General features: G+C 43.6%; 5 protein-coding genes across 14 annotated transcripts; 2 read left to right on the forward strand and 3 right to left on the reverse strand.

The window, feature by feature from the left end:
* Positions 1-743: 743 nt before the first annotated feature.
* On the forward strand, positions 744-29,776 carry FHL1 (four and a half LIM domains 1). Of its 2 annotated transcripts, none has more exons than XM_054289637.1 (6): positions 744-805; positions 25,353-25,534; positions 26,489-26,666; positions 27,173-27,342; positions 27,854-28,040; positions 28,804-29,776. In XM_054289637.1, exons 2-6 carry the CDS (start codon positions 25,379-25,381, stop codon positions 28,959-28,961), a joined length of 849 nt encoding a protein of 282 aa, XP_054145612.1. In that variant the 5' UTR covers positions 744-805; positions 25,353-25,378; the 3' UTR covers positions 28,962-29,776. The 2 variants fall into 2 exon arrangements, with proteins under 2 accessions (XP_054145612.1, XP_054145613.1); XM_054289638.1 differs by having other exon boundaries at positions 28,807-29,776.
* A 1,714-nt stretch (positions 29,777-31,490) lies between these two features.
* On the reverse strand, positions 31,491-73,091 carry MAP7D3 (MAP7 domain containing 3). Of its 9 annotated transcripts, XM_054289430.1 has the most exons (21): positions 72,990-73,091; positions 60,158-60,253; positions 59,282-59,362; positions 57,699-57,862; positions 55,608-55,722; positions 54,626-54,658; positions 50,178-50,282; positions 48,364-48,462; positions 47,891-47,992; positions 46,695-46,817; positions 44,687-44,832; positions 44,163-44,293; positions 43,289-43,533; positions 38,875-39,010; positions 37,597-37,777; positions 36,385-36,489; positions 36,098-36,151; positions 35,237-35,330; positions 34,637-34,835; positions 33,242-33,537; positions 31,491-31,917 (listed from the first exon to the last, which is right to left on the reverse strand). In XM_054289430.1, the coding sequence occupies exons 1-21, from the start codon at positions 73,066-73,068 to the stop codon at positions 31,910-31,912; spliced, it is 2,592 nt and encodes an 863-aa protein (XP_054145405.1). In that variant the 5' UTR covers positions 73,069-73,091; the 3' UTR covers positions 31,491-31,909. The 9 variants fall into 9 exon arrangements, with proteins under 9 accessions (XP_054145405.1, XP_054145404.1, XP_054145406.1 ...); XM_054289429.1 differs by having other exon boundaries at positions 31,491-33,537; positions 47,894-47,992; XM_054289431.1 differs by having other exon boundaries at positions 31,491-33,537; positions 44,687-44,808.
* Positions 73,092-91,321: 18,230 nt separating this feature from the next.
* On the reverse strand, positions 91,322-101,243 carry ZC4H2 (zinc finger C4H2-type containing). The gene is made up of 5 exons (XM_054289810.1): positions 101,055-101,243; positions 98,573-98,744; positions 97,147-97,319; positions 95,739-95,901; positions 91,322-93,973 (listed from the first exon to the last, which is right to left on the reverse strand). Exons 1-5 carry the CDS (start codon positions 101,198-101,200, stop codon positions 93,860-93,862), a joined length of 768 nt encoding a protein of 255 aa, XP_054145785.1. The 5' UTR covers positions 101,201-101,243; the 3' UTR covers positions 91,322-93,859.
* Positions 101,244-104,690: 3,447 nt separating this feature from the next.
* Positions 104,691-121,724, forward strand: ZC3H12B (zinc finger CCCH-type containing 12B). Its single transcript, XM_054289413.1, has 6 exons — positions 104,691-104,949; positions 116,363-117,128; positions 118,401-118,540; positions 119,256-119,490; positions 119,578-119,684; positions 120,237-121,724. Exons 2-6 carry the CDS (start codon positions 116,527-116,529, stop codon positions 121,655-121,657), a joined length of 2,505 nt encoding a protein of 834 aa, XP_054145388.1. The 5' UTR covers positions 104,691-104,949; positions 116,363-116,526; the 3' UTR covers positions 121,658-121,724.
* Positions 121,725-127,608: 5,884 nt separating this feature from the next.
* LAS1L (LAS1 like ribosome biogenesis factor) lies at positions 127,609-139,061 on the reverse strand. Its single transcript, XM_054289414.1, has 13 exons — positions 138,865-139,061; positions 138,137-138,262; positions 137,882-137,951; positions 136,655-136,736; positions 135,414-135,605; positions 134,780-134,826; positions 134,297-134,406; positions 133,894-133,979; positions 132,800-133,015; positions 131,456-131,591; positions 130,512-130,891; positions 129,444-129,585; positions 127,609-127,992 (listed from the first exon to the last, which is right to left on the reverse strand). The coding sequence occupies exons 1-13, from the start codon at positions 139,059-139,061 to the stop codon at positions 127,902-127,904; spliced, it is 1,875 nt and encodes a 624-aa protein (XP_054145389.1). The 3' UTR covers positions 127,609-127,901.
* Positions 139,062-142,616: the final 3,555 nt, after the last annotated feature.

Consider the following 142,616-nt stretch of genomic DNA (forward strand, 5'->3'; position numbering starts at 1 on the left):
TTTCTTGCTGGGCTGTGTGTCCAATAGGAGAAGAATGGAAGTAAGTGGGAGAAACTCAGAAGACTATGAAAAGAATATGGGATGGAAAAGGGGAGAAAAAAAAACAAACGTGAATGCTGTGAGGTTTTTCTAGTGTGGTGCAGCAGCACAGGCAGGTGGATTTATTTAAATTAGGAATTAATTGCTACCTGACAGTACCTTTTTTTGTATCTACTTTGAAGAAAATGTTCCTCTTTTGGCATTTTTTCTGTGCTCTCTTCAGCTGGGTCCCTTCCCTCCCTTCAGACTTCTCACTTGAAATACATCCCTGCTGTTCATCTTGTGCCCTGCAAACTCAGTCTGTGAACCCGAAGGCGCTGTGTAACTGAGCTTCCAGGAAAGCCTTTAGCACTGGGAGAGGGTTGTTTGGACAGGACAGGCTCAGCATCCTCCTGCAGAGGTTTTGTCCCTCATTTCCCTGTCGGGGAGTGCAGCTGCTGGCAGTTTTTGGGGCAGCGGGTCTGTCCCAGCCTGCAGCATCCCGCGGTTCCCATGGCAGCGCTGCCGCGGGGGGATCGGGGCCGCTCTGCGGGCAAAGCGCCGGCGCTGCTCGGGCTTTTCCCCCCGGGGATGGAGCGGTGACCCTGGGAGGAGCTCCCCGGGGCAGGATCAGTGAGTGCTCTGGGTTGGACTAACTTTTTTTTTTTTTTTTTCCGTGTTATAAACTGGGAGCCGCGTCTCTCCCGCTGGCCAGCCCAGCGCAGCCCGGACCCTGCGCTCTGCCCGTCCGTGCGCTCCCCGCAGCAGCCCCGGCTCCCGGCAGCCTGTAAGCACATCCATCCATCCCTCCTTCCCTCCCTCCCTCTCTCCGTGCCGCTCAGCATCGAGCAGGGCAGCGGCGCTCCGGCATCCCACGCCTCGCAGATCTCTGGATTTCAGGGCTGGGTTGGTCTTTTCTCTGCCTTGCGATTGCTCTGCCGGAGAAGGGTTTGTGGGGAGTGGGAAGCCTGTGGGTGTGCACTGCACTTCTAAAACACTTCAGCAGGCGATTCCTCCGTATTTCGCTGAGTTAACCTCAGAAACTGCTTGTTTTATGGGTTGTTTCGGAAATTGGATTTATCCACATACTTGCTTCTGATTTCCCTTTCTCTGATATGCATATTGCCTCCTGGAAGGTGGTTGCTTTGAACACTGGGGTATAAATACAACTCTTCTCTTTGCTTTCAAGTTGAACTGGTGCTTAGAGAGCATTTGCAGTGGTGCTGATTTGTGTAAAGCTGTCAGCTCTGTGCTTTCCTGGGCTGGTGGCAGATGTGCCTCTTTGAGGATTTTAAAGAGCTGGGGAGGGAATAACTGAAGCAGAGACTGTTTTGTGGGCTCTCAGGTGATGTGAGGAACAACCCTGGGAGCAGGCTGGCCGTAACAGAATTGGGGAATGTGGGAATGCAAGCTTTCACCTAATAATTATCACACTTTCCTGTATTATGGAGTATCAGGCGTTGCAGGGTTCCTGCAGCTGCACCCATGTGAGTGCAAACACCTTTAGCTTTGTACAAATGCTGCACCCCTGTGTTGAGATAGATTTGGGAAGTCACTTGCATGAGTGAAGTATTTGCCCATGTGTTTGCAAGGTGGGTGTTTCTGTCATTAATCTTTTCTTTAGTAATTGGTCAAAAGATAAGTTAATATGTGGGACTTTGGTCCAGTTTGTGTTGTGTAAGCAGGAGCTGTCTGTGGTTGAGAATGGGATGTGACTATTTTTTAAACCACTCAAATCTACCATGTGGGATGGGGAAAACTGTAAAAACAATCCACCTACCAAACAGCCTTTTACCCTGTTTTGAGAGGAAGAGTGTTTTTTAAAAACAACAACAAAAAAACTTCCGAAAGGAAACTGATTAAATTCTTAAGCCATGATGTACAAAGCAAATAGCTGATCAAGCAACCAAATATGGCTTTGGAACTTCAACTTTCTTTTTTAATGATGAAAGCACCCACATACTTCAGTGACAAAACCCTTTTTTCTTTTTGCCAAACACAGCATTCTTGAATACAAACCAGTTCCTAATTTTTCCTTAAGGAGCTCAGTATATAAAAATTCTTTCTTGACTAATACCTAAAAGAAAAATGTGGGTAGGTGTTTCAGAGCTGGCGCCACAAGTGCAAAAACCCCCCAAACCCTCCAGATCTCAATGCAGCACAAAGGCAGTTGCTGAGATTTTGGACTGTGGCTCTGAGGAAGGAAAGGAGTTCAGGGCTGGGATTTTACAGCTGCTTTCTGACATGCACTGAGGAATTTTGGCTGTGGAAGGTTTTGAGGATTGGGCCCTTGAACTGATTCTAGCAGAAGTTATTCCCTGCTGTGAGAGATGGCTTGTCTCCCTGTGCACTGGTACAACTCTCTGCTTGGATGTAAACAATGGCAGCTGTTCAAAAGCAGGCAATGTTTAGGGTACTCAAACAGTTGAAAATAAACACTCTCCTGCCTGTCTTGGCTGTCCTTTACTTTGGAAGCAGCCTTTCCATCGAGCTGCACTGTGAATGGAAAATCCAGATATGTGGTAGGAAGCAGCTGGGAGCCCAGTCAGGTTCATGTGTGTGGATAGGGGAGTGATGCTGTACGATGCCCTTCATCTGTAATCTGAATCCTTATCACATGAATGTGGCTTGCAGTCCACACCCACTGCACTAGGATGCAACAAAAGCTTTAAGGAACTGACCTCCTTGCCCCCAAGAAGGAATTTACTTCCTTTTGTATCACAGAATAGTTTGGTTGGAAGGGACCTTTAAAGGCCACTTAGTCCACAGGGACATCTTCAACTAGGCCAGGTTGCTCAGAGCCCTGTCCAGCCTGGCCTTGAACACTTCCAGGGATGGGGCATCTACCACCTCTCCGGGCAACCTGTGCCAGTGCTTTGCTGGTTTTTCCAGTGTAAAAATCTCCTTCCTTGTATCTAGTCTAAATCTAACCTGTTTCAATGTAAACCTTTGTCCATGTCCTGTTGCAGCAGGCCCTGATTAAAAGTGTGTTCTCATTTTCCTTGTGAGCCCCCTTGAAGAATTGAAATACAATATGGCAATAAAGCCTTCCCAGAGCCTTCCCCTCTCCAGGCTGAGCCATCCCAGCTCTCTCAGCCTGTCTCAAAGGAGAGGTGCTCCATCCCTCAGAGCACATCATCCTTGTCCCCTCTGGCCTTGCTCCATGTCCTTCCTGTGCTGGCCCCCAGGGCTGCACACAGCTCTGCAGGTGAGCTCTCACAAAATGCAGCAGAGAGGCAGAGGTGAGCCAGGATAACACTGTCCCCTCAGCAGCAGCCTGGGTGAATTATGTTCTTTTACATTTATTCACCAGCCAGTGGAAGCATTGGGGGGGTTTAGGTAGAAAATTCCTCTGATCTGTGCTGATGGGACAAGGATAACACAAGTTTGTGTTTAGCATTTCCCTTTTTGTGGTGCTGCTTACCCTGATGTCCCAGGGGCAATAAATGAAGCAATAAAAGTCTCACCACCAGCAACGTGCAAAGTTTGCTCAGGCTTCTGATTGGTTTTGGTTTGATTGCTCCTAAATCAGAGCAGCTCCCTGGAGAGCCATGGGCAGGCTCTGGTGCCAGCTCTCAGGGGTCACAGGGAGATGCAGATGTGTGGGGAGCTGAGCCAAGCACTCCATGCCTGCCTGTCACCCTCGTGGTCCCCAGGCACTGTCACCTTGTGCCCTGCTGGTGGAAGAGCAAAGGTAGAAAAGCTGAGATTTCAAATTCAATTCTTTACCTTGAGCAGGGTGGACTCACTTTTGCTTGAAAAGATAATTGAAATAATGTCTATGCAGTAAACCTTCCCAGAAATGACCTGTGATTTCATAAAAAAAATACATTGTAAGTCAAAATACTACAGCTTGATTCATTTGGATTGCTTTTTATTTCATTTCTGTGTTATAGAAATGCAGACAGGGAAAGCAACAAAGCAGAAATGTCTGAGATCAGTCATTTCATGTCTGATTTTGGCAGAGGGAGAGTGGGAGGAAGAAAGAGACCTCATATTTCACTTAGATACTCTGTTTGGAGAGGAGTTTTAAGCAGATGGCTCTTGAGACTCTGTGACTCTGTGACTCTAAAGAATTAAATGCTATTTAGATAAATGCATGCTTCCAGTTCTGCAGTGTGGTTTTGGAAGGACTGTGTCATGGATTCTGTCTCCAGTCCTTTTGTCCTTGGGTCCACTAAAACCCTGTTTGCAGCCACTAGGATGGGTGTAGGACCAAAGGACTGGAGCTTCCTTGGGGTTCAGAGACAGGACAGAGCCCAGTTTTTTCCTCTCCCCAGAGTGCTTTAACTGAGCAGCCCAGAGAATACCTGGGAATAGCACCCCAGCTGGCTTCTGTAGGAATGAATGGGAACCAAGAGGCTGAGGCTGGTTGTGTGATGAGCATTTCTTTCTGTGAAACCTCCCCAGACCCGTGGGCAAAACTCCCCTACCAGAAATTTTTCATTTGTCTGCTCTGGGTACTTCCTGCAAAGGCTTTGCTCTGCTCTGAGCTGCTGCTGAAAAGCCACAGAGAAGCCTTTGAAGGGGCAGTGCTTGCCCTCCCTGCAGCTCTCACTGAGGCAGGAGCTGGCCCTGGGTGCTTCCAGGGTGGTTCAGGCATGGGTGGTGACAAGGATGCTGCCACAGCAAATTCCTCCTCTCGGGGACAAAGGGATGGATGGATGGATGGATGCTCCCTCTTCTGCTTCTCCAGCTCTTTCATATCCACCAGAATAGATGGGAAATAGGGTCTGTGTCCTGTGGCAAGACAGGGCTAAAATTACTTGTAAGGCTTTGCAGAATAACAAAGTAGGGCAAGGATTGCATTATAGTCATGCTGGAACGGTACAGACATGGCTGGAAGCACTCTTTCAAAAAAAGGTTGAACTAGAGTTCCCTGGAAGAAGTTGGAGAGCCAGGGCAGGGTTCCTGGCAGCTCTGGAGCTGCAATCCAGGGTGGAAGGGCAGCTATTTTGCTGCGTGCCTGGCTGGAAACTTTCAGGCAGAGTTACAATTTTGGTTTGGATGCTGTTGCAGAGTTGCATTATTTTAGTAAATAAGAAATTCAAACCCTCTTGACTTTGGACTGATGTTTTCAGAAGACTCACTCTACATTCCATGGATGTGCCTCATCTGTGTCCCTTGAGGTGACCCCAGTGGTTGGGGTTGTTTGGGATGCATCCCTCCTGCAGGGCTGGCTGTGCTGTGAGCTGCCAGCCAAGGGTCAGAGCTGTGAGGGGTTGAAGATGGTGGGACATGGCTGCATTGGTGACCTGTTGGGGTCAGGTACAGAATGCCACTTGTCACCCAGACATGTACTGGAGATCGGGGAAAACTGTTCCTGCTGGGAATAATCACTGCAGGGCAGAATTTTGGCTTTCTTGTCTCTAATCCCTTTCCACCCATGGAAAGGGGACGTGAGCAGAGTGGAAAAGAGGAGACTAATATCTGCCTCACAGATTTATGATGCTTTATGATGCTTTGACATATGAGGGAGCTTCAAATCAAATACTGGCTGGCTCCAGTGGTGTCTGCCTGCTGAAGTGATGGGTTTAAAAGACTCCTGTTCACAAGGAATTGTGTGTGCTCCATGTGCCACGGGACTCCTGCAGGGAGGCACGGTTGGTACAGGGATCTATAATTCACTTATTTTGCTTCAAGGTCCCTTTAGCACTGCAGCAGCTGTCCCAGAGTGTGAGGGCTCTTGTGCCACACCAGCTCTCAGCTGCAGAGGAGCTCAGAGCTTCTGGCAGAGCAAGAATTGCTCTTGCTGTTTTGCTTGGACAGAGCAAAAAATCCACTCAGTCCTCCAAGACTCTTTCATATGAACCAGAGCACTGGACATGCCTTTCTTCTTGTGCTAAGGAAAATAGAAATGGTTCATCACACTAAAGCCACAACTGATCCAGCCCACAGTGGTTGCAGCTGACTTTCCTGCAGGGAGTTGGCTCCCAGCTCTTCCTCAGAGCCTTCCTATGGGAATACTCAGTTTTCATGTGCTTCCAGTGGTCTGTGACCAAAGATTCCCTTGACTATGGCACTACCCTAAATACAGCCCCCCACTGCTGGAGGATGCTGGGGTGGCAGAAAATTATGTCCTTTCTTCTAAAGAAATGCCCCAAGATGTGGGAACCATCTGGACTTGGCAGGCTGCTCCCAAGGCATTTGCTGCTTGTTTACCTTGGGACTGGCTGCCCCTGGCAGTTGTTACCATCAGCCTTTCTTATCTGTTCTTTTCTATAATAAACACTGGAGCAAAGGTTTGGAATTAGTCACTTCTGAGGCACTGCCTGCCTCCCTTTCCAGCTCCTGTCTTATCCTCTCGTTTTTGGACTTCTGAGCCTTTTGCACTTCATTCTGTGCCTCTTGGTTTTCCCCTCATCTCATTGCACTTAGATAGCAGAGAGCTCTTTAAAATTCCTGGGAGGTGTGTCATCCCCAGGGCTGCAGCATCCCAGGAAGCTGCTGCCTGGGGACAGCTGTGTGCACTCACAATGCTCTTGCTGTGCTCTCCAGAGATTTTTCTAGCTTGATTTACCTCATCCAGTGGGTGAATTTGAGTTTCTGACTGATGCCTGCTCAGTTCAAGAGCCCACAGAGGCAGTGTCAGGATCCCCAGAGCATTCCAGGGGCCTGGCACTGTGTGCTGCTCTTTGGTGCAGCATTAACCACAGGGCAGCCTGTGGTTCCAGGGAATGCAAACACAGAAAAAGCACCTCCAGAGCACAGGTGTGTGGTCCTCATCTGGATTGAGTAATTTGAGATTGTAATCAGGAGACTGAGTGGCTTTGCTTCCACTTACAAATTCCTTGGTGATGTCTAAGCATTGTCCTGGTGTGCTCTTGCTTCTGACAGCACTGTGGAGAGGCACTGATGGACAGCCCAGGGTGCAAGGATTTCCCTCCCTCTCTCTCTGGTCTCATCTCACATTAAAAATGCACAGAGCTGTGTATTTCACTCAACAGAAGCAAATACAGTTCCTGTCTGCCTTGCTCTGCCCATTGAAAGGTAGCCATGCTCCCCAGGGCACAGCCTGCCAGGTGAATGCTCTTGATGTGTAATTTATTTCAGTGCTGCCTCTGGAAAGGGCCAGGATGGGATCAGGATGGGAGAGCAGCCCACGTTCACCTCACAGCAGCACAAGGGCACCCACTGGGGATGCAAATCTGTTAAATTCTGTCTGGATTTGCTTTGGTGGATGCCAGAACATGTCATCCACCCCTTGCCATAATTCCCTTCTCTCTTATGCCACTATCACCTTAATGATTTACAACCAAAGGTGGAAACTTCCGCTCTGGATCTGTCCCTGTGGTAGGATGGGTTTCTTGCATGGGTGGGGGACTCACCATTCCTGTTTGGGGAAGGATTTGCTGATTTTTGGCTGGAGAGGTTTGCAAACAGCATCCCTGTGGTGACGCTGATGTGCAGGAGAGGCTGTAACCCTTGTCTGGGCTGGCAGGGGGCTGCCCTAAGGGCTCACCTGTGGGGTGTGTGGGTGAAAGCCGTGCTCCACAGCTCCTTTCCTCAGTCCATGTCTCAGGGGTGAGCTGAATGCAGCTTTCCCTGCCCTGCAGGGTCCCAGTGCTCATCTCAGGAGCACTGCTGGGAGCATCCCCTGCCCTCCCCCAGCCCCTGCTCCAGTGCGGGGAAACCTCCGTGAGCTCCACTAGACACCAACCAAACAACCAATAAATCTCCTATAAACCGGGAGTGAGTTGTTTTGGTTACCAGGGAGATTGCAAAGTGCAAATTCAACCTGAAATAGCGATGAGCTCATCCCTGGAGCAGCCGGGGAAGGGAAGGGAAGGGGGGGCAGCGCCAGGAATGCCGGCGGCTCCAGGGACATTTGGATGCTCTGGGAGCCGCTCTGCCAAACAGCTTTGCCTTGTCAATGAGATCGTGCAGGGGATGCTGCGTGGAGCTGCCTGCTGAGACAGGGCTTTTACAATTCCTGGAAGCGTGGCAGTGACATTCCTCATGGGACTGGGGGCTGGAGAGCCTTGGGGTGGGCTCGGGTGCTGCAAAGGTGCCTCCTCTGCCATCTCCCCTGTCCTGGAAACTTCTCCTTGGGAAAGGATTGTGGGCAAACTGAGGTGCTTGAGCTGCAGGTGAGGGCTGGTTCTCAGCAGCTGTTTAGGCAGGAGCACTGACAGACCAAGCCTCTCCTGCTGCTGCTCCAGGGGCTGCAGCAAGGGCTTGGAAAAGCCTCACCTTCTTCTGCAATACACCTGGGGCAGGAGATGGAACATTTGGGCTCTGGCATTACTTTGCCCTGAAATGTCCCCAGTTTAAGCAGGTCAGGAGTGGAGTTTTGGAGTCAGCTGCTGCCAGGGCACTGTGGGAGCAGAGATGGCATTTCTGGGATGATGGGATATCATTTCTGGGATGATGGAGAGGGCTCTGGTGGAGTGCCAGCTGTGCCTGAGAGAGGCAGGATAAGGAGGCTGCTCTCAGTCCCTTGGCAGCCCAGAAAGGGCTCCTGTGTCACCCTGCACCTTTCTCTGCTAGGACAGAGATGTTTCCAGATGCACTCCATTCAATGGACTCACATTTTCTGTAGAAGTACAACTTTTAACTGGAAAACTCTGTCTGTAGGAGGAAGCACTGCCTGTCCCTCTGCACATGGTGCTGCAGGGGGACGCTGACAAAGCTGTGGCATTTGTCTCTGCTTGGGTTTTGCTCTCCATTGCTGAATTATCAAATACATGAAGTTGTGTAGAAATACCTGAGAATATCACCTATCTTGGTGAAGCAATGCATGAGCCCCTTACCAGAGGCCCACTGATGGATTTCAGCAAATCTTTTAGGACATAATTATCAGGGAGTGAAAACAGGAAACACTTATCAACAGCACAAATGCAAACAAAAGCTGAGCCCCTGAAAAGTGATCTGTGAACCTACTCATATGATGAAAAAACATGATCCTTTTCTTGGATTAACTTCATAGCTTTCTGAAACAAGGGATGGAGGCTGCATCTATAAAAAGAGATTGGTTTCAGCAGGGGTATTTTGTGTTTTGGAAGTATTTTATTATAATTTTACAGTCATGAGAGATCTGTAAATTATGTGTTCTTGCAAGTCCCTTCCAGGGTGGATTTTTTCCAGCTCCTTTCTGGAGCCATGTGGGAAATGCTTTGGTGACATGACCAAGCCCCTCAGCATGACCAGTGCATTCAGCCATCAGCTCCAGGGAGAGGCTTCAGGAGAGCCTGGTGCTTGGAGCAGTCTGGCTTTTGAAAGAAGGGGATTTTCATGTGGACACTTACAGCTGAGTGAGATCTGGGTGAGACAGACATGAATTCACCCTTTACAGCTGCAGGGTGGGGAGTGCCCTGGTGTGTCTGGGCTGTCCCAGGGGCTGGCCCTGAGTCCATGTCACCCTGATGCATGGCACACCCTGTGCCCCAGCCACCAGCACACCAAACTGCCCAGAGCTGAGCTGGGCAGGATGCTGAAACACTTTAAAACCTACAGATGCCACGTGGAGCATTTAATCTTCTGTTTTCAGCATCTCTGGAGATTGCTTGTCTGATGTTCCTTTGTGTCACCTCTTTTTTGTGGGATGCAGCACTGGATGTTAACATTTGGGAGCAGGACAGGCATCCCTGCAGGTCTTCCCTGTGTCCTCCCCCAGTGTTTCACCTTCTTGGTACCAAGGTGTGTTTGCTTTTTGGCTGTCCATGGGTGACTAAACCCACTGCTGTTCTTTGCAGATCCAGGACCAAGCCTAACCTTGCTCAGCCCCAGCACAAAGCAGGCAAGGCTCCTACCAGGCTTCCTTCTGAGAGTTTGTCTCAAGGGGTGAAACTGTACCAAAGGGACAGCAGAGTCCTTGCTGTTGCAGGAAAACCCTCCACAATTTGGAAACCTCACCCTTTCCCCATTGTCCTGCAGCATTCCCAGAGGGATGTGGTGCTTGTGGGCTCTCATGAAATGCAGTTGCACAAGCTGGTTTTCAAAGAAAGCAAACCACTGTTTCACATCTGGTTTAGTTTTTTGACAGTTTTCTCTGGCATTTGTGTGCAATTTTCTCTGCTTTTCTCACATGGAGCCCATCTCTAATGGCTGGATGTGGGCAGTGGTTGCAGAGCTTGCAGTGATTGTGTTAAAAGGGCTGTTTCTCTTTGCAGACTGTGTTGCTCGTTGTCCCTGAATTTATTGTCTCTCTGCTACTTGAGAAAGAAAACAAAATAATTTTTGGGCCTGAATCCAGCCCCAGAGCAGGGCATGGCTTAATCGTACACACAAGCACTTTTACCAGCTCCAGTTGGTTTATTTCTGTGTTTAAAATCAAGCACTCTTTTAAGTATCTCACTTCTCTTTTTCTGAAGTTTGTGTTTAGTGAATGTGCCCACTCACAGGCTTTGCCCATTGCTCCAAGAGGCAGCATTGGTAGAAATGTAGTAGCATGAGAGCTGCTGTGAGACACTTGGCAGAGGAGAGGAGCCCTTCCCTTGGCTTGGTGGAGGGGGGAAATGAAGGAATTAAATTTGGCAGTTTCTGTAACCTCACCCCCCACCCTCCTTTGGCCCAAGCTGTCTCCTACCGAATACTGATCTTAATGTTTCCAAGACACAAAAGGAACTCAAATTTTGCTAGGTTACCAATAAACTGGAGTGGGAGTATGTTGGGGAGGAGAATTCCCCTGCTTCCCTCTCCAAAACAGCAGATCCCTTTCTATCCTGCAGATAATGACACTCAGCTGGGATACCACAAACCAGGGCAGGGCTTTGAAAACCATTCTGGGCTGGGACTCTGGCTTTGGCTGAAATTGAAACCTAACCCTGATGAAAGATTTAAAGCTATTTGTTCCTTTTTTTTTTTTTAACCTTTGAGACTGTGTTTTCTAACCAGCCCCACAGGTAAAGCTTTCCTGTGTAGTCCTTGCCCAGCTCTGATCTGATATATTCCCAGAGAGACTCAGGATCCTTATCACTTTATGAAAAATGAGATTTACATTCCTGTATCACACAGGCACTTTGAAAATATTATCCCTGACTCCAGATAAATGGCTCATACATTTTAATGCCGTTATTAGAAATTGAATTGACAACACTTATCCTCAGTGGAAATTGCTCTGCAGCTCAGGGGAAAATGTACAGAGAGCACTGGTGGAGACTTCAGAGAGCTCTTGTCATCTTGAGATGTGTGTGCTGCTGGTGCAGTGTGTCTGCTGAATGAGCAGAGCAAGGTTTGATATTTACCAGAGCAAGGGGAAAGCACAAGTCCAGGGGCTGAGACAGCAGTGGGGCTTCAAATATCCTAAAGATCTTCTGGGCTGAAAGGGAGAGCAAAGAGCTGGGGAAACAGGGGCTGCTCTGGCCTGTGTGTCCCAGGGTGTTGTGGAGATGTTGCACACAGGTGCTTTATTTGCTGTCTTAGTAAGTGTGAGAGCATGAACTGCTGGGTGATGCCTGAAACTGGCACTGGGTGAAGTCTGTTGGGGTGCTCAGGGTGGTAACAGAAGCAGCAAGGAACTGCAACAAGGAAACCCACTCAAAACAGGCTGCTTTTAGAACAAAGTCTTTAATGGTGAATAAACTTGCAAGAGCTGGCTGATGTCTGCTCTCTTAGGGGACGTGGCCTTTGACATCAAATCTCTGCAGCCTCTGAACTGGGAGCTCCTGAAAGTGGAGGGAGGAAGGGGGACACAACTGGCAAAACGCTCAATGTGGTGCCAAAGCAGCACTTGTGAATCTGAAGCCACTCCAAGGTGAAGAGTTTCCACTTCTCCTGCCCTTTTGTGCAATGTGGCCCAGCCTGGCCTTTGTGGTGGGTGTTGGGGTGCCAGGAAGTTGACTACTTCTTCCATTTTAAACTGCACTTATCTGAGGCTGGAAGTTAAATCAAACCTTCCTAAAGTAGAGGTTTATGAAAATAACTCTTGTGACTAATAATCCAACCCCTTAGGCCTTGCTGGAGGAGACTTTGCAGCTTTGTTTTTCCTTGTAAAGAATGCTCAGCATATGTCCTGACAATTAGTCAGAGTGCCCAAAAATACCCATCAGCCCTGCAAGCTGATCCCTTCAGCTCCTGGAGCTGAGACAGACACAGGGTTATGCACTGGGGGGCTTTGGGAAAGGTTATTTTTAAAATGGCCACATAACAAGGGTGATCTGGTCCTTCCAGCCACCAGCTCTGGCTAACAACTGAGGGTGCAGACAGCCAAGTGTTGATCTTGCTCGAGGGGACTGTCCTGCCCAGAGTGTTGGGCTGCTTCTCCTGCTAAAGCATGTGCCAGTGCTGGCTCTGCCAGCTCTAAATCAGTGCTGAGGGCATGGCCCTGTGGCCTGTGCCAAGTTTGGGCAGTGCTTTGATGGTGAGCTGGATGCCAGAGAGTCTTCCCAACTGGCATGCCAATGCTTGGAAGGGCACGTCCTCATCAAAGAGGTGGCCTGTCTTCACCCTTGGCCAGGCAGCCCTTTCCTGAGGACTTTTGTTTTCCCTTCTCTGACCACCTGAGCTGAAGTTTTCTATCCTCAGTGTCTCTCACATGCTGAACTTCTGGAGAATGTTTTGCCAGAATCACAGTCCATCCATAAACAGCCCTTTCTTCTCTTCCCCTGAAAATCAAGGTCTGTAAGGGGAAACACCAAGGCTCCTTGGTGCCACAGAGCACTGCTGGTGTGGGGGTTTGGCTTGGTCCCTGTCCTGTGTGGGCAGAGGTTGGAGGTCTGCAGAACCATCTGCCCAGCATCTTCCTGGGGATGTGGTATTTTGCTAGAAAGCATTTCCAGGCTTTGGAGGAAGAGCTTGGGCAGAGCCTGCAGCACCCACCTTGTGAGTCTTCCTTGCTGCCAGGTCCTGTTGGATGAGCACAGGAGGGTGTCAGGGGATGCTGGAGACTGTGTGTGTTGTGGCTGATGTCTGGGTAGCTGCTAATCTCTGACTCTAGTGGGTATATTTCCAAAGAATGACCCAGCTTTCAAACAGTGAAGCAAACCAGTAGCTGAACTTCCTTCCATGAGCTCCACAGTGAGCTGTTTACCCTGAGCACTGCACAGCCAGCTGCTGTGCCCATGAGAAGCAACTGGGAGCTACTGGAAGTGCAGAGAGCCTGCTGGACACTGTGAAATATTATTTCAGTGATGGCTTACTCACTGCTTGGTGAAGCCCTGACATGAGCATTTATTGTGTGGGTATGGCAAGATTATATTGCTGTGCCTGTTCCTCACACCTCATCTGTCCTGGGAAAGACTGCTGTGCTGCCTGGCTGGGTCACTGTGGTATTTATTTGACAGGGACTTGAGTTATTTTTCTCAGCTCTGAAGCCAGGGCTAAGCCACAGGGGGAAAGCTGTGACTGGCAAATATCTGCCTCATGTTTGGCTCCACTGGTCATTCCCCCTGCCCATAAGTGCAACTGAACTTGAACACAGAAAGACCTAAAGGTGGCCAAGATGGCCCTAAGGGGCTCCACTGCCCCTGGTGTGAAGCTTTGGGGTAATAGGCTGGGGAATAACTGAGTTCTGGTGCAGCTGGTTGGCCCCATGGCTCCTCCCAGGACACATCACCTGGCAGAAGGGACTGAGAACCATCACAGCACTGCTGGCTGGGGCTGTGTGTGACACAGTTGTAGGGCTGCTGGGGAGGAAGAGGGAAATGCAGTATTTGAAGAATTTTAGCCCAATTATGAGCCTGATGCTCTTATGAGGCTTCTGAATCAGACCAGTCTTGGCAGTACATGTGGCCCTGTCTCCCAAGAGGAGTAGAGGAAGTCTTTGTCTCCCCTCAGGGTTGTGTGACCTCCATGGACATGTTCACACCTGTGGTCTTCACCTTGCAGTCTATGAAGGGGCTGTGGGCAGCCTGCTGAGCCTCCAGCCCACTGCCTGCACACTCACAGCACAGGGACTTGGCAGACAGAGCTGGGAAGAGAATCATGGCTCACGTTTAAGCAAGTGCATTTAAAGACTACGACATCTGTCTTTCTAAGAGGTTTTTAAAAAGTCTTCAGCCTTTTGAGGCTGTTCCTTTTTGAGTTTGCTCTGAAGGTCTAAATCTAACTGTTGGGACTACAGCAGGCACTCAACATCCTTGGTGCTGGGAGATGCAGCCTTGGCATCTTATCTGTAATGCAAGAAAAAGGAGCAGGGATTGGAGGAAATTGACTTTATTTTGAAGCTGATTCAAAACCAGCTCTGCTCAGCACCTGCTGCAGCCTCTCCTCTCCCCAGTCTTCTCTAGAGCCTGGGGGTGCCAGGGGCTGTTTGATGCCTGCACCCCACCCCACTGGCACAGCCAGCATGGGGAGCAGGAGCTGAACAAAGCCTTGGGGCTACAAAGCAGCTCCTGATTTATGCACAGACACTCCCCCAGGCCCCAGTGTCACTTGGCTCCCAGCAGCAGTGAGAGCTCTGCCATGTCAGCAACAGGTGAAGGGAAGAAGTGCCAGTCAGGAGCGTGTGTGGAGGGGAGCCACAGAGCAGATGGCAGCAGGGAAATAAATTTGGAGCTGCCACAGGAATAGTCCTGGAAACAGTCCAGCCTGTGGATGGAGGCAGATGGGGAAGGACTTGGTTTATATCTCTTCCTGGTTTTGCTTTTTCTCAGATGGGCTTATTTCCAGCTCTGTTATCTCTGACCATTCCTTCCTATTACTACGCCCTTATCTCTTTTTTCCCCTCTTCTTAGCCTGTCTTCTTTTCCGCCTTTTGTTTCTACTCACACTCTATCTGAGCTCCTGGATGTTGCCCACCCTGCATCTGCTTCCTTATAAACCTATTCCAGATTCCTCTACCCCTGCCTTCAGAGCTGACCCTAAAAACTTCCCTTGGCACTGAAAGGCTCAGCTTGCAGCTGTGACCCAGCTGTGAGCTGGAGCTCAGTCTGGAAGAATCGTGCCTTTGGCACATCTTGCCACTTTCCTTCTCTACTGTCCCTGTGAGCTGTTCCCTGGAACACCAGGGGCTCACCTTGTGCCTGGGGTGCTCATTCTCCTGTCCCTGCAGTGATGTCCTTGCTGGTTTTGCTCTGGATGTGGGAACATCCCAGCTGTCTCTGCCTTGTGTTCCTGTGAGTGCCTGTGGGATGCTTCAGGGGTGCCAAGGCACATCCTTGTACACCGATTTGAGACTTTTGGGGCATTTTTGGGATACTTCACACAGAAACTGTTCAGATTTGAAAGTACAAGGTGGAAAATTCCCATTGTGGTTCATGTGTGAGTGTGTCAGACAGGGTCTCTGGCTGGGGGGACAGGGACCAGCATCCCCTGGCAGTGCTCTGTGGCTGATGTGCAAACACTGCCCTGCAGTGCCTGCTGCTAGTGTTGGATACTGAGTGCTTGGAGAGCTGGATCAGCCCCCAGTGCCAGTCCTGGTGCCAAACTTGTCCAGCATTTCTGTGCCACTGGGGACTGCTGCCTCTTATGTGTCTCTGATGGATCAGCTACAGCTGTGAAGATCTTTTCCTTGGAGAGAGCTGTATCTATGTTCTCTCTCCTTGCAAGCCCAACTCTCTTACTGGTAGTCTTCCTGCAAACTTTGTCTTTATACTAAAACAAAGAACTGTTTTTAAAAAACTGTTTTATTTCTCCCTCAGAAGAGCCAAGGAAGTTTATAGCTGACATCTATTGGGCAGGAGTGCTTTGCTGTGGGAAGACACACACATGCAACCTGAGACATATAAAATAAAATTAAAAAAAAAATTGATCTGCCCTCAAGACAGGGAGGGTAGGGAGCAATGTGGGACTCTGATTTCCTGGGGAGCCTGGTGAATGGCAGTGTGCTCCTCTGTGCAGGTGCACTGTGCACTGCCAGCAGCATGTATGGAAGCAGGAAGGACAGCATTACTTTAGGAGGCGCACAGGTGCTCTGCTGCTGGTATTTACTGCTGCTTTCTTTGATCATGGTGACTAATAGTTCATCAATGCCTGACTTAGAACAGCTCTCTTTAGGAGTTTCTGCCTGTTGAATGACAGCAGGATGTGTGAGCGAGCTGAGAGACCCAGACCTTTTCTGGCAGGATTCTTAGGGCAAGAAAATACTCTGGAAATCACAACATGAATCATTTGTTTATCCCAGTGGATGACACTATGGCCCAGCCATGCTGCTCTGCAGTCAGACCCCCTGGGTGGGATCAGTGTGTCCAGGGCAGCTCCCTGGAAAACCTACAGGACAGGTTTAATGTTAAAAACATGACATCCCAAGCCTGCTGTGCCCTGCTGTGCACTCACTGGTGTATTTGTGGCACTCTTCCCTCTGGGTCCTGTGGGTGCCTGGTGCACAGACAGGGCTGGCACAGCTCCATTCTGGGGCACCCTCTTTCTCCTGGAGGTGTCTGCTCCTTGACACGTTTCATGGGGCACTGATATCTCTCCTTGGCACTTGTGCTACACCTCTGTGTTTAATCATCTGGACTTGTGTGGATGAGGAGAGTCTTGGGAAGGAAAGGGGAATTGTCCAAAGTTATCTGGCTAAAACCAGGCAAGAAACCAAGAGCAGCGGTAAGGTTGTTCCATTCCTGCTGCTGGGCCAGGAGGCCAGAGATTCAAACAAAATGACCTTTAATTAAAATCTTCTCTGGGGCTTTGCAGACTAAGCTGTGCCAGGGAGCTCCACAGGCAACCACAGGTCTGGGTCTTGCTCCTGTTTCTTGGCCAAACTTTCTCCCTCTCTTCTCTCCTCCAATGCAAGCATGTCGTGGTGCTGTGGACACACGTGTGTTTGTGCACATGAGATGACACCCAAGTGTCCATCCCTGCTCTCCACAGCCCTCTGCAGTTCCAAACTGCTGCTGGCTGCAGCCACCTCCGCTCGGGGCGTGGCAGGGCTGGCACCACAGAGACTCTGCTCCATCAGCCAGGATGGGAGCCAAGGCTTCTGCTGGGAATACCTGGGCATTCTGGGGAAAGCAGGAAATGACAGCTGGCTGAGAGGGTGCCAGGGCTTTGTGTAGGGAGCTGAAAAGGAATGAGAATGGTTAATGGTGCAAACTCTACGTGCATTGCCAAAAATGAACTCATGTCTGTAAATATTACACTGTGCACAGCAAGGTTAGAACAGGAAAATACCAGTTGTTAGAGTTCCTGTTGCCATCTGAATTATGCAAACAATTTGCTGCAGTTTATAGATGAGCTAGGGCAGAATAACATTGGGTTTTTCCTCGCCAAAGTGTTTCAGTGCATCAGTATTTTACCAGGTTTCCCAGCCTCAGTCTGCTGCCCCAGTGGATCCATGCTGAGCTCTTTGGAATGGCTGTCAAGAGTGGCCTTTTCCAGGCCATGTTGGAAACTTGGAGATATCAGGATGCTGGTGAGATGCTGAGCTTGTGGTTGTGCTGCCTGGGGGGCTGAGATGGGTGTGAAGGCTCAGGGGCTCACCAAGGCCAGTGCTGAGGCTGGAGACTGTGCATGTGTGGGTGAGGAGCTCCTGGGAAGCAGAGATGTTCCTGGCTGGAGCAGGGCTGCTCTTTGGAGGCCAGACACCACTACCATGGGCTCCCTGGAAGGAATGATAAACATTGGCTCTTCCCAGTGGCTGTCAGGGAGGTTCAGTGACTTTCCCACGGCCGTGCAGTGCGTCAGTGGGAGGCAGGATTAGCAGCTGGGCCTCCCTGGCCCCCGGCCCTGAGCGTCCCCAGCAGTTGCATAACCCAGGGTGAGTGTGGGGCTGTGGAGCTGCTGCAGCCCGGGGGTCCCCGCAGGAGGGACCCCGAGCCACAGCTCCCTCTCCTCCTGCTGTGACTTGGGTGGAAACAGCTCGGTGGGAGCCATGGAGCTGGGATTTTCCTGAGAGCTTTGGGGGACACCTGAGTCCAGAGGACAGAGGCATGAGCCAGTGCCTCCAAAGCCATGCTAGATGCTCAGAAGCCCCATATCATCACACCCATATTTCTAAGTGCTGCTCTTCAGGGATTTGCTCCCTTTGAGCAGTTAATGCTGTGAGCTTCCTCAAGGAAAAAGCTGGGGAAGGACCAGGAATGGCAGTTTTACTGGCAGTGAAACTTCAGCGTGACCTCCATGTTGAGAGCAAATCCAACCCACCCATGAATGAATGTGCTATATTCCTGTGGGCTGTCAGCTGAGTCCTCTGGGGTACAGCACATCCTTTCTGGGCCAGAAGGCAGCCCTTGCTAACTCCTGGGGCTGCAGCCCCCCTGGTCCCCACAGGGCTGTGATCACCTCTTCCCTTCAGCCATGGCAAAGCAGCGTTCGTGCTGGGTCTGTAATTCAGCTCAGGACTGCTACGAGACACAATCTCACTCTAAAGCCAAGGCCAAATAGTACCAGCATGGGGTCAAGTTCATGAGTTCATTCTGCCTTTGGGACTAATTTGGGTGCTGAGTAGCTGGGCAGGTATTTGACTGTTGCCTGCAGAGACCTAGAGGTCTCAGGATCCTATTCTTCTCCCTCAGATCACCTAAAATGGTAAGAATTTCTAAGGGGGATTAAGGTTGAGATCTCTGGGGAGGGGAGTGGACATCTGGTAGGAGTCCTGTCCATATTAATAGCCTCCATTTAAATATATGTTATCAAATGGGGCAGCTCCTTATCAGCCTGTGAACTCCATTACCTGAGGGGCTGCTGGTGACTTTGGGCTGCTGACCATGGCTTTCCACAGGCACACAGGTAAAGTGGCTGTGCTGCCAGGGGTTGGGGGAGTACACCTGGTGAATGGGGAGGAAGGTTTTGCTAAAAGGCTTCTGTGCAGAGAAATAACTTTGAATGCAGACTGAAACCTCAGCAATCTGCAGCTGTAACTCCTGATGGCAAATGGGCTGATAACAGTGGGAAGCTGGTGCTGGAGCACAGTGCTGGTGGTGGCCTCGTTTGTTTTGTAAAATGCACTGGATTTTAAATGTTTTTGTATCTGCTGCTGTGGGAAGGCTGGGGCTCAGCTGATATTTGAGCAAGACGTGGTGAAAATGGGGGACAATTCTCCTTGCAGCAAACTTATTGCAGTGGCAGAGGGGAGACCAGAGTGTAAACCCAGATGGTTTGCTCTGCTCTCGTTGGAAGTTTGTGGTTAGTCCCTCTTCTCTGTTTATCTTTTAGTTCAGATGGGCTGACCCTTACCAGTGATAGGGAAATGTTAATTTTTCCATTAACACTGACAGGAATCTTGAGATCATATTTTACATGTCAGGATGGGTGTCTTCCCATCCTGACTCATTCCTCTAGCCCTGCAGCTGAAGACAATCAGAAGCTCTTTGGGAATTTCAAAAGCCTATCTCCCTCTTAGCAGCTGTTTTTGTGCATATCCAGGGTGCATTCACAGCCCTACAGCACAGAGGCAGTGCCATTGTGTCTCTTGGTGAGACACAGCCCGGAGGGTGGATGTGCTGGGGACAGGGTGGGCACAGCTCCTGTGGCACCAAACTCAGCTGCTGCACACCAGGAGCCAGGGGTGCTCCTGAGACTTGGGAGCAGAGAGACTCCTCAAAGCTGGGCAGAACAGGCACACTTTGCTGCTCAGCTCCCTGCTCACCTTCCCACACACCTGAGGCTGCTTGCACAGCACGTAACTGCTCGGGATTTGCTGGTGGGATGCACATACATGTTATACAGGGCACCACTGTGAGTAAAATCTGACTTCTGTGGCATCATTTGATGTGAGAAGATGTTTAACTTCAGCCCACAAGACTGACCAATGCTGTAGCATCCTTCCATTACACTCCCAGCTATGTTATTTTTTCTTTCTCATCTTCCTCAGGGGATGTCCCCTGGAGCAAGAACTCACAGACCTGATGCTGTGCTGTGATGTAAAATGCTGCAGGGTGTTCTGAGCAGACGATGAGGTTGGACTGCTGCTGCCAAACAGTCACAGCACAGTGTCTGATCCTGCAGACCACTGGGAACCCCAGGGCAGCCGTGGGGTGCTCAGGGTGAGGCTGGACCCTCCAGAGCAGGAGGAACTCTCATTTTGGCCCCTGGGAGCACCTGGGTGTGAGAAGGGCATCCAGCTGCTGAGGTGGGGCAGAGCAGTGCTTAGCTGGGAACACAACAGAGGAGTCTCAAAGGACAAAACTTAATGCAGCCACACAGCTAGCTACTGACCAGGATTTGTTTAGTTTTGAAAGGTTTGGGCTTTGTTGCTTAAACTCTGCCTGAAATGCTCAGCCTTACTTAGGCAGTGGTGCCTTGTTAGCCCTCACTGAACTCTGCACTGAGTGCCAAGGCAATCCCTGGGGAAAGTGTTTGCAGGGCTGGGCCAGTGATTTTTAATAAATGGCATGTTCCTGCTTCCCCGGGGAACTGTGAGGATTTAGTAATGACTGGGATGTGCTCACACATGGTGGCAATAGGACCGTAGGGAATGTTTTTGGCAAGCGCCTGAGGAACTTGGAGCTGTTCTTGCTCTAAATAAAGAAGCTTTCCTTTTATCAACAGATTAATTTTTGAATTATAGAGTATGAGACTTGCACGTGCCCCAGCCTGGCACTGAGAGAGCACAGCTCTGGTATTTTCAGCCCTCCCAGCAAAAAGGACCTACAAGAGATTTCTTCTCTTTCTTTTCTTGGGCTTTGCAAATGTTTGTTGCCCAGGGCATCGTGCCAGTGCAGTCCTGAGTGTCACTTTGCATTTGGGATTAACAGGACCCTTCTTTTAAGGGTTTCCCAGGTATTTATAGCAAACCATGAGACCTTGCATAGAGGAATGCTGAGAATAGTAACTCAGGTGACAGAGCGGGGCTGCCAGCACTGATCTGAAACAGGCAGGTGTAGCCAGTGCCTGGCAGAGTGGGGCTGTGTGCTCAGTCTGCTGAGAAAAAATAAAACTAATGTAGAATCAAAAAGCTCTTTTTCTTCCATATGCAACTGTGTGTAGGGCAGAGGGTTAACAACTCCAACCTCATCTTCTTTCTTAAGTGGCAGAATAATCTGTGAAGCGTCAGTACAGTCTCTCTGGTTGTGTTTAGAGACTACACTTCAAGTTCTTCCTTGGTGGTTTATCACATTTAAACATATTCCCCAGAGACATTAACACATAGCCTGTGCTAAGTGCTTTGCTTATCAGCCGTGCTTCAGCTTCCTTCCCTGAGTGCTTTGGTTCCATTTATTGTGCAAACCGCTGTGATGCCGTGATGCCGCTTTGGGTTTTTAGCTGAACTGGGATGAACCAGCCCAGGGTGATGCAGGAGCCCAGCAGGAGGCAGGGGTTGTGTGGGTGCAGCAGTTTTTGTGGGGTGGCACTGCTTAGGTCTGTATCCTTTCCATCCCAGAGCTGGCCATGCTGCAGCGTGCAGAGGTGGCCCTGACCCTCAGTCAGCCCTGTGGCTGCTTGGTGTTGGTGGCCCTTGGAAGCCCCTGGGGCCCAAGTGTTGGAGGTCTCTGAGGGATGGAAGGTGTGGCTGTCCCAGGGCTGTTTTTGTGGAGTAGAAGATGCTTTCAGGGGACAAGTGGCAAACTGGCACCTCTGTGGTCAGGTAAATGTTAGGGTTGTATTCCAGTGGGTCTTTGTGCCAAATACCATGATATCTGAGAAGGCCACTGGCCTGGCCTTCTGCCCTCCAGCTGTAGCCAAATCCATCAGGGAGCTACATTTAGAGAGCCCCCTGCCAGGGCTGGTGGGACAGGGATCCCTTGCTTAGAGTGAGATTCATTTCTGGAAGTGTGGCTGCATTTTCTCCATCTTATTGAGGGTCCTCTAGGCTATTTAAGGATGGGCACATTCTGCATTTTCCCCTCTCCCCAGCTGCCTGTGCTTGCTGTTTTCACCTGCTTCTCTCCAGCAGAACAATCCTCTGCACATGCCTGGGAGGGGGAATAGTTCCAGCCTGTCCATGCTCTTCCTCTGCTTCCTAAATCCCATTCTATGGCCTCAGTGTCAGGCTGGCATGGGTTTTGGATCAGTGCATGTCCTCAGGCTACAAAATTCTCCTGGGGCTGAAAAAGAGACCAGGCTGTCACCTCAGAGATGCCTGTGTCGTGTAAAGGTACAGCCACAGAAACTCATGCTCAAGTGACTTCCCAGCTAAAACAGCTGCATGTACTGCCCTCATTTTCAGCACAGCAGTGTGAAAAGAAGCACAGAGGTTCAGTGCTCTGGGTTTTAGTGGCGGTTTGGTGAGTGCTCTCTCTGGTTTTGGGTTGCTGTAGCACTGTTGTACCCCTGGTGTGGATCCCAACCCTGTGCTCAGCATCTGCTGCGTGGGAAGGGATGATGAGGGCACTGAATAAAGACCCAGGGAAGTGATGATTTTTCCATGTGCCCAGTGTACCCCCAGTTTCATAACTTGCCTACTTTTCAGACAGCAAAGACAGGCTAGGGTTAATATACCTGGAAGCTCTGGAAAGTTGTGCTGTGGGGACCTGGTGCAGCTGGAGGGTGAACAGGTTATTTAGGAGATCAACAACTCCAAACCCACGACCTGCTGCCAAGCAGGCTTTAGAAATACATTTATTTTTATACAGAGCATGAGAAATATCTGCTCTGTTTACCTTCCATGAGAGGGGACAGGGCTGCTGAGGGGACCAGCTGTAGGACACCAAATGAAGCTGAGCTCTGAAGTGTCCACAGATGTTTGCTCCATTTGGGGAAAATAATCTGGTGGTCCCAGCACAGCTGCTGCTGGCCTGGAGCTCCACTTTGCCACACACTGGTGGCTTCCAGGGCTCTGTGCACCCTACCCTGGGTGGGCTGGTCCTGCTCCTGTGGCTGCTGTGGGCTCTGGACATGGCACAGGTGAGCAGAGCCCACCAGCACCCAGCACATTTGCAAGGGCAATGGGACCCTGCATCTTCACTGCAGGCAAGGGGACAGAGGTGCCTCTCCTGGCTCCAGATCAGGAGTTCAGGGATGATAGTGCTGAGGGAAGGAAGCCTCTGGAAAAGCTGGAAGCAAATTCATGCCCCTGCCTGTGTACCAGAGGGGCTTTCTGCTGTGTGAGATGGCACAAGGCTGAAGCAGAAGCTGCTGGCACAGCCCAGTCTGGGGGCTCCAGCCTGGTGTTAATTTGCCTGTGGAGCTGCAGAACTGCTGTGATAAATGTGTCTCACATTAGCAGGTGATGTGTTACATGGGAACACAGGGCTGTGCTGCTCCCTGAGCCATGCTTTCAAGATTATGTGTTCAGGCTGAAAGCAACCCTAAACCTGAGATCAGGGACATTTCAATACCATTTGCTCTGGGCTCTGCAATTCCATTTCTTCCAAATAAAAAGAGCTCTCTTCCAAAGAGCTCTGCAGAGCTGGTGGTGGCTCACATAGTTTCCATGTTTCTCAGCTGTTTATCTGTTTCATTTGCTTGAACAGGTACCTCAAAGGCCCTTGGTGTAGTTGTCAGCAGGACATGACATCCCCTGGCCTTGCCAAGGGATTATTTCCAGACCTTGGCCCCTCCACAAAGTACAATTCCTACCAGCTTGGTCTCCAGCCTGCCTCTGTCAGTTTTAGGGGCAGGAATAGGGTGTGAACAGAGCCTCCACCTCTGCTGCAGCCTCCCTATGTAAAACTTTTCTTTAGGGCTCTCTGTCCTGCTCTCTGAAATATAAATCCTTCAGTTTGTTCAGGCTCTATGTTATTGAGAAGGTGACAAAGAGGAGATAGTGTGAAGACACTGGATTTTAAAGCCTGCAAGGTAACAGTGTGAGTCCCACTCTTCCTGGGCCCAGATGAGGCAGACGCTGTGCTGTGATGGCAAAGTGTTCATGTACAGCTCCTCTGGCTCTGTACCCAGCAGGGTTGGGCTGCTCCTGGTGTGCTGCAGGGCTCTGGTGAGGCTGGGCCCTGTAGCTGATGGTACATCTGGAATTACTGGGGCGGGCAAGTGTCCATGAAAATCCTGTGAGCCTTAGGACTTAACAGGGCAGACCAAGAGCATCCTGCAGCCAAGGGCGAGACCAACAGGGTCCCAGTGACCCTGCCTGGTTGTGAGTGGTGACACACCCTCTCTGCACCCCAGAACCCCTGCAGCTTTGGTGTATAAAGGCACATTGTGCTGGGCTGGGAGCAGCACAGCTGGAATAGCACTGTGGCACCCCTGGGCTCTGTGAGGAACAGGCTCCAGGGTAGCCCCAAGGCTGGGTGGGTGGTCCAAGGTGAGGCCACGTGATGGAGGCAGCAGCAATTTGTGTGGCCTGACTCTGTCCTTTCCCTCCCTTTCTCTGTCAGGAAGAGACAACATTTCCTCTTGGCAGTCCCTGCTGCCAGACCACAGCCACATTTCCCATCGGGTTGGTGATGATGTAGAAAATTCAAGGCTGTGTTCCTGTGTGTTGGCTGTGCAGGGAAATGGGCTCTGCAGTGCTGGGGCTCTGGGGGCACCAGTGGCAGGGGTAGGGATGGAGCTGCCTCTATGGGACTCCATGGGCTTCTGTAACTCTTTTATTCTCTCCCTGGAAGTGCTCTAGGCCAGGCTGGATCGGGCTTTAAGCAACCTGATGTAGTGGCTGGCACCCCTGTCCTTAGCAAGGGGCTTGGAACAAGATGATCCTTAAGGTTCCTTCAAACCCAAACCAGTCCAGGATTCTCTGAATCCTGACAGAGCCCTTCTAGCCCCTTGCAAGTGTTGGTGGCTTCTGCTGAGGAAGGGTGCATGGAATGGAGGGAGCCATTAGCAGGAGACTGGGAGTGCAGGAAGGGATGGGTGTCTGGGGAGAAAGTGTGAGCCAAAGTGGAAAATCCGCCAGTCATGATTCCCCACACCCGCTGACAGCTCCCTGGCCATGGTGGAACATCAGACCTTGGCAGAACCTTGATGGTATGAACTGAAAAATATCTCTCCATGGAGGCAGATTTTTTTCTTGATTTTTTTTTTCCCTTATGATTTTATATGTGAAAGCCTGGTGAAAAGAGGCAGCTGGAAGCTGCACAACTATCCAGCACAAAAGGCCTTGGAGGGCTGCAGCTGGCTGTGGGATCAGGCTGAAAACATGGAAACAATTCCACTGTGCTCATGTTTGTTGGTGATTTCTGCGCAGTGGTGATGAGGTGCCTCAGCCAGGCCCTCACTGAGGCCTGCAGTAATGAACTAAGGGACTCCCAGGGAGTGATCAGGTGTCATTACCCTTGCTTGATGTGCAGCATGTAAATAAACCAGCCTAGCATCCTTCCACTTACCAAAGAGATGGGGAAAAGTCTGGTTTGGGATTCTGCTCTCCTCAATTGGAGCTCCTTTACCTATCAAGAACCCACCACATGCTCATTCCTGAGCCACGTTCCTCCGACTGATCTGCACAGCCCCAGGAGGCTGGAGCAGCTGCCAGGGCCTCAGTGCTGTCCCCTCATGGCTGTGCTCTTGTAGGGCCTGGCACTTACACTGTGGGCACCATGTCTGAGTGTTTCAGTCAGGGCCCCAGTGCTGTCCCCTCATGGCTGTGCTCTTGCAGGGCCTGGCACCTACACCATGGGCACCATGTCTGAGCTCTTCAGTCAGGGCCCCAGTGCTGTCCCCTCATGGCTGTGCTCTTGCAGGGCCTGGCAGCTACACCGTTGGCACCATGTCGGAGCGCTTTGACTGCCACTACTGCCGGGATCCCCTGCAGGGCAAGAAGTACGTGCAGAAGGAGGGGCGGCACTGCTGCGTCAAGTGCTTCGACAAGTTCTGCGCCAACACCTGCATCGAGTGCAAGAAACCCATTGGGGCCGACTCCAAGGTCAGTGCTGAGCTCCTCGGTGGGTGAGGAGGAGAGGCAGAGGCTGGTCACCCTCCTGTTTGCTCTGGTCAGGCTCTGAGCACATCTTTGGGAGTCCTCTGGCTGCCAGCAGTGTGCTCATCGAGCAAAGAGCAGTGCTGGGGTGCACTCATGGTGGGCTGCTTGGGCACAGGATCTTATTCCAGGGTCTAGATCCAGCCACATGACCTGCTGCAAATGCTGAATTGCCCTGCAGAGAGAGCTGCAGGGAGCTGGCCTGCAAAACTCATCTTCTGGGCAAAGCACTGAGGTCTGATTTTTGTCAGTTTGTCAGATGCTTTTTGCTTCATGATGGAAATCAAGAGTTCTTTCTGTATATATATTTTGAGAGCAGTTGGATGGCAAGATGGTTCTGCTGGGTTTTTTTCCTTATGTTAATTTATAGTATGTTAATAATAGTATCTCTGATGTTCAGACACACTAACACCAGGCAGGACATGAAGAAATACAAACTGCAGGACCTGCAAATATCTGCAAGCCTGGTGGTTGCAACTGTTTTGATCTCCATGAAAACTGGAAATTGGTTTGTTGCTTATCTAGAGAAATATATTACTGAAGTCATTAGCATGTATCTTCAGGGCCAGACAAATGTTTATGGCAATAATAATGTGCACCTGAACTAGAGGGAATGTAAGAACCCGAGAACTTGCAGAACCTCAAATCTCCAAGCTGTTGGTTTGAAGCATCTTCTGCCCCCCTGGAAGCCCAAAATGAAGGTGATTCTGTCAGTGAGTTTGGTTAAATGTCCTTCCCTTAAGTGCTTGAAGAGGAACTGTAGCCCTACCCACTGAATCAGACAAACTTAGGAACAACAAATCTGTCCAGGCTGGTGAGACAGGAGCTTGGCTTTAGGGCTGCTCATGGGGAGAGAAAAGCTTCTCACTCCATCCCTCCCTCCCTTTCTGTTTATTGCAGGAGCTGCATTTCAAGAACCGCTACTGGCATGACAGCTGCTTCCGCTGCTTCAAGTGCTACACGTCCCTGGTCAATGAACCCTTCATGCTGAGGGAGAACAACAAGGTCTGGTGCAGCAACTGCACTGCTGCTGAGGATGCACCCAGGTGTAAGGGCTGCTTCAAGCCCATTATTGCAGGTACTGTGCCAGCGATGGGTCTGAGGGCCATGTTCTGCTCCAGGGCATAACCAGGGGGGTTTATCAAGGGGGTTTATCATATTTATACGTGGAGGCTGCAGTTAGAGGTTTGGGCAACACAGTGGAAGGCTGGAGCACCTCAGAATAGTAAATTTTGATTGTTGCTCTCACCTGTCCATTTTATTCAAGTGTTGAAAGGCTGCTTTGCCATTAACCCTCATGTGGATAATTAACCCTCATGTCAGTCTTAAACTATTTCTACCAAAAGCTTTGCTTGGTAAATCAAGGTTCTAAAAGGCTCAGGCAGCTGGTAACTATTTTAAGAAAATCCAGCAAGCCCTGGCTAGAATCAGATACAGAAATTACCAGCTCATCCCTAGTCTGCATTCCTGGAATCCTGGCCATAGCTATGGACAGGTCTTGCCCTCAGATGTTACACTGCACAGGGGGAAGGGTTTGCCACAGACCTGAAATCTCACAGGACAAGTTATTTTTATCTGTTGTAGGCGACCAAAACGTTGAGTACAAGAAGATGGTCTGGCACAAGGATTGCTTCACCTGCAGCCAGTGCAAGCAAGTGATTGGATCTGGGAGCTTCTTCCCTAAGGGTGATGACTTCTACTGTGTCTCCTGCCATGAGCACAAGTTTGCCAAGACCTGTGCTAAGTGCAAGAATGTAAGTCCTTCCCCTCTGCAGAGGTAGCTACCAGAACCAGCCCTTGTGTGCCTTTTGGGAGCTGGGAGGGTGAACCAGCAGGCAGATCATGCTGAAGCTGTACCAATGCTGATAGTTCCTGTTCAGTACAGGATCTGGGCAGGGGTGGTTGGGTTAGCTGATGGCAACACTGCAGAAAACAAGTGAAACCAGTCTTGCACTTGCCTTGGGGTAGTTTAAGGTCTGTAGTGGTACTGCATATTCAAGAAGTGAAACAGTAGCTGTTTTACAACTTCTGCAAATGATTAGTGTGGAATTTCAGTTACTGCAGATAAAAGAAAGCATTACAACAGTGCCAGGTATGTGAGATTTCAGGTTAGAGGGACTCACGCGCACTGTTCAATTAAATTTTCGTGCAAACTTTGCAAAGATCCTCTCCATGACAAAGCTTTCCTACCCTACACCCCTGGCCTGTGTCACCTCTCTTGTCCCCTGCTGATTCTAAACCACCCCTCTGCTCCTCCTTTCCCAGCCCATCACTTCTGGAGGCCTCACTTACCAGGAGCAGCCTTGGCATTCCGAGTGTTTCATTTGCTCCAACTGCAAGAAGCAACTGGGAGGGAAGCGCTTCACAGCTGTGGAGGATCAGTTTTACTGCGTTGAGTGCTACAAGGAGTGTGTTGCCAAGAAGTGTGCTGGATGCAAGAATCCTATTACAGGTATGTTGGCTTAAATGCAGCTCCAGGGCAGTGGGTGCTGAAGGTCAGGACAGTGATCCCCCAAAGACAGGGAGCCCAGGGAGGGGTAACATCAGAAGCAGGTCTGGTAACCCAAGCCCAATCCCAGCATTTTACATGTGATCTGACTTTGAGCCATGTGCTTGTGCTGGATGGAGGCTGAGCTGGTAACTGAGCTCTTCAGCCTCTGCATGTCTCAAATTTACCTCCTTAAAAACTCCCCCAACCAGAACTATTCCCACCCATATCTTAGACTGGGACCCTTAAGCCTAAAACAAGTGCTGTTTTATTGTCCCAAAGGGACATTTGTAGCCCTTCTGATGTATTTTACACTTAAAACTCCCTAGATGACAGAACTCAGCTCTGAAATGTGAGCACTGTCCTGCCAGTCCCACGAGGCTCACATTCCATCCTGCATTTTAGAACACAGATCTGAGCCCACAAGTGTTTATCCCAACCTGTCCTTGCTCCACATTTCTCCTTGACTGCTGGAGAAAGGAGCCAAGGGGAAAAGCTTATTGCAGAAACAAGCCATGCAAGCCTTATGCTTGTGTTTCTTCTTCAAGAAACATCACAAGATGCAACAAAACCGTGGCTTAGTTGCCACATGGCTGTTTCAGGCAGCCCCTGTGGCCTGCAAGCCCAGGGCAGCTCTGGGGGGGCAGCACCAGGCAGGGCTGGTTGTGGGGACAGCCCGGCCAAGGCCGCGCTACTATCGCCGTCCTATAATTGTGTTCTCTCCTAGCAGGATTTGGAAGAGGAACCAGTGTGGTTAACTATGAAGATGAGTCCTGGCACGATTACTGTTTCAAATGCACAAAGTGTGCCCGTGGGCTGGCCAACAAGCGCTTTGTTTGCCATAATGGAAAAATTTATTGTGCTGAGTGCCCCAAACGACTGTAAATGAGCAGATGTAAGATGGATTTTAAAGCCCTGCTTTCCCAAACAGCCCTGGTAAAAGAGCAGGTTTTTGCATGTTGAGAGTTTTAACTTTTTCCATTTTAGTGTAAGAACTAAATTAGGCTCAATATACTGGGTTTGACTTTTGAAGCTCTTGCAGTACAAAAGCATGTAGCCTTGCAAAAATCTAACCTTGTTTCCAAGTAACTCCTAGTATAAAGGCTTGAAATGCTTTTAGATTTAGAGATCCACGCACTGCATCATCTGTGTGTGGCTTAAACTAAAACAAATCTAGTTTTAAACTTATCTGGTATATGATTAAGCTTGGCACATAACTGAAGTGAGTTTGACAAGGCATGCACCTCCAACAAAGAGATGCAAAGATTGCATGTGGGATCAGAGGGATCCATTATTATGCTTCTACAAGTACAAATACACAACAAACACTGCACCATTAATAAGTAATAAATACCTTAGCTTACTCTACAACACCACATTGCAGCACATGTAAGGAATGGCTTCATCTTACAGATAACAATGTTTTGGCAGTGACATTTAGCTTAGTTAAGTTTCCATAAACTTGTTTTAGTCTTGATTTCCGTGTGGTTTGCCTGCAAGTTTTCCTCATCAGCTTTTTTTATATCATTGTTTAAACAAGGCTGTCTATGTACAATTATTAATCCATTAACAAGTAGTAAATCTTTCACCTACAACATGCACATGCACTTACAAGTGCCTTAAAAATAGCTCATATAAGGCTAGCTCTCCTATCATGTCAGTGTATGTTTAGTGACTGAATAAAAGTGAGACTAGTGCCTGCTTGGAATCCATAGTCTGGAAATTATTTTTTTTCATTTTGACATCTTATATGATTGACATGTCTTAGGGCTGAGCTACTGAAACCAAGTCTACTATATTGATACTGGCTAAGTAAGAGTCAGCTGTGCTGTCATTGCACCCTTAAGTATCTGAGGACTAAAGCAACAATTTCCATAAACTAATTAATTTTTTTAATATATAACTGACACTGGACCATCTGCCAGAAACAGCCTGTGTGAAAAAGCCCTTTGGAGAGCATATGTACAGCCACTGTTCATGCACAGATCCACCACGCTTCAGCAACCTGAATGCTGGTTTAAGGAAGTTTTTTTCCACAGTAGTGAAATACTTTATCAACTGGATCTGCTCCAGCCATTCCCTTTCAACAACTGATAAAGAATCCTTGCAAGAAAATGAAAAGGCAGCGCTGCTCCACTGCTGGACTCACCCTCACAACACAGAGATGCTGCTGCTGCAGGGGAAAGGCAAAGGCTGGCAGGGAAAAGCAGGTTAAAGAATCCCTCAGTTCGGAACACACCATGAGCACAGACAAACACAGCAAGAGCTGAGGGTTTGTTAGTGCAAATCCCCTCCCAACCACACAGGCTGCTAGTGTGGCAATCTGGAGTAGTTAGAGCAGCACCAGAGTGCATCCCAAGGCAGGTCAGCATGGCAAGGGGTGGAGAGGCCTAGTAAGGTCACATTTAACATTACAGAAATAAAGCATTGTTCAACTGCAAAGTTTATTTAACTGTGCACACGTATTTACACAGGGCTGGATCAGGCCAGCCAACAAATCTCAGCACAGAAAAAATATCGGCATCTTTGTTAGAATGATTGTCTCTGCCAGAACAAACAGCTATCATACAAAAATACAGTTCTCCTTTCACCTAAGGCACTGCTCTAAAGTCTAAAACAGTTCTACAGGATCTCTGAACAGCAAGAGGGAGAAGGCTGAGGGCTCCTGTTGCAGCTGAGGAGTCGAGGGAAGCACAGCTGTGGTTCCAGCACCCCTGCTGCACACACAGCTGCTGCTGGGCTGCACCACTGCCACTGAGGGAGCAGCCAGTGGCTTGGAGCAGGTTTTGAGACAGCTACTTTTAAAGTAATGACCTATCCAGTCTATCTGTTACAGGAGGCAACAAGGCTGCATTATTACTTTTAGTAGCAATTTTCAGAAGATGCTTCGTTAAACTCTTCATGCTGAAAAAAGCAGGCAAATTCAGGTTAAACAGATTATTTAATGCAGGCTTTAGGGGAAGGGAAATATATATGCAGTTTGCAGCCACTGTTATAGAGCTGGAACTGGAACACTTGGAATAACATGAACAAAACATGACTTCAATGGTCTAATACTGTTATGTACACAATAAAATAATACTTCCATAAGTGTAGATAAATAAGTAATTCAAAAGGAAAACATCTTTTAAAAGCCTAACACCTTAAACTGCACCAACAGACAAATCTAGGGACTCAACATTTTTGTAATGTATTAGAGCACATGCTGAAAAATGTTTTGATGTTTGCCAATAGATTAAAACATATTAGTGATGGTACAACACTTGCATTTTGAAACTGCCAATATTTTCACATTAGATAATAAGGGATTTTTCTTCTCCATTCAAAATTGAAGATACTCAATTTTGCATTTTTAAATAGCACATGAACCAACAAGCAACAACATATTTCTAGACATTAAAAAGGGAGTTCAGCTTTAACATACACTGAGTGAGTCTTTTATTTCATCAAGATCATTTTAGAAATATGCAAAGTCTGCAGCTAAGTGAGGAGCCTCCAGTGGCATGTTCTACATGATACTGATATGAAAATAATAATAAAAAAAAGACTCAATCAGGTTACTGTAAAGTCTGCAAAGGGGAAACAAGGAATACTTGAACTTGGAAACTTTATCTAACAATTAGCTAAACAAACAAAAAAAGAACATTAGCACAACAGTTTCCCTGAAATGTTTCAAGGTGCAAATTAGAAGTTTGTCATCCCTCCCCTGTTGTTTTTTGCAAACTTGAAGATGGATAAAGGTAAACAAGCAGCTTTTCAAAACAAGGCCTTCGGTACTTGAGAAAACACTGGATTACTGAAGTGCAATCAGATTATTTCCAGGTCTCTAGTGTTCACAGTTCTGTCCAAAGAGCAAAGAAAAGAAAACATTTAACCATCATAACTGTGTGTATGCCACATGCATCCATCATCACTGTCAGTCTACATCCAGGAGTGAGCACAGAACCACGTGGTCACTTACAGTCTAAAACCAGCACAGTAGCTTTTCTTTCTTTTTACAGGAACATTAGTTCTCAAAGTTATGTACAGAATTCTTAAACTGTATTACATTTAAAAATTTTCAAGTTCAAAATTAAAAGGCCACACTTCCTTCACTAAAAAGTTAATGAGTCTGCTCACAAGACAAAGTGAACAGCAGAACCACAATAATTTTTTCTATTCCCATGGCCCTGTCTGGTGTGGCCTCAAGGGAAGCCCCATCAGGGGGTGCCCATGGAACTCAAATTCACAAGATGCAGAGTGACAGAGGAGACTCAGGAAACAGCTCAGTCTAGGAAAGTGCTACACTTTAATCAGAGAAAGTGCTACACATCACTGGAAGGAAATGTGGATAGCAAGGCTTGTTTTTCCACTAGCATTCACTTCAACTGATCGCACAGTCATTTATCCCATGGAAAGAGATCTCCTGTGAAAACAGCTCTTTGGGGTTTGGCTCCAACACCAGAGAAGTCCAGTCTTACATAAACTGGCTTCCTGAAGCTTCTCTGACACACTATGCACTGTGCTGCATCAGGGCTTGGCTTCTCAAGTACATGAGGCTTGAGATGCAGCCCTGCTTCTTTCAGAAAATTCAGAATATTTTGTGTACAGCTTTACTACTCCTCCCAAAACGTAACACAACCATCTGTAGAACTTCAGGTTTGTGTTACTTGCCTCAGTGAAGTGAAAGACTGTTCTACAGTAAGTAGAGAGGACAGCTAATACACTACTAAGAGACTGAAGAGACCTTGTAAGATCACACAGGTCAGCATCAAAAACAGAACATGCCTAGGAGTGAAGAGATCTGGTGTGCAGAGTTACATCAGACACCTTTTAAACTATTTTGTATCTTCAAAAGTAACATGTGCCATTTAACATGTCTTAGAAAAACCTTAATTACAACATATGAGCTTCAATGCAGTTTGGAACTTCACAAGGGCTCAGCTGTGTCTTTGGAAGAGCCTTAATGTTGGGCCTTATCAAGTCCTTAAAAAGGCATCAGTTGGTGACTCCTTTTGATAGAATTCAAGTTAAAAGCACTAATGAAAGAGCCTTCCCTCCAGTCTACACACTGGAAAAAGTGCCTTGAAAATAAGAAGCTGTAGTTAAGGCAAGGAGAGCAGAACGCAAGGAGGTGAATTGCCTAGCCAGGGGAAGAGACAGACAGGGAAGTCAGCTTGGATTACCTGATGAAGCATCTATAGGTTTGGTCAATGAATTCACTGCACCATCTTCCTCAAAAGCCAATTTGGGACTAGAAGGTAGTGTAGCAGCATCATTCAAGTTTTGATTACAGTTACCAGCAGAGATGCTGTCCGAGCTCAGTTTGGTTGACTTGGAATGTACTCCAACATCAATGAACTCCTCAAAAGTCCAGGAACCAGATTTCCCATTAAGATTCTGAAGAAGTCCAATTGAATGATCAGCTTCATGAACACCCAACTTCCCCGAGTCATCAATAACCACTTCTTTTGCAGGATGACTACAAAAAACAGAGAATGGAAAAATAAAAAGCTTGTACTATAGTTTCCACATGTTTAACCTTTACATTGATTCCAGGACAGATAATTAACAGTCTGCATACTCTGAAAGCACTGAATATCCCACAGGGTTCCCTGACAAACTTCAGCTGCCACACAGGATCTCCCCTCCAAGAGCCAATGGGAAAGAACAACTCTGCAATATACACTCAGTTTTTACTATACTATCAGCCCTCAGGTAAGGTTTCTGTCTTTAGAAATTTGATATAAGAAAGCAACAAGTTTAAAGCTTTGATTATTAAGTCTTGATTTTTGTAGGGTGCATTTTTCCTTTTTTTTCTCCAGCTAAGACTTTTTGAACCCAAAACTAAGTCTCAGAAGACCAGCAATATTTAAAACAGATTCAAAAGCTAAACCCAAATTATGGATCAATTTTCACTCATTTTTAGGACAATCATGGAAATGTTTTTATATTCCATCACTGGAGGAATGACATTAATTTATCATCACTTTTAAAAAGTGTTCACAATGTCATTTCTAAATCATTAGCATTTAGATGAGCAAATGGAACAAGCATCAGAGGGCAAATTTTCCAGTAGTAGATGAAAAAGCTTTATGTTAAAAAAAAATTAAACAGTAAAAACCCCAAATTCCTCACTAAGGGAGGCTTCTGTATTGTATCAGGTGTTTCAGCATAACTAAAAGTGTTCTAGAGCTTTCTGTAGGTTATTCTTCCTTTTCAGTGTTATCCTCCTCCCTCTTTTTTAATGTTTTGTTAATGAGAAGAACTGCAAGGCATTTAAATGGAAAAGGATTCAAGGCAGTATCAGTTTTTATAATCAACACTGCCATGCTGCTGGCTGTGTGTCTCACTTCTCAGCAAAGGCAGCACTGTTAACGTGGTGCCATCTAAACAAACAATGATGCTGAGCTACCTGTTCTGTGTGAGGCTGTGAGCTGGGAGCACACACCACAGGGCTGGAGAAAGGCTCACAGACACCACAGAGCCAGCGAGGTGCTGCAGACAGCTCTGCATTCATTTAAACACAGACAAGAGCTCTCGTGTGAGAGACAAGAGCTCCCACAGTACAGCAGACTCACCTGGAATCCTTTAGCTCACAAACAGACAGAGACCCCTTGGGACTTTTCAAGTCACTTCCATTCATGAACACTTCACTGGCCTTCAGCTCTGACTCATCTTGTGCCTCACATTCTGCAGAGATCATGCTTTGTGCAGTCTCTAAACAATTCTCTGTCTTCCCCTTGATGTCCTGGAGCAAGTCAACACCATTTAGCTTTTCTGAATGTGTGAGGAGGGGGGGAGGAGAGAAAACAAGGGAAAAAAGAATGTGTTTAGCAGAATTGCTATTCTAAATGAATAAAATACAAGTGCCAAAATAACCCTTCCTAGCCAAACCCCGAGGCACTTGGCTTCAATAGATTCATTTGTCTATAGACAAGCTGCCTATATCAACATGAAATTTGTTTTTCATCTTCAAAAATCCACTTATAAAATGAAAGCATGCTGCCTGAATTTCACTCTCAAATAATTTTGAGCAATTCTCTGCTCAAGAAGGGAGTTCCCCTGGCACCTCTGGGACTGGTGTCTCAGGCCATCCCAGTGCTGTTTCGGACTGCAACAGAGCATAAAGATCACTGAAATTCACTGCCTCCCAGGCCTGACTCCCTCAGCTTCCTTACCTGGCTGATCAGTCTTCTCAAGACCCAACTCCTCCTCCTCTTCAATATCCTCTCCCTCCATCACCTCCGAGACAGACTTCCCTTCATTCTGCAACTGAATTGCCACAGCGTTACTTGGAACAACTCCCTGTCCTCCAGAGTTTCACAAATTCAGTCACAGCTCCCACACAAGACCATTCTGTGCCCAGAAGTGAAGCCACATGAATTCAAAGGCTCACAGACAATCAGGTCACCCAGCAACACGAGCTCTGCAGAGCCAGAGCCTGTGGGACCCACTTCCATCTCCCACCTATTATTCCTGAGATCCTTTTCCCCTCATTTCTCCAAGCTGTGTGCTAAATCTTTATTGGTTTTCAGCTATTGGAAGACATTTGAATGTTCAAAGAGGAACAACTATTCCTCAATATGTACAATTTCCCACAAATCTTCGGTCACTGCATTAACAGAAATAATACATCCAGTTTTCTGTAGCAATAGCAATCCAAAGAGAATTGCTCTAAACAATTTTAAGCAAACAGATGATGGCAGAATTCTATGTTTTCTGGCAGAATGCACATAGTTAAAAAAAAATCCATTACTAACCAGTGTTGGGTTAAAACAGTGTTTAAAAACCAGTCTGGAAGTGATAACATCAGATAACATCCTGTCTTATAGGCCTGGAACAAAAATGTAACAAAGACTCTTCATAACAGCCAGCAAAGCAGAAGATGTGTGCAGTGGCAAGGTACTGGAAATTATTCTGGTGCATCAGAACTCTGCACTTCCTGTGGAAGCCATTTTGTGTAAGGATAACAGAGGAAGACACATGACACAAGGCAAAAAGCCCCTTTCTGTCATTATAGAGATCAAACAGAAAAATACCTTGGACTCGTTTTGATCTGATTTCCGTGTTCTTTTCATTATTTCTTCAATTCTCTGTTAAAACATGGAGAACATTTACAATGACATACAGAACTTTATAGTTCAGCATTCTGGTTAAAATTCATCAACCATAATATATTTTCATATTTCATGAGTGTACTATTTTCAACACTGTTTTTAAATTTCACAAACCAGAGCTGGCAGCATTTAAAAAAACACACTTCTATTTAATTGCATCTGAGACCATTTGCCTGTTCATTTTAGGCTGAGAATTCAAAACAGGCTACCTTTTTCCTTTCAAGCCTTTCCTGCATATTTTGCTGCATAATCCTCTCCCTTTCCAGTCTCTGTCTCTCAGCCTCTTCTTGAGCTTTTGCTTCAGCTTCTTCTCTCTGAAAATAAAACAAAAAGAAGAGAGCACCCTGTGCATAACTTATTCCAACAGTAAAAAGCAAAGGAGTTACAGAATCTGGTTCAACACAGACAGGAACATCAGGCAATCACTATTCAATATGACCACACATTACAACTAAATGTCAATTACCTAGTTACTGACATGAAATATACATTACTATGAGATTAAAAAACTGAAACCAACTATATTGAGGTAATGCAAATGTTCTGAATGTTGCTGAGATACTGAATGTTGTTGTTCAGACTATGCTTTGGGATGAACATTTGGCTAACGAGGACAACCTATAAAGTAACAAGACAGCAATTAAATTCTAAATGTGTCAAAGTTAACTTAAAAATCTTGGCAGTCAGGTATTGCTACCAAGACACATGCTGCTGAACATCTTCTACTCCTTCTACACTGGAAAATCTTTTCCAGTATAACTGGAAAGAAGGTAGAAACATAGTTAACACTCTGAGTAATTGTTGTTAACAAACATTTAGAGAAATATCCAGACACATGGCAAAGCCATTCACAGCTCTCTGAACACAAATAATTTCAATGTAAAACTGCTTTAGTTTTCAGAATTAATCTAACTTAAGGAAAGCCTGTTTTCTGCAGAACTGCCCCCTTCAGTTCAAAGGGTGCCTTTGTAAAGGTACTTGCTGTGGAAGACTATTCAGCTACAGGAAAGGCAGATTTGAAAACACTACCAGTCTTTCTTTGAGAGGAATCAGAATAAACAAGATTACATTCCAGACAGACCATCTCCTTGTAACAGTCTGCTGGTTAAGTGGGCTCAGTACAAATATTTTACATATGCAAAACAGCATCCCCGATGACTAAAAAAAAATATTCCAAAATAGCTACTTCTGCCCACACTTGAATTTATTAAATGCTAGGGGAGAAAAAATAAAAATCACAGAGACCAGGGCAATGAAAAGACCTACAGACAGTCCCAAATCCATCTCAGACAGGATGAACTCAGCCTCACATCATGCCTGACAGAGATCTGTCAAAACCATTCTGGGAAAGAAAAATCAAAGACAAGCCTCTTGAAACCACAGCAGCAGCTTCTTCCAGGAGCCCAGCTGGAGGCACAGACCTGCTGCTGAAGCTCTGCAAGTTTTTCCTGCTCCTCCTGCTCCCGGCGGAGCCTCTCCTCCTCAGCCTGTCTCTGCTGCTCCTCCTGGGTCTGTCTCCTTTCCTCCTCCTGCTTCCGCCGCTCCTCCTCCCGCCGCGCCTTCTCCTCAGCCGCTCTCCTGGCCACTTCTTCTTCTCTGAGTCTACAATTTCCAAGGTACAGATTATTGGGTGCTTATTTCTTTAAAAGTGTGCATGCACAAGAGACAGAGTGGGAAAGCAAGAAAGTTCTAGGCAGTCCAGTCAGAAATAACTGCATAAAGACACTTTCTGGTGTGCATTTACAAATGTCACCATCCAGACTTGTCAAAGTGAAAATTGGAGAACTTGGAAGAAATTATCTGTGAATAAATGCTCTTTGCTGATTAAGCCAAGGCAGGTTGTTCCAATAATGGAATGTTTGATTGAGAACTGGATTAAGCAATGACCATTTAATAAAAACCATCTGCAACCATGACATGAATGAAGCTTATAATCACTGTCAAACATAAATGTAGTGGGATTTCCCAGAAGACTCATTCTTCTATAGCCTGAATTCAGAGATACTCTGGAAGGTGTACACTGCCAGCTCTTGCAGACAAACAGAGCAGATCTGATGACATATTTCTAGAGCAGATTATATGCAAGTTTCTCACAGCTTCATATCCACAATTAGGAAACCAACAAAATCTGACATTCCAACCTGTTTATAGAAGCAGACAGGTGACCTCTGATCTGGAATAAAGTTAGTCAGCACTAACTTAGCCATTTATTTCAACAACTTCTATGCAGTGAACCAAATGCACACTCATTTAACACTTTGAATTACTTGCCGGCAACATTTCTGATTCATATTTCATATCACTAAAGTGAGATTTAACATACCATCAAACCACTGCCTAAGCTGATCAAAGGAAAGTTTAATACAGAGAGTTTGACTCCTTCAAACCAAATACAAACAAGCCAAATACAAGTGGTGCAAAAAGCACATTCTGTTTGTGAAACAAAAGCCCCACTGGTGTTTGGAAAGAAAAAGAAGCAGTGATTTCACAGGGACTGTGCATTACATGTGTACTGAGATATAAACTGATGTTACACACAGTAACCTGTCCCAGGTTGGTGCCAGTGCCTCTCAGCTTCAGAAACTGTATTAACATATGAAGGAACTTAAATTAAAACTTAGAAAACATATACAGCTGGAGTGTCCTTTCCAACCACACCCCACCACTGAAAGCATCCCTTTCTTCCCCTCATTTGTTACCTTTCCTCTTCTTGTCTCTGAATTCTTTCTTGGTCTTCACGCTCTCTTTGCTCCCGTGCCAGACGTCGCTTCTCTGTCAGGATTTTAGCAGCTTCTTCAGCTGTGGTGGTCCCTGCTACTGTTTTGCTACCTGATTCTGCAAAGGTTAAAAGAATCTGCTGTTAGAAAGTTCCAGGAACTTAAAATGATGAAAGATGTTATCTCTGTTAGATGAGATCCTATGGCCAACTGATTCAGTATCTTTTCCATCAGTGCTCATCACAGTGATTGCATCCTTATCTGTAACAGGCCTGCAAGAGCCAAAGGGGAGCCCTGGAGATGCAGAGCCACAATATCTGACACTGAAATAGTAACAGCTCATTTCAACACTGACCCAGCCATATTCCAGATCATACACCTAAAGATACTCTCCAATTAGCACAGCATTTAAAAACATGTCTCTGACAAGACACCCTCATTTCTGCAATGCTTGAACACTGATAAGAAAACTGGAAAAAATCTGCTTAAGGAAATACCTTTCACTTCCTACTAATAAAACTGGACACACAGGACCCTAAAGAAGAAATTATCATTCTTTTATTTTTCCTTTTTCATAACATTAACATTCATGCTTTTATATTTACTGAGTATCTTAGAGTGCAAATGATCATCATTTTATCTGGCCCTGAAGGCACATGCTAATGACTTCAGTAATATCACATTTCTATACATCAGCAACAAATCAATTTCCAATTTACATGGAGATCAAAACAGCTTCAACCACCAGGTGAGCAGATCTTTGCAGGTCCTGCTATCTATGCTTCCTCATGACCTGCCTGGTGTTCAGGTGTCTGAACATCAGAGGCACTATTACTAATTAACATCAGGAAAAAAGTCAAAACAGAACCATCTTGCCATCCAGCTGCTCTCAATATGTATACTGAAAGAACTCTTGATTTCTATCAGGTACTCCCTAGAAATATTTCAGTTTGAATGTGATTTAAGAGCTCATCATCTGAATATTCAGAGAATCAGCTCTTGATGTCAGTAGAGCAGCAGCATCATAATGTTGGTGAGGACCTGCCTTTCTCCTGAACATTTCACAAATCAGCACTTGTATGTTTGCTTAACATTTATAAAGCCTTGAAGTCAAGGTAATTTTAATGAACTATGACATCAGAGTTTGACCACTTGTTTTACTTCTGACCTGAAGACAAATCCTTCAAAACACAATGTCATTATTAGGAACTTTAATACCTGAAAAGCTGCTTAGGCCCCATGGACACATAATCACAACCTGCAGCTGCAGGGTATAATTACACACAGCAAACTCTCAGCAGCTGAATCATGGCTGTCTTTTCTGCATAAAAATTGTTCTTGCAGTCCTAAGAAAAGCATTTCAGCACTGATGCAGTGCAGGCATAGACAGTGTTCTAAGTGTTCTAACATTTAGATTTACCCAAAGCTGAGAAAACACCACCTCCCCAGACAACACATTGCTTCTCATGTGGGAAAAAGTTGCAGTCTTGTTGGTACTAACAAAAATCAGCCATGAGTGTTCCAAATTTGAACTTGATCAAAAGGGGTCCTCCTCCTCCTGAGCAAGAAAGACCATTTTGCATTTACAAAACCATTAGCATATCTGCCTATTCAAGACAGGCAGATGCTTTTCTTCCAATATTCTGTAACTTACTAGGTTTCATTTACTGTTGCCAGTGTACAGCCATGAAGAAGTCAAAATGTCTCTCTTCCTCTGCCATATGAGTGTACTTTCTGTTCAGACTACTCACTTTTCACAGCAGAAGCCATTTTTTGTTGCACATTTGCCATCTCTCCCAGTTATATCAAATCTGGTTGACACAATGTCAGGTTTAACCTATTTCCCCTCCTCAAAACTGAACAACCTAATGCTCAGCAAGAAGACTAAAGGTTTTAGACTTAAGTTCTAGGGTTACAGCATGATGACAGCTTAATTATGATATCTGGATTTGACAGAAGAAAATTACTCACAACAGAACACTGCAGATATGGAAAGAACAGGGGGAAAAAAAAAGAAGAAAGGATTGGGGACCTTCCCATTGCATTCTCACTTCTGCAGTTTTATTGATGATTTCCATATGGGTACTTCAATAGTGTTTTCATCTCCATGTACCCCTGTACAGGCTCTTTCCATAGGGCAGGACATGAGATTGCCCAACATGATTGCTAACATGCCATAAGCAAATTCTGACAGTCTTTTACACTCAGCTTCCTTTTCCTTGTACTCCTAGTCATTCTTTTTATCAAAGGATTTCCCTCTTTGTAAGGGAAGGGGAAAGAGAGAAAGAGGCAAGAGAAACAATCTCTGAACACTTGCAAAATGTAGTACTAGCTGGATGGAGGGAAGATTCCAACAGATTTCAAGGTAAGTAATTAATTCACAATTAATCTAGGAATCATATTTCAAAGCCTTCAATACCCAGATACAAAATGTGAGGCTCCATGATAGTTTATTACCTATCATCATGCATAAGGTGAGAGCTCATGAAGGAGCACTTCTTATGCTTTAAGTTGAACAAGCCTTTTAATTCTCAGAGAAGCTGCGAGAGGCTGCTGCCAGAAATGACAACTGCTCCAGTCACTGCAAAATAAAAAGTGTTTTACTGTGGAACAGTATACTGCAGGAGGAAGACACAAAAAACAAGACAAAAACTTGATTGCTGTTGACAACAGGCAAACAAGTTCAGTTTGAAGAGATGGGATGAAGATACAATTGCACAAAGCTGAAAGTAGGCTAAACCTACAAGACCTAGAGACTGATTTGCCACATGCCATTCACTGGTGTGCTCTGACTTCAGAAGCTGTCTGGGACAGGGAATTGCACCAACCCATGGGTGAACTGTTGACACAGACCTGTAAAATGAAAATTGCCTTGAAAACTGAAAGTAACTTCTTAAGAAAAAATATTTTTGCCTCACATAGCAATATTGCAGTGTACCAAAATGATCCAAGAGAGAAATGAAATAATCTCTTATTTTGAAGAACACGCCCACTATTTCCTTTTGTTCTATGTGTCAAACAAAGAAGAAGAGCTTTGCCCAGCCCCAGTAGGAATCACTACAAAGATTACTATTTTGAGATTAGAAATAAACTAAAAGGAAAACAGATAAACTAGGTTAATACAGTTTCAGAAGTCAGTGTAGAGAGGAGACAGATCAGGCATCCAAGGAACAAGGACAGAGCTTCTTGTTCCAGAACAACTGGAAGATACAGGACTAGGACACATTGTGATGGAGGCTTCAACCAACTGATGACATTGATCAGAAGTGATGATACTCTGGGGCACACAAGACATTTATCCACAGTATGGCAGCACACTGAGGGATGGATGTTCTCACTGCAAAGACAAAGGACGTGACAGCAAAGACAGATGTGGAACTTTGTACAAACATCCACCTCTGACAGCCAGGCTTCCTTCCACAGGAACACATGCCCAGAGAGCTCTACCATGAGTTCTTCAGGTGAATGACACTTCTTCACATCCAGCAGAAGCCATATCAGAAGGAGCCTCAGAAGTGGCAGAGAGTAGGAGCAGCCCAGGGAAGCACACAGGAACATGCAGTAACGTGCAGCAAGCACATGTTCCCACTTACCTGCTGTGTGAGGGACTCACCCCCAGCACTGCACACTGGCTGTAACTTACACTCTAGAGATCCCTCCTTTTCCTGTCAAGGCTCCCCTAAGTCCTTCTGCACAGTGAACTGCCTGCCAGAACTCATCAGAAGGCTCTCCTGGATTCTGCTGGAAGTGGCAGCTCCCATTTTCCCCAGGGACAGAGGACAAGCTCACAGGGCACAATGGAGAGCACTAGAACACTAATTACTTATCTGGTATATGGCTCTCCTTAATCTATGAGGATAACTTCTCATTGTGACTTGTGAACTGATCACCCTTCCCAAGGCAGCAATGATTGCACACTCACTGTGTGCAATCTTAGGCCAAGGCAGCCTTCAAGCACTGTGAAAACTCTCTCTCATCCTGTGGTGAACAGGAGCTGATTTTGTCCTCCAAGAAGGTCTCTACAGGAGCACTTTAAGAACCACCAACTGAACTGAAAGACCTTTGTGTAGTTTAACTACTGACTTTATAAACCTAAGCTAGTAGATCCCTCAGCTAGAGCAGCTGAAGCCCAAAAGGCAAAGAGGATTTCCATTTTTCTTAAAATTACAGTACAAGTAGTAATATTAACAGCTCCTGACTTAAATCCCTGACTTAAATTAAAATTCACATCCCAAAGTCATATCATGAAAAACTTATATAATGAGCAAAGAACAGCTTCTGCCTTAAAGCCTCCTACCCTCCAGGGCTCTGCCTCACCAGCCAGTTGTTTCCCCACTCCTAGCACACACTGGAGAGGCCTGGAGCAGGAGTGAGTCAGACACTGAGGAACACCCACCTTCTTTGGTCTTTGTGCTGGCTGCTCCTGCATCCCTCTCCAAGGCTGGGGAAGCACCTTGCTCTTGTCCTATTCCTTCTGTGCTCTTATCCTTTGGTTTGCTCTCTGCTTCAGTTTTCTTTTTGGTAATGTTTATAACAGTTGGTGTGAGAGATGGACGCTGGATGGGTGCTGGTTTAGAGACTGGAGTAGGAGATGGTGGCCTTTGTTTAGACACACCAGGTGAAGGTGGGCGAGTCTTCTGCCTGTTGAAATAAAGAATATTTTTCAGAGCTGCCTGCTGAAATAAAGAGTATTTTTCAGAGCTAACAATGAAAATCTCAACCACACACATCAGGAGAGCAGTCTCCTTTGTTTAGTTTATATTACATACATCAAATGTAAAAATAAATCCACCCACAAATTACTGGTGCCTTCCCTATAAAACACAAACCAGGATTCCAAGACACCTTGGGCACCCAGCCTTGCTACCTTGGGCTAACATCAGAACAGGATTGCTGGCCCAGATCTCCATTTACTCCACATGTAGGATGAACCTCATGATTCCAATCCAAGAAACTTCCTATGCTAATACAGGTAGAACACTTAATTCAAAAGCTTGCAGACTTTTGTTGGTTTCAGTGCACAGACTGCACAGAAGATTTGGGTGTGTTCTGTCTACACAACAAAGGTTGAAGTAAAAGCTGCATCCCTACTTTGGGAAAGGAAAATTAGACCCCAAAATAAGACTTTTCAATACAAACAAGGCACAGCATAGGTCATCCAAACTCTAACAGCTCAGCTGTCTTGAGACAGGAATAAGCCTTCATTTTGTGCTGAATACAAGGTGTTTACACACACCTGACTGAAGGAAGGGTTTAACCTGGGCACATACCTGACTGCAGAAGGGGACGGAGGGCGCTTCACCAAATTAGCAGGAGAGGGGGATCTTCTACGGGCAGACACGGATGGAGAGGGAGGGCGCCTCAAGCCAGAGCCTGGGGATGGGTTTTCTGTCTCTGATTTCTAGAAGATAGACAAACCCAAAATACTGCTGACTCTAGAATACATTGCAGACAGAGGAGCTGCTATTTCAACAAACAAGCAAGTGGTCAACAAGACACACTTTGAATTTCCTTTATGTTCCAAAACACAGACCTGGTCTGTGTTTAAGTTTTACATAAACTAAACTCTGGGAACCATAAGCAGCAAACAATATGCATTCAAGATACAAGAGAGATCAAGTACCATAAAATTCCAATTTGATTTTAATCCTCTGTATTTTTTAGGCAAAGGCTATTGCACATTTCATTAATGCTTACTGAAAGCAGCAGCAAAGAGGGAAACAGGATCCCATCCTGAGCTGTTCCAACCCCCCCAGATTAACAGAAACTTAATTCCTGTGGGTTTTCAACAAACCTGGGTTGAATCAGGTGAACTTGCATCAGATGAAGACACAGAGGACTTCAACCTGTCGATGCTGCGGCTGCGCACCGGCACTTTGGGAGCTGGGACTGGGGAACTGATGGAACTGGCTGAAGCTGAACGAGGACAGAGGTGAGATTCTATAAAAGTTAGGAATTTGACAAGACAAAACAAGAACCAAGTGCACAGCATAAGAACAGGAGGGAAGGAAGAGGGAGAAAAAGAGAAAGAGAGATTGTGTGTGTTAGAAACCATACAGGGAAACACCGCAGGCAGCGCACAGTGCAACGGGGCACAGACAGACACCACCACACAATTAGTACTTGGGAAGCAACAGCACCAAGAATAAACACTCTGAAAGCAGCAGTCTGGAGTAGATAAAAATAAAATGCTTTTCCAAAAATGGACCAAATTTGCAGTACACCAGCATTACTTTCATTTTAATCAAGTTGCATTTGATCACAAATGCTTCAGTTTTAATGGCTTAGCATCTTTCCTGACAATTTTTTCATGAGAGGTTCAGACTTTAAGCATGTTTCCTCTACACTCCAGGAGGAAATCTCCCTTTTTTTCAAAGGTGGTGTAAAAGAAATCTATCAAGAGAAAAAGGTCAACTATTTAACTATGATACCTTTCCTACGTGAAGTGTCAATCTTCTCACATATAAGATATTGGAAGAAATTTGACCTTATTATTTTTTTACTAACATGATCACAGACAGATAAGCAAATATAGATGCAAAAATATTCTAAAGCTAGATATCGGATTCTTCTACAATTCAAGTAAATTGTGACAAATGCAGCACTTACTTTTGTAACTTTATGGAAAATACATTTTATTTTTGTATTTACAGCATTTGTAAATGGAGACCTGCATTCTGTGCACAGGTTGTGTTAAAGCACAGGTACTTTTCTACTGAAATGAAAAAAGTACCTCTAAATAAACTTATAAAAATGTATTTTAATTCAGCAATAGGGAGTGTCATGTGCTAACAGCAACAGAAAAAAAGATGGCATTTCCCCACATGACATGAACTGAAGTATTCATGGAAAAATAAAAGCAGCACATACAACAGGTGTGTAAAAATATGACTACAAACCAAAAAATAAATACTGATTATTAGACAAGGGGAACCGTGTGGAAATGTCACCATTACTGATAAGGATCAAGTGAAATGGTGTAAGATAAAAAATTAAGATGTGATTTCATACTAAAGAAGAAACAAGCAAAACTGGGAACACAAGTTGGAAGGTAAAAGAAGAGAAAGGACTCCACATTGGTTCCAGAGAAGCATTTACTGAGGCATTATTAATTAACCAGTAACAATTCCAGGACATGTGGGATGCAGCTAGGGGGGCTAATTCCTGCAAATTCCTGCTCTAGTAAACTGAGCCCTGCTGTGGACATATCAGGTCAGGCTGGACCAACACAAAACTGCTTGAGTTAGGCAGCGTTTCTCTCTTCTATTTTACCTTGACTTCTCCTATCAGCTGAACAAAACCAGCTCAGGGTACCCTGGACTTATCTCCAGGTACTCCTACTGCCATGTTCCTGCAAGTGTTTCTTCCTCTAAACAAATTTAAGTTTTGCACTTTGAATTTACAGGTTTGCTTGTTTTGATTCTTTTTCCCTTTCGTAACCTAGTACTGCTCTAACCAAAATGTCTCAGACTGAGTTGAGGTACAAATGCAGATCTCTGTCAGTTAAAAAAACCACACACAAAATCCCCAGAATCAACACCAGCATCTGGTTCTCTGCAGAGCAAGTAAACCAGCACTGGAGTTTAAAAGCCAATATTATTATATGGTTTTGTAAAGTAAACATGCAACATAGCATATGAATTGGGTATTAATGACCACAGAAAACAGTGGGTAAGTAAAATTACACACAACCACGTTCAACTGTCTGATTCAGAAGTGTAGCACAGTTAGCAGCTACCATCTAAGTTCTTGCTTGAAGAGCAACTGTGTAGGACTGTGAGGCTTTGGTGCCCTGCTGTTACCTGAGGGGTCCTGTCCATCAGCCAAGGTAGCAGCACTTTTACTCCTAGCTAGGGAGGCCTGTGTGGGGGCCAGGAGGCGGCTGATTATGCCACTGTCCAGGGGACTGAGCTGGGAGCGGCGAGCTGGATGACAGGAACAAACCAAAAAGGATCCAACATGAAATCATATAATGGAAAACACCTTAAGCAGTACAAAGCAAAGGAAGACTGAGCATTGTTGCAAATTATAACATTTTTGGAAGAACAACACTGAAGTCATGGAGGGGGAATTCCAAAGGAAAAGCACAGAAGGGTTAAACACTGCAATCCCTTATGTTGCACTTCTTGCCTTGCTTAGCACAAGTCATTTTAATGTGCAGAGACCGCCACATGTACAACAGAGGTGAATGCTGAATCCAGTCAAAGTATGAGACGTTTTTGACTGAGCTCTTCAGAGCTGCATTCTCTAGATTGCAGCAAAGGCTGTTTTGACATAATGAACAGAAGGCTTGCAAGTCAAAGCCAGCAGTTATGGTCAAGCATTGCCTGCACACACAGATTCACATGGACAGCACCCAACATTCTCTCATACAGGAAAGATTCTGAAGCAAAAATAATTTCAACTGTTGGCAACAGCTGCTAAAAAGGAAAGTTTCAGAATTGTTAACTTTCAGAGGGGAAAACACGTTAGACAAGGTGCTATTCCTCAGGTTTAGGAGGAGTTCCCAGGAAAGAGGTTATTTGTAACCTAGTGGGGAATACACAGATCAAAAGAGACTGAAGTGAGAACAGGTTTCTTCCTCCTGCATGCACATGGTTTACTCCAGCAGCAGGAACAGAGAAGCTGCTTTTAAACTGAATAGTGAAACGGAACTTTAAAAAGCAAAGGTAAGATTTAACTAAGAAGTGAACAGATCAGTGGCATTTTTACAATTTCTGTACTTCAATCTACCAGCTCTCAAACAGATTGCTTTCTTAAGCAGACACATGTTGCCATCTGCTTGCAGTGCCATTTAATAAAGACAAAGGCCTTCTTAGAGGATTTTTTTTCTATCCAGAAATAAAAATTTAACTTAACTTTTACCATTTTATCTTTAACACTGAGTAATTAAAAAGCCATTAAAAAATCCTAGAAATTTAAGAACCTAGGAAACTAGTGAAATCAAGCCTATCCAAACTTTAAAAGCTTAAAAAAATATTCAGTTTTATGAAACAACCACCTGGTTTTTCTTCCTTTTTCACTTTTTCTAGCTCTGGAGAGGATTGGGGTTTACTACTCATTCTACTCAAAGATGTGCTCCTCTTCTTTTCTGTTCCTCCTAGAGACCAAGCGTAAGGAAGATTATTTTTAACAAGATATGATTTTCTTAATTGCCATCCCATGCTTTGCTTTCACTAATCAGCTAAAATCATCAATGCATCATTATGAAGCACTATTTTCTCATTAGTTAAATGGTTTGGCTACCATTTGTCTACTTTACCCCCCCACCCTTCCACTCTTCAAAGGAATAAGGCTAGTTTAGAGTTACTCAATATCTGGCACTGCAATGTGCATAATGATATTTATGCCACAGTGCACAGACTGCATAAATGCCTGAGTGAAAATATTTATAAAGGACCTGGTTTAAAGTCATCTTTGAATATCCCATTTACTGCCTCCCAACTCTCAAAACAAACTGGTTTCTAGCACCTTTCTGTTCCACCTGCGAACCTTTGGGTGCTGAGTGCTGGGAATGTGGAGGGGCTTTGTTACTCAGTCTGTTTAATGAGGCACTTCTCTTTGTGGTACCTGGAAGTGAAAGTGCATGGATTAATTATGCTGAAAAGCCCAGAGGTCCCCTCCAACACCTGCCCCACTGCCCTAAGAGAGAGAGAGAGGAATGATTAAGTTGCTTTATAATATTGAATTCTTCAGAAGCAGAAAAACTGGATCAGGGAAGAACCACTTTATATAAAGCATTATTTATTTTATCTCTGCATGTTTCTGATCACAGCAGCAGGATGTCAGCTACAACAGATTCTTGTTTGACCTACTGAGGCCATCCTTGTACACCTTTAAAATACATGAGAATTTTAAAAGACAATTGCTCACATTCTCTATGGGTATGAGTGAGCCAAGAATTAACACAGAACACAGTGGTAAGTGCAGATACTTCACTGATCCAGGACAAGCATCATTTTCTCATTTCCACATTCTGCTCCTTCACCCTCCCAGGCACACATGCACAACAGAAGCAATCTGGTTTATTCTGTGGCTGTATTTAATGTCCTGTGAATTTACCATTTTTTATCAAACAGACAGTTCTCTCTGAGTGTCAGATTGAGAGCACAGGATCACTCTAAGTCACCCTCTACATCCTGACCACACAGATCACTTGGAGTCCTGTCCAAATTTGTTGTATTTTAGGACACCTGAGAATATTTTCACCAAAGTGACTAAGTATTCACAAAGGATTTCAGGGTATGACAACAGTTTGAAAGCAATCCCAATTAGCTGATAATTAGCGACTTCCTTTGTAAGAGGTTTAATTTGTACTTTACAACCCTGCTTCTGACTCATATCCAGAGCTGAACCCTGCAGACACATAATATATAAATATAATTTAAAATCACAAGCAGCCTCCAGTGACTCAGAGCCCCTGCCAGTATAAATATAGTCACTGATTTCCCCACCAGGCACAGAGGGGATGAGCACAAATTTTTCTGCTGCATCACCTTCCAACACGAACCAGGCAAAATCACCTTTAGCTGTGTCTGTGTCAGGGATTCTTTGAGCTCAGTTTGCTTGATCAGAGGCTGCAGATTGGCAGAACACTGCAGCACAGACCTAGCTGAATCTGCTTTTGTATTAAACAGCTTTTAGCTTATTCATCATTTTAGACAAACAAAAAAGCAAAAGCAAAATCCTCCATATCTGTGATATAGGCAGGTTCATATGAAACTCTGGGAAGATTCCAAGTAAGAAAATCTCATGCTAAAACAAGTCAAAATATGTGCTCCTACAAATAGTTTTTATTTATCTTAACAAGCATATTAGGACAATTCCTTGCCAAAATTGATTTTTTTCCATCCCATTGGCAATCAAATGACTGAAGCTGTCTAACAGAACAAGGCAAACTTTATTTTTGTACTGTTTCTATTTTGCTGAAATTTTAAGGTGTGAATTAAGCATGCAAATCCATAGAGATGATGGGAAATTATCTGTGAATCATTCAGCAAGATTTGACTTTAGTAACAGAATTACAGAAATAAAAAATAAAAAAACCAGCAGTTTTTACCATTTTTACCATTGCTCTTCTTCTCTAACAGAGATCACACCAGCTGGGTCAAAGCCCTGACCAGTCAGGCTGGATTAACAAATTGCATGAAATGCATCTGAGATCAAAATACGAAGTGAGTCACGCAGCAGGGGAGGAGGGAGGAGTTCTCATTCCACCTCCTGTCCCCTCCCCAGGCACAGCTGAGCAGCGCCCTGCTCCCAGCACCCCACACATCCCCACTCACCTCGATCTGAGGCATTTAACTGAGCTGCAGACGACGAGGATAGGCCTTTGCTCACGGCAGCCTCTGCCTGTTTGAGGCTGGCTGTGGAGGGCGAGCGTTTGCTGGCTGTGGAGAGAAGTGAAAACTTCAGAGCCTGCCCTCATTCTGAGCCTTCCACACCTTGCTGAGAGCTCACTCTCCAAGTATTACATTCTGAAAGCTATTTCTGCTTTTGTCTGATGGCAAATACAAAATTTTTTTCCTTTGAACAGGCTTGATACCATTAGCACCAGCTGAGACAGGCACAGAAAAGGCAGAGTTTAGGGGAGTCATTCCAGGATTTATGCATTTGTGTGCAAAAAAGGGATTTTTACACTCCATGCGCCTAACATGTAAAGCCAAAAGCTACTGAGGTTGTCTGCTGTTATCAGACTGGCAAGACACAGAAAGTAACAACAAAATCTGGAAAATTTCTTTCTTCATTCCTGCCACAGAGGTATGTCAAAACAGTTTTTTAATCATTAGTTAATACATCCAAACCAAAACAAATTATTTTGGAGGAATAAAACCAAGTCGTGAGGAAAGGCAAGAAAGCATTCCTGATTGCTGTATTTTAGAAACTGCCAATTTTTCTCTAAAAGCTACTCTTCAGTTAATGTTTCCTATCAAATCTGCAATTTTTTAGGAAAAAACCTGCCAAATGAGGCATTAATATTTTTTGTATGTGTATACAGATATATACACATGGATAAAAATCACATTTTGTGTGGCAAAACTGAAAGTTTATTACAAGGCAGATAAACAGATACCTGCTTTTTAATTTCAAATAATGTGCTTTCAGGATGAACAGTACTCCAGAGTGTGAAAGCCTTGGAAAAGCATGTACCTGTTGCTACAGAAACTCAGTAAGCAGAAAACATTAATGTACACAGAGTGGTGCAGACCAGCACAACAAACACACAAAATTCTACACATCTAATACAAGTAATCAATTTTACTGACACACTGCACAGCAAAGATGATTAATCTGAACTCATTAGTGCATAAATACCAAAGGACACAGCAGCACTACTCACCACAGAGGCAATATCTTTTCCCTTTGCCAGCTTGCTACAACAGCCCCTTACAGCCAGAGCCAGGACATGAGGATTCCTATGGACAGCCCTATGGGAAGCTCTTGGGTTCCCATAATAAGAGCAAAGTTCCCATGGGATAACAGGGAGATCTACCAAATCCGGTTTAGAAATTAAGATCTCAGCTTAGTGCATGCTTCCCCAACATAATAAAAAGAAGAAGAAGAAAAAAAAGGGAGCATTTTATGAATGGAGTCTGAGAACTGGGATAACTAAACAGCCTTAAGAGGTTTTATATACGAAAATGAGGAAGCTCATAATTCATGTACTCGGTGCTTTTGAAGGGGAAGGCTACCCTCTAGTGTCTGCTCTTTAAAGGAAATCCTGGCTCCTGACTGAGCTCAGCCGAGTCCAAGGCCTCCAAACATCACAGAGGCACTTCACACAGATTTCTCTTGGTTCAATTTAGCACTTCAGCACTTGTATGAAATCTGAGATTTGGTCTATTACCTAATGGGACCCAGCTACAGAGGTCAATGCTTTTTCAATCAATACATTTGCATGATCAGATGGCCTCAACTTCCTCCCTACCTCATTCACAGAACAAATTCTGCAAACTTTAAAGTTCCTTTCTCTAGAAAAAAAAGCTTTAGAAGATAGGCAGGATATTCCTGCCTCCCTCAAGGGGTTTGAAATGCAAGAAGCACACAGCCCGCGTGACACCAACTTCTCTATTTTTCTGATGGAAGGGGGAAAGCAAACTGCAGCAGCAGAGCTGCAGAAAGCACATGTCTGCCATGCAGCAGGACTTGGAACTGGGCAAGGAGCTGGGAAACATGGGATCTTAGGAAAATCAGAGGAGGAGCTTTCAATCCTCGCAGGATTTCACTGAGAGAGGGTGCTGCAGCATTGCCTGAGGCTGGATAACATTAGGCTACATGAAATAAGATCAGCTGTCTCTCACTTCCTCCCAAATTTCTACTAGGACAAGGAAGCTCTTTATTTAGCAAGGAGAGGCTCTGGCAGCCCCATTTCTATTCTAATTGCATGTCTCCAGTCCTGATGCACCTGAACCTCTTGTTCTGCTCAGCAGGCACCACTAAAACACCCCTTTAGCAGGGCTGTCATCAAGGATGCTTTATTGCACAGCCTGGCCATTTCTCCTGGCAGACCCACACCCTGCCTGCTTCATCTCAGCACTGACAGCAATGCCATTAATGTAACACTTGACTCTGGGGCTTTCATCCCTTTTTACATTTCTCCATCAGCAGGATCCCTGCTGTGGTCTCATGAATCACACTCGACATCCCACAGAAGTGCTGATGGCTGGGGAAATGTTCCATTACATGGGCTTCACTTTCCAGAGCACACTATCACCCAAAACCTCTGCTCTGCCACTCAATGTTCCTAAATATTACTGTTGACACACCCAGTTCATGGAAGACATATCTGATTCTGCATTTTTTTTTTGCACAGCACTACAATAGACAAGAATGCCTTTTGTCCTAAAATATTTAAAGAATATTTGAAATCTGTTCTCCAAATGGTTCTCATTTCAAGAAATGGGGATTTAATCCCAATTCTGCCACAGAATTTGACAGTGGAAATATAACATTGCATTGAAATTTGCTCCAGACATGCAGTTAGAGAAGATGCACTATTCAGCCACAATGATGTAATGGACTAGAGCTCATATGGTGTCATTTTTCAGAGTAAAAAGAAAAGGTAATTGTTGTCCTTCCAGAAAATACACAAATATAAAGCAAAATGGACCATATAAGGATTTTTTAGAAAGCCAGCTGGACTTAAATATCCCACATGGCTTAGGAAGATTTTAAATAATAAAGTAACAAGTTCTCAAAGTTAAAAGGAACAACCCTGAAATAGGAATAAATATGAGAAATGTAAAACCAGTCATGGTTCCACATTATCCACCCCACACATCATAGCTTCATGTTTGAAACATTAACATAAAATCAAACACAATTTTAAAACAACGTGGGTGCACAAGGGTTTGACTAGGACACTGCATTACCTGTTTATCTCCATAGCAATTTTTTTCCAGATTGGTGCCAAGTTACCCAAATTGATCTACTGATGCTGAACTATCTACATAGTTATTTTATGATGCATAAATCACAGTTTAAGGACTTATTATTGTATCAGGAGCATTTGTGTTGGAAGATATTTTATCTTAAATGTGCTTCAGCAGCACTGAACATCTTCCTCCACAATGCAAAGAACAGACAAAGCTCATTTCCTCACACAAATCAGGAGAGAGCAAAGAACATTATTTTGAGTTTGTTAGTAGAATAAAATCCAGTGCTTTCTTAAACATGTAAGCAAATGTGATTTCCCAGTTTCAAGGTTAAATTATATTTGGTAGTGTGAGATGCTGAATGGATTTATGTATGTATCCAAGGAACACATGTAAAGCAGATGAACCAACCCAGCCAAACTGGATGATTTTGGAGAAAATCAGGGGCTCATGATGTGCAGGGTAAGGAGGAGAAAAGTTAACTAAAATACACATGCTTCTGCTGTGTTCCCAGAGTAGTTAAACCATGCTCAGTCAGACCTCAGTGCATTTTCAAGTCTCACTTGTGTGTGTCACAGCTGCACTGCATTAGTAACGCTGTGGGCATGCACAGACTGCCAGGACTCAGACTCAGATGGGTCTCAGCTGAGAGTTTTCACCCCAATCTAGCTACAGGAAATAATTCTGCTTATTAAACATTTGTATCAGTGATCCAAAGCATTTCTATGAATGGCCCAGTCTGTAAACTGGAAAGTGCCAGAAATCCAATGAAAACGCATTTCATGTACAGAATTATCTTTAGGTAATTGGGACAGATCTGATTTTGCAATACACTTCATGGGAAAAGTATCAAACTGCTCAAGAGACCCATTCCCTTTCACAAAGTTTCACTAAAATATCTTTGGTTTTGCAAATGTGACTTCAACTGCTGGTACACCAAAGCAAGAAGGAAACAAACCAAGACCTACCATGTACTTTCTGCAAAGCAATGAGAGTCTGAAACTGCCCTTAAACCCTCCAAACACCACTGCACTAATTTATGTTCAAATACATGCCCATAGAAATGTCTCTTCTCCCTGTGCTGTATCCAGACCTCTTTAAAAACCCAAATGCACATAGCCTGTCCCTGAAAATTCCCTCAGCATGCCATGACTTAAGCTGTAGTTGAATTAGCTGGGAGGGATAGCCAAAATGAGGGGGGCTGCTTTCTACTTAGGGATCACATTTGTTGCACAGCTGGCCAAGATCCAGGAAAAGATCTAAAGAAGATGGTTTTCCTTAGTGTGAGAAGAACTCAAGCCTCAAAGGTTAGTAGAGAGTGTAAAATAACAGAAAAAGAAAATTTTAGAAATCTATACCACCAGTTCCACCTTCATCAGTGCTCTGTTGTTCTGTAGAAGAAGAAGGTTTGTAAGCTAAGTCATGAGGTCAAATAGCAAAAAAATGCAAATTAACCACAAAATGGGGATGCTGCATATCATAATGACAACTAATATCAAAGCACTTTCAAACATGTTACAAACACACACTCAAGCTGAGAGAAAATGACAGTACCACACTCAGTACAATTCCTCCAATATAGAGGATAGGCTGAACTAAAGCATTTTTTGATTTATTTTATTCCTGGCCAATAACTTGTTTATTGGTGGTTAGGTAGTGGATGAAAAGATCCCTTCCACTGCAATCTTTATTTGCTGGTCTGATTTCAGAATGTTTACAAGCAGAAACAGTTAATTGTGAAACAGCAAATTATCTCAGTTCAAATTAAAGACTGTTAAAATGCATCACCTAATCCAGAACAGAATTCATGTTCCAAGAAGCTTGGACTGTCCACTGCATCTCCTTACCCATTACTGGGCATTCAAATAATCAGTCAGCAATCCAAAACTCCAAGGGTGTGTGTTTCAAACATTTTAGATGTGATATTAGAGGACAACTGGGTACTTTTGGTTTTCATCACCAAAATGGAGTTTGGTTCATGTAATGGAGTGCTAGTCTTAGCACTCCATTACATGAACTGCATTTAAAGGACTCTGAATTATCTTAATATTACAGATCATGATTCCCCTTGGCTGATGTTTGAGGGCTGGCAGTGCTGTCACGTGCTGTATCTCCCATGGAGCTTGTCTCCAGCTCTTCCCAAGGTCAGAAATAGCTCTGAGTCTGAGCAGCATTTCAGGGCAAGTACAGATATGACACCTCCCAGGAGCCACCCACAGATCCTGCTTTAAAATCCAAGACAGGAAAGGATGCCTAGGTCCCTGTGAATAGTGCTCCACCTGCCAGTGTTCACACAGAATATTCCATGATTTCAGTCCTACTAAAGCCAGTGCTGCTTACCTGTTTTGCCTTCTGAGTCTGGAGTTACAGACCCCCCCCATGACCATCTCTTCTGCCGTGTTTCCAGGCGCTGACTCCGCTCCAAGGTGCGGTGCAGAACTGCTTCATAGCGCTCCTACCAAACAACAGCTCCATGAAGCTTCACTGCAAACCACAGCCATGCCAGGGAACAAAATAGACACCCCTCCCATCCCCAGTATGATTTATAATCTGTTTTACCAGGCTGCTGTTACAAAAATTATCATGCAAAGAATGTTGGAGGTAATTAATGGCTTCAAAACACTGCGAACATGATTAGGTTGAGCTAAAGCGCAGATAATCTATTCTACTCTTTACTTAAAATAGGCATCAAACAGATTTCCTATTCAGCAAACAGCACTACTTATTTACTAAATAGGGATGAACCCCAAAGTGAGCAAAAGTAATCTGTTATCCTTGAAATTATTTATATCATCAAGTTATTTCTAAAAGGTGATAAAAATTCTCCATTATAAAATACCAAGTATAAAGTTAGAACTGTACAAATAATGACCCAGGTCTTAACAGACACTGACAGAATGAGAGATGTGATGAAATCAGGAACAGCAAGACATGAAGGCAAAACTACAATAGAAGACCAAGCAACTTCAAGCCTCAGCAACCATTGCTGACAGGACAAAGGACTGAAAGAAGTTTTTGCTGCTGTCTCCAGAACCAGTAACTGCCAGCAGGGGAGCTTTAGCTCTTGTGCATAAGATGAACCGTGCTGGACTCTTTCTTGCCAGCCAGGTTTCCACACGTGTCAACAACACATTTCTCTTGTGGAACAGTTATATCCCAAGTGATCTTTTGTAGCAGTATTTTCTGCAGATACACTGCAGTAAGATGTCAAGGGAACTCATTATACAGTCATTTCTCCCACTTGGGGACACTAGACTTTCACCTCCTTTCAACACCATTTCACAACACAAACTAAAGAAGTCACCATGCAAAACACACAATGTAAACCAGAAAGGAAGGGAGGATTCTGCTCACTGGTAAAAGATAAAACTCAAAGTTTTTGTTTGAAATATAGAGCTTAGTTTCCCCTCTGTTAGAGAAACCTGAACTAGAGTTTACCTAAGGTGCCAAAGTACCCAGACATTATGTAATCTGTAGATTGTATTTCCATGGAGGTATCTGCAGTGCAGCAATTCTTCAGTCAGAGTTAAAGACATAGGCTTCACTTTACAAATGACAGAAATGAGCTCAAGACCTCAATACAGTGAGCTCAGAGATATGCAAAATACGTGAGGAGCAGGGGGGAGACAGGTATCTGAATCCTCACCACACCTAGTGGTCTTCAAGATTTTTAGAACCACTCCCTTTTCCACAGTATTTGATACTGTGCTACTGCTCCTCCCTTATTAGAAGATTAACTAAATAAGACCTGGCTGAAAAAGTTAACAATAAGTTAATAATAAGAACTTGCACATTTAATATGCACTAACAGAGCTACTTGTCAAAAGGATGGAATAACTTCATGTATTTCTGCTGTCAGCTTCTATCCATTGAGTGAGTCCCAAACTCAAATTCTGCTCTGCCTGTCCATGTGCAGCCAGAGCAAAGGCCAGTGAGAACAGACACCAGTTCAAAGCAGCAAATGACAAATACACAGATAACATCAGCACCTTTCATCATACAGGAATGAATTCTGGTTTAGAAGAATTAAGAGAATGTGAGTCTCAGGCCACAGCAGGGCTCCAAGGAAGCAAGACATAGAAATAAGAGAAGTCTAAGATCTGTCACCCACACTGATTTACAGAGAGACTCTACAAGGTGCTCTGAAGGTATCTGGAAATCTAGGAATATGGGGTGGGGGTTTTGCTCCTGTGAAAAGAGCCAGTGGTCAAACAGCCACAGCTCCTGAAGTCCTGAGTGCCTCAGCTACAGCCAAAGCTCCATGGGGAAGGTGGGCATCTGCCTACATAGCCCACTGTTGATGTGGAAAATACCTTCATGTTCTAACACATTCATCATTTCCCTGAGTTTCTCATTCACAGCACTTCAGAGCATGGTAATGTAGGAAAACAATGTAGTTCTTGTAAATTATGGAACTTTGATATGTGTTACCTTTTCCTCCTCAATTTTTTGTTTCCTCTTCTCTTCTACTGCTGCCCTCCGTTGTTCCTCTTTTTGCTTCATTTCTTTCAGCTTTCTCTGCCTTTCTTCTAACTGTTTTTCATACTGGAGTTTTGCTTTTCTCTCCTTTTCAAGGATTTGAGTCTCTTTGGCAGCTGTAAGAATATTTTAAAGAAAAAATTAAAATCAAACTTAGCCATTCATTGATATTGTAATGCAACTTACAAGCAAGAGACTATCCAAGCAGAATTCTTACCACCTGAAGTGAAAATGTACAGGAAGATGAGCTTGCAGAGGTGACAACAAACAACAGACTCGTCTTTAATTCTGTCCCCAGGCTGGAAGTGCAAGTAGAACTTTGCCTGCTACTAGGCTTTACTGTCTAGACAGGAATATCAGGATATGAATATTCCCTAAATTAAGCATACACCTTTCTTATCAACATAATAGTGATGTCTCTGTAAGGAAGCTGTAAATTAAAAATCAAAAAGTAGAATTTTCTATGCTGTAGCTTTTCTTTTTAAGAACAAAATGTATATAGCAATATTTAAGGCACTGAATGACAAGATGGGAAGACCCTATAACTCCTGCATCAGAGTTCAAAATAGTTCTATCACCATTCCCTGCAGCCTCCAGCAAGGAACAGCTGTGTGCAGTTCAACAGGAAGCCTCAGGTCCTGTGACACAAAGCTAGAATGCACAGAGTATTTTCCATGGCCAGACAGATGAAATGAACCAGGAGACCAGATAATCACACCAACAATGCACAGGCAGCATCTACACATAGGGCCTCCAAAATATTTCTGAATTTTATATGTGTCATAATACTACCCTGTTTCCATATTAGGATAACACAATAATTCCTGTTGTTGTGGGTCTTTGCTTTTATGTTGAGAAACAAACACACAGCTCAGAGAGACATCTCTCCTCACAAGCTGGGAACCCAAGGCCCAGCACTGCAGGGCACACTGTGACCCTTTCATCTCCTGCTACACACACATGCACTGATTCACATCACAAACAGCATAAAGCTGGGTGAGAGCTTTCTGCTGTTATCTAGTTCAGATTCCCTGCTAAGATAAAGTGTATACTGCTGACACTTCAATGCAGGAGTCATTTCAGTGTGCTGGGAAACAAGGCAAGCAGTGTTCAAGGCAAACAAGCCATTCAAGTAGCTAAATCTTTTCTGGTTTTCTCTGAATCAGCATTCTCCAAACATCAGTTTTCAGGGCTATAGGAAGGAGTTCTAAGCTAAAGGTTCTATTTGCCAAAGTGGTTTTGTTAAGGCTTTCAGTAAGGAATTAGCAAAATTTGCTGGGTGGTCATTAAGAAATGGAAGGTCAGAAGTGACACAGAGCTTGAACAAGCTACAACTCTCTACAGTGTTCTCCTCTCAAATCAAAACCTTCTTCATTCAGGTTCACAGATGGACACTGATGCAAGACCAAGAGCAGACCTTGTCTCTTGTCCCCAGCAAGATGACAAAAAGTGACAAAACATGGAGTAAGTGGGACAGTAATTCCTTTAAGAGAAACATTTTAGAAAACGATATTTTAAGTGAAACATGAAAATACCATGTTGCTTTTCCCGCTCCTCTCTCCGCTCCCTGGCCAGTCTTTGCCTTTCTTCTGTTCTTAGCATGGAGCCATCTATCACTGTCAAAACAAAAATTGAAGACACATAATTGTCAATGATTTTGAACATTCAAATTTAAATAAAATGTCGAAAGTTTTCCCTATCAAAAGGAGAATGAAACTTCCTGAGAGATGCCCACACCACCAAATCACTGCACACTCTATATAGAGATAAAAGACACCATCTGAAAAATTCACAGAAAGCTGAACATCCTCCTCTTCCCTCTTTCCATTCCCTCACAATTCTATTTTTAACACGTGCAAGAGAAAGCAGACATCATATTAAAGGCTCAATAGGTACAGTCAAAGAAAAGCCTAAGAAGTCAGACATGTGAGAACATACCCTATTCCAAATTCAGCCCTGATCCTCATTCTTGTACATATTAACTCCCATGAACAAGAATGACAGGAATTTAGGAAAATGTCATCTGGGAACAGATAGTTCACCTGTCATTACAAATTCAGAGCACTGTAGGACAGCTCATTTGCAGACTAAGCAGAACCAAGACTTAAGCAGTCTTTGCAGATATAAACACTTGAATTTCAGCAAAAAGTGAGCTGGTAACTTGCCCAGTTGCCATCATTTATCTTTGCTGTCATGCCCTGCTTACAAGACAGGCAACTTCAACTGAACTCTGAGCCAGTGAAAAACAGAAACCTGTCATCAAAACCAGATCTACAAACCATCTACCAGGTGCCCTGATGCCTCCTGAAGAAAGAGCACCAAACTTCTCTCTAAATATGTTCTTTTCAATCCCTTCCAACCCTCCCTTATGAGCCCAGCACTTCATTAAGAGCAATGACCTGTAATTATACCTGGTTTAGTCGCTGTCTTTATTGAGGTCTGGACTGTAAGAGGGCTAATGCCACTTTGGCTTCTTCTTTCTTCTGCTATGGCTTGGGCTGCAGCAACTGTGAGAAAGAATCAATCCACATTAATAAAAGCTCTACAACTGAAATGAAATAAATATCCAAAATAAATACATCAAATGCTACTTGAGGTCGTTGATGCATTTATTAAATAGCTAACTGGGGGCTGCTCAACTTGTAAGGAAAAACTTGTCAAATGAGACTTGAGACCTGGCAAAGCATTTTGCTGTAAAAACATTTACTAAACCCTATGTTTTAAGACTACAGAGTTTCAAAGAGCAAACTTATTTAATAACACCTCCAAAACAAACTCCATTATTTTGCAAAGTTGTTATGTGACTTACACTTAATAATAGAAACTCTTTGCTGCCACATGAGCATTTGTGGGCTGCACACATGTATGTATAACCCATTAGCACTGCTAGAATCATATTCTGATGAGACCCAAGCAGGGAGAGGTCTATGAAGACCTGTCATTACTTCATGACATGAAAGACAAAGGGGATTAGCTGCATAAAGTAAACCACTGAGGGATGCTTACAATATACTTCTGAAACTGGATCTTCAAAAATAAATTTTAATTATAAAGTAGACTCCAAAACAGTAAATTGAGCATTTGTGCAGAGACCCATTCACATTATCTGAGTTTCACCAAGGTAACTTCAGCAAAATGCAGGGCTATAACTCACAGATAAACACACAGAAAGGAAATGCTACCAATATTAATTTTGCTAAATAAAAAAAACCATTAACAATTTACTGTATCACTCTTCCCAGATTTTCTTTGTTTTGGTGTCAACCTTCACCAATCACCTTGCAGAGTGTGAAGAGTTGCAGGGAAAGCAGGCAGGGCACCCTGTAGGACAGCATTACCCCAGTGCCCTGTACACAAGCGTCCCCACACACTGCCACCCTGCTGTCCCCTTGCCTGACAGGCCCTGGGAGCTCAGCTGCCTTCCATGGGAAAGCCCAACTTCAGGGGAAGAGGGAACACACCCACACATGAGAAAGTTGAGGGCAGTTTTACACAGAAAAGGCAAATCCACAAAAGGAACACATAATGTGCTGTGATCTCACCCAGAACGTGAAGGACCAATAGGACAAATTGCTGTTATATTTTCAGAATGGCAACTACAACTTTGCCAATGATCTGACTTCCCTTTAATAAGAGGAGTGCAAAATGCAAAAGAGGAAGGAAGAGTCTCCCTCTTCTCCATGCATTGCCATGACAACTAGTTGTGTCATGGTAATAACCCTCCCTAAGGCTGTGCCCAAGAACAATCACCTCAAAGTGCTTAATCCCATGTGATTTCAGTGATAAATGCTGATTACAATACTTATTCAGCAACTCTAAATTGTCACCCGCAGCTGTTGCCATGTCTTGAATTAATTTCTCACTGCAGCAGCAAACAAAAGTCTTCCTCAACCCCATCCTATACATCTCTGAGGCTCTTTTCACACAAGTCACAGACCAGATACACTACAACACGATGAGATTACCAACTGGCAAAAAAATAGCTTAAAAAAGGCTCACTGTTTTTTCACTCTTTAGATCAGACAAAATTCTGATTTTTGTACACTGTTGCATGTCACATGGATGGGAATCCTGCCCAAAAAAACACCAAGTGGAGAACAACAGAATTATCTATTCTAACACAAATAGAAATGCAAACAGCCAGAGGAAGAGCAGCCCCACTGCAGGTGCTCTGAGAGCAGAAATGTGCAACCAGGGCATTCATATCCAATGACACCTTTGTACATCACAAAGGCTGAAGGAACATAAGCTTCTTGAAATACTGCTTAGATTTCAGACAAATCCAGAAATCCAGGTACATCTTTCCTCAAGGGAGGAGGCAGTGGTGCCCAGGAAGCCTGAGCTAACTCAGGCAGGAAATTATCCCAACAGAACAAAGTCACTCTGCACCTAAACCAGCTTCAGTTAAGACCAACACTGGAATTTTGCTTCAACTCTCAAAGTTGAAATATCCAAATTTCTATAACAAAGTTATAGTAAGAAGCAACCTGCAATTAAACAGGTACAATATTAATTTTATTTTACTTGCAGAAGTATTTTACTATTAGAAATCCTGCTGAACAAAGCAGCCATAATGGATATGGGGGATTATGTATTTATTTACTCAATCAAAGATAAATGCACAGTTGGAATAATGTTCATGATTAGAAGGCACTGATTTAAAAATGTGCTACATCTGCAAAGCAATTAGTCAGTTCATTTTAATTAATTCAGGTTGCAAAAGATTATTTGAGATTCTGTAAGACAGGAAAGTGGGTTACAGAAACAGTTCAGCTTGCAGAGGACACAGAGGTGAAAAAACTCTAGAAATATCCAGCCAGAGGACTCTGCACATCAAGGTTTTTGTATGTCAGATAAAATATTTTATGTTCACTCCTTCAGTGCTTCATTATTTGCATGGAAACAATGTGCTTCCACATTTGAAAGCAGCAGATTTAAGCTACAAGGTGTGCACCTTCACCTCACATGGATGTGATCCATTTCATCACCAGAAAGCCAGAATCAAATGTGAACTGGGGATGTGAACAGAAGATTGATAAAAGGGGAACAGACATCACATTAGATACATTCCTGAGATACGTGAGCTCAGTTTCACCAAGTTCTAGTCAACAGACAGGTTTTATGGCCCTTGACAATTTCATGGTAAATTTACAATACAAAACTGTGATTTTCAAAGTCCACATTTTCCTACAGTAAAAGAAAATGCATTGCATGTTGTTGCACTATGCAATCTTTAAGAAATACCTATCTTATTTTGCTTTGATATGATAAAATAAACCTTCATAATTAATATATTTAAATGTTTTTTGGCAGATACCTATAATTTCTCTGCCTAGTTTTCCATAATGAATGTAGCAGTCTGCTATGGAGTGAAGCTTCATGGAAAAGTATTTTCCATAAAATATATCTCTGTAAAATACAGAGCCTAATACTTCTGTAATGAATCAGGATAACCCAGAACAGGAAACCAGTTAACAACCATTTCACTAGAATCTGTGTCACATGTTGCATTAATGGGGGTTGCCTTCATGGACATATTCAGCAAACTCCCTGGAGAGGAAAAATTCTCTTAGAGTCAAATTATATCTCATTTCTATTCTGAGCTTGCCCTCCCACAGTAGTCTTTCACAACAATATTTTGTGATCAGCATAATTTGTGTGTTTATTTTACAGTAGTATACCTTTAAGTGCTCCAGATAAAATCAATAAAAATATAAGCCATGCATGAGGCTAATAATAATATCTGCATTCATGCATAATAAAATAGAGCTATTTGAACCATGAAATGATTAGGTAATTTGGGAAGCAGTTTTCCTTCTGTGCCTTCATCACCATTTAGCACCCCAGGTCTGACCAAGCAAATCAGAGATAAACCAAACCCACAGAAGCACCAGGAGGTGACATTCTAGATAAATCCAACTCTCCCAATTTCACTTCCAGCTCACGATCCCCTGACAGTGCGGGTGCTGAGGTGCCTCCCTCACACTGAGCATGGCAGTACCTCCCTTCCCTGATCAGGTTTCCAATATGCCCTGAAGAGACCGGCGCTAAAAATAAACCTTAATTTCTATTTCAACCCCTGCACACGGCTAATACCCTTGGCCCTGCCAAGACTGGCAAAGAACCCACTGCTGTTCTTAGTAAACCTCATTAGGGACTGAAGCAGCTCCATCCCTTCACCCAGCGAGCTCCAGGCCTTCCATCCCATCCCCTGCCCTACTCTCCCTTCCCTTCCCTTCCCTTCCCTTCCCTTCCCTTCCCTTCCCTTCCCTTCCCTTCCCTTCCCTTCCCTTCCCTTCCCTTCCCTTCCCTTGTGGGACTACAGAGAGAGCAGAATGTGCTGACTTTCACAGCAATCCTCCTGCTTCTTATGATTTAATGACTTGTTATGCAAAGCAAATGAAAAAATCCCAGGCTAAGCTTCTGAAATGGGGGTGTTAGGAGGGCTCCTGAATGTTAAGCATTGTTATGATTCTAAATGTGTCCATAAAAGTTTAAAGCAGGTAACAAGAAGCCAATAAGCAACCCATGAATCAAAAGTGAACCTTCCAGTAAAATATCTCTGATTTTATAACAAGCTGTGCCAAATCTGCAAGCCTCCATTCTTGTCTTGCTCCACTACAGGGAGCTACTGTTTGCCAGTAAGTGTTCAGATCCTTTAAAAGTTTTGTACATACTTTCAGGAAAGATGAGGAAAGTCAGCATTCAAGTTTGAGATTTCCACGCACTGCCTTTGAAGCTGATTTCCAATCATTAATTAGCACAGGTTAAGACAAACAGATGCAAGATCATATGTTTGAAGCTTTAAGAAAAATTAGGTATTGGCTTTTACACCACTACTCCTTGTTCAGATGACACCAGAGGAAGGATGCACCTCACACAAACAAGTGGACAGCACAGAAAATTTCTAATGATGAAGAGAAGCCCTCCCTGTGTGCATTCCTCTTTTCCCTGTTTTCCCCTTTTCTGTCTCTCCCCGTTGATCCTCACATCCCATCTTTGGGCTGCAAGGACTGACAGGCTCCACAAACAAACACACACGTGAGCTCCCTGTAGGCACCTTCTGACGGAGCAGCTGGGAGGCAGATGGTTCTCCTGTTTTGTCTGGGCAGCCACCAGATGGGAAGCACAGACATCTCCAGAAAGCAGTGCACACTCTCAGCTTCAGCAGGCTACAAGAGCTTCCTGTTGTCTTATCCCTATCCCAGACTCCATTTGCAAACTTTGTCCTATATTTATTCCCTACATGGGGTACCTATCTTACTACCTTTATGTGCTTTCCTCCCTTGAATGCCATTTCCTCAGCTAATTCGGTACAACAATCTGGTTTTGCTCCCAAAGCTCAAGGCAGTTCAGGGTGATTTCTTGAGTTCATCACAAGTTTTGAACCCACTGACACAAGCATTCCTTTGCAGTATATGAATTAGCAGCTCCCACGAGCAAGTATTTGAGACATACTTGCAAGAACGTAATTTTTTACTTATCTTCAAACATTCACATTCAGATCAAGACCTAGAAATGTTTTTTTAAAATCACATAACTAACAAAATTACTTATTTCTTATAAGGAAACCTGCAAAGATACAGCTGAAGCAATCTCAAAGATGTATGGTACTCATACTATGCCCTCAGCCTAGGGCTGAAAGGCACCAGGAAGGTTGGTAGTTAATTTTTGCATTGATCTCTGCACACTTTGCCCTAGGGAAAGGACATAATCTAAACCAAACTTGACTATAATAAAAGCACAGACCAAGGCATTGAAATTTGTCCTCAACAGAATCAGCAGCCATCTCCAAAAACTTTCTACAGTCAGAGATGTTACACCATTGCTCAACAGCCACACCATCCTCACTACCTTCAGCTGTCTGAACACTACTGAAAACACATCTGTGGAGTCCCACTGACTCCCACTGTCACTTATTCTCTTATTTTAACCTCACTTACACTGCTCAGCCATGACTTATGCTTCTTGCTACTTAATGGAAAAAACAACTGCCAGGACAATGCTGAGAAAGGACACAGACATGTCACCAACTCTTGCAGAAGCCATCATAAGGTTAGTAAGAAGCACTATCTGTGCTGTGCACACAGGGCTGACAAGACAAATCTATCTCCTTCTCTAGAAAAGACACCTGGCTTCCACAATTTGAGGTTCTTTATTAGTGAGATGTATTATTATTCATCTCCTGAAAGAAATTCAGTGGAATGACAGCAGAAACTCCACTCTCACAAAGACCCTTGTGAATCTTCTCAGATTTGGCTGAAATATTTACCTATTTCTGCATAATGGAAATTCCAAAGTATCCTAATACACAGGACTAAAATGAAAGCAGTCTGTACAATGAATATGCCCTTACATAATTTCAAGTGGATTCATTGTGAAATTTACCAGTTATGTGACATCAATGCTTATATATAGGTGTACACAGATTTAACACTCTCAACTGGGCAGAATTAGATACAGGTTTAACAGCTGCAGAAGGACCCAAAAGGTAAAATGGATTATCAATAACCAGTCTGCTGTACAAATAATTGTCTCTATTTTATAGCACTGCCCAGTGCTCAGGAGTACATGTGTTGTCCCTCAATGCAGGGCTGGCTCCACAGATGCCAGAGCAGTCCCACTTTAACCTCCTCTGCACAGCTCACTGGAATTCCCACTGGAATTCTAGCTCAAGCACAGGCAAAAGCTACAGACAGAAATCAGCTCTCTGCTTTGGGCTGCTTAACACTGACTCCTCTTCACACTCTGCAAGCCATGGCAAAAAGTAACTTCAAGCCAAGCCCTTGCTCTCTTCTCTTATTTCACATCTGTTTTTTTCATTGTATTGTTTCTTCCCCTGCCGTGCACTATCCCTAACACTGGCAATAGCTCACTTCTCTCCATGACTTCCCTCTTTCCTGAACAGTCTGGGGTTTTTTGCTTGCTAGAAGCACGGCCTTGAAAACGCTTTTGTGCTCCTGTTTGCAGGCTGTGCCCATTGTTTAATTCACCCAGGCCAAACAATGCCAGCCCAGAGCACAGCCTAGCACCGAGAGTCACAACAGACACAGACAAACCCTGGGAAAACTCCATTTTGAGCTTTCTTCTGGTGCAAGGATAGCAGTTCCTTTCCAAGACAACAGTGAAAACTACTGCTTTTGCTTTTTACACTTGAAGAATTTCACATGGAAAATTTAGAGCTCATTCAAACACTGTCTGTGTGTTTCAGAAGGAGAGACTGGTGCTGGCATTTACCTCCACAGGCCAGTCTCAAATCAAATCACTCCATACAGAAAGTGCTGCAGGACACTGACAGGTCCACAGTGTGTCTAAAGCAGCAAATCCTCTTGTCTAAAGCAGAAAAGGGGGTGCAAAATGTAAAAGGAATTAAACTGCAAATTTTCTTACAGCTGTACAGTTCACCCAGCTAATTAGAAAATGAAGGCTCTGGGACACTCCAATATATGCAATGGTCACCCCAGCAAAGTGATCATCAATCAGTTCCTGCTCCAAAGAGCTTGAAGGATAAGTGAAAAGTGGCAAAAGGGTGTAAAAAAAGCAAGCAGGAAAAAAGAGCTAAAGAGAAAATAAAGAGACCATATTTCTTTCTAAATTCATTACCCAATGGCAGAAAGTCTTTCCAAGAAATCTGAATGTAAGGTGACACTCACTGATCTGGTCTGGAGATGAGTGACCTTGGTTTTAATGTCCAGAACACAACATACACATTGATCAACTCTGTGCTGCAAAAATGTTCCTCTAAGAAGTTCTCTTGGCAAAATTAAACAGAGGATAAGGTTTGAAATTAATAACTTAATAAATTCTATTAAATTGTGTTCTTTAAATACAAAGATCCCTACAGTATTTCCATATTCTTGTAGCCAAGCCCTCTTGGGCTTGGGAGAGGAATTCTAACACTTGGAAGCTTTGAAACACTTGCCCAGAGAACAAGGCACTACAATATCTATTCTCCCTCCCAAGATTCAGGTCAGTGCATTTAAACAACAGAGAGTGTCTGTAAATTAAGAGTCAGTTAAGTACTCATAAAGGAGTATTTTAGAAGTTCCCTGTGAATTACGAAGGGAAAAAAACACTATGAGAAAAGACAGAGGTATTCTGAGCATGGCCAGTGGTAACTGCTTTCTTCAAAGGCAACATCAGCTGGGGATCCTTCACCTAGAAAGCAGAACTTCCAAATTGACTGGAATATAAAAATAATTTAGATGAAAACATCTAAATTATTCTGTAATAATTAATGCTAAGCAACTACGTCAGCCTTCCTTAAAAGCAAAGGCTTGGTCCCTTTATGCACGGGCATTAATGACGCAGCACAGTGGAGGTTTCTGTCTCTTTCAAACAAAAACAATTCTGAGCAATACTTTTTTCTTCCACGAACCCCACACTCCAAAAATCTTAAACCTCCAGCATCTAGAAAGGGTTTGATTATTGGACAGGCATATGCAAACACACTGAAAGCATATAATCAATTAAGATTAACCTGGTTGTAAGCTGCATAATTGGAAGCTAAATGGCACTAATTTATTTGTGGCAGACAAGAAATTTGCAGTCCCAGTTGGATTTTGAAGTACCACGAGTAATCTGATAAGTCATATCCACAGAAGTCATTAAAATTGCAAGCTCAGAATTTTATTTGTCAGTGTCCTTTCACAAGAGGACTGCAAGCATCTCCAATTATTTAATCAAATTTAAAGACAATCAGCAGTTTTTGATACCCCTATTATTATGACTAACCTAGATTATTTTTTCCATTTGTCTTACAGTAACCCATAGTAACCCTTCTTTATTCTCTTATCACCTTTAAGAACTGAAAATTAATAATAGCATACCAGTACTCCCCTGTTTTCTTTTTGAAAAACACAACTGTATGAAGAAGCAGCAGTCCTTACTTACAGTCACATTTTAGGACTATGCACAGTTAGGGACAGTGTAAGTCACAACATCTCTGGGCTCTCGCCATTGGACTTATGACCCTTGCAAATCATTATTTGCTAAATAGTTTCATCTGAATTGAAGCATGGAAGCCAAATTTATATTCTGCAATTTCAACACATGAAGAAATATGTAGAGAATGGAACACTCAACACAAGAAACTGAAAAAAAAAATGCTGCATATGCACATGGTTTGGGTGGTTTTTTTTGTTTGTTTGGCTTTTTCTCCTTACAGCAAGGAGCATATCTCTCCTGAATATATTTGGAGAAATCTCAAGAATTTTAAGTTTTACATTCTAATAAAACCTTTTATAAACCACTTACAACTGGAAGTAATCTTCAGAATGCTAAGCACCTCAATACATAGCATTCATCTTTCTGAATCAGCATGAAATTATCCCTACCCTATATGATTGTATTTCCCTGAACAAAAAGAAAATGAAATTAGAGCTCATAGCCATCACAATTACATTAAGTTCTCAGCCTGATTTGGGAATGTTCTCTCACCACTGAGATCTACATGAAATCCAATTTCTGTGCAGTTCTTTGCACTTATTGCCTTGGCACTCTGCAAAGCAGTATTACTACTTTCATGCAGGGAAAAAAGATGAAGCACAAAAACCCCTCAGAACTTTCTCCAAAGTTCTGAGGAGTTTGACAAATGAAGAAATTGAAGCCAGCCCCAGTGATCATGAGCTGGATGCCCCAGTGATGGGCTGCCTTTGCTCTGCAGATGGGACCTGTACCAGTCACTCATGCAAACATCACCAAGTAAAACAACAACTGAATGCTCAAGATGCTTTTCATGCAGCACTCCCACACTGTGAGAAACCTGGCAAAGAAATGCTTTCCTTGTCTGGCTGCTTCACAGGCAAGATCTGAAGCCCACCTCTACCGACAGCCACACTGCAAATCCCAAAGGCTTTAAAGGATCCAAATTTGTAAATAAATTCTTTCTGAGTTCCAGCAAGCAGCTCTGACACACAGCTCAACTTATCAATTTTCTAACAGATGCTTCTGGGTCCCAAATAATTTCCTCTGACCATCTTCTGTTGTGGGACCAAGACTGTACCCAAGGGTTCTCTAGTACTCCTACAGGTGTTGGTGCAAACTTGTGTTCTTATGTTTTATAACTGTTATCTAGAGACCAGATAAATCTGTGCATGTCCCTGACTACCTGCCTGAGCAATGAAGTTGCACTATTAGTTATCTATCCATCCTCTTTTCATGCCAATTCTGTGTGCATGCACTTGATAAAGTTGTTGCTAAGAACTGTGATCTGGGAAAAATGGACAAAGCCAGACAGTGCCACTTACACAGGGAGAAAAATCTGATTACATGGAATGAAGCTTTTGTTTTATTAGAAAACTTCCAACAAGGTCATGGAATTTATGCCTGCAGCTAGATTTGTTAAAAAAGGCACTTTATTTTTTCCCCAAACCTGAGACAGGTTTCCCAAAAGATGATGCAGGTCCTGGAAAGGAAAATATGTATGAATAGCATTTAAATACACTGTTTTGAACAACCTTTGCAACAGCAATTCAATATGTGAGTGGAAATCCTGGCAACAGCACAGGAATACCAAGCTCTAGTAAAAAATCCAAACATTCTCTACCACCCATACTATGAAAGGCAGTTTTCAGTATTCCAGTGAAAATGAAGACAATAAATATAGGCTACAGCAGCTTAAATTACAGGTATTTTTCCTCTGATTACCCACACTACTCAAGGAAAACCTCACTTACTGGATAAACCACAAGTACCCGACTATTCCCCTCTTCTCACATCTTAACAAGCTCAGCAGTACTTATGGCATTAGAACAGGATCAAAAATTCCTCTTCATCCCTGAGGGATGACAGCAGCAAGCATGGATAACTAAAATGGGGTAAGCAACACTGCTGGTTCAGTGTACAACTACAATGTTAAGTGATGTTCAGAAACCTTAACTGCCTTCTAGTTGTGGTAGCAGATTCTGCTTTTTGTCACCCACATAAAGGAAATAAGATTGGACAAGTGTGTCAGGGCAGAAAATTATTACAAAGGAACTGCAGAACTGGCACTGCAGGCATGAGTTGGCCTGCAGAATCTTAATTACAGTTGATACTCTCTCAAAGAAGAAGAAACACCTTTCCTTACTTCAACACTAGACTGAATTTGAGAGAGTATTTTTCTTGCTAAACATACAAAATTGGAAGTTAGTTACAAGTGGCACCATGGGATTCTACGTGTGCAAGGCCTAAACATTAACAAGCACAATCAAGAGGCTGGTCACAGAGAGCAGAAGTGAACAGAACAAGAACCCAGAAGTGTCCTTTAACAAGGACCAACAAAGGTACCTATGCAGAAGGTGACTATACAAACAGTATGTACACACACCTCTTAGGCTGCCAGAAAGAGCTGTGGTTTCCCAGCAAGATTCTCTTTTATTTATTGTCTTTAAATGTGAGATTCCCAGACACAAGTTCACTGACAAATGGCGGAAGGCACACAACACTGTACTTATTTTGCATAGATGTTCTCCAGATTGATTGAGACAGCAAAGTACACAAGTGCCCCCAGAGCAGCAGAAGCTCCAGGCATTTTTGTTAGCAGGTATTTTGGAAGTGAGGAGTCCCCCCACGCAGCCAAGAGAGCTCAGACAGGCAGGAAGTTCCATCCCTCCCCAAACAAGCCCAAGGGGAGCGTGGGACTGAACCTCGAGGTTCCTTCGGGCGTCTTTTTTCTTTTTTTTGTACATCTTCCCCAAACAGCTGCGATATCAGACTTGGCTGCTGCTCACAACTTCTCCAAAGAGCAGCAAATACTGTGGCAAATTATCCTGCAAATTCCACCGTCAACCGCTGGATTGCAAGGATGATTTCTAAACATCATTTGCTCTCTCCAGGGAGTGCTACTGACCAGAAGCCGGGAGCAGAGCTGCAGCAGCCTGAGAGCTCACAGACAGCATTGATTCACTGCACATTAGCACTGAGTTTATCTTTGAGCACATAACTGCTACAAATGCATTCTATGTACACTGAAGTTCAGATTCTGGTTCAGTGACTTCTATCCCCTCAGGGGAAAAAATTCAAAGTCTAGCCTTTCCAGGATCTAGGGAGGGGGGGTTGTTTGTTCAACATGATGTGCATATTACAACATGTGCATATCTGAAGGGAGATGGAGCTGCCTGGCCCATGGAGCATTTCCTCTGTGATTTTGGGACTAAATCTAGGTCATGACAGCTGTAACCAAATATGGGTGCCCATCCTTAGAAAAACTTAGCAGCCACCATGTAAGTGCATCCCATATGCAAAATAAAATTCAGCAGTTCTAGCAGGAAGAATAAGGTTCAAATAGACACAGCCTTTGCAGGTGGGAAGTGCTATCTTTTGGTAGATCTTTATCCTTCTGGAGGACTAAACTGTCTTAATTTTGAAACAGAAACAAATAGTAATTAAATAGTATTTCCAACACCCACCACACTGAAGAAGAATGCCAGATGAGAGTTGTGCATTCAGGACCCTTTGCCAGCATGCCTCTTTATGTAATTACACAGATACACTGAAAACAATCATGCAAGAGGCTCTCAAGAGTAGTTGCTGCACCTAGCCCTACTTAGTGAGCTTAGATCAAACCACAAGTCTCTTCACTTGTTTTTTTGTGACTGGGATAAGTAAATGTTTATCTTTTCTAATGCTCACCCACAAAGCTTTTGCATGGAGATGTACCACGAAATGTTGCTGCAAACACATATCGTGCATGCACAACACTCGTTGCAGAGTATATTATTAAGAATAAATAGGCACATAAGCACAGCCAAATACAAAACCAAAGCAGAGCTTCTTCAGCCCTCCTATAACACCAGTTAAAAAAAAAAAAAGTGAAAAGTAAAATCGGGAATTATTCAATCTTTCATTAGAAATCAATGCCAGGGGCTGTCTCTGCCTTCTGCACTCGGGACCGAGCACATCGCTGGGGCAAACCCTCCGAAAGCCAGAGCCAGCACAGACACCGCCAAGTTGGAGAACCGGTGAAAAACGGGCGGCTCGTGTAACGCAGCCTCCCCGCACCGCCGCTGCTGAGCCCGCGAGCTGCGGGAGCTCCCGAGCCAGCAATCACCGCCCGGAGCTGCGGGAAGCGGGACCGGGCGGGCAGCGGGCCGGGCCCGGGCAGCCCCGGCGGCCTCCGCTCGCGGCGCCCCTTCCCCGCCCCGGGACGGGGCCGGACGTCCAGCGGGGCGGCCGGGGGGGGGGCGGCCGGCGCCAGCCGCGCCCTTGGGCCGCCGGACCCCCCACTCACCCCCCGTGCTACCCCTCCCTGCCCGCTCTCACCCATCTGCTCCCGCAGCCCCTTCAAGGAGGAGGAGGAGGAGGAAGCGCAGGACGGGGGCGCCGCACCGCCCTCCGCCATCTTCAGCGCCGGGCCGCGGGAGTGCCGGGCGGGCCGCGGGGCGCGGGGCGCAGTGCGCAGGCTCCGCCCGCTCCCGCCCCGCCGGCACCAGGAGCGCTCCCGCGTCCATCCGAGGCGGCCGCGGCGAGCGCCGAGCTGTGCCTCGGGCTGCGCTTCTACAGGGACGGGGCTGCTGGAGCGGGTCCGGCCGGGGGCAGGGAACCTCCTGCAAGGGCTGAGGAACCTCCTGCAAGGGCTGGGGAACCTCCCGCAAGGACTGGGGAACTGGGAGAGACCAAAACTGGGGAACTGAGAAGGACTGGGAGTCTGATGGGCAGCGGCTGAGGGAGCCGGGACTCCGGGAGGCTCAGGAGGGAGCTCATCACCCCTGACGGGAGCGTGCAGTGAGCTGGGGCCGGTCTGCTCTGCCGGGTCTGTACGGAGAGGAAACGGCCTCAAACGGCGACAGGAGAGATTCAGATTAGAAAAAAGGAATCCACTGTTCAGGTGGTCAGGTGTTGGAATAGGCTGCACAAGGAGGAGATGGAATCACCGTCCCTGGAGGTGTTTAAGAGGTGTCTGGATCTGGCGCTGAGCGATGTGGTTTAGGATCATGGAATTGTCAAGGCTGGAAGAGACCTTCACGATCATCAAGTCCACTCAGAGCTGGCACTGCAACCCCAAAACCACATCACCCAGTGCCAGATCCAGAAACCTCTTAAGTACGCCTTTGGTTTAGTGGTTTAGGGGTTGAATATTTTGAATATTCTGTGATCTGCCAAAGGGGCCAGTGGAATTGGCCACCCCACAGGAGCCATCGTGGTCCCTGGTGCTCAGGGGAGCCTGGCAGGGCACGGCACAGCTCCCCATATACCCCACAGGGCAGGGACAGTTTGTGTCCCCACAACAACTGCAAATGTCATCCCATCACTGCAAGGAGCTTGGAACTGGGTGGTCTTTAAGGTGCCTTCCAACCTAAACTAATGTGTTATTAACCATGATGAGTTGCCTCCCATTAGCTCTCAAAGAGAGATGCTGCTCTAGTTGGGTATCAATAAATTTAGGAATAATCTTGTTTTACCTCTGGGTTTGCACTCTGAGAAGAGTGAAGGTAAAGCAGCATCCATGGCCATTCCAAAGGGCAGGCTCTTTGGGCCTTGTGCAGGAAACTCCCTTTGCAATCATGAACAGAAAGTTTGCCTGCCAGTGGGCCAAAAAATTAACCCATAATTGTGATGAATGCAGAAAAAGTAGCAGTAAGATCAGGTAGTATTTCAAGAGAATGAAAAAGGAACCTTTTAAATATTCCAAGTACAGTTCCATTTTAGCTTGAATATTCAGAGCACACACAGACTTGCCCTGTTCTTTGTTTCTTTTTTTAATGTTGGCTATATGTGTGTGCACAGAATCCTTTGTCTGTTGTTTCCTCTCAGTGTTAATAGAATGTCAGTTATTACTAGTAGTATTTAAAACTAAAGGGCAGCTAAAGGGGAAAAACCCCCTACACATTCAATGCCAAATTTCCTAGGTTTATGTTTATAATATATGGTAATAACACCTTGCCACTTAGCAATCTCCATGTCCTTTTTACACATGCTGAAATCAAATTTCACCATTCCACTGAGAGACATTCAGATGTTATCCTCATTTTGCAGATGAGAAGACTGAGTCATTGAAATCAAAGTCTCTGGTTATGTCATGAACAAAGCAGCACAGCAAAAAAGCCCAGCCCAGGTTTCTTGATTCCTTGTTCTGTATCCATGTATTTTTCCATCTTCCTTTAATCAGCAACTATCAGAAAATATCACCAAAATGGTTCGTATTCCTTCTCAACAGCAAAAAATACAATACATGTGGTATTAAAAAATGGTCAAACTGCCTGAGAGAATGTAATTTTTATGTTTTGCAAGCCCCAAAAGCAATATGAAGTTATGGGGCTGTACTTTCCATATCTGTAATAATAAAGTGTTCATTAATGTTTTGAGGTGCCTCTGAATTTTTATTAGGTTACAGTTATTTTCCTTAACTTTCCCATTTCTTTACCACACTGCAATAAAAGGGGTCAGAGTCTATTTATATATTTTTGTTCCTCTGAGAAATGGCATGGGAGCAATCACACTGAAGGGGATGCTTGCAAACAGAATGGGTAACTAAAATTCATTTTCAAATGAGACGGCATTTTCTTTTCTTTCCATTTCAACCAACACATACATGAGTGGTCTCACTGCTTGCAATTTGACTCGCCTGATATTCTGCACGTGAAAAGCTTCAGAGTAGAAGCTATGAATTACAGGAAAGGAAATAAACCAAGTGTTGCACACTCAGGATGTTTGTGGTGGTGCAGTGGAGGCTGTAAAGTTAAAATAAAAAGGCCAAGCACATATAAATTCATGAGAGATAAAAGGACTCTTGAGGTAGAAGTGGGGCATTGTCCCTCCCTGCTCTCCATCTATCTACAAACTGCTTGACAAGCAAATCTTTTATCTTTAGGCACACAGGAACTGAGCTGAGAAAATCTGCCCCAATGTGGAAAATGTGTTATCATTTTCTTTCATGAGCAGTTTAGGAATGTTTGAGCTAATGTTGCAGCAATTGTAAATGTAACATTTGTTATAATAATGTTTTTTCCTTTTAGACCTTGTTTCTCAGATTTTCAGTTCAATCATGCAATTACTGCTTTTGCATTTTTGGTGGAACTTCATTAAAATTTTGACCTCACATGGCATCAGCAGGACTTGGAATTGCCTTTCAACTTTGCACAATTTGCAGATTTGATTGTAGTAGCTGATTTATCCTAATCCTTGAAAGACTCCTTCTTTCCATGTCCCTGTGGAAAAATGAATAATTTAATTTTACAGTCACTTCTTCTGTCCTTTTAGTTTTCATGTGATAGTTTCTGACAAATCTTCAAAGCTGTTTCAGGCCAAATCACTGATGGGTGCATTGTGAGCTCAGAATCAATAGAGCCCTGGCACTGCATGCAATGTGAGATTCCAGGGGGTTATATTATCCATTTCAGTTTAAAGAATACTGAAAGTTGTTGGAAAATAGTGGATGAAATTAGCCAGGTAGAACTTGCACATGTGATGACCCAGCTGCAAAAAGAAATGCTCAGAAAATACCTAAGCTACTGATAGATCTGGGGAGGGTGCCAGAGGAAGAAGCATCCACCCATTAATTTATTCCTTACCCTGTTTCCCAAAGTATCCATTGTTACACAGTATTAGATGTTGTGCTTTTCTGGATTCAATCTGAAATCTGATATAATGGTTCAAAAAAACAGCTCCCAGATTTTGTTTTCTTTGAGACTGCAGCTCTTCATTCCTTTGGTCATTGAAGTATCTAACACTGAAATGTTCGTGTGTATTCAACTTCATTTGTGTCAGAGTCTTGCTGAGTAAGAGCTAAAAAAAGAAACCAGGGAAATTAAATGTATCTTTATATTTATATCCATGTGTAGGATTTTGAAAAATTATGAACAAGTATTTCAAAATGTTGTAAGTCCAAAAGTGTAAGGCCTGTATTGTGACAGATTAGAGTGGGTTTCCTGTGGTGAATGTAACTGTTGTGGCTGATGGAAAGAAAATTGATGGCATGAAAATTACTGTAGCTGCCCAATATTCTTTCCAAATGGGCTTTAACTGCACATTCTTGTTTATTGCTCTCCTGCTGGGACAAATACCTGCAAACCTTGGTGTTACTAAGACATCTGTATGCTTAGGACCTCATTTCTCAGCTCTGGCTCAAGTTCACTTGTATTTATCTGGGTGAATAATTCTTTAGATGTGAAGTTATTAGACAGGATTGCCTAATAGAAGAGCTACAGAATTCAGCTGTTAGTTTGTCCTTGTCCCAGTGTGTTTATTAGTTACCTGGATGATAGAAGGGGAAACATTCCTTTATCATTTGTATGCACTGCTGATATGGCAGAGTACAAGCATAGAATTCTGAAAGTTACACTCCAGGAGAAGATGAGGGTAAATAGGGACTGATGCAAGAGAAAACATTTAGACAAAAACAAATCACTGTGGAAAGGCATGACAGAGGACAGCTTGCTAATAGCAGATAGAGCAGAAAATAATCTGGGTGTCACAAGTTGAGCATGAGTCAACAGTGGCCTGGTGTTGTGAAAAGGGAAGAGCCCCAGAGCAGGGACAGAGGCTCTGGGACACACAGCCCCCCTCTGCTCATCAGCACTACTGGGGAGCAGCAGGACCGCTCTGGGGGTGCTGCCCAAGGAGATGCAAGCCAGCTGGGGAACATCTAGAGCAAGTCAGAGGAAATAATGAGAGGATGAATGAAGAAAGTTAAAGAATTTGAATTTTTTTTTCAGTCCAATGAAGAGGGAAATGAAGGATGAGAATCTGCTTTCTTTGAAACAGAGATAGTAAAAGATGATTGGTGTGATTTTAATCCGGGAAGATTATTTGATTTCAAGGAAAATATCATCAGGTAGGGGTGGGGAAATAATCATGGGATGGATTGCTGGGGAATAGTAAAGCTCCAGCATGGGGGGTCTGTGTCTGGGTGAGTGTCAGCCCAGAAAGACAGGTCTGATAAGAGGGACCCCATGACCTCTTGAGCTCTGCCTCAGCTCTGTGTTTCTGTGATTCTGGCACTCCTACTTGTGCCTTTTGGGACTATTGGCCAGAACAAGTATTATTCACTGCAAGGGTTGCAGAACTGCCTTCTAAAATTAGACAGAGTGTTCTAAGCAGTGACAAAAGATAAATGAGTTCAAGGGAAGACATGGTGGTCATGTGGCTGCTTGGTTGGCTGGCAGAAAGGGTTTGATGCTTCAGTGCCTGACACCAGTTCTGTCTCTAAGATCAGCCTTTCTGTATAATAGTTTAGTCAGGGCAGGAGACCAATTTACACATGAACGAATTGAGAAAGAACATGCACATGTAACACATGGAAACAGATCCTCTCCTTTCCTATCTGCCATCCTGTGCCTGCCCACCAGTTCTCACTTCACAGAATTATACCTATGTGTTGTGTTAGAAAACATATTCCCACACAAATTTAAGTGCTTGCAGGGGTCAAAATAGGGATAAGTAAGTCTGTTCTCACCATCTCTCATCTTTTCAGTGTTTATGGACCTCCTTATTTATTCTGTGGCATTCCATCAAGCATAAGCTCTCCCTGAGATTGGCATTTGCTGTATTGTGTATGGGTGTGTCTGGGAGGTTGGGCACACTGAAGACAATAAAAAAATAATAGTAGGTTATAAAAGTTAAGCTCTCAGGCCACTTCTTGTGACAGTGGCTGCCTAGCAGTGTGTGTCAAAGCTGCATCTGTTCAGCCAAACTGAGATGCTCTGTGCTCGAGTTCTCACTGCATGTGTCATCACTGCCTATTTACTTGTGTTGCCACATGGTCTGGGAGGCTGCAGGAATAATACATAAACACAGACCACAGTAGGTTACTCCCTGCCCCAAAGAGCCCAAACCTTGTCCTGAATTTCCTAAGGAGCTTCAGAGCAGCTGGAGAATTTTTAAAATAACTTCCATGCTGTTTCCCTCCTGCCCTGCTCTGATTTGGAGCAGTACATTCCCCAAAGGAAAGACTAAGGGGAATCAGCTCAGTCAATTTTCTTAAGGTACAAATCCCATCACACTGAGTCATTGTACAAATCCAGCACTGGCTGTGCAGATTCCAGCATCTCCCTTTGCCTACAGCACAGTGTGGTAATTATTACTGAATCATTTGAAATTATCCAGAATTTCAGTGTGATTACCATCAATGGCACTAGGTAATATGATTTCAACAAGCTAAATACTGATATGGTAAGCCTTATCACTTCTAATGCCAAACAATTTAATCTTATCACCATGTGCTGATGAGATAATATATTTCAGTAGGGCTTTTTATGAATATTTTATTATACCAAGTGGTGTTGAGATAAGTCACTGATGTGAGTTACAGTATTTTGTTAGCAGTGCTGTGCATCTGACTGAAAGGACATTTTTTGAAGACTCTTAAAAGACTTCTCAAATCTATGTAATGATCTAAAAATCTGACTGATTGATCCCTGCCTAGAAGTGAGCACTTTTTGGGAGCTATGAAAATACGGAATAATTTTTCAGTTGTTTGAGCATGAAAATATTTCTAAGTAACTTAGCACTGCTTAGATGTTTTTCTTTGTAACAGTTTGAAGGTCGCTGCTTTTGAAAGATCAGTTGTCCAGGAAGTCTCCTTGGACAAAAAGAAGAAAAGCCAGTCATGCAAATTTTATTCTGTGCAGAGCTCCTTGGCAGAGAACAGGAGAGTCCCTGGTAACTGCCTCACTGCCTTTGGAAAAAGCAAGAATAAAGAGCAGGTTGTAGGGATGATGGGGAACGTTCTTAGTGCAAGGACAGAAACTTGGTCTGAAGTATTTGCTTCCCTAAGGTGATGTAAGATATTTGCTTGGGGTTTGAAGAGTGGCTCTTCCTGCAGTAAAACCAAAATTTGTCAGGAATAGTTCAATAGTTCCCATTTCCCAGACTCTGTGCAGACTTTTTGCTTCAGACTGCCACCTGCTCTCCCCACATTTCCTGGCAGGCCTGGATTTAACAGCCCCATTACATTGTCTGGATTCCCTGCAGAGGTTTGGTGCAGGCAGTGTGCTGCCTTTGGCCAGCCATTCCCATTCTGAAGGAGAGGGGACTTGAGCCAAGGAGAACCCTGGAAATGATGGTTACACTGTCCCACTCAGACAGAAAGAGAGAACAAAGAAGTTGCATTTCAGCAGCAGCAGCAGCAAAAATCCACCAAAAATCTAATATTGATTTTTATGAACGCACTTGATATTTGGAGCTAATTTAATCTGAATTTTAACTTTCTGCAGTATTTTGGCATTTACCTAACTGAAAATCCCTCCTTTATCCCAATACCTAGCTGCTGTTCAAAAGCAGCTTGTAAGGCGTGTGGGCACTAACAAATTGTGTTTTAGGATGACTTCCTCCAGTTTGCTTTCCTCTCTCCCCAGGGTCAGAGATGCTCTTGGTGTGGGATGGATGCTGTCGAGACTGCACCATAAATGCCCATTTGTGAGTTTGGCACAGGGAAGTGCTGGCTGCATTCACACTGCTGAGGAGCTGTGGTTCCATTTCTCACCTGGAAGTAACAACCAGTTACTCCAAGGTGTTAATTTTGTTGCTGAATGTGCCTCTCCCCCCTTCAATTAATCCAATCTTACCAAGTTCAGTATGGAGTAAGGTCTATGGGTCCTATTCAGCAGCTTCAAGAAAAATGTTCAGCTCTTGGATTACTTAATCAGTTTTAGAAGACCAGTTTCATACTGAAACAATCTTTAGGCAAACAGCAATGTTTCTTTCTGTAAGAAAATGCATTTGGAGAAGAGCTTTAGCAGTGTGGTTGCTACTGAACTCTATGGTGCTCCTTCCTGCTTTGGCTTGGAGTTTGCTGCCTTGGCAACTCCCACTGACTCCTTACATGGCTTGGAAAGACCCTGGTCTCACAGGCTGCCTCACCATAGACTCTACCTTGTCCTCCCATGAAATGGGCCCTCTGCTCCTCCCCAGCTGAATGAACTGCAGTGGGATTCTGCAGGGACAGGGGGAGGCCCCTGCCACGCTTTGGGACTGCAGCACTGTGAAGCTCCTGTATTCCAGCACAGGAAGAGGGCAAGCAGATAAATGACTGCAGTGTTTGTTTGTTTGTTTTGCCCAAAGAAGGTTCTTTGTAAGCTTATTCCACATGAGGATTCTTCTAGCCACGTAAATAGATCCCTTGTGCCTAAATTAAATTGTGTGAATTTAAGTCTCTGTATATTGTTCCTTGTGCAATGGCTTAGAAATACTTTGGAGGCATTATCTGGGAGCTTTTATGGCTTCTCTCACATATTTCCTCTGCCTTCCTGCTCCTACACATCCATGCACACACAGTGAGAGATGCAGGGTCAGATTCTGATCAGACTTCTGCTCATTTTACACACACAAAACTCTCTTTTTCCACTTTTTTATTTTCTGAATTTCATCCACAAACCACTTTTGGATGCACTAAACAGCTCCTTGTAAACACCAGCCCAACAAGAGCTGTGCTACTGAGGACCTCAGACTCCAGGAGGAGAGATAACAGGCCAGATTTGGAGCTGAGAGCCTTAAACACAAGCACCAGCCCATCTGTGGCCAGTTTCCCTGCCTGGTGGGGTTGTTTTGTGAAATTGTTACTACAGAATCACAGCAGTGCCATTTATTCCTGACACTGTGGATTGCATTGCAGGGACAGCCCTAATGAATTGCTTGCATCTGCAACAAGCAGGTTTTCCATTTGGGTTACTCTTCATAAAAAGCTTTGACTGGTGGCATGGAGCAGGAAGAGAAACGCCAGATGTTTCTCCTTAAGCATTTTCTGATTGTGTCTTCCTCAAAAGTTAACCCGTCCATGATTCCTCTGGCTTCATGTTCCTATTTAATATCAGTTGTGAAGTCTTCAAGAGTAAAATCTAAGAGAGCATTTTCTAGCTTTCCTAGCAGAACACATTTCAAAATGTGGCTGTGCAAAAGAATTAGGCTTTACACCAGATAAAAAAGACATGTTCCCCACTTAAAAAAAATTAATTTATCAAATTTACTATTATAAAATTATCAGTTTTTAATGGGCAGGTAATGTAACAAGAAGGATTGTGTGAAGGTGATTGATGTGAGGCTGTCTGTCTGTCTGTGTGAGTCCTTTCTGTGGTATCTGGAGTTTTGGAAGTCAATCATGTAGATGCTCACAGTCTGGCAGTGGCCCTCTGCCTGCAGGGCCAATTGTCACCCAGCCCCTCCAATCAGGGATGTGCTCTGCAATTAGGCCCCCAGTGTAGCTGACAGTAATGAGCACTGGCTCTGTTCCTGGAGCACTGTGAGTGTAAAATAATAGGTAAGTTCCTCATGATGAGTAAATTGATGCTGTGGGCAGCAATGAAGGATTGTATCCCCTCCAGGAAATCCATTCTGTCCAGTCTGGTGCCTTCTAGATCTACATTTATTACATCTTTGGCAAGGACACAGATTTCTTCCTTCTAGAAATTTAGGGGCCAAACTAGCAAGACATTTAAATATGTCTGAAATAAATGAGATGTAGCACAGCATAGGAATCCTTTAGATATATTTTGTGGCAATGCTGGGTGATAATTTATAGTCCTGAAGAACCCCCCAGAGGGTAATTCCCTTCCACAGCCCTGCTCAGTGAACCAGGCACAGCAGCCACCTGAAATCCCAGCAAAACAGATTCAGTCAAGCACTGAGCACAAGCTCTGTGAGCTTTTCAAGGCAAACCCTTCAGTCTTGGTACTGTGCAACCCACACTCAGCTAACAGAACCCTCTAGGTCTCTTTTTTTCTGGGAGTTAATGGCTTTCAGTATGACTGCTAATTAGCAGGTCACAGCATTGCTAATAGAGTTTCCACTGCTTTCCTTGCCACGACTTTGGCTTTCACGTGTGAAGGTTTCTGTCTCAAGTCAGCAGAGGTGAGCCCTGGGTGGTTTGAAATCCTGTGGTGAGTGGCCTGGTGTAAATGAGCACTGTGTGATGGTACCCACATGTGCATAAACTGGGCTGCAAGGGTGTTGCTGAGGTTGAATGGTTTGTTCAGTGAAGAAGAAAAAAGGAGAGAAGTTTGAAGAGCCCTAGAGATTCTCCTTTGCCTAGCTATGGTTCTGCAGCACCTGCTTTGGTTTCCAAGATTCCCACCTCAAGGTGTTTTAGCCTGGATCAAAGCTGGTGGCTGTCACAGGAGCCCTTTGAAACTTGTTCAGCTACAGGAAATGAAGAAGAAAGGAGCAGGCAGTGCCTTGGCAGGGCTGAGCACGAGGTGCTGGCTTTCCACCAGCAATACTGGTTCTGCTTCTTAGTGTGACAACAACCTGCTCAGCCTAGCAGGGCTGGAGCCTTGTCCTCTCTCAGGCAATTCCTGGGGGCAGGATTTTCAGCCAACCTGCACCCCAGTGCTCAAGGGGGTATCGAGGCTGTGTAACTTGTGTGAAAAGAGGCTGTGACAAGTCCTGTCATGGCAGCACTTCAGCTGCACAAATGTGGCTGCTGAGTGCGTGGGGAGTGGATGGAGGTGGGGGGTTCCATCTGAAGTTTCATTTAAATACTGACATTTGCCAGTTATTACTGTACTGTGGCATCTGAGCAAACTCAAATATTTTGCCTTTCCACACCTGAAAAAATAACTGCTGTAGTTCAGACCTCAGGGTACTAAGTGTTGGCTGCTACTTATTTTTCAGTGGTAGTTCCTTATCTGCTTAAAAGGGCTGCCACGAACCTCAATTAGTCAGTGCTTATACAGTGCTTTGAAATGATAAGACACTATCTACCTTTTAAGCATTATAATGTTTCTACAACATATTCTAACAAGTACATGCTTCAGTGCACAGCTGCACACTCAGTGGTAGGCCAGAAATGCCTCCTAAGGGAAATCATCCAGGAGTTTCTGTCCCCATGGCAAAAGGAAATCTTCATCAGTTTTAAATTTGTAGTGTGTGTACCTTCAGAGCATGGAAAAGCAGACTACAAATAGCTGCCAAAAAACCCCAATATTTGGTGTAGTGCAAAACCTCTGCACAATCTGATCACAGTGTAGAGCAGGGCTGGTGGCAGATGGAGCAGGTACAGCCCCATTGATTTCCAGTTATTTCCTCCAATATCCAGCCCAGGAGCTCCTGGTTGCTGAGAGTGTGCTGTGCACACTACAGATGTTCTTTTATTTTGATGCATTGGAGACAAGGATAAATCTGACTTCCTCATTTTGCTCTTCAGCCAGTGCTGCCAGTGGTGAATTAATTGCCTTGCTAAATTAATAAGTCATCATGTTTTTGTGCTGGGGCCAGGCAGCTGTCAGTGTGTGCTCTGCACATGAGCATGGCAGACAGGTTATCCTGGGGATAGAGTGACAGCTCCAGGGGCTGCAGTGAAATCAAATCTGGATGGGACATGGGGCAGCCAGCCAGGCCATCTGTGGGACGGGGCACCCAAAAAGGTGACTGGCTCAAAAACTCAAAGCACCCAGCCTGATTGTATGTGGCAGCTTCCATTTGGCAAATTTGAGAGTTGTGAGTGTGGCACTGAAGTTTTACTGTGATGGAAAGCGGTTAGGAATATGGATATTTAGTATTTTAATATCCATTATTAAATAACAATATATAATAACATTGTTAAATATTAGTAATATTTAATAATAATAACAACTATTATTAATATTAACTATTAATATTTATTTAAGTAGTAAATATTAAAATTAATATTTAAAATTAATAATAGAATAAATAAAATTTATTATTTAAAACACATAATTTCTGTGCTTTGTCCACTTTAGTCCTGACTCTTTCTCTGGCTCACCAGGTCAGCATGGGGTCTGTGTGGATTAGCCAGAGCTGTCACAGAACAGGGATCTCTGGCCTGGTCCTTGCAATGTGGCTCTGCAGACCTCACAGCTCAAAGGCTGCCCTGGCCATGCAGCACCAGCCCTTTGGGGTCTCTGTCTCCAAAGTCAGCAGAGAAATGACCCTGTGAGAGCAGACTGGGCACAGCAGCAGCTCAGACGTGCTGGGAGGATGGGATGGGACTGCAGGGCTGGGACAGGGGTCTGGTCAGCGACACCCCTGCCAAGCTCTCGCCTTGCTTCAGCTGCAGTCCCACACTCACTCGTGCCACCGGCCCCTGCCCAGACTTCACCCCGGCTGGGATATCCATGGCTCTCACCTCAGCTCCCACCACCATCCCAGGGACAGCGAGGATGGATGGGGAACCCCTCCCTGGAGCACGGGCTCACAGAGCTGCAGAGAGGCCAAGTGCAGCCACAGAGGGTCTGCACAGCAGCAGACCATCTCTTAGGAGTTCAAAATAGCTTTAAAAGAGCAAACATGTCTCAGAACTAAATGCTTGGTGCCACCTGCAGAAATAAAAGGAGAACTACTCATGCCTGCTTGCTGCTTTTCTGACAAACAGCTCCAGAGAGAAGTGGTACAAGCACAAAGATGTCCTCTACATTCAGATTTCATCCTGCTTTCATGGGACTATTTTCCTTAAAAGCCTCTGATCCAGTACAGCCCCTCAGAAATCATCCACTTGAACACACTGCAGAGTTGAACACTAGAAATGAACTAAGATGCAGCTTGGCATTTGCAGGGGCAAAATAATTCTCTGTCTGCCCTGTATTTATTAAAGCAGCTGTAATATTCCAGCTGTTATATTCCAGCCTCTCCCTCCTCGCTGCACGGTTTGTGTGCGTGGATGTGGCTGTGCGGACGAATCGCGACACAAAGTAGTCCCACTCTGGGCTAGGAGTGTGGAAGGCGAGTACGCGGAGGCACACCAGGTGTCGGTTGTGCAGCGTCCCGCGCTGCGGAGGGATCTCTCGGTGATGTGAGTCCTCAAGGTCCGGCAGAGGCAGAGACGCGGAAGGATACATGCAAGGCGCTGCAGTATTCGCCAGCTGCAGTGCCGTGAATAGACCCGGTGGCGGCGGAAGCGGCGTGACAGGGCACGGGGGTTCCGGCTGTGGCCGGACAGCGGCACGGAGCAGCTCGGAACCGGGACCGGGCTGTACCAAAGCTGCGGCGAAAGCGGGAGGAAGAAGGGGGGGTGGGGTGGCGGCGGGACCGTGGGGATGGAACTGCGCATGCGTGCGGGTGATCCCGGAAGCAGCGCTGTGGTTGGATGAAGCGGCGCGGAGTGATATCAGTGCCGCGGCATTGTGGCAACTGCGCATGCGCGGCCCGCTCGGCGGCGGCGGCGGGGCAGGCGCGGGGAAGCGGAGCAGGGCGGGGAAGCGGAGCAGGGCGGCGGCGGGGCGGCCTCGGCAGCAGGAGATGATGCCGGGGTGGCGGGGGGAGGAGGAGCGGCGTGGAGGCGGCGGGTGTCTGCTGCGGGGTCCGCGGCGTGCAGCCGCTGGGAGCCGGGGTGCCTGCCTGCCGGCCGGGCGGGCACGGCGGCGCTGGCGGGAGGCCGGGCCGGAGCCGCGGCAGGCACGGGAGCGGGTGCAGACGCCGCCGCGCCGGCACGGGGCGGCTTCGCGGGCTGGGGCGCTCCGGTGCCGGCGCAGGCGGTGCTGTGCCGGGACGGGGGGGTTCCGCCGAAGCGGCGGCAGGGACAGGGTTTGCTGAGGAAACGCAATAATGCTCCTGTCATTGTGCGCTTTTTAGTTTAGGTACCAAAGTGAAATGTGCAGTGATTTGAAGAAAGCTCGGCCCAACTGAAGCTAAACATCCTTTAATTAACCTTTGCAGGATGGAGGTGTTCTGAATAGGAAGCCTCTTAGTTTAGAAGTTATTCAAGAAGGTCTTGGAACATGGCAGCCAGAAATGCCTGAAGAGTTCACAGAAACTGCAGGCACCTGTTAAAAGCACAAGTATATGGATCTTTTTGTTTTAGAATAAAAATGGCCGGTTAACAAACATCCTGAAGAGTCAGCCACCTGCATTCTTCCTCCAAAGAATTACAGATTCTTAGCTCTTGGGCTCTGAGATGTAATTACAGTATAAGGAGGTTTGGGAGAGCTGAAAAGTCACCATAGCAACCTCCTGGCAAAAATCTTCACTCATCCAACATAAAGTAAAATTTATTTTTATCTGAATGGCCTTAGTGAGCCTGAATGTGTTCTGTGTTCTGGCTCTCTGCTTCATTTCATTGTATTCCTCAGACATGGTCTTTTCCTGCTCTAAGTCCTAAAGGCCATCTTCTAAATCTTCTAAATGAAAGTTTTGACTAGAAATGGGTGCAGGATGCTGACTGTTCAATCGGAGTCTGCCTCTGAATTAAGAGAGAGAGTCCCTCTCGTGGCGTTCCAGACCCTTTGCAATCAGCTCCAGTGAAGCTGATGAACAACCTGTGCCTAATAATTTTAGGCATGGATGATGATGGCATAAATGCCACTGGCTATCAGGTGTGGCTTTTCTCCTTGCAGGAAGGACATTTTGCTGGATGTGTGTTGGGAAGCCTCATATTTAAGCCTCATTCTCCATGGTCTGAACAAGGTCCTTGCCCTGAAGTGGGACAAGGACACTTTTTCCTTAAAGCAATGCTACTGCAGCTGGTAAATCCCAAACTCCTCCTTTACCTAAAACCAGGGTGGGTTTGTTTTTGTTTTTTTTGGTGGTTTTTTTTTGTTTGTTTGTTTGTTTGTTTTGGTGGTGGTGGTGTTTTTTTTTTTTTTGGTTTTTTTTTCCCCTTAAATTATCTTGGCACAGCACATCTCATTCCACTGACTTACAGAGGGTTTGGGCTTTCACATCCCAGAAATTTGGTAACACTGTACAGTGAAAAATAAACTCATATTAGGACAGTTCTAGGTGATAGTCAATGTCAACTAGTGTAGAAGAGTGTATTGAAAACCAGTATATACAATTTTTATATGTCTGTACATAGGTTTTGGATTGGATATTAGGGAAAATTTTTTCACTGCAGGGGTTGTCAGAAACCAGAAGGGGCTGCTCAGGACAGTGGTGGAATCACCATCCCTGGAGTTCTTAAAAAAATGTGTGAATGTGGCACTTGGAGACGTGGATTAGTGATGAACTAGGCAGTGCAGGGTTAACAGCTGGACTTGTCTTTGAGGTCTTTTCCAACCTTAAAAACTCCAACTTCTATGATTCTTGGATATCCTCCAGGCATCTGGTGAGAATGAAAAGGTGGCTAAAAGCTTTCATCCCTTAAGTCTGTTTTTCCTATTGATAAGATTGTTTATGCCAATATTATTTCAGTAATGTTTCAAAACAGAAACCTGAATCATATTGAAGCAGTTTATATCTTCATTAAGAAAGGGGTTTTTTTTTTAGGACCACTAAAATGCAACTTTTCTCTTGCCTCGAGACTTAATAATTATACAACTGAAAATGGAAATTGTTCTGAGAAAGAACATCAAGAGATCTTTGGGGTGGTGGTATCGATTTTACAAATACACAGTGAAATCCTGTTGCTAATTTTAACAGCCTACTTCAGCTAGGAAAGGAAAAATACCAGAAGATGTAGCAAATGTTAAGAGGAAGTTCTGCAGAGTGAACCCAGAGGATTGCTCAGAGAGGAAATGACTCTGGCAGTTGCTAAGTAAAGGCAGCTGCCTATTTACAGAGGAATTCAAAGAGTTAAAGGAGAAATCCCCAAACAAAATATCCACAGCAGAGTGTGGATGGCATGAGGATGCACTAAGAATAAATGTGTCTGAATGAAACCACAGAATTGCCTGAGGTTTGCCATGAGGGGCAGGGGTAAAACAGCCCCAGCCATGGGCAGGAATCAGAGACCACAACCCCTCCAGCCCCAGCAGGCCCTGGTGATGTGGGCACTGCTGTGCCCTGGTCTGGGTGAAGGAATCCCTGGGGCAGCCAGGACATATCACCTGTGTTAGACAGTGAGCTTCTACTCTAAACCAACCTACAAGTGCCAACATCACAGCAGAAGATGGAGGAGAAGAAGGAGAAAGGCTGGACACACCCAGATTCCTCCATCTTGCCCCCTTGAACCCCCACTCTAGAACCCCAAAAATCTATTTTTCACCCCGTGGTAAATTCACTATCCTTCTACTTAAACTGTTGTGCCTTGCAGATCTTCATCTAAGGTTGGTCATTTGCTCCATGGGTCATAATCAAAACCGCAGGTGTCTTGGGCTCTGTGCCAGGGTCTCTGAGCCCCTGGGAGGGGTCTCGGCAGTCCAGGACAGCCAGAGGGATGTCCTGAGTTCCGACAGAGACAAAAGCCGAGTCCCATGACCAACCCTTGAAATGGTTCTGGGGGAGAGGGGGGAGCGGGGTTCTTCTGGCAGTTTCTAACCGGGGGTGGTCCCTCTTAGCCCGGCTCGGAGGGGAGGCGGTTTGGGTGGGTTTGGGTGCTGGATTTCCGCTGCTCAGAGGGGAGGCAGTTTGGGTGGGTTTGGGTGGTGGATTTCCACTGCTCGGGGAGACCGCGCTGCGGGAGGCGGCGGCGGCCACGGACAGCACTGTCTCCGGCTCCAGTACTCGAGATTCTTTCCGGCGACAGCACTGGGCGTAGAAAGGGTAAATAGTGTACAGAGTGTAAAAAGAGTAAGAAAGTGTACAAAGTGTAAAAAGCCCCGGCGCTTCCCAAGTCCCTGCGACGGTCTCGTTCACATTTCTGGGCTGCAGTGCCGCTTTTGACGCGCAGGGGGCGCCCGCGAGGCGTCCGAGTGGCCGCGCAGGCGCACTCGGGGCCGCAGTGCCGTTCCTGGCCTGCAGTGCCGCGCGCTGACACCAGGCGGCGGCAGCGACCCGAGCGCTGAGCCCTGCAGCGACACGAAACGCGCGGAGCGGCTCCCGCTGCCTGCACAGAAATCGGGTTTTTTTCCTCCCGTTTTCAAGCCCTTTATTGTTTCATTTATATAATTTATATGTACAGAAGTTGCGTTTGTATTTTCAAGCCCATATGTATCTTTATTTGTAGGACCAAAACAAAAATGTAACCCAGAGACATAGGTTAAAACCTGTTCTGTTATCTCCCTTTCTATTTTCTAAAGCCCACTTGAAGGGATCTTTCTTACCCCATATTTATTTCCTTAAAGTTTCTATAAAAATATAACAGAATTGTGGCTAAGTGTATTCTTTAAAATCAGAGAGCTGAGTTTTACCACCTGGGCTTCTTAGCATAAGCAAATAACAGATGTGAAAGTACTCTGCAGGAAGAAAGCATGACATGAAACAAACATTTATTTAAAAGGACTGTACAGACAAATTAAACTCACACTGTCACTCCTATGAGGCACAGGAATGAAATACTTAAAACACAGAAGCCAGTGAAAACACCAGATATTGCTAGAATACCTAAATACTAAAATGAAAATATATGCTGGAGGAATTAGGAAACTGTAAAATAAAAGAATAAAGCACTTTTTAATGTATTTAAAGTGCTAATGAAGTCCTAATTTCTTGAATAGTATGCTATTTAAAGTAACACATCAATGTCTACTCTTTCAAATTTAGATTATGTAAATTGAAGCCACTGTCAGGTTCAGTCAGGGTCCTGCTTATAAAGCTAAGGTTGAATTCAGGAAGTGCAAGTATTTAAATTTGCCTTACATTTTCTCTGTAGTTAATGTGTCCTTGGCACTGAAGTTTGGACAACTGATCCACCCCAGCTTGGGTGTGAAAATTTCTGTAGCAAAGCATTTAGATGCAGTACAGTGTTTGCATCCTTTTACTTATGAGCTTAGGGTTGATGGCAGGGTGAAAGTCTTGGGATTTTGGTTTTTTTCTGTTTGGTTGCAGAACAACAGAACTATCCTTTGAGGCAAGTGATGAACAAAGACCCTGGAAACCATCTTTACCAAGAGAATCCAGTTCTTTTGTTGTTGCATGGATACCCCTTTTAAAAACAGAACGACAAAGACAGGGTTAAACCAGACTTCAGTAATATTAAAGTCTCCTAAGCTTTGAGGAGGGTCTCATTGTGGCTACTCAGACAATTTGACCCAAATAAGAATAAATTTAAGTGAAGTGGAGACGTACCCACAGAAACTTCAGGTACAAACGAAGAAGCCATTGTTGCTCCATGAAGCAAAAATGCAGCAGACTTGTGTTGAGCTGTACTTCAGACAGCTTCCTCTTCTGTCTGAATACCAAGAAATCAATATTTCATAATTATTCCTCCAGTCTCTTGAGAGAGTTGCCTGGGAGAAAAGAGCCTGGGGCTGTCATGAGAAGAGTTCTTCAGTTAAACTTCTGTGATTGTTCCGTGAGAGAAAAGAGAACTCCTTCCCTATGAAAGACACTGCTTCCCTCCCTGCCCCCAGCCCCATAGACCCCTAATGCATAACACATATTTTACCTCCTGAAATGGCTGGAATCATAGAATAGCTCAAGTATGAAGAGATCCATAACGATCATCAGGTCCAACTGCCTAGCATTAAACTGTATGGCTGAGAGTGAAATCCAGGTGATGCTCCAACCCTGACAGGCTTGGTGCCTTGGCCACTTCCCTGGGTCACTGGGCCAGTGACCAACCCCTCTCTCAGAGAAGAACCTTCTCCTGGTGTCCAATCTGAGCTTCCCTCAATGCAGCTTCATTCTATCTCCTCATGTCCTGTTGCTGGTCATCAGAGGGGGATCAGCACCTCCTCCTCCCCTGGAGGAAGCTGTAGGCTGTGATGAGGGCACCCCTCAGCCCCTCTTTTCTCCAAACTGAACAAGCCAAGTGTCCTCAGTTGCTCCTCAGAGGTTTTGTCCTTGAGACCTCCTGCAGTCCTGGTCACACAGGTGACTCCAGAGTAACAGTCTGATGTCCTTCCTGCACTGAGGCACCCCAAACTGCCCCCAGTGCCCCAGGCCCCACCAGTGCAGAGCAGAGTGAGACAATCAGCTGGCAATGCTGTGCTGCACGTACCTCAGGTTGTGGTTGGCCCTTCTGGCAGCCAGGGCACCCTGCTGACTTATCTCCAGTTACACTCACCCTCAGCAATGATGCTATTCGTATGGCACAATATCCTTTGTAAAGGATGTAAAAATTGTAAATACTAGTACAATTGATGCAAACACAGTGTGTCAGATTCACTTTAAAAAAACCAAAAACCAAACTCTAACCTTGTAAACACGAGAGAACATGAAACTAGTTTAAAAAAGTAAAAGTACAAAACTGTTGTACTAACTTAGTAAATGGTGCATCCTTAAGTATACTTCAGTTCAGAGATCTCCCAAGAAAAAAAGAACCTGGCAAAGTAACAGTAAAGTGAGAACAACCATGACTAACCCTACCTATTTCAAAACTGTAAGTACAAATCAATCCTGCTATTCACACTACTTCATTGCAGACCATTCACCCACTTCATTGTCACTACTTCTTAAGTTTATGTACAACTACCATCAAAGTATGCTGCTCTCCTGTATGCACTTTGGGGAAGCCCACATTCTGTCTTTTAACTCTGTGCAGTTTCCCTTCAACTGCATAGGAATTGCTCTGAACAGGGCACACAGCATGAGACCACCCTGACATTTGAAACAGTAAAATCCAGTATTTGTGCCACAAAACATGCATAACACACTATTGCCATTTGGAGCATGGAGACTTTCTTCCATTATTGCTATCTCAGAGACCAAATCCCTTTAGTTCAGCTGGCAGAATCTGCTTTTCACATAGTTTCAGGGGTAGATAGTTCACATTGTGTCTGCTGTTGACAGATGTTGATTTGTAACATTAAACATTAAAACATTAAAGATGTTGATTGTAGCATTAAAAGATATTGACTATGTAACATTAAAATGGGGAAATATCTCCTGAACCTGGTTCAAGTTTTAGGACTATGTTCAGTAAATCACCCATGTACTTCGTGGCAGACTTAGGAAATTAATGGCCACGTATGTGATTTGGCCAGCAAAATTGCATCATGTGGATTTATTACAGTTGCCAGCATTTGGCAAAGTTCTTGGAGCAGAGACTTGGGGCTTCCCTGTTCTTCCTGTCTAACAAGCCAAATTCCCAATATAACCACTCTAACATAATATAGAGAGAAACCTGGGCTAAAGAGAGAAGAGTGTGATCAAGCAGTTCCTGCATCCCAGAGTTAGTGAAAAGAATATTTAACACTTGAAATCAATTTAGGCTACAAAGGTGGTCACAAAACTGGGATTAGAGATGAGTAAATTTCAGGTGCCAGTTCTGTAAGTGGATCATTGCCATCCTCCCCACTGCAAGAACTGTTGTTAAATTACATGAAACAAAGGGAAGACATACAGGGAGTCATCAACTCCAGATGCTTTAGTCAGGGTTCTTTTGGCACACAGGGAACAAGAAAACAAATTGGCCTGAAGTAAAACTTATTTGAAAATAACCTATTAAAAGACAGAAAATTAGAAAGTTTTGATTGAGGGAGGACAGTGACACCAAAGCTTGTTGGTTCTGGTGAAATACATAATTTTTAGTTGACACTGCTCCTCATGCATGTTCCTGAACTTTCCTATGCTCCAGTGGAGGACATGTCTGCCAGATTTTGGCTGTAGAAACCAGGAACAGAGGACATGCAGAATGGCTGATGTGCAGTCTGTGCACACAGAGATCTGGGATATATGATGCATGATTCCTATAGAACCACAGTGCATTGGTCAGCCATAAAGCCTAGGAGGACCACTAATACAGTTCACTTCAGCCTTGTTCTTAAGTCAGTCAGTCTTTTGACTACTGAAAAGAATAACCTGTTAAGATGTTAAAGCATGACAAATTACATCATTTTTAGAAATTCATACACAGCCAGCACCTTTTCAAATTTTAAGTCAAGTTTGAGGGAATGGTACAATCAGCTTCAGTAAATCAAAACCCATGTGTGTCCTTAGTGCACTGATTTTCTGTATAACAAGTCTCCTTTTCCCTGAACATTTTCTGTTTAAAAAGAGTTGCATTGGATACCCAAACCTACCCAGTCTTATGAGATTGGAGAACAAATTGTTCTTCAGTGAAACAAACGGACAGTCTGCTCTTTCAGCACTGCAAACAGTCCCCTGTTATCAGGAGAAAACAGAATAATCTTTTAGTAACATCTGTTTTTTAAAAAGGGAACATAAAAGCATTTGTGGTAATCACATTTGATCAAGAGAAATAGCCTGACATTTAGGATACTTGCACAAAGAATTCCAGTTTGTTTAGGAGTACAAAAGATGGAGCAATTGAAATATTAAACTGTAGCACCAGTAATATTTACTTTGCCAAAACCAAATCCTAAAGACTGGAAGGAACTTAGAGCAGGATCATTGTGCTTACATTGCATTTAAATAGAAAACAATGAGACAGTCATACTTGAGTCTGCAATTCAGCAAAGTCTGGGCAAATTTGCCATTCTACTGGAAGAGTACTGGGACAGGAGCTGGTCACAATCTTCTGGATTTCATTCATCCTGTTTCCTCTTGGGCTTTTTGGGGTTCCGAGAGCGGCTCTTGGCTTTGCACAGGGGACAAATGGGCGCGTTCCGGTGGATTTGCTGGTGACACGACAAACACGCCTGAAATGCAATTGCAGCCTCTGGTTACCAACACCAAAGTGGCCTTGGCACACAGGTTATTTGTTGGGGAAGATGAGACAGGAATGCCTTATAAATAGGATTGCCTGGCAAAAGATTTTGAAAATATAGAAACTATAAGCGAGATTGAAATGAAAGCAAGCTTTGAGATACCAAGCCTTAGTTACTGAACAACTGGAGAACAATGGTGTGGCCAGGTGAAGGTGATCTCCTTTTGATGAAACAATACCCTCTGCTTGCAGACAGCTCCAAGGGTCAGAGCAGACCCTGCCAGCTTGGCAGAAGGGGCCCAAAGAGGAGTTTTTAGGGTTTAAAATGTAACACAGTATGGTAATGTAATGATTCTTATAGGCTGTATGGAAATGCTATAGGATTTGTATCTTGTACTACATTGGTTAGTGAGAATCAGAATATTCAACACAGAAGAAGCTTTATTGTATTGTAATGGGAACCTCGCTCTCTTACTCTTTTACTCTCTTACTCTCTTACTCTCTTACGCTTTTTACTCTCTTACCTTTTTTACTCCCTCACGCTCTTACTCTCTCACCCTCTCATCCTCTCTACCCCTCTCTCCCCTCGGGCCTGCTCCAGCTGTGGCCCAGCAGCTGTGGCCCAGCCCTGCACCCAGGCCCTTTGCAATAAACCACAAGTTCCTGACCTGGCTTCAGAGATCTCTCATCTCCGTGTGTCCTGACTGTCCTACCCCCTGATGCTCCTACAGTTGTTGAGTTCCAGTACAGACAAAAACAAGGCAGACTGCTGCTGTATTCTATACTACCTAGGTTATGTGGATTGTAATTTCAGGCTTACTGAAAAACAGAGCATCTCATTGAATTAAAACTGCATTTCTGCAGACATGTGGCTCACACATGTACCAGTAACTTTAAATTCTATTTTGTATTAAAGGTTACAATGATGTTTTAAAGGTGTTTACCTGCCTGATAGCTCACTGAGTCAGAGAAGTTACAGTGATGGCCAACTGCAGTGTCACAGAGTTGGAGGCAGGAGCAGGTGATTGGATGAATTCCACATATTTAACACAGGTACAGAACTCTGCCCTTTTGCTCTAGACTAAGCCCTGTAATTTATGTCTGACTGAAGCCTATTACTTGCAGAATGGCTTTTCAATTGCCTAGCTACAGATAGTAAGTATATTACTTTGGGGTGTACCTACATCAGTTTGCCTTCTTAGTGACTCTGGAACCTGGGTGGGAGGAATACCACAATGTAACTACTTAACTCTTCTCACTACATAAGGAGCTGAGTAAAACTGTCACTGAAGTGCCTGTGGTTATGTTACATTAATCCACATGTTACTCTTGAAGATCCCAAGTGCAGAAGCAATTGCTTTTCCTGGTAATTTACACCATTGGTAATTTCCCACATAAAATATGTGCACTGTTTTTAATATGACTCCATATGGCATAAAATAAGAGCCACTACTTTTTCTTTTGCCAAGTTTTTTTTCCTCTTTCTTACATGCCTTGCTCCCATGTGAAACACAAGAGGAATGGGAATTGCTTACATCTCTGCTGAGGGTGACTTTTAAATCCTAAAAGATTCTTATCCTTAACCCTTGATGACTGGTGCTACTACTTTGGTCTACTGCTTGCTCTTGTTTTGAACCTCTGCAAGGAAAATCACCATCAGGACGTGTAATTTTTCCTTTTCACAAACATCAACCACCTTCTGAACATAATGCATTCCAATGACAAAAGAGAAAACCCAGAACATTCCATCTGCTGACCTTCATTGGAGGTGGCTGCTGTCTGAAAGTTGCTGTCTGTCTGGTGTCTTGCTTCCTGGCCACCTGCAGCTGTTGGGCAGCTGCTGCAGCTGCAGCCAGAGACTCTGGGATGGGAGGCTCCTGTGGCTCTGTCTGCCATTCTGCTTTCTGCTTTTCAAAGTAGCTAGACAAAAGAATGACAAACAAAAAAAAAAAAAATGTAACCACCTTCTGCAGTATTTCATTAGTCTGTAAAGGATGTTCGGTGTTAAAATACAGTGGATCACGTTTCCCTATCGTGTTCCTCCACTAGAGTCAAACTGCCAAATTGCCTACACATTGACTGGTTCATAAATAGAATATGTGGTGTTTCCTTCTGCATTTCTACACTTCAGCCAGATTCCAGACTGGATGTAAATCTAGTAAGATGAAAAACAGACAACACGTATAGAAGAAAAATAGGCAACAGCTTCAGATGCACCTCTGTCAAACAGTTTTTCTATTTTTTTCTGTTAAAATTAATAACTTTTGCACACAACAGATTAATAAACAGATCAATACATTATTTGTAGTGTCAAGGTGTTTGGAATGTAAAACAACATTTCTATAGAAATACGAGGGAAATCTTGAAAACTGTATGTGTGTGTAAATATATATATAAAATATATATTAATTGTATATAATAATAATAATTGCATGTAATAATATATATTAATTGTATATAACAATATAATAATTGTACTTATACTGTATAGTATTGTAAAAGTATATATATTATTGTGCTGGGCAATAAGAGCAGTACATGCTTATTAAAACATCCCTTGCATTTAAAACTGGTCTATTAAGCAAAGGACACTGTTCTTTGAATAGTAGCTAATTCTGCCACTCTGCCCTGCCTAGGTTATATGTAAAAATGAGACTGTGATTTATTATCCAAATCCATTCCACATCTCAGGGAAACTTGTTGACAGTCACAGGTATTTGGCTAAAAGCCACTGCCATGTGCAGGCAGCAAAAAGTAAAACTCTGACTAGAAGCAGCATAACCCACCTGAAGAATACCTGGTTTGTATCCCTCTCATGTATTGCCTCCTACTATTGCTTGCTAAAGAAGTAATTTTCAAGGAAAAATAAAAAGATAGAAAAAGCAACATAAAGTATAAAATCTAAAAGGCCAAAAACCACTCTTGAATGTTTGCATGTGGTATGTAGAGTTTGCAGTTTGGAATAACCAAAATTTAACTTGAAACAAATTCAGACCGAATGTTATCAAACACATGTCCTCCACATCCCTTTTTTGTTAACTTCTGTTTTTCATGCTTACCTCTAGGGTTGTTTTTTTCCACCTACCAACAAAATTAAGATGAGAAAATAACCAGTAGAATTGAAAGAAAGCACAGAGCCAGATAATGTTTGCTTTGGAGACTTACTCGAGGGACAGTTTCTCTTCCTCCTCACACAGGTCCGGCAGCCTCTGCAGACCCAGGGTCATCCTCAAGGCATCCACGTGCTCCTTGAGGGGCTTGTACTCCTCGTGCAGCCGGCGAGTCGACTCCAGGAGCTTGTTCAGATCGTTCTCAGACTGCTTGATGGTGTTCTCCATCTGAAACAGCAGGTTGGGCAGGCATTTAAAGAACTGTTCCTCTCTGACCGAGCAGCAGATTGGACCAGAAAGAGGAGATTTTTCTCACTCAAGTTGGAAGAGATTTGAGACAATGCAATAGTAAAAGCAAAGACTTAAGGTGTTGGGAGGATGAAAGATGGGCAAAGGAGAAGCAACAGAAAGTGACATATGAGATGCATTTTCATTTTTAAAAAGTGTACTCCACCTATTGGACCTTCTGAACAACAGAAAAAGCAGAGAGACAGGCTACAAATAAAGCTGGCAAGTGAGGAGCTACGGAAGACTCTCAAGAGACACTAAAAAAGAGCTTAAAGTAGCATAAACTAATTTTCTGTGTTTCTAAGATACCTGAACACTGACTGGCAGAAGTTAACAAACAATCTAAGGAAAGGTTTCTGCTTCTCTTATGCAGCAAGTGGGAAAAGCAGCAGAGAAAAAGACAATCTGACTGCACAAAGAGAGGAGGATGGAACAGAGGCTGAGGTTATGCAGCTGGACAGGGGAACAGACATTTGAAGCCATAAATAAATGCAGTCTGCACAGCCAGTACATAGCTTGTACTTTTTCACTTGTTGGAGCCTTTTTCTTCCAGTGCAACACAGATACCTTCAGAGCTAAAACGTCCATGTAAATGCTCTAATATGACATTAAAAATGTATTTAAAAATATATTCCCAATTCAGCCCCTCTAATTGGCTAATCTTCCCTGTTTATAAATTGTTTTTTTCTCTTTTTTGTATTAATTCCCTTCAAGCTGGTGCTTTTTGATGTTTGGTGATTCCACTCTGGGATGAAGGTCAGCTCTTACTATGAATTTAACAAACACTCTGTATTTTCTCAAAATCTCCTAGTCCCACCTAGCTGCCAGAGTTTCTGTGTGCTAAATGAGAACAGACTAACAGGAAGAACTGTTGTTTTCTATGGGACAGCTGGTGTGGTATCACTGTTACTCTGGTAAAGTCACAGCCACAACAGGGTTAGTTATCTTATCTATCCTCTCAGTGCAACAGCTTATTATGCCAGCATTATAAAATATCCTGCCCTACAAAGAGAAATAACAATTATCCTGAGGTATATTTGCTTTGCGCTCTGTGTAGGATCCCAGGATGGTGTTGTAAAGTGCACATTATTGCACCAGTGATGCTTCACTCATGTGCACAGTTCCACAAGCTGGGGGATGATTCATGTGCAGCTGTGTCTGAGTCAGAGTGTCTGAGCTGGGCTGGCACTCACCACGTTAATGTCAGCGTGGATCAGTCTCAGCTCCTCCACGTGAGCCATCTTCTCCTGCAGCAGCAGGTCCATTTCTTGTTTGTATTCTTTCAGGTGCCTCTCCTCAGACTCCAGGGCTTCAAATTCTGCTTTCAGTCTTGCCTTTATTTTTTCCATCTGCAAAGTCTTATTCCTGAATCCCAGGGACAATTAAAACAGAGAGAGACAACAGTAAGTCACTGACACATATTTGTGTGGGGTGTCAGTTTATATGGGATTAGATAGACAAACGAAGGCAATAGCAGCAATAGACAAGAATGAGACTAAATGAATCTGAGAGAAGGTGAATACAAGGAGAATACTGAATTCTAATGCCAGCTCTTTTGCTGAGCTTTTCAGTGGTAAGAGAATCCTTGTACAGAAATATGAAATTAATAGAATGTTGTCAGGTTTTGACAGAGCGTGGCAGAAAGCAGGGTCAGTCACTTGGACAATTCATTATGGCTACATATTCCAGGCCTCTGTCTGTAGAATACATGAAATGCAGATTAAAATAAAGTCTGCTAAATCTATCAAAGGTGAATCTGTAAACATAAGGAAATCTCATGTTTATTTTGAAGGAAATTCTTCACAGAATGCAAGCTTCTAATGAATAAATAGGTTTATTTGATCAGATTTTGTTAAAGGTGACTCAAAATGGACATCAATGTTGCAAGTAGGACTGGCTTTTCGACACTGATTTTTTTTTTATTTAAAATACACTCAAGCAACTTGTTTGATACTTCACTGTACACTAAAGCTAAGCATCACCTTTGCTCTACCTTATACCACAAAATAATAGCAAAAATCCATCAAGTGCAGTTAATACTTCACCTTTGAATGTGTGATTAGAAAACTGAATGCACTGTAAATTTCCAAATACAGGATACCACTCACTGAAAAATTACTTTAAGTGTTACAGTAATTGGACCACACACTGTAGTAGGCCATACTTGGATCTGTTTTCTAAAACAGAGCCTGTGTACCTGTTGAGCACAAAATCATTGTTCTTACACTGTCGCATCTCTTTCTACAAATAGTTTGGGGATACTAGAGAGGCAAATATTTTGGCTTGATCTTTGTTCACCTCTGTGGTATTGTGTGAAGGCTGAGGCCCATACTCTGCTGCCAAATTCACTTGTTCCATGAATAAAGTGTTCCTTAGAGATGCTGTAACCAGCCACAAGTGCCTGTGATCACCTGAGGGCTGGGATTCCTCTCTGCCAGCCCTCTCTGGCTGTCATGTCCCAAACAGTTATGCCTCTGGGGTTCACAGTCAGCATGCCTTCCACCCCCGAGCTGCATTCAAAACCTCTGTTCTCTCTAAGGTGTTTTGGCTCCAACTAAACAGACAGCTCAGGCCTAATGCTGAAAATCGGTGCCCCAAACCAAGGAGTGGAAACACCCTGCCGAAAGTCATGGAAAAGGTTCCCGATGCAGGAACGTGCTGCACCCTGCCTGGCTTTCAATGAGCCACCTCTCCCACAGCATCCTGCAGCTCACCCTACAAAGGATACTATAACAAATTCCCGGTGCTCTGCACGGCATGAACCGCAGACCTCGGGCCTTGTGGCAGGAGGGCATGGATGAAAAAGCCCCGGTGTGCCCGGCGTGTCCCCATCCCCGGTGTGCCCGGCGTGTCCCCATCCCCGGTGTGCCTGGCGTGTCCCCACTCCCCGAGCAGGCAGGGACATCTCGGCGGGGCTCCCTCGGTCGCTCCCCGCCTTTGCCCGAAGGAGAGGGTGGGCAGGGGCAGAGAGAGGAGGGCACAGAAGCCGCTGAGGCTCAGCCGCTCCCCTCTCCTCCCGCACGGATCCATCGCTCCCCGGCGGGCCTTGCCCTACCGCCGCCCTCTGCGGTGCACGGATGGACGGACGGATGGACAGATGGGTGGATGGATGGACAGATGTCTGTCCTGCACCCCGGTGCCGGCAGCGCTGCCCAGCCCTGTCCTGCCCGAGGGCACGTCCACCTTTGGATATTTGGGTGTCAGACTCTACTGTCCTTGCCATCCCCGATTCCTTCTCAGCCCGACAAGGCTCCTGCCCGGGAGCGAGTGGGGCAAAAATAACACATTCAGTGCCTCATGAATATGAAATACTAACTCAAAGGACTTAAAAACAAACAAACAAGCAGCGAAGCCCCTGCACAGCCCGACACCACTCCCCCGCCGCCGCTCGGTCCTTCCCCCCGCGCACTCCGCCTTCTCCCCGTGCCATCACTCGGCGCTGCGCTCTGCAAATGCTCGACCATTGCCGCCCTGCACACGCATTCCAGCCGCGATTCCCAGCAGCAGATGCTCCCTCCCTGCTCAGAAAAATGTATTTCGAGCTCTCGTCGTGAAGCCAGCGGTAGTTTTCTTTCCCTCAGCAGCACAATAGCTACTTTCGGATGGATGCAACTCCTCGGCTCCCCCGAGGAAAAAGCTGCTTCGCGTCAGCGATGGGGCACAAAGCAAACATACCTGATCTCCTTGATGCTCTCGAGTTTGCACATTATTTCTTGCTCATCTGCCATGCTTTTTACTCCCGGTTTGCACCTCCCGTGAAAGGCGCAAAATGCCCGGGGGGGGGAAAAAAAACCGAAACCAAACCAAAACAAAAAAACCATACAATAGACACAATGTAGTCACCCCCAGCTCGCATATGGGCTCTGAGCCTGTGCGGCAGAACTCTAGTGGGAGCTGTGGGACTTCGAGTCCGGGCTCCTATTGCTGCCCAGGCAGAGAGGTTGGAAAACGACTACAACACCCACAAGGCAGAGCAAAGCTCGCCTGCCCTTCTTCCTGCAAGTACATTTTAAATCAATTTGTCACACCTCATTATGCCAGAGGTTGTTACGAGTGCAAAAAGAGCAGGAGGCTTCCTTCTGAGATCTGTGCAATGTTTAGTATTTCGTTAAAATATGCACTAATAGACTGTTGATGGGTTCGTGATTTTGATTAAAATCTTTGACAAAAAGGGATGCTGTAGGCATTACTACTACAATGCTGTTTTCTCCTGGATGCTCTCAGTTTTCTACTGAATGTTCTAATTGCTCACCAAATCCAATCTTTGCAAGTTTCTAGGACTGATAATGAATAAGCTGCATTTGTGAATAGAAGAGGTTGTCACTACAGGACACGAAATAACATGACACGCATGCACTGCTGTTCTCAAGGTAAAAAGGGGGAAGTTTATTTTCTGACTCCAACATTTATAGAATTCCAAAAGTGACAGTGGATTGGAGGGTGACAGTGCCACCTCTCCAATGACACTGGACAAACCAAGAGTCCATCAAATTTCTCCTCCTCCATAAAAGAATGCAAAACAATAAGGTATTTACAGAAAGTGTGTGAGAAAGTTCATTACAAGAATTTAAACATCAGAAGGCTTAGAAAATCTTAAAAAATCATGGTGACATGTGAATAGATGTTTTATTTACTTTCTCCATTATTTAAGGACTTTTCCCTATATTGTTGTGTTCTTCAAATTAAAAAAAGGTAAATGAAGGAAAACAGTGATAGCACCAGCATTCTCTTCATCACCCTACAGCTTTTGTAAAGAAATTAGAACATAAAAGGTCTTATCCTCATGTAATCTGAGTCAATTGCAAACTCTCTCTGCCTTAAAAATTGAAGGTTGTAGGATTGAGCCCTAAGTGAGCTGTGTGCTCAGAGGGGAGAGGCTTCTTCGATGCATGATTTAAATAGATGAACTAATTGGTTTGAGGGGGTAGAAGACAAGTTAGCTACAGTCAGCCAGTGAATCTTGTTGCCAAGACAGTGAGGGAGGGAGAGCAGGCAGGGTGAGGACAAGAGGGAGAGAAGGAAAATGCCCTCAAGCAGGAGTGATGAGAATCCCAGCCTATTTTTGCAGTGCTTATCCTATTTTTTGATTCTTGTTTTTACAGGCTAATCTAAAAGGTTGAAGGCTGAAAATGAAAATGCAAGTTCAATTTGTTCCTTTACTCTGCTTTGAATGACACTAAGAAAACCACTTCACAAACTGTTGTAAATCAGTTGGAAGTTCTTGGGAAGTAAACCCACCCACAAGCCTTAGCAGTTATTTTTCCTCTCCATGTTTTAAAAAAGGAGAGAAAATATTACATCTTCACATTTCAAAGCACTTCAAAGTAGTCAAAAAGTTTGACACTTGCAGTCCCAGCACATACAAATTGGTAGCATTCAACTTGTGCTTCATGCCTTTGGTCAAGTGTTTTAATGTCTGTGTTTCAATTTTTCTCCTAGACAAAGTGGGTCTGACAGTTCTTTATATGATCTGAAACCACCACACTGGTATGCATTATTTATTCTGGTGCTATTTATGAACTTTGATACATTTTGGATGTAAATAATGATCAGTTTTTTCCGGCATATGAACTGGATTTTTTTCAAAGAAAGCTAAGGTACTCATCTGAAAGAATACTTCAGCTGATCCTGAAAAATTCAACCTTCTTGTTGTTTGATCCTTTTTAAACCAAGAGCCAACAGGCAAATAGATTTCAAAACAAGTTGCAGAATTATGCAGAATGAAACCAAGCCTAAAATACTCCCCTACCTCATTAAGCACAGACTGAATTTTTATGGAAAAATCCCCAACTTCTTCCATTTAACAGTCTAACATCAATCCATACACTTTAGCATTATGACAACAAATCTAGTTCAGAACAATTCCAACAGGAAAAATTTTTTCTCCCTAGATAATTATCCCAGCTACAGCAATTAATTCTAAAAGTCTGGATGTAGTGATGCAATGTAGGACCCTTATAACTGAACTATTAAATATTAATATTCTAACTGAATTTTTAAAAAAGCGCAACATGTTTTATGAAATAAGTAGCATTTAAAGAAATATTAGAGATTAAAGAGTAGTGGAGAAGAGCCCCCAGTAAAACACACAACAGAACTAAACTTGGGTTAATATACTGCTGGATTAGGTACAAATAACCACCATAAGCAGAATGTGCAGCAATATTGTAAAACCTAAATATCAGAAAATGGATGAGTCAAAGTGGTGCATTCCAGGTCATGAAATTTGCTTTAAACTACTGAGTTTCTGAACTGGAAATAGATTCTTTCTATATCCCACTGGGGTTTTGAGCTTTCAAAACATACTCTGCACATTTTACAGATTTTTTTCCTATGAGTGGGTCACCCCAATTGCACTGGCCATTTCATATGTTAAGGGAAAGCTGGTATTGGTTTCAGAATGCTTTGGGAATCTGAAGGTACAGCGACACTGAAACTGATAGAAATAACTACATGCTAGCCCTGAGATCTTCAAAACATCTAGTCCTTAAATATCAACGTTTTACACAAAGCCTAAAGTATTTGCAAATTTTATTAATCCTGTGCCGGAGCATCCTGCCTAGGTAAAGGTTTAAGTGCTTACACATGTTAATCTTGGCCCATCCCAAAGCTATGCCTAAATATACCTGCGTTTGGTCATGTCCTTTATTTCATCCTCCAACCCCGTGACCTGCAGAACTGGGAGAACACGATATTGCAATAAAATAGCATCCATCTGTCCCCCCGAGCCTCCTCCTGCTGTTTCAGCAGGGATGGGATGGCCGGAGGGGACAGCGCCAGGGGACATCTCCCTTTTCCCGTTCCCCTCCGGAGCCCGACCGTACAGCCACCCCGTGGCTCGGCCCCGCCATTCGGTATTCCCCAGCGGTCAGCTGGTGCTGCCCGTGCCCGTTACCGTTCCTCGTCCCCATTCCCGTTCCCGTTCCCGATTCTCTGTCCCCGTACCCGCTCCCTGTCCTCATCTCCATCCCCGTTCCCGTTCCCATCCCCGTCTCCGTTACCGTTCCCGTTCCCCATCCCGATCCCCGTCCTGATCCCGATCCCGGTCCCGTTCCCGTTCCCCGTTCCCATTCCTGTTCCCGTTCCCCGTTCCCGTTCCCGCCTGCAGCGCCCCCTGCCTTCAGGAGGAGGAGGAGGGGAGGCCGGCGCGCGCCGCCGCGCGCGAGGCTGCGCGTGCGCGGGCGTCGGGAGCGCGCGGGGCGCCCCGCGGAGCCGCGCGCCTGCGGCAGCGGGGGCGCGCGCGTTGCCGGGCGACGGCGGCCGGGCGGCGGCGGCGCGGGCCCGGTGCGGCGCGGGCGGCGATGAGGCGGCGGCAGCGGCCCCCGCGCTCCCGTCGGCGCTGAACTCCGCGCCCGCACTTCCCCCATCCCTCCCCATCCCGTCCCGTCCTGGCTCTGCTCCTCCACGCCCCCTCATCTCCCCTCGCTCCGGCCAGCCCTTCCCCCTCCATGCGGCGGGAGCGGCCGGAGTGGGGCCCGTGCCGCGGCCGCGCCGAGCCCCGCCGTCCTTCACCTCTTCGCCGCCAGACCCCGCAGGGAGCCGCGGACGGTGTCCATAGCGACAGCAGCGGGTGAGGCCCCGGCCGGGCGCGGGGGTGCCGCGGGGGCTCGGAGCGGGGGAGCGGCGGCGCCCGGCGGAGCGCTCCCCTCCCCCGGGGTCCGCGCGGCGGGGGGAGCGGGGCTGCGGGGCGCCCCCTGCCGCCCGTCGGGCGCGGCCCGGGCTCGGCGGCAGCCGCGGCGCGGCCTTGGGCCGCCGTCCGACCGCGCTCCGCTAGCGGGGACGGACAGGCTGCTCAGCGCCGCTGCTCGGGGGTGCCCCTGCCGCTGCCCGGGGCTGCTCCCGCCGCTGCCCGGGGTGCCCCTGCCGCCCTTCCCGCACCGGAGCGGCGGCCGCCTGGCGTGGCGCGTCCCTCCCGCTGCGGGGCCGCTGCCCTCGGTCGCTGCCGCCCGGCCCGCAGCAGCCGCACGCTGGGCTCGGGACGCGAGGCCTTGGCGGGGACCCCTGGCAGCATCCTCGCCCAGGCTGCGGCACCGCGCTCGGAGCAGGGCAGGTGGAGCGGCCTGGGCACTGGGGGACGGAGCCGGGAAATCCCCCGGCATTTAGTCATTGAAAACACCAAGGAGAGATTGCACAGGCTGCGTTAGCACGCTGTTTGGGAAGGTGTTCCCTGTCTGAACAAAAGAACAATGCAGGAAACTTGCATTAAGGAAGAAAGGTGGTGAAATAAGGAAATTACTTTTGTAGAGGATACCTGATGATTGCCACTTGCATCCTTCCATTTTGCTTTATAATGCACCTGTGAATAAGGAACTGCTCGCTCATGCAGTATGCTTGAGGTTTGAGATAATTTTTAAATCCGTTCATTTGAAAATGTTTTTTTCATAGCTGTCTGCTTTTCCAATTGTCATTAAAGAATTTGGAAATTATATTTCACAGGAGCCGTTTACTTCACAAGCTAGCAAAACAGTAAAATTGCAGCAAACGCTACAGTGAGTTTTCTGATAGATGTGAATCTAAATTGTTGGGGTTTATTAGGACACGTCTGATATTGTTTTACTTTTTTGTTTTAGTCTTGCAGTGTGTTGCAGTGATTAGCATGTGTTGCCATAAATGGGGAGTAAGAATAGGAGGCATATCAAAATGCTGGTCATTTATGAACTTCCATTATGCAGATCATTAGTTCTGAGTGGTTGGGAATATGCAGCATTCCAGGTCCATCCTATTCCTTGTATGTTTGTTTATTGAAACAGAAGAGCCTGTCAAGTAGTCATTTTGTATAGGAAGGATCCTTTGTTGATAAGATGTATCTTCTGCTTGCCAAATGTTGTAACTGAACTATGGTATGTATGACTGGAAGGTATATTTCACTAATTTGGCTAGTGTTACTGATAAAATTATTTTTGCCTCTTAATGGAAAAAAGGGGTTAGTGGAAATTTCAAGGTCATCGTCAAATATAGAGTAATTTAGCTGCCTTTGGAATATGTCATTTCTTCTCCAATGTCACATGTTTTCTGTATATCAGTCCTGTCAGTGTTGACATTTTCTGGATCTGTTTGCCTTCTAAAATAATCTAATGTTTAGCAAGTTTTAATAGAAGCAATCCATAAAGCTTCCTAAGTCAATTTCATTTGAACGATTGCAATAAAAGACATTTTAAAAAAGAAAATCTAACTGCTAAATCCAAACCTAACCCAAACTCACTATTTGGAAAAAATGACAAGAAAATGGGTTAAGATGGATGAAGGGATACCAATTACTTTTTATGCTGATGAACTAGTAAGAAAGTAAATTCTTACTGTCAACAGCTGTAAATTAGGTAAGTTCTGGCTTTCTGTTCTTTGATCTTTCTGGAAACCTTTTCCAATGCAAATTATTCCATTGTAGACATCTGCTGGTTTTGACTTTCCTTGCCACTGTACAGTTTGCAACTGAAATGTTATTTTCTTGAACACTTATAATTCTACTATAAATCTGTGAATTAGTAGAAGTAAAACAAATTGCTTCTATCACTTGAACTTTTTTAGTGGTTGAATCAAGAGCAGAAGCGATGGGGCTTTTTGGGAATAAGGAAGGCAGCATCTAAATTCAGGTATGAAAGTAGGGCTTGGAAAGATGAAGAAAATAAATTTTTGAATTTTGAAGAAATTCACAGGTGTTGCCACATTTGAAATTAGTTTGATATATTGATGTGTCCATCTCATAATGTGAAAAAAAAAAATTAAAAAACCCAAATGGCTGTAATGCTACACATACCTGAGAATGCTGTCCTTGTTTGCATCAAGTAATCTGCTAGGCATAAAGGGCTTTGAAGAGCCATGTTGTCATGGCTGGACAACTATATACTTTTTAATATAGCAACTTTTTGTGTGTGTAATTTTATTGTAAAAGGCTGATTTTTATGCATTGCAAATGAAAAGCTTGTTTGAGCCATAATAGTGGTATTTTTAAAATACTTTGCCATCTGTTTATGTGGAGTGGGTTTAGTTTCTTGTGAACTGTCCCTTTTTGTTGATAAGCTATATTTTATATGATGTGTACATGGTATCACAGATATTTCACCTGGAAATAAGAATACCATGACCACCTTTACAGATCCAGGCTGTCTGGTGCCACAACATGTAGAATTGCATTAGATATATTTCAGAGTTAGGAAACACATTTGCAAGTGCAGAGCTGAGCAGTGTAACGTCTCCTGAGATGTAGTTTCATTCTTCTGAGGTGACCAATTTATTCATGGCTATAATAAGAAAAAAATCTTCATTAGCTGGCAATTTTGACTCAAAAATATATGTTCTATATTTAAATAAGTACTTCAGCTAAGTATCTTTGACTTGTAAAGGTACCTATTGTAATTTTCTTTCATGGGTTATTTTTGACATGGCTTGCTAGAAAGCAGATTGATTCACCATGTCAAAATAAAACCTAGGCTTTACATCATTTGTTGTAGACCTCTTTTAGAATTTCATCAGAAAATCATTGTACAGTAGAACTAAAGCATTTTACAAATCCCAGCATAGGCCAAGGTGCTTGTTTGTTACACAGTCAGAATTTAAGTGCCCCTTTCTGCATTTGTTCCATCTGGAGAGAGACCCTCATCAAGATGAATATCTGCTCTCATTAGCTGACACAACTTCTAGTTTTAATTGAATGCTGTAACAGAGCAGAGTATGAACATTAGGTTAAAGCCACAGGTTTAGACTCCTATCTTTAGTGAAGATATCCACAAGAAATGTGCACTCCTTTATTGAGCATACAGACACCTCAGCCAAATCACATAAAGTCAAAACTAAGTCTGACAATTTCAACCTAAAACCAGTTGTAATTGCCCCCCTGAGGCAATGCTTTTTATTTTTTTGTAAGATCAAATACTAGTTTCCATCTCTTTGCCAAGTCTCTGCCTTTTCTGATTTCTAGGTTTAAATACATTGATTTAAAATACAAACAAAAACTCCACCCCCTAAAACAAAATAATCCATCAGACCAGAAAACCTTCCTCCCTCATGTCTTGTCCATGGGTAGATCTCCCTTTAGAAAGGGAGTGATGAACTTGCTGGAGCATAGGGATTGCCATTTTCATTTTCAAAAGCAGAGTGGTTGGCTTTTTGTCTTGTCTCCTTGATGATGGCTTTCCAGCTTCTTCACCTTGGAAATGAGCAGTGTTGCCATCATATGAATAAAGGAATCTTAGCAAAAAAGAGTTAGTTTGTGTTAGACTTTCTTCAGGAGATCACTTAGTCCAACACCATCCTTATTGCAGACTTAATTAGCCATGTACTGACTTTGTTTTTGCAAAAGCAAGGGAACTGAAGTGAAAATATAAAGCCACAAGATGCCTTCAAGCTCCTCTTGCTGCTCTTTGATACTTACTGAGTGAGGTGTCTTTCTCTGCTTCAGACTTTTTTTTTGGCAGTTTCTAAAGTGATTTTTTTTTAGTTTATCAGAAAGCTTCTGTCCTAACAGGTGAGTCCATCCTGCCTCCTGGATGGCATAGCATGTGAGGGTCCATCCAGTATATTGAGGTCTTTAGAAACAACACCCTTTGTTTTTCAGGTTTCTCAGAGGCTGCTTTTGGATGAGAATTTTGGTTAAAGGAGCATTTGGTTTAGTCTGCCAGAGTAGTATTCTAAATATTCAATTACAAATTGAATTGGTATAAGTTAAGATGCATCACATCCTTGATGTGTCTTTGACTTAGCTGCAATCACAACTTTTTTTTTCCCTTCACAGAGCAATAATGAGTCATTTATATCTGCAGAGTAGGTAGTACCAAATGGCCTCCTATCAGAATGTGGATTAGGAGAACTAGTGTATTCCTTTGGTCATAGATCCAAATAAATCATCTCAGTTTAAAGGAACTGCCCACAAATAAGCTTTAGGAGTTACATGTCTGCTCTCATTTTATGTCATGTTGTCTGCTGAAGTGTAAACATTGCCTTAGTAGGGACAGCAGATCTTTTGAGTGGCAATAATGCTAGCTGTAGCTCCTTAAGATTATTAGAAAGAGAAAATTGGTGAGGAAAAGGTACTATATATAATTGTTAGAACACCTGTTTTTAAATGTGTGTTTACTGTATAATTATTTGCTTTTTTTTTCTGCCTTAGGAAATAATGATTAAATACCTAATGCAAAAGAAATACTCCATTTTCTTCCCTTCAGAAAGCCTGTACTTTATACTTGTTTTGTGCTCAGCACTACCTGTTCTTTCTAGGTTGGGTTAACTCCAAACAGGAATCATGTAATTTAAGAAAGAACTAAAATGCTGCTTCCTCTGTTTAGAATTCCAGCTGTGTCTATCCTGTCCTTTTGAATTCATACTTATGACAAAATTAAAAAAGTTTGAGGCAAGGTGCTTAAATTTTATACTACTTTTGCATTTCTCTTCAGTTCTCACTTGATTTATAGTTCACAGAATTATAGAATATCCTGAGTTGGAAGGAAGCTGCAAGAACCATCAAAGTCCAGCTGCTGGCCCTTCACCCAGGAACCCCACCATGTGCCTGAGAGCGCTGAGCTCTGAGGCTTGGCACCATGCCCACTGCACTGGCAGCCTGTTCCAGTGCCCAGCCACCCTCAGGGGAAGAACGTCTCCCTAATATCCAACCTGAACTTCCCCTGTTGACTCCTTCATGGGGAATTTCAGCTTCTCTATGTGATATGCTAGACCCAGCTTGCTTTTATGTATATTCCAATACATATATCAGTGATCACTGAAAGCATTTCCTGAAGTAAATTGGAAGTGCCTCAAACATTGAGATGTTGCTGTCGTTTTTTAGAATAACTTTTCAGTTTAACAAAACTTCACAATATGCTAGGAGTGCAGTAAAAATGGATACTTTCCTACCAAGTTCTCTATTCTATGGTGTTGTTTCTGTCTTGTGGTTTGAGTTAAATTGTGTAGTCATGAAAACAAAATGACTTCTTGGCAAGTTTAGGTTTAGTAAAAGCTGTAGATTTGGGCCAAAGGATTAATCACATATTTGCACAGCAAAGAAAACATTGCTTTATTTAATGTTCCATATCTACTGTGACCCTAGTATTTCATATATTTTATTTTGAGTTTTCAGAAATAGCCATGAATTCTCCAACTTACAGCTAATCAAAATACTTGTTCTCATTTCCCTGGTGTCTGTTGGTAAGTTTATGTTTTTCTGTTCCTGGCATTTTCCAAAAGTTCTCTAGGTTAATTTCTGAACCCTTTATAAAAGATGCCACAAATGTTTAGTCATACTCTTGTCAATCTTGCAGGACAAACACCTAGTGTTTGTGATGTACAAATCTACAGTTTGAGCAGAGCTAGAAAAGTAAAATGAAGTTCTGAGCACCTTCTATGAGGTTTTTTTCTGATGCAGCCAAATGCTCTGCTTTTCTATTTAGTTTCTTGCTTGTTATTGCCAGGTTGAGCAATAACATAGTAACTCAGTACAATTTCTGCTAATCTGAATGAGGAAGTTTTCATCAAGGTCAGCCAAAAAAAAAAATCTAAATTTGAAACGTATAGCAACTCAGTTGCAAATATGGGATGTTCTTAAGGTTTTTGGGTTGGATTTTTTTGAAGTCGTGATCACTAGAAATGCAGTATTTAATCTAATTTTCTTGAAATAAAAAGACCATTAAAAGGCAGAGTTGTGCTTATTACTTTTCACAGTTGGGGAAGGAAGGACAGGCTCTTGAATCTAATTCAGCTGTCTTGTCATTGCTGAAGGATACTGTCACTCCCTGATTCCTGATCAGTAATCCAGCCAAACACCAGTAACTTGCATTCAGCAGTGTTGAAAAGGAAAGTGTAAAACTTAGGTCCTTAGGGTGGCACTTGCACAATTACTTTTTTACATGACAATGCTTATATGTTTTTGTCTGTCATGATGGTTCTTTCTTGCCTTTGTGTTGCAAGATGTTGTTCCCTTTTGCGCAGCTGCAATTAATTTTTTGAGGCGCACTGTAAACTTGATCTGTGTTTAAGAAACAAACTAATTCCTCCCTCAAAAAATTCCCACCCAATCCCTTTTCCAGCTGTCATGATGAGTCCATCAGCTTCTTCATGCTCCAGGGAGAGGCAGGAACAAGTAGGTTCTAGTTAATAATGTGTTTTGGTGAAGAGTCCATGGCATGATTTCCTGGATCTAGTTTTTCATACCCACTCAGTGATATTCTCATGATGTTTAAAAATCTGCTTACTCAAGGGCTTACTTTATTCATTTTATTTATTTACTTTCATTGGCAGTACCCTGCATTTCCATTGCTCTCAAACCACATTCATAACTTTCTTAAACTGAGCCAGCTGTGATAGAAGGATTTCAGGAACAGTGGGCTGGAGCTTGGTGAGGAAGGAGAACTACCAAACTTTTAAGTTTTTGCAGCATTTGGGAAGCAAGAGCTCTATTACACTTTTCTGAACTGATCCATGAAATTTATTGAGTGGTACACTGACAGAATTAGAATTTACATGTATATGTATATATGTATATATTTATCTATCTGTATTTATTTGTGTGTGTTTAGGGTGGGGTTTTTCCATCACTGTTCAGTGTAGGCAAGAACTACAATATAGATTGTAGATCAGAAAGCTAAAGCCTAGTGGTATTTCTGAAATAATTTCCAGTTCTATATATCCTGGTGCGCGAATTCCTGAAATTCAGCCCTCTCTGCACAACTGAACTTTTCCTACTATTACAAGTGTTCCATCAGCATTTGTCAAGGAAGAACATCCCCTTCAGGGTTGGGTGGTGGTAACAATTACATTTGTCTTAACTGGTGAGTCAACACTGAAAATCTTCCTTTGTCCTTTGCCTCTGTAATAGAAGAGTGCTAAGTCACATTCCTTATTGTTCTTCTCCAAAGATGGTTAAGGGAGGGGGAGAGACAGATGGAGAAACAGAAATGGCAAATTTGTTTTTCTTTTAAAATACTTTATCTGAATTGACTCAGAAAATAGGAAGCTTCTAAATAAAATTTATTACTAATCATAGCTAGCAGGCTATTTTTCAATTGATGTTTCAATATTAATTTTAAGGGCAAGGTGTTCACTGCTGGTGTAAATAGCTAATACTTTAGATTTAATGTATATTAGTGTTTTAATTCAGAGGAGCCATAATAAGTAGAAAAAGTAAAATATTTTTCTTGACATTGTACTGATTTTCACTTGATAAAAGACTATACAGTATTAGGCCTTTGATTTGTGTAAATTTAAGGTTTCTCTGTTCATCAAAATGACAGTGTTGAGACTTACCAGGAATGCGTTGAGACTGACATTGCATAGTAAGATAAGAAAAATAATGCATTAAACTGAATCAAAATGCTGTCATTTATATGGCTCTAATTTATCAAGGGACTGAAAAGCCTGATCTGCCATTTTAACACTTCTGTTAAAAATGCTGCTTGACTTAGCACATATTCTGTGAATGCTACTGTACATGTCTCTAAATGTTTAAGTGAGCTGTGGATCTGTGCTCTCTCAGATCTTTCTTTAGACCATGTCTAATTTATTAGATTAAAAAGTACAAGAACTATTTGAACATGTATTCATTTTAAGCATCTTAAAATTAAACTATTCCTTTGGCAAATAGAAACTGATAAATCACCCAGCGTTTTTCTGATTCATATTTTAAAGGTTGGAAGAAAGGTTCTCATTTCATAGGCACTAACAGTATCTTGGCTCAGTTTCCATTCTGAGGTATTGGTTAACACAGGACTCTGCTTACTTATAGCCTGGTTTGAGGGAGCCTGAAAAACAACTTCTTTTTCTTCGGACAGGAAAAGGAAAGTAACCAAGTAGGATAGGACAACTTGGTTCTTTCTATAGTGACATGCAGTGGATGGTAATGAAATGCAGTGAGTTCATGGTATTTGAGCTCTTGATGATTGAGCCTGCTCAGTATTCAGAACAATTTATATGTTTTGTTATCATCAGTTTACATAGGTGTTTCCCTTTTGAGTGCCTGTCACACAGACCGAGCGCTCGCTGCCCGCCGCCCGGCCCGGGACAGGCGCGCAGTGAGGGCAGCCCCGCCCGGGCCCGTGGCGCTGCCCACGGCGGCCCTCGGCTCTCAAACAAAACTAGTAATTGTGGAAACTGCGATGGAGTCATTCCTGCCTAGAAAGGTGACTTTAGTTTCCTTGAGGGACTCAGCTCTGCCTTTTCCCCGGCTCGGTGCGGCCCAGGAGGGGGAGGCTCCTGGTTCCCGGGGCGGGGCCGAGCCGGGCCGTGGCTGCCCCGCACCCGAGCAGGGGAGCGGCAATAGCGGCAGCCCCGGCCCCGGGCCGCTTACCGGGACCGCGCCCATCTCCTGGGAATTACCGGGGCAATGGCAGAGTCACCTGGGCTCTGTCAGAGCCGCTCTTCTCCGTCCGTCACGGGGCCGTCACTTTACCCGGCAGTCCGGGTAAAGGCAGTGCCATAAGGGACCAGAAGAAGCTGTTCAGTCCATTGTTTTACCTGAATTTCTGTTGGTCCTGCCGAAATGAACAGGCTTTGAATAGAGTATTTCTAGACCAGCTCGAAATAGTAATTGTCATTTGAATAGTGATTGTTGAATAATTTGCAAGTGTTCGTTTATATTACAGTACTTTATTACCGTGCAGATATTTTCTTTCTGTTTTAATACCATCAAAGTTGAAGACATGCTTTCAGTTTGGGCCTTATGAACAAAATAGACATGACTTTGTCTGACTCTTTTTTCTGAATCACATTATCAGTTCTACTAGTTGCTCGTGACTGTGCTGAAAGAGGTGTTTAGGAAGGAAACTTGGTTGGTTGCTTAGCAGCGAGCATCATGAGAATTACAATTTTAAAGCTGCAGTGTCTGTATTTCTGTAATAGCTTTAAATTAGATATTTGTAATAGCTTGCTTTCCTTTAAGTGTGTGTTCATATTTGGCTGTCTTTGGGGGGAATGTAATGTGCTGGTCAAGGTGACTCCCATCACCCTGAGCCTGGGGCTGCCTGGGCATCTCACAGACAGAGGGAGTGTGGGACACAGTGGGGATGCAAGGAAAAACTGTTCTGTGATTGCACATGGCTTGGACAGTCTGGGGAGGCACCAAAGGCGTTGTGAGGGTCAGGGAGAGAATGGAGGCTTCAAGATGATAGGTTGAACAAAAGCCAAATTCTTGTGACATTGTGCTTAGAGAGGTGACACTGGGAAGGAAGAATGAAGCTCTTTAAACTTGAATGAACAGAATCATGCTGTTCTTTGTCCAGTGCCAAAGCAGTACAGTCTCAATAATTTGAAAAAAATTAGTCTTGCCACATGTATTGTACAGCATTCCTTCATTGCAATATTTTGTAAGCTGTGGGTACAGTGTGCTGATAACCTTGTATTTTAACCTTCTTTTATAATAATTTTTTTATATCCTTTTTTTTTAATGTTGGCAAGGTACAAGGTTATGTATGAGACCTAATTAAAATCCATTCCAGGTCAAGCTATTAATACATCTAAGTTGGCAAGTACTTGGGTTGTAAATATACTGCTATTAGTGCTATCTGAAAGAAAAATCACTTGGAATGAAAAGAGAATACTGTAAAAATAATACCCAAGTATTTAGAGGGATACTATTTGAATAAATAGCATGAAAGAACAGATGTTTTTTAAGTCTAACTTAAACCTAACTAGTCAAGATTGGGATTTCCATTCAAATGCAATTGTGTTTTTATTTCATATGGCATAAAGGACTTAAACTACCACAGAATTCTTTAAGTTGGAAGAAGTCCTCCAGGATCATGAAAAAGTATGGTTATTCTTTTTTAAAAATTATGTTGATTGACTCAAAACTTGACCTTCTAGGTTTTTTTTTTTTTTTTTAGGTATGAGTGATTAGCATTTTCCTAAGGAAATTAGGCTTTTGAGCAGCTGTCTCTGTGTGCGTGTACATTTCTGTTTCCATAAACTGGAGTGCAGTCTGGTAGAATGTTACTGCTCTGCCTGTTTATGGTTATTATATATTACTATATAAAGGTTTTGCAGGTTAATAATCTCAGTTTCACTTTGAGACAATTTTAGGGGGTTGGTTAGGCCAATATGGACCTGTCTCAGAGATCCTTTGACTTTTTTATGGTGTTGCTTATCAAATTTTATCACTCTTCTAGACCTGTTGTTCTTTGAAATATTCCCATAGACAACAGAACTCCACCATTAATGTAGGGAAATAGTCAAGAAAGAAACTTTTCTAAGACTTACTAGCAGAGCTTTGAACTAGATTCATCAGGGGAAGAGATGTGCTTCTGAGTGTCAGAGAGGAACCAGGAAACACCAGCACTCCAGAAAGTGTGGTGGTGTGTTTTCCAGACAGGGAAACACCTGTAAATAGTCCCAAAGGAATTAGGGATGGCCTCTCACAAATGATGAAGAGGCTGTTCTCTGATTCTGTAAGTGATGTATTAGGTGCTGTGATTTTCTGCATCTTGTTACCTAAAACCAAAAGGATATGAAAAAATGAATAAGCTTTGACTTATATGCACACTGGTGATGCTTTTAATTTTCTTTTGTGGCTTGTATTATTTTTTTAAATGTCTGTTCTGTACTCCAGAAGACACTTTTGCTAGGTAAACTTGTTGGTTCTGATAGTAAATCCTTACTGAAGGAGGCTGAAATGGTTTGTGTTAAATTTTATGCATAGTGGAACACTGCACAGTTGTTCCTAGTGTAGACAGGCTGTTCTTGCAGTAGAAGACACGTTTCTAGTGAAAATGGTGTCTCACCCTTTTCTGGGTTATTATCTTTAAATATTACTGAGATAATCCATTCCAGTTCTATGTTTATTGTGTGGGAATTGTCCTCCTTTTGTAGGTGGAGTAACTGAGGGAGGGAAAGAGAGTCTTATTTGTGATTACACAGACAGTGTAATTATATGCTTTATTATAATCAGTTTACATAGAAATGTGAATGACTGGGGACATCTACTGACTTGTAAACAAAATCATTGTAGTTGAATATTTTACAGAATTGATCAAAACCTAATTTTAAATATTTTTTTCTTTCTTTTCAAGGAACTTCATGTTGGTGTTGCTTATGCCAGAATATAGTAAGCAAGGCAGATTAGCTCCAGCCTTGTGTAAACTTTTAATTGGCCAACATGATGCAATTGGGCATGAATTCCAGGTGGCTTTGGAAATGAACGAGAACTGAGCGCTCTGGCTGGAAGCTGAACGTGATGACGGCCTGGTCTATGGTAGGGAAGCTGAAAATGGAGAAGAGGCACTCCAGAGAAGACAGAAATGTGGAGCAAGATGTGGGGGAATGCAGTGCTGAATCTGAGGAATGGACGAGCTCAGAAAGTGAGCCTGAGCAACCATACTTCAGAGGCAGTGCTCAGTGGAGAGAAAAGGAGGTTTCCACCAAACCGCATCGGCCGCTCTGCCGGTCCCCATGCCTGGATCGCCCAAGCTTTTCACAGAGCAGTATCACACAAGACTTGAAGCTAGATGAATGCAAAACAAATTTGGACAAGGAATACCAAGCTAAAATGGATTTTGCTTTAAAGCTTGGGTATGCAGGAGATCAGATCCAGGCTGTACTGAATAAGTTGGGAGCGGATGCGCTCATCAATGATGTTCTAGCAGAGCTTGTGAGACTTGGCAACAAAAGTGAATCAGAGGGACAAAGCACTGCCAGCAGTACCACTGGTACTCTGGTGTCAAGAGGCCCTTGCCCAAAGGAAATAACAAGCCCTGAATTGTCACTGGAAGATGAAGTGGTGGATAACAGTGATAACTTGAGGCCAATTGTCATTGATGGAAGCAATGTTGCTATGAGGTGGGTGTCCCTGTCACAATATTTGAAAATAATAAATCACTAAAATATTTTAAAAAATACTTTTTACTGATGGCAAAGTCATTTTAAGTCATGTAGACTATTACACTGATAATACATCTATTTTATGGACTCTTTAGTCAAGGCTTTTAATTATGCTGTTACTCCTTTATACGTAATCCATATTCCAGTTCCCCTGCCCTCATTTTAAATCCAAGTTCTCACCTCAAGTCTTTTGTTCAAGCAATCTATTTGTAGTGTGCTTTTGTGTGGGTGGGTTTAGTATTTTGAAGTCCTTGAACAATACTGAAAATTGTTTCTGGACATTAAAGGAAAGTAACCAAGTAGGGCAGGAAAACTTGATTCTTTTTAAAGTGTCATGCAGTGGATGGTAATGAAATGCAGTGAATTCATGGTATTTGAGCTCTTGATGATTGAGCCTGCTCAGTATTCAGAGCAATTTAGCTGTGTCAGAACAGAGATAACACATGAGCTAAACCTGCTGACCAGCATGGCTACGCTGCTTGCCCCTTGTGACTCAGGATATTCTATGTACACTTGGCTGCTTAGGTTAACGTAACCCAAGAGATACCTGTCCCATACCACTTTTGAATATGTCTGTAGAGTACAGAGTTCAGCTAGCCATTGTTTATCATTGAGTAAGTGTGATTTTTTATGAGGGAGTTGTGTGCTGTTTTAGAGACTCCTTTGAGTTTCAGAAAACAAATTTTTGATGGGCACGGGACTTAAACAACTTTTACACAATTACTTCTTTCCTCTAAGAAGTTCTAATAAAAATGAAGAACATTTAGTATCAGAGGAAAATATTTGATTAATATAGATGTTTAAAAGCACTTATCACCCATGGCAATCAGCATTGCTCATTCCTCTTTTTGTAGTAGCATTTTATGGTGCTACTTAAGGTGAACTCAGTTTGTCGGGGAAAGCAATATTTTTCACTAGGTCAGCTAATAAAATGAAAAAAACTGAAAAACTTCATGTTTACTTGCTTTTGCTCTGGGGATAGTAAAATTTCATCATTTACAGACTTTTTAAGTAGCATGGTTGCTGTAATCTGACAGCTGAATAGCTCTATACAGTTGTCTTTTTCCAGTTATGTAAGGAGGCTTAATAAAACTTTACAGACTTTGTTTTCCTTATATCCTTTGACCATGGCAGCTTTAGAAGAAAAAAAACAACCAAACCACCAAAACAAAAACCAAAACCAAATGTAACTTTTGTCCTTGCTGTTTCTAAAACTTGCATGTTCTTCAGCCATGGGAACAAAGAAGGATTTTCCTGCCGGGGAATTCAACTAGCTGTTGATTGGTTTCTGGAAAAAGGACATAAAGATATCACTGTGTTTGTACCTGCATGGAGAAAAGAACAGTCTCGACCTGATGCACCAATTACAGGTAACACCAAGATTTTCTTTGACCCCTTGGTTAAAAAAAAAAAAAAAAATTGTCATGTTTCTGATGGGTCCCAGTACTGGGCTGTAGATGTGGTGATGATGATGTTGCACTCAACTGTTTGTTTGAAAACACAACAGTTTCATTGGTTAGGAAAAAAGCATTTAAATATCTGCATGTGTTAACAATGATGTGGGTTTTGTAACATTATTGGATGGCTTCAACACTTTTGAGAAGCTGCAGTTGAATTTTTCCCATTCACAAATGTTGAGCATACAGGAACTGAGTCTTATTTGCTGGGTGAGCATGAAATAAGTAGTAACAGGCCAGGGACTCAGTTAGTAGGGTTAGTTGAACACTGAAAAGGCAGCATATGTTTTTACCAATAGAAAGTCCTTGCATTTTACTCTAGGCTAACAAGGCTATTGTAATACAGTAACACCTGAATTTCTGACATGTTCAAGAAGACTGAGTAAAGGTACATGGCTACACAGAGTGGTTATGAAGTTCAAATATTGAATATTTACTCAGTGCTTTGAAACCTCAGAAATAAAATCCACATCTAGGTGTGGATTTTAATCATAACGAGGACTGTGTATGAATATAATTGCAAGATACTTTGTCAGACAAAAAAGGCAAGAATTTTCATAATACAAAGGTTGCATTTCTTTCTTTTAATAATTTTTTTTAAAACTGCTCAACTAAAATTATTTTACAGATCAAGAAATCTTACGTAAATTGGAGAAAGAAAAAATTCTTGTTTTCACCCCATCTCGAAGAGTTCAGGGAAGAAGAGTGGTTTGCTATGATGATCGATTCATAGTAAAACTTGCCTTCGACTCAGATGGCATCATTGTGTCCAATGACAACTATCGGGATCTTCAGAATGAAAAGCCAGAGTGGAAGAAGTTCATAGAGGAGCGGCTGCTAATGTATTCTTTTGTGAATGACAAGTATGGGTTTTTTCTTCAATAGTAAATGAATTTGCTAGCTCAGCATTCTCAGGAAAAACTGGTCATGTTTAATTTCTTTTCCCTTAGATTTATGCCTCCAGATGATCCTTTAGGACGTCATGGTCCAAGCCTTGAAAATTTCTTGAGAAAAAGGCCAGTCATTCCTGAACATAAGAAACAACCGTGTCCTTATGGTAAGTGCCCAAGTCAGATTGATTTGTTGCATTTAAAGGTAGGTGAAGCTAGCAATCAACATCTTGTCATTATCAGAACAAAATGTACTACTTTTCATGTTTCCATCCAAGCACAATGTTGCTTTTATACCCCTCATGCACATATTTATAAAAACAGTGTAGCAGAAAATTGAGGATTACGAGATACACCTTGTGCATAATACAGCTTTTTGCTATTTTAATCTGGTTTGTATTTGAGAGAGGAGATTTGTAATTTATAAAACTATGTTAAAGCTGATTTGTTTTTATAGCACTGTGTGTATGTTGTCATGATTGAAATCATAAGTCAGTAGGAAAAAAAATTGTGTGTCTTGCCTTTGATGCAGATAGACATGGATGCAGACAGCAGAGTCTGTGACTGCCTGTATATATAAAAAATACATCATTATCCTTAAAGGTTTAATATAGAAATACTACTTTTGCCAAGTGGTGAAAGATGTAAAGAAAAAAGATAGCAACTGGTGGTATGAATGAGTTTTTGATTTATTTAACCTGAAAACCCTTTTCTTTCAGGTAAAAAGTGCACCTATGGGCACAAATGTAAATATTACCACCCAGAACGTGCAAACCAGCCTCAAAGGTCAGTAGCGGATGAGCTTCGAATAAGTGCCAAATTATCTGCTGTGAAAACTATGAGTGAGGGAGCCTTGGCCAAATGTGGCACAGGGCCATCCAGCTCCAAAGGAGAAATCAGTTCTGAGGTGAAACGCATTGCCCCAAAACGTCAGTCAGATCCAAGCATTAGGTCAGTAGCTGTGGAGCCTGAGGAAAAGTTATCAGCAGCCCGGAAGTCCGAGGCCAGCTCTGTCCCGTCTCTGGTTTCTGCATTAAGTGTACCAACGCTCCCTCCACCAAAAAGCCATGCAGCTGGTGCATTAAATACTCGTTCTGCAAGCAGTCCGGTGCCAGGTTCCTCACAGTTCGTACATCAGAAATCCTCACTGGAACATATGTCCAGTGTGCAATATCCTCCTATACTAGTCACCAATAGCCATGGCACCTCAGTTAGCTATATTGACCAGTATCCCAAATATGAGTCGCTGGGGGACCATGGCTATTACTCCTTACTCAGTGATTTCTCCAACTTAAGCATAAGTAGTATCCGTAACTCAGATTATTACGGGGCTGATATGGACCAGGGGATGTATTCTAGAAACTCAAGCCCCTGTCCTGACAATTGCTTAAGCCATACAAGTAATGATTCTTATTCCTCTTACAATGACTTGTATCTGGGTGTAGCAGATGCCAGTCCAGAAGACAATGTGAAGAGCCACAGACTGCCATCGAAAAATCGTCTTCAGCCTTTCCCTCATGGTTACCATGAAGCCTTAAATAGAGGTCAGAGTTACGGACCCGAAGAGCCTAAGCAATCCCTTCGCAAACAGTCAGTTTCCCACTTAGGCCTACATGCCCAGCATCCAGTTGTTGGAGCACGGTCCAGTTGTCCAGGAGAATACCCTGTGCCTCAAAACGTTCATCCATCAACTGCACAACCAAGCCGTGCCTTGGTGATGACCAGAATGGACAGCATTTCTGACTCTCGGCTCTATGAGAGTAACCCCACGAGGCAGAGGCGGCCACCTCTGTGTCGGGAGCAGCACGCCAGCTGGGACCCACTGCCCTGTGCATCAGACTCCTACACCTACCACTCCTACCCACTGAGTAACAACCTCATGCAGCCCTGTTATGAACCTGTCATGGTTAGAAGCATGCCTGAGAAGATGGAACAGCTCTGGAGAAATCCCTGGATTGGGATATGTGGTGAGCCAAGGGAACCTCACATCATCCCAGAACATCAGTATCAAACATACAAGAACCTCTGCAATATTTTCCCTCCAAGTGTTGTCCTTTCTGTGATGGAGAAGAATCCCCACATGACAGATGCACAACAGCTGGCAGCTATGATTGTTGCCAAATTAAGAACAGGGCGTTAGAGCAGTACAGCCTCTTTTGGATAATTGAACCTGTACAGCACATAGGACCCAGAGGAAAACTTACATGAAGGAAGAGGCTAATCTATTGTAAATATTTTCTACTAAGATAGTATAAAGTTCTGTACACAGTAGCAATCATATATATGCTGAGGCACTATATAAAAGTTGATTGTATTGCAAATCTTAAGATTTTAAAATATAGGGATTTTTAATAGTATTTTATAGGAAATGCATACCTTGCTGCATGGATAGCTCACTAAGAACTATAATGTCACAATCAGTGTCTCAAAGCTGTTACTACAAAATTAGTGTTAGCAATTATATTGCATGTATTAGTGTACACTTACAATTTGCTTATAAATACCTAATCGGCCTCTAAAAGTATGCTCTATACACACCAAGATGACTTTTAGGGTTTCAGCTTTGTCATTTGACACTGCCTAGTGGCATCTTAAGTAGTGAAGAAAAAGTAAATTTGCTAAATTTAAAAATTAAAATTGCTTATAAAAGGAAAAACTGATTTCAGATTTTCAATGTCAACATAGTTGTTGTTACTTAAATTTCAGAACTGCCCCTCAAGAGTTTGAATAACTATTATTACATTGTTCAGTATGTTGGCTCAATCCAACAGAAACCAAATACTTTATTAAATTAGGACCAAAACATTAAAGAATGTAAAGGCATGAGTGCCATTCAGGAAACTGAAACTGTAACTGTAGCTTCTCTCCAGAATCTCCCCTCAAACGTGCAGTAAGCAGCTGCTGGCCCAAATAACTAGACAAGCTGAAAATAAATTGTCAGTATTATGTAAACTGGATTACTCAACTTGAAGCAGCAAAAACTGGATGTTAACATGGAAGTTCATCAGTAACTGCAGCCCTTCTTCTGGGAGCAAGGAAGGTGTTTGACATTCAAGGTAGCTGTACAAGATCATCTTCAGAAAGGGTGGAGGGGGAAGGCTGCTGCTTGAAAAGAGATGCTCCAGTTTGGGTTTGTGGCAGAGCTGTCCTGGTTTTTGCTCTTCACATCCACGCTAAGGTGTGCATTTGCCTCGTGTAGGCTTTTAGAGTTCCTGTTTCAACAGGTGAGCTAACTTTGTGTGGCATTGTTTGCGCAACTGGTATCTTGCTCAGGGTGGGAACCTTTGTAGCTAAATGTCTCCAAAAGAGGCGTTTATTGGTTTTTTTAAGCTGCACTGACTGTACGCCCTTTTTTGAATCCACTGTATATTTCAACATTTTGAACCATGACTAACTCGACATGTCTCGAGCTAGGACTTGTTGACTTCTACTGTAGTTTTTTTCATGAAAGTTGAGAAGGCCTGGTTTATGGCCTTTTGTTTCTTCATGAGAAGGTGTGACACTGCCTAAATGTTTCTTACTGTGAAACACACAGAACGTGAGGCTGCAGTCAGGGTTGTTTCTGGTGTTTTGATAATGGCTTGCATGCTGCTTTCTAGTTATCTGTTTGTCTGAGAAACAAAGTTTATCATTTCCTCCACTTGTGTTACTGTAGTGGTTGGTTTGATTCAGAAAATCTTGTGGGCTCTTTATCACATGCAAAATAGGTTCCTGTCATATAAAAAAACCCACCAAATGAACCAACAAGAAACCCACCAATTGTTGCACCAATTATGGGTGCAACTACAGTTAATTTACTGACATTTGATAACTGTATCATTTCACACAGGATAAATTTTCTTGTGTTGGTACAGGTGATGTATATAATGACTATGTCATTATGTATCTGAAATGAAGTAATTTGAAGGTGATCCTGTACTTACAAATAACTTAAGTTTCAATTAGTTGGTTATTCTCTCTGTTAGTGGGGAAAATGATTCAGACACTTACAACAGCTGGGGGAAAACAGATTTAACTCTTGACCGGTTTTCAAAAACATTTCATATTTTTAATTTGCAATTAATTCTTATTCTCTTCTCTTGCATGATATAAGCAGCTGAGAGCAATGCCTCAAATAACCAGAAATGACCTTTTGTTTGTTGATACAAATTGTATCTCTTTTTCTTGATTGTATAAAAACTGTGTATAAAAAAAAATAATCTCTAGATTAACTTCAGTATTACATTTTCACCACAACGTTTGTGACACCATGTGTCACAGGGAAGTAGCCCATGAATAATTATGGATTTTTTTATTTAAAATGGGCACTTGTAGTTTATAGACAAACAGGGACAACTTTTGAGAACCAGGTTATTATGTGCACAAATACTGTGTGTACACCTCAAAGCATTACATAGGTATCTTCAGTCTATTTATTAAGCAGATACATTCTTGCACTAAACTTTATGTAAAAATGTTGCTGTTAACTCATCTGCATGTGTTTAAAATGTAACAGTAATTGCTATAGACCCTATTTTATTCTAACCAATTAATTTATAAATTATTTAGGTATGAGATGAAGTTTATTGTGCACTCATGTTTTCCATCTTGCATGGAATTAAATATTTGTATGCAGAAAAATGTTTGTTCCATTTTTCTCCATTTATAAAGATAAGCTATTTTAAGAGAGGATCAGTAGGTGATTTTGATGTTTTCTAATGTGGAAAACTCAACAGAGATTTCTGTATGAAGCGCTGGGTGGCTTATGGAGATATCCATTTTTGTTGGATCTGTCCAGTCATTTTAATTTTCACTAACCTTTGTTTTACTGATGGAAGAATTCCTTTTTAAACATTGGGAATGCTGTGAGAACACAAACCCAGCATACTATTTCCCTAAGGCACTTCAGAGGCAAATTGTCTTATTCTGAGAAGCTATTGGCATCTCTCATGCATAGTTACAGAATTGGCAGCGCAGCCTTGTGGAAATAACCTGCAAATTTTGTGCTTGTTTAGTCCTCCTTAGAGGTAATGCAACTTTTCTATGTGATGTAGTCTTTCCTGGTCAACTACTTTAAGTGATAATTTGGTCATCCACACCTGTTTTCAGCTATGTTTACAAGACAGTTCAGGACACTGACACGTTCATTAATCTTTAGCGCATAAGCTTGGATTTCTTCTTACATGGAAGAGTTGATCTTAGTAACACCTGATCATAACTGTCTATATTGTAAATATAAGACTTTGTATAAATGCTCTTTTTTAGAGCATGGTATTTAAATGTTTTTAAAACTGTAAAAGAACAGTTCTAGAAACTATATTTTAATAAAATCCATGAAAAAACAATTCTAGATGAGGGGGGAAAAAAGTGTGAAGGTAAAATCATGGACTACTGCAGTTGATAAGAGTTGAGCAGTAGATTTTAGTGCTTTACTGGGGCCAGAGCATTCTCTGGGAGTTCTGATTTACTTCTCTTTCATCTTCAGCTATATTACTTTCACATAATTTGTCACTTAAAAGTGTGTAACTTTAAATTCATCAATCAAAAACCAAATGCTTTATGGGATGTCAGTCTGAATTATTTCATGTTTTTTGTAAGAATTACATGTCAGTAATATAGTAAATTGTACATGATTTCACTGCTGTTAGTCCTGTTGTTGTCATATTGAGCTGCAGTAGTTGGCTTTATTCATTTGTAGAATTAAACATTACTGTTTAATTGTTGTAAAATTTTATAAATCTCTTTGGGTTTTTTTGGTTGACCCAAATATAATGTAAGTCTTAATGACAAAATGAGTGAAAATGGATGTTAAACCAGTATGTGGTATTCTTAAATCTCTGTAGTGGTAAGTGGGCACTGCTCTAGTTGCTGCAGCATGTAATTTATTTACTAGCATGAGTCTGTTTAGCTTTTGTAAAAATGCTTTAGCTGTAAAGTTAAAAATAGGTGTGGAGTATGGTTGCTTAGAACAAGCAGAAGGAGCTTCATTGAAAAAAAAAAACAAACAAAACCAAAAACATCTAAGTAGGTGAGTTTCCCCCTACATACTTCTAATGCCAGTTTGTCCCAAATTATGCATTTTGGTGTTTTGTTCAAATAATAAAATTAAAAATACTTGATGACCTGTATGCATACCTGATCTATATCAATCCACAAACAGGAACATTGGATTATTGTAATTTTTATAACTCCACACTAAGGGGAAGGAACGTGCAACATTTCTGTGAAACTTTGTTCCAAAGTTGAAGTATTACTTGATCTTGACTTGCCAAAAGTTTACCTGAAGCATCTGTCACAGTTACCTCTCTGGTGAGCATTCAGCTTTCACACTCCTGATGTACCTATTGCTTGTTTGTGTGACAGAGCCCTCATTGAGTGTATTTCCTTCAATATTTCAACTGGAAAAATACAATTGCACCATCACATAAATTATTCTTATGCCAGTGTTTGGTTAGCCTTTCAAGAGTCATTATACAATATTGCTGATTTTGGTCTGTATTTAAAGTTTGTAAATGTATTAAAAGAATTGCAAGAATCTAAAAGAAGTATAGGCTATCACCTGTTCCCCTCCTGCTCTATGTAAATGTTTTGCACAATTATTTAATAATATGAAATATGTTATAGTTTATATATATATAAAAATTTTTGCTTATTTAATAAAACTGAGAGCCATTGGATTATTTGTTTTTAGCTTTTTATTTTTCAACCCTCTTTAGACAAGACCCCTAAAAAGCTTTTTTGCTCATAACAACTGTTGCAGTCTGTCCAAGTTATTTCTTGGGGTTTTTTTTAGCTGATTGACTGAAAAAATACCCTTTAGGTGGGGTAATGGCAGATACACAAGGCAGTAACTACAGCTGATCAAGGTATTGTAGTAGTTGTAGTAGCAGCACATGATTTAACCAAATGCAGTTTCTCCAATGAGTAAGAAAATGTTGCAGATGGCACAGTATGTGCCAGCACATCCTTATTTGAACTGTTATGCTTGTTTGCAATAGAAAATACAGTAATTTAAGTAATTTCATACTCAGCTAAATGCAGTAATAAAAGAACAAATCCCTTTCACTCAGAATTTCCTAAATAAGCCTAATTAACTACTGGGTAAAAGAAGCATTTCTAAAAATACTTGAAAGGAGAAGAGCTTCCATGAAAAATCCCTCAAAACAGAAAGTTTATTTCCTTTTGCATTGGCACTGCTTGCTTTTATCGAAGGAAACATGCAATTTATGTTCCATTTTTGGATGTGTAGTAACAGCCAATTGCAGTAGAGCAGGAAAACAAAAAACTAGAGAAGAAGGAATAAAAAAATAATATTTACATTCTGGCCATGTAGCTAAGCCTTTACTTAAGAGCCAGTGCAAAGTATCCATGAAGCTGCTGTTCTAAACATGCATTTCAACCCTATGCAATGTGCTGCTAAAGTTGTATGTCCCTTGGTATCCCTTCCCTTGATGTGTTATTCCTTCTGCTTAGTAAAAAACCCAAAAATTACTAGGACTCAGAGAAAGCCTCTGTTTTAGTCTCTAGCAGATGCACTTAAAAAAATTCTTACGGAGGAGTCCTGCAATAAATATACACTTAAACTCCTGGGGGTTTTGACAGGTAAGTGCAGAAGCCTCTTAAATTCCAATAATACAGGTAAAGAAAACTGAATTTAGGAAAAGCTATCTGGAAGCCATTTTTCTCAACAACTTTGCAGCAAGTTACTTGTTCAGTCCTTTTCTGCAGTGATCACACCAACTCTCAGCAAACACCACAGTATTGGTTATGAATATCAGCAAAATCATGAACAGAAGTAACATGAAGCAAAACACTTCAATCAAAAAGAGACAGTAGTGGCTTCAAGACTATCACTTGAAAAAACATCGTGACAAAAACATTTCAAAATTATTTTACATATCACATTCAGCCATGCTCTAGCTAGGATTGATCCCCTGAAGCTTCATGTGAAATCCTAGACAGGTGAACACTGTAGCACAATCTTATCCTGGCACAATCACTCCTCCAGGACAGTATCAGCATCAATGAAATAAGAATGGATCAATCAATAGTCTCACTATTGGGCCAGAGGACACTTTCCAGAGTGAAAACTGAGAAACAGCAGCCAGGAGCAAGGTTTGCCTCCAGTCAGTTGTATTTATTTATGAAAAAGGTAAGGAACATGGGGGGATTCCAAAATACTCTTAACTCTATTTGGCAAACTTTAACTGGTTAAGCAAGACAATGGTCACTGTACATGCAACTAAAAGCACAAGACCTTTATAAAACATTGATTTTACATGGTAAAAATCAATAAATCACAGCAACAACAACTTCTCCTGGAGTGACTATTTTCCCACCATCATTACTAGATCTTCCATGCCACTTGTGCAATACTAAAAGTCACAGAGCTCTCTGCTGCTGTCTCAGAAAAGTTGAAGGCCACTTTTTATTTTATGGAAGTCGTTCTGGGTCCATAACAATCCTCCTGTCATGGGAATATTCAATTCTGCAGAGCTGTGAGGAGGAGAATAAAGCACATTAGCATTGGGCTGGTTTCTACACAGAAGAAAATGTAAGCAGTCAAGAAAATCTTCTTCCTTCTGCCTTGGGGAAGCCAGACCACCTTTCTAACTCCACATGTCCTTTGGCAGTGGAGGAGCTGCTATGCAAGGGAAATAGGAGTAATGAACAAGCTGCCATTGTAGCACTCCTGATGAAACCTGGACTGTTTCCAGGCTCAGCTACAGCAATAAATTAGGTTCTGCTCCTTTCTATTTGTGGTAGCAACAGGTTTTCCTCATGTTTCTTTCTAAGATTTTTTTTCCTTGGCATCCTGCCAGGCTGTAATCTGAGTAGAACAAACTGTCTGCCCCTTTCCCCACACAAAGAGGTGCAGAAACAAACAGATGTTACTTTTGGCCCGGTAGGTGCTTTCTCATTTTCTACATGAGTATTTTCTAGTAATATCAGTTGCATGACACATTACACTGTTCAAAAAACAGCCTGAAATTTACAAATCTGGCTTGTAGCTTTTTAGAATTAATATACTATCAGTCTTCACCATGACTAAATCCTATTTCAAAATGCAGTCTAGGGCACCTTCCCCCAAAGGAACAGGATGTTACTGATAAGAGAAGGTCAATAATTTGATGCCAGGGATCTGAACACAACTGTGAATATGTGACAATATGAATATGTGCAAGATTTCTTCAGTGAAATACCCCAGGCTGCATGATTCTCAGTCCTTCACATTGCTACCAGATTGGGCCCACCAAGCACAGAAAGGAATCAGTGATTAGAAGGTTGTCCAATCAGGTGTTAAGGGAAATAACTACAATTCATTTACATTCTGAAGCATTCCTTGGATTAAAATAATAGGAGATGGGTTTATATGTGTGTGATGAAACTGATTTGACAGCTTACAGCATTCAAGTTCCTCTGACTTCAAAGTGTGAAATAATGACCCTATTAAAACATCTCCAATGAGCTTCATTTAGTAACAAAGGTGATCTGACTAAAGCTTTATAGAATGCCCCTGTTATTTCCAGAACAATCTGTGTTTCTTTACTGAGATCAAATCTGCAGCTCTGAATTACTAATTACAGCTCTAAAAGGTCACTGGGCACTGCCAACATATTGAAGATCAAAGCCCCAGCTAATAGAAACTTCAATTTCCAAGCCTGCTGGGGCTGTGCTGATACCTGCTAAACAGCAGTATTTCATAAGGCTTGGAATGGTTTCTTTAAAAAAGAGCAGCAGGAGTGAAGATAGCAATATTAGAAGATGGTGTGCTCAAAGGATACCAGCAGGGTTAGGTTTAGAGACAACAGCAGATATTTGGGTCAAACTATTTAAACAGAAGTAAAAAGGAAATCTCAGCCCTAGTTTCTCACATGGTAAAAGGCACAGAGAGAGAAATGCATTTCATGGCTCAGGGGCAAAGTCCCACCCACACCATTACTCACTTTGTACTGAGAGGCTTCCACTCCTCCCTCACTGGCTGATCAAGCAGGGACATCATAGAATAATTATCCAACATGAGACCATCAGGGTCATCTGTCTGACCTGGGAGTTTCCCAAGAGGAAAGTCCTTCCATCGTACTTCATCTAGATAAAAACAGTACAAAACAAGAGGTCTGAGTTTCCCAAAGAGATTTTTGAAACACAAGATCACCCTCCCCCAGCCCACAAATACTGCCCCCTGCAACTCAGCCATTCAGCAAATGATCTGCACCAATGTCACAGAAGCAGAGAACAATTTTCCTTCTGTTCTCAAAACATCCAGTTCTAACAAGCTGTCCACATCAGCATATTTAAAATGTCTCTTTTTTTTTCTTTTTTTACTTGAGAAAATTTCCCAGTGAATGAAGTACAAGAGTTCAGTCTTCTAGTGGTTCCTTTTTCTCCTTTAAATGTCATTTTGACTCCAACTCCTCTCCACCAACTTCCTCCTCCTGTGTGTGAGTCCCTCCATGACTCAGAAATTCTTAGCTACAGAGGCCTCCAACCCCAATGAGAAAGTACAGCTACTGTAACAAAGCTAACAAAACACTGGACATGCTGTTTATTCCTTCCAAAACACTGTCTTGCTCCTTTCTTTTGTTTGCCACCATGTCACAACAACCATTTTCCCAGAGCATGGAACTTAGGTTCACAGACAAACTGTGCTTTCAAATCCCCCCAAGTCTGACCCACAGAAGTCCAAGAATCCTTATTTTCTTCACCATTCTCAGCTGGCATTTATGCTGCCCCATCAGCTGGATACACTGAAATTTTAAACAGTTTGGAAAAGCTTCATAAAAAAATAAGACAGTAATAGCATGCTCCTGGAAAATACACTCACAGTATTTTATGAGTTTAAGTGAAATTACTCCTGAACATAAACAAAACACTGGAAAACCCATTTTCAGTAATTTGGCATTTAGATGACTCTGAAGCACAGTTTAATTGTGGCAGCCCCAAAGGGCTGGGATGTGTTTGCACTTCAATTAACATTTGTCAGTGATGAAAATTGTCCTAGAGTCACTTTTTACCTGCAGTGATCTGCCAGGCAGAGCCTTGCAGTGCTGCCCTTTTCTCAGCAATGGCCACCATGGTACCATTATGAGCAAGTCCTTCCAGAGCATTTGCTTCAGTCACCATCTCTTCTTCCTCCTCTTCCACTTCCTCCACACCATTGTCTGTCTCTGGCACATCTTCCTGTTTCTCTACAGTCTGCCCTTGATTTTTAACCTGATTTTCTTGCCTGGCTCTCCACTGTAAGCTCTCAATAGTATAAATTGGCTGTTCACTGCCATCTGAAGAGAGGCCTGGACTGGACAGAGGGGCCCCTCCCTCTGTGTAAATGGAAGCAAGATAGAGCAGGTTCTTCCGAGAGGAACGTGGCAAGCGAGGTCTCATGATGGTGAGGATCCTAGAGAGGAAAAAGGGCAATGGAAAAGTCTTAAAAGGGTTGGTAAATCTTCATCTGGAGGCTTTTTTGCTTTGAAGTGTTTGTTTTCTCCAGGACAGCTGGCTCACATAAATCATCTAACAGGCAAAATTTGATTATTCCCTGGTCAGTGGATGCTGGAATACTCAATCTTTGTGATTAAAATTAAGGGCTTGGGATACTCCTAACTGAATTACTGCTTTACTGTTTTCTTGCATAGAAGTTACAAGCTGTGGTAAATTCCTATCACCTGAATAAGGTCACATCTCTACCAAGTCACTTTGCTTCTGAACAGATATCTCCCCAAATAACTTCTGCTTTCATTTGGAAGGTGCAATCCTTTAAAATCATTTTCCTTCTCTGTGTGTGCAACCAATGCGGAGGTGAATAGCAGCAAGCATGGCTTTATATGCACCTGTTACAATTTCTACAAGAGGCAAAGAAAGGCAAGGGAATGCAGCCATAACTCAGCATATCACTAGGGACCCAAAGCTGTCACAGAGCACTGTTTGCTGTCCCTTTTCTAGGTCACAGCATCACACTTACAGCTGAAGAAGATGTGGGGTTGCCCAGCAGGGAGCTTGCAAGCAACAGTCAGTCAGTCTTATCCACTGCAAAGGAACTTTATGGAGGAACAGCTCCTTCACAGACACCTGCTTGTTGCATTGTTGCTTTTTCTTCCCTTGAAAGAAGATAACGAAAACAACAGGGTGTTCAAAACTCATCAAAAAAATACCCTTCAACCCTCTGCATTTTTACTGGAACCCATCCTCAAATAAGCTGTCATTTTAACCCAAGTGCACATCCAGATGTGCCAGCCAAATACAACACCAAGGTTGTTATAAAGGACTTGACAACACCTGGAGAGCTCAGGTAGCTCCACCAGACCTGAGCACAAAGCAGTGCAGACATTCCCCCAAGCTGGCCCTGTCCATGTCACAGCAGGCAGGAAAGTCACAAGAGGTGTTTGAACAATATTATCCCAAACAAATGCAGTGGACTGCATCTGGGACCCAGAATCATTCCAGATAGCTCTGCCAACAGAAGATTTAACAGCTGGGAAGCAGCAGCATTCAGGGATCTTGGTACATCACAGATATGCTCAGCACTGACTGAAAGCACCAAATATAACCTATGACTGCCTGAGATACTGCCAAAATCTTTGTGCAGACCAGAGCAAAATCTCTGAGCCAGACCAGGAGAGGACAGAAGAGGCACCAAAATTAAGGGGTGCAAACCTCTGCCAGGATACACAATGTCAGTATAAAAACCCTGTTAGCAGAAACCCGTGACACTGAATAATTAAGGCCCTTCAGTGCCCATCTCTGCAATGAAACATAAGGTCTGCCAATTTTAACAGTTCTAAAGAGTCAGGAACTGAAAACAAAATATTATTTATTACATGTGTGTAAGTTTAGAAGGCATAAAAATCCCGTGATAGGATCAATAAAGGACAGCAACACTATTTAATATCTTATAAAGGCAGGCTTCTGTTAAGCTGGGAACAGGTATCTCATAACACACCACATGTAACAGCAGCAGATAGCATGTAAGGATGTTATTTCCTACAAGTATTGATATGTGGAGAAATTAGCACTTAAAGGCTTGGTCCTTCCCGTGAGAGATTTTCTTTTCCTATCTTGAGGAGGCTGCAGCAAACTTATCAATAACAATTTCAAAGTTTTGCTAAGAAATACATGACATGCACAAGCTGCAGGTGAAAAGTCTAAGAAAGGCAAGAACAAAAGCTTTATGTTCACCCGACAAAATGTACTAATTAGGCTACTACACTTTATGTATAAAGGTCCCACCACTTTACTAGGATAGTTTTACACAGTACAGAAGAAACTCTTGGGCTTTTTTAAACACAGAAATTGCAGAGACACTCACCAGCATTCACTTTGGCAATGCCAGTCAGCAACTCAGAAATCCAGTTGATCAAGAACTGAGGCCGGAGTTCTGAAGAGTCAGAACATTCCTTCAGCTCTATAAACATTTTCTCTATTAGGATCTGTGTAAAACTTCGTGAAAGGAGGCTTGACAGCAAAGGCTGCCAAAAGCAGTAAAATGCTGGGGGAATTTTGAATTGCCATACCTCTTTATTTGCTGCAACGAGAAGAAAAAAAACAAATCAGCCAAGACAGAAATTGGTGCTTTTGTAATATTTTTATGGATAACAGGTGTGACACTTGCTCCAAACTAAAGAGGTTTGTTCTCAGATTACTGATTCCAGAAAATTTCCTGAAGTCCTCATTGAAACTATTATTTTTCTTATGCTAGACAAGTAAAATAAGTAGCAATTTGATAATTAGCACAAAGAAATTATTAACACAGAAAGATCTATCTGTTTTGCTAATCCCTTTCCAGTTTCAGCTTATTCCACATATAATTAAGAGCAACTCTATCTAAAAAATATACTGCAAAGAGAAAGTTCATTGAGCAAAGCAACAAAAAAATGAAAAAGCTTTTAAATTTTTCTACTGTTATATAGTGATGGAAATTTGAGAAACTTTCTTGGAAAGTTCTTTGGCTGTGAAATAGGGAAGTTATTTATTTTCATTCTCTCTAGGTGCCTAGTTCTCCTGCAAACAACAAATGCAACTGCACACATATGAGCAGCAGCTTGGAAATAAATGCAGCTGGTGAATGAGGCTCAAAAAACCTCATCCATTTTGATTTGCTTCAAATCTTCAGTGTAGAAGAGAAATCAGCAACTATTGCAGAAAAGGAGATGCAAGCTTTGAAAGATGTTTTGATATTCAGTGCTGAAGAGCCATCTTCCCATCCCAAGAGTTTTATGCAAAAGCAGTAACTAAGCATGGCCCTAAGGGGGTCTGGAGAACAGGGCAAAAGATGTTTAAGGACCCAGACATACAAAAAATATGCAGCCAATTAGAGATTCCAATAAAATGAGAAAAAAGGAACAGACTTTGTCATAACACTAGCTATGCATTTTCTACTTGGGTGATGCATAAAGCACTCACCTTCATACTTGATATTTAGCATCTTCAGACAATCCATCTTTGGGATGAGAAAGCCATCACTGAGGAGAGCTTCAGCCACTGCTGCCCTAGAGCAGAAAGCTTATAAACTTATTACTGCCATTTATTCCTTTATGTATCAAAACACCACCTGCCCCAGTTCTGAAACAAGTTTGACTAACAAACCCCTGGAACTGTGAGGAGGGAATGGAAAATATTTTGTTTGAGAGACCTGGTAATGCTGTTCTTGTATAGCATATACATTTATATATATATAGGATGTTGAGGAAATTGATTAACTGTTTTCTCCATGATTAGCTACAGGACACTATAAAAAGGCAATTAAACAGGTCTACAGCCCAGTTCACACCATAGCTTTCACCTCAGTTTTTTATCAGAGACATACCTGTTTTCCTGCATCAGGTCTTTGATCTGAGCCAAAATCCAGTCCAATTCTGAAGAGGAATCAGACCACAATTCTCGAGACTTTGAAAGAGATGGCATAGCCTGCATAACCTGAGTGAAGGAAAAATTCAAGCATGAACAGAAAATACACTCACATCACAAAGACATTATTGCTATGACAAGAAGATGCATGTGCCTCCTGTATTCATCACCAGCCACTGAAAAAGTTCACAAATGTTCCCCTTTCTTGGAATCTCCAATAAGCACAGATCTCCTTTATAAACCTGAACAAAGTGCCCACATTAGGAACTGTCAGAGCTCAAATTGCTTGTTCTCTGTAGTGAAGTTTTCCTTTGACAATCCATGTATGACAACACCAGCAGACCAGCCTGAGCAAAGAACTAAGACAACAGGGAAAAGAAAATATATTGCCCAAGAAAGAAGAGAGAATTAATGAAAGTGCTGATCATCAGAGTGCACTTACCCGGAATTGCTCATTCTTGTAAGATATCAGAACATCTCTGACTTTTTCTAGAAATAAACATAAATATATCATTTAAGCAGAAGATCAGCTATGTAAGGGAGTTTTGTATCTAAGGAAGCTGCTTAATCTTGCTAAATTTACACTCAAGGAAGGTATTGGTCAAATGAAGCCAGCAATTCTGTTGAGGCAACACAGTGAAGGCTCCCAAAACTCCCAGACTTCTCCAGCAACATGAATTTTCTCAAGTGGGGTTGAACCACGATTTCCATATTTTATCACTAATAGTAGCCAAAGACAGATAAGTTGGATAAACCCAGACAGCTGAAAACCAAATTCCTAGATCAGTGCAGGAAGAAATTGTTGCCATATGCAGTTTATGTTGTGATGCACATTTGTATTCTGTAGACTTGCGTTTTGCATCAATTGCAGCAGCACTACAGCTATTCACAAAGTGCTAAAAATTTGGAGAAATACTACCAAACCAGTCAGGCAACACCAGAAATCCACCAAGACCCAAAGAGGAATCCCAAAACCTGAGCTGAAGCTGTATCTTTATGCTAGAAGATGACACATTTAAACTGCTTTCTTTAGCATATCCAGTCCTTGTGTCTGCTGTTGTCCTAGGAACACCTACCATGGAATTCCTTGTGTTTCTGACAGGCCTCACTCTGGGGGGTCTGAATCTCCCATGCATCACCATCCAAATCTGCATTTGCTTCCACCTCTTCCTGCTCTTCTTCCTCATCCTCATCTTCCTCACACAAGTTATTGCCCAGCTGACGGTTCCAGTACATCTTTCGTAGCCACTCCAGCACAACATCACAACCTAACAGAGAACAGAAAACATCTGCTCAGTCAGGGTTTCTTTGTTATGGCAAAAAATAATAGGTGGCATATTGCTAACTTGAATTATGAAAATAAATGCTATTAATCATTTGATGAAAATAGAAAATACTCCATTAATGAAAATGTGAACAAGTTAAAAAAACCCAAACAAATAAAATCCTGAAAACCAAATCAAAACCAACCCAAGAAGAAAAAAACCCCAATCCAGTATCACAGACATGGTAACTACCCATCATATTTTTTGGGGGGGAAAAAGTTGATTGGACACTGCTATGGCACTGGACCTTGCTCAAACTAGGTCAAACTTAAGCGGCAACCAGGTCCCTGCAGTGGCATTCAGATGGGAAAATCAGTCAATACTTTAGTATCACCATGGTCAACACAGCATCTACAACAATAACAGAATTATTTTTGTGCAGGGACTACACTATGCATACAATAAATAGAATGGAAAGGAAATGCCTTTACTTTCATTGGCATTTTCCCAATTCAGCCTAAGGACCATGCTGAAGATTATTTAACTGGATTCTTAAGCCTTAACCCAAAATTTCCAGGAGTCTCTTCAAATGCTATGAGCTGGTCATTCACTCAGGCTTGGAGTATCCACATTTCTCCCTAAATGGGACTTTTTAAGAGTTTTAGTCACCACTAAACCATCAGAAAAGGCTTTTACCTATTTCCCCAAGATGAACTTCCTGTGCTGTAAAAAAGCAAAAGCACCAAACTGTTGCAACCAGCTGTTGTTGTTTCGAGTAATTTTTTCAGGGACAGGAGAAACTCTGAGCATTTGCCCTGTGAGGAACCACAGGACACAGCTCAGCTGTCCTGACAGGGCAGTGGCACTCTCAGAGTCTGATATCACAACTCTACCACACCAAAACGGAGGCAGGGAGCTCCCCTCGGGGCCTGCAGCTCTGGCACTGCCATCCCAGGCAATGTCCTCAGGCCACCCCTGCCAGTGGCAGCTGCTGGTGGCACTCACTCACTCCCTCCCTCCCTCCCTCCCTCCCTCACCCACTCCTCACTCACCCTTGCGGCACAGGGCCAGCCGCGGCAGCTTCCCGTGCGTCAGCTCGTGACGGAGATCCACGACCCACACGGGGATGTCCACCTGCAACAACAGCCAGCAGCTGACCCTCTGCTCCACTGCAGCAGCCCTGCACAGCTGCAGCAGCCCTGCACAGCTGCACAGAGCCTCCACCAGATGGGAGCTGCACCATCCTGGCCATTCCTGTGCTGTAGTTCCCCTGCTTCCCACTTCAGGAGTGAGCCAAGATCCCCCAGCTCTCTGATGCCACTCCTTCTGTGGGCTAGGATCCATACAAATTTGTATTTTACAGTTTAGGTCCTTCAGCGTTACATGCAACAAGAGATTTCTTTTTAGACAGAGGTGTTACATGTAATCTAATGTAACTGTCTCATCCATTTAAATACAGTTTAATTGCTTCTCATTCTGGATAACTATGTATCAAAGACACAAATAATATCACATATAATACCGAAATTTACATAGTAATTTACATGCAGTTTTTTACAGCTTTCCTGAGGACAACTACCTTTAACTATGCAGGACCTTTGCCTTTAAGCTTGATCAGTTTTAAAAAGTGAGAAGCAGAACTTTTCTCAAAAACCCAGGAAAAAAAATAAAAATCAATTCATCATTCTCACACAGGGGCCCAAACATATACAGAAGAGTCTCAAATACTGCCTGTCCTTCACTGTCAAAACCTGTTCAGTCCCAGGTGTGATGCTCAGTGCAGCTGGCAGTAAAAGGACTCAAGTTGTCCAGCTACTACAATTACAGCTTGAACCTTTCCTCCTCCACACGAATGGAAAAGCTCACCTGAGGAGACACGAGATGAAAATACCTGCAAATGTGATGGATTTTACGTATAGCTTTGCTTGTCAAAGACTAGGATTTATAAACCACAGATTTAGCTTCTTCCTATCTCAGTCACCAAGAAAGCAAAGCGTGTGACAGTATGGCAAGTGGGACTACACACATGTAAATCAAGACTTGATCACATGTGATTCAAAAACCTTTAATGATCATGAGCCTTTGTTACTCTTATTGTGACTTCAAAAAACAAATTTTATATCCATTTGCAATAAACCTGTTTAAAACTTTGCAGCTGGAATAAACAAGCATCTATATCTATTATTTTGGTTACAAAAGGATGATGCCCCCCCCAATTTCATTCACTCAGTGTTGTTAATAACCTCTAAATTATCAAGCAACTCTTATTCAATAGTTACCTCTCTCGCTAATTGTCTCAGAGGAATGCTGACAGTCTTCTGTTTCCTTTCTGTGATCAAGTTGACAAATCTGCATGCAGGTTACAGAAAAAATAAATTACTATCAAGAGCTGCAGAGAAACTTGGAACTCTAGAGACAAACTCCCCGTGTACTACACAATCCTGTGGCCCCAGAGATGCAAAGTGAATTCAGTGGAATAATGACACCTGTCCAGGTCTTTCTCTCAAAAGCAAAAGGGTCTTGAGAACCCTCACCTGACAAGAGCCAGCCCATAAGACAGGATGAGTTCGTGTGACTTCAACCTGCCAGATGAATCAAGGACCTTGCAGCGAATCAGTTCTGCCGTGGAGTCCACTGCAAGAGGCATTTTTGGACCGTACCTGGAGGCAAAGGAAAACCAGGTGAGCAGGCTCACACAAATACACTCGCCCTGTAAAAAGGGCAGCTTTCCCACTACATTTTGTGCTCTGTGGTACATTACAGCCTAAGAAATGGTATGCTGAGACAGCATCAAAGGCTGTTTCCAGAAGGGTTCTATTGGAACAGAGTGGTTACACGGTTACTCCTAAGCACATGTTAAGTGAATATTTACTGATATGCCAGGCACACAGACAAGATGCTTTACCTAGGCGGATGCAGCAGAGGCAATAGATATGCTCAGTGCCAGAGAAATCAGCCCGTGATTTTGCGGGCATGGAGGGTTTGTGCCTCCCCTGCTCCCACAGAACCACCGTGCTCCTGGCATAAGCTGCGAGCCCGGAGCCTCCCGCAATGAAGGAGCCCTACAAGACGGGGCCGCCAGCCCTGCTGCACCGCCGGCCTGCCCACACAGCCCCGGCCGCGGAGCTGCTCCGGCGGGGAGCGGCGCTCGGCTCCTTGGCCGGGCCCAGGACCGCAAGGGCCGGGCACATTGTCCCCTCCAGGGACACAGGGCCGGCCCCGAGCCCCGCATCGCTGCCCGCCCGCGGCGCGCGGCCCGTACCGGCTCTTCCACGCCGAGACGCGGTCCAGCGCGTCCTGCTGCAGCCGGCTGTCCCCGCAGTACAGCCCCACCATCACCTGGTCCCACTCCGCACGGCCCCTCCACGCCACCACCGTCCGCAGCGGCTTCAGCCGCTTGCGGGCCGGAGACGAGCTGGGCTGGGCGCGGCGCCCGGCCGGGCCCGCGCGGGCCGCCATGCCGCCAGCGCCGCTGCTCGCTCCGCCTCCCCGGCCCGGCCCTGCCCGCGCCGCTTCCGCTTCCCGCGCCCGCCGCCCACCCTGGGTGCGGCCGCCTGAGGCGAGCCCGGCCCCGCGGGTGCTGCAGGGGTGCGGCGGGGCTGGCCCTGCATCCTCTGCGGCCCTCGGGGCTCGGGGCCGGGGCGTTCTCCCCTTCTGCGTGCGGGGAGCTGAGGGGCGGCGAGCTGTGTCTTAAATCAGAGAGGGAAACCTTGCGAGAAAGCACAGGACCATCCCCAGCAGCCGCACCGTGTGCAGGACCGTCCCCACCAGCCACAGCGTGTGCAAGACCGTCCCCACCAGCCACACCGTGTGCAAGACCATCCCCAGCAGCCACACCGTGTGCCCCATAATGTTGTCCAAACGCTTCTTGAGCTTTGTCGGCCTCGGTGCTGTGACCGCTTCCCTGGGGATTCTGTTTCAGAGCCCAGCCACCTTCTGGGTGAAAAGTCTTTTCTTAATAGGCAGCCGAAACGTCGCCTGACTCAGGTTCGTGCCATTTCCTCGAGTCACTGGTCACGAGAATGGAGATTGGTACCTGCCCCTCCACTTCCCCTCGTGAAGATGCTGAAGAACACAATGAGGTCTGACCTCAGTCTCCCCCAGGCTGAACAAACCAAGTGACCTCAGCCACTCCTAAGGCTTCCCCTCCAAACCTCTCCCTTTCCTTCTGTCCCTCCTTTGGGTGCCCAAAACAGCACAGAGTGCTCGAGGTGGGGCAAGCACACTTCTTGGTGAAGAGCTTTTTTCTGATATCCTAAACCTCCCCTAAGACAATGTCAGGCCATTCCCTTGGGTCCTGTCCCTGCTCACCAAAGGGAAAGATCAATCCTGCTCCTCCTTTTCTCCTCATGAGGAAGTTGTAAATTGATGATGTTTCCCCTCAGTTTCCTCCAGGCTGAACAGACAAAGTGACCTCAGCCCTGCTCATCCAGGTTCCCTTCGAAGCCCTTCACTAGTTCTTTGTTTTCATGTAACAAAATACCTACATCGGGTTTTTTGTTCAAAAAGAAATACATAATCTACACTACTCAATACCATTTTAATGTACTTTACTTTCTTGTGGCATAGATATAAATTAGGAATATTCCCCTTTTGACTGAATAGTCTTGTTATGTATGTTTAATTCCAAAATAACTGAAGTTTTTTAGTTATAAAAAAACCGGACATCCCATTGTTTATATAGCAGTGTGATGTGCAAAGATTATTTTGTTTAGGAAGTAAAAAATTCAGTATACAATAGCATTTAAGTATTTAAATTTCATTAAGGTTGTATTTTTATTTCCATTTTGATTAAGTTTTGTCTGCATGTGTGATTTTTCTGTTCACAAGAGCATTTTAAGGCTGCTTTATTTTTCTTGAAACATGAGGTAACTTCCCTCTATTCCAGTGCAAGTGAAAGAAAAAACACTGCAAACATTTCAGACACAAAGCACATGAGACGTTTGAGAGGCAATGATAGTTGGTAATATGTTTTTATTTTGAATCAGAATAAAGACTCAGAAACTGGATATCTCAGACTGTCAGGATGCAGTGGGGGCCAGCAGTTCCTGTCAGGTCACTCAGTGAACCAGCAGCCAAGCATGAAACCAAAACTGCCAGAGCAGGGTCCGCATCAGCCCGGCTTCAGCTACACAGCACCAAGTGAGGGGCGCCCAGGGCACAGCTGAAATGGCAGAAATGGAGCCCAGATTCAGCCAAGGCTCCTCATCCGCTGATGAGCAGGGAATCTGCAGACCCTGATTAGCACCACATCCAGTGACTGTTTGCCACAGTCACACAGACCAGTGACCACCAGTCACATGCAGAGGGAAGCAATCACTTTGGTAAAACCACAAGGAAACATTTTGATTGAGTAAAACCATTTGGTTGGAATAAAGACAAAACAAGAGAAAACATCCACGTGTTTAACATGAAGATACAAGTGTATTGATTACAGAAGTAATGTCCAAAATAAGAAAGATGTGATGAAGCCTTTTTAGCTCATGAAAAGATTTCCATCTTTATTGGTTAGAAAATTAAAAAACCCACTTTTCATAGAACCATAGAACATCTCAAGTTAGAAGGTATCCATAAAGATCATCAAGTCCAACTCCCTGCTCCTTGCAGGATTATCATATGACACTGAACCATATGGCAAAGAGCGCTTTTGCCTCCTGTAATGAAAGTATCAGTAAAAAGAACATATTCTTGAAAATGGCTTAGGATTTTTTAGTAAAGAATTACTTCATGCATGCTGACCAGTCCTGCTAACTTGAACTGACCTGTGAATCAGCATGGAGTAAAAACAGCTCCCCCTCTTTTTTCATGTTCCCAGCACTCCCCAGTGTGGAGGCATGAGGAGTTGCTTGTCACTGGAAAATATCAACAGAGCTTCATACAGCACACAAGTGATGGGGAAATGGGGCCTGTGCTTGGCAACATGGCTTTGCCAAGAGGGAGAGAGTCCTTCCCAGTGACTCCAGTGCAGCCCAGGAAAGGAAGGGGCTTAGGCTTATCTGTGCTTATGACTGGCTCCTTTGGCCCTGCTGGGGAGCTGGTAATTATAGAGTTATAAAATGCAGTGAGTTGGAAGGGACCCACAAGGATCACTGAATCCAACTCCTGAGATCATTGTCCAAATAAATTCTGAACTCAGACAGGGCTGGTGCTGTGACCACTGCCCTGGAGAGCCTGGTTCCTAAAGATGAGCTAAGTGGTCTGCACAATTTTCCAGTGTGTGAACCCTTACAATTTATTTTTGGGATTATTAAAGAGAGGAAAGTCTCAACCCCTCATTTAGCAAAGCATGTGAGATTGTTCTTCATTTTGAGTGTGTCTGGAAGTGAAGTACGTATTTGAGTGGCCTTAAGATCCTGGCTACCTGGTTGGACCAAAATCTTCTTCTTTATTCTGGACCTGGGTAGACTCATGCAGGGAGATAATAAATGTGTGAGCATTTCTGTGATGGTGTTTCTCTCAGAGCCCTGATTGGATGCCTCAGGTAATAACATCATTAGTAATAATGATGCCAAAGCACCCATGATGCTAATGCAGTTTGTATCAGCTTGTCACTGACCATAGATAACTGTTTGAGTAACTTGAAGTGGTGAAATCACATCTTCATGGTTCCTGTTCCTTCTGCTAACTGCTGTAAATTGCACTTTACAGTTGCATCATAGATGCAAGGTGTAAGTCCCTCTGACTGTATTTTTTTCTAAAAGGTTTCCTGTCTGCCTGTTCTTGAGCTTTATGAACTAGAAACCTGCAATTTCTAAATGCACTGAACAGAGCCACGGTACTCTTAGAAAGACTTTCTATATCCTAGTGGTTTTACTTTAGTGAGTGTCTCAGGCTCATCTCCATTTGGGAGATTTCTCAGCATAATTTAAACTGTCAATCTTGCTGATGCTGCATAAATGGAGAAAAAATAGACAATAGAAATAAAATTATTTGCTACTCTCTCCCTTCCTACCTTATTCCTGTATAGACTTCCAGAGTCATAGAATCATAGAGTGTGCTGAGTTGGAAGGGACC

This window comes from Melozone crissalis, unplaced genomic scaffold (genome assembly GCF_028551555.1).
Source record: "Melozone crissalis strain CALT ecotype California unplaced genomic scaffold, PUWL_Pcris_2 ptg000068l_1, whole genome shotgun sequence".
Lineage (NCBI taxonomy): Eukaryota > Metazoa > Chordata > Aves > Passeriformes > Passerellidae > Melozone > Melozone crissalis.

Coding starts and splice junctions, on each gene's coding strand:
- FHL1 (XM_054289637.1), top strand. CDS start 25,379: ATGTCGGAGCGCTTTGACTGCCACTACTGCCGGGATCCCCTGCAGGGC. Junction 25,535..26,488: donor CCATTGGGGCCGACTCCAAG/GTCAGTGCTGAG, acceptor TGTTTATTGCAG/GAGCTGCATTTCAAGAACCG. Junction 27,343..27,853: donor CCTGTGCTAAGTGCAAGAAT/GTAAGTCCTTCC, acceptor CTCCTTTCCCAG/CCCATCACTTCTGGAGGCCT.
- MAP7D3 (XM_054289428.1), bottom strand. CDS start 73,068: ATGGCGGAGGGCGGTGCGGCGCCCCCGTCCTGCGCTTCCTCCTCCTCC. Junction 48,463..50,177: donor GTTAAATGCCTCAGATCGAG/GTGAGTGGGGAT, acceptor TTTCACTTCCAG/GTACCACAAAGAGAAGTGCC. Junction 47,993..48,363: donor TTCGCAGGTGGAACAGAAAG/GTGCTAGAAACC, acceptor CTTGGTCTCTAG/GAGGAACAGAAAAGAAGAGG.
- ZC4H2 (XM_054289810.1), bottom strand. CDS start 101,200: ATGGTTTTTTTGTTTTGGTTTGGTTTCGGTTTTTTTTCCCCCCCCCGG. Junction 97,320..98,572: donor TCCACGCTGACATTAACGTG/GTGAGTGCCAGC, acceptor CTGCTGTTTCAG/ATGGAGAACACCATCAAGCA. Junction 95,902..97,146: donor GAAGAGAAACTGTCCCTCGA/GTAAGTCTCCAA, acceptor TCTTTTGTCTAG/CTACTTTGAAAAGCAGAAAG.
- ZC3H12B (XM_054289413.1), top strand. CDS start 116,527: ATGACGGCCTGGTCTATGGTAGGGAAGCTGAAAATGGAGAAGAGGCAC. Junction 118,541..119,255: donor ACCTGATGCACCAATTACAG/GTAACACCAAGA, acceptor ATTATTTTACAG/ATCAAGAAATCTTACGTAAA. Junction 119,685..120,236: donor GAAACAACCGTGTCCTTATG/GTAAGTGCCCAA, acceptor CTTTTCTTTCAG/GTAAAAAGTGCACCTATGGG.
- LAS1L (XM_054289414.1), bottom strand. CDS start 139,061: ATGGCGGCCCGCGCGGGCCCGGCCGGGCGCCGCGCCCAGCCCAGCTCG. Junction 134,407..134,779: donor ACAAGAATGAGCAATTCCGG/GTAAGTGCACTC, acceptor TCCTTCACTCAG/GTTATGCAGGCTATGCCATC. Junction 130,892..131,455: donor ACCCCACATCTTCTTCAGCT/GTAAGTGTGATG, acceptor TTTCCTCTCTAG/GATCCTCACCATCATGAGAC.